We start from the raw sequence: 144,179 nt of genomic DNA, 5'->3' as shown, positions 1-144,179 counted from the left end.
GTAAAAATAACGGGCGTCCACACCAAGCATTTTTCAAAATATCTCCATCCTCATTAGAACGGATATTTGGGCAAATCTCCTCCTACTGGGAATGCGCAGGACACAGAAAACAAGTGAAGAGGAAATGGTATACTTGGTGCGCGTTTATCCAGTTGCAGACTAGGAAAACTTCAAAGGAATTGCTGTTGCGCAGGAGGACTTAAAAATAAAAAACAACAAATACTGGAGAGAATGGAGGCAACCGACAGGGAGTTCACGGGCAGTATGACCCAGCTGACAACCAACATTGAAAAATTGACTAACTCTGTTGCATTAATAAGGCACCTTGTTAAATATATAAAACATGTCTGCATCAGTGTTATCTTGTATTTACATACAATGTTACGTTAGGCTGTTACACATCTATTGTCAGAGAAGTACTTACATTAATAGGTAAACCACCTTCATACAAGCAAGGACAGAAGTTATGGGTCAAAGTACTTGGTGAGTACATTTCTAACTCTTCTGGCTTCAGTCTTGTTGTCGTCTGTTCTGAAATTGTTAGGTTGTGTGGGGGGTTGTTTCCAAGAAAACAATGAAATGCTGTGCTGCGGCCGTCTGTTCTGGCATGTCATGACAGCATTTTTCAATAGACAAAAAAGCTCACTTTACAATTTAACTCTCACTCCGTTCACACCGATTGTGCATTATAACAGCCGTCCGGCAGTGCTTGCACAGTACCAAGTAGAAGCAGAAAAAGCAGTGTTGTTGTGGTGTTGTCATGACAGCGTTTTTAAATCTCTCCGTTTACCCCATCTACACTACAACGCGCAACAATCTTTTTCAAATTTACACACTCTGGAGAGTGTTTTAGAAAAGCTCCGTTTTCAGGGGATGAAAATGCCATTTCAATGTGGACGGAGGGTCAAAATGAAGAGAAAAAGCTTTGTTTTCAAAATTGTCCAGCGTAGTGTGAACATAGCCTGAAAGCGAATGTGATGCACAGAGGCAAAACACAGCACTTAGTGATTTATGTGCTGAAAAGTGGAAGGTCCGCACTTTTCGAACGTAAATGGTGGAGAAAAATTTAACCGGATCTGGCAGACAATCAAAGCTCTCAATGTGAGATCAACAGGCAACTGCAGCCCAAACCAAAGTGCTAACTAGAGACTGTCACAGCTGCTTAATGCTAATGAGAAGGTGTTTGAGAAGGGTATTGGTAAACTAAAGGCATGAAGACCAGAATTGAACTGGATGATGCAGCAACACCAAGATTTCATAAAGCGCATCCAGTGCCTTATGCGTTACATCCTAAAGTGGATGCTGAACTTCAGAGCTTGGAGGTATCTGGCATTCTGTCCATGGTTGAGAGATTAATTGGGCAACGACCATTGTCCCAGTGATCAAGAAAGGGAAGGCTGGAGCTGTTTGCATATGCGGGGACTTCAAAGTGAGCATCAGCCTGTGCTGCGTGCTGTACAGTATCCTCTGCCACGAATAGAAGATATTTTTGCATCTTTGGCAAGTGGTGAGAGGTTTCCAAAGGTTGACTTATCACAAACCTGTCTGCAAATAGAGACTGAGGAGTCAAGCAGGAAGTTCCACACAATCAACACTCACAAGGGTATTCCAGTATAATAGTCTCCTTTTTGGCATTGCATCAGCTCCAGCAATTTGGCAAAGAGCAATAGCCCAATTTTTTCAAGATATTCCAGGAATACAATGCTACTTTGATGACATCATTGCAAATGGCAAGAATGATGAAGAGCATCTCCAGAACTTTGGTAAAGTACTTACCAGGCTGAGGGACAAATGTGAGTTTTTCAAGTATGAAATCTCATATTTTGGACATGTCATTGACAAACATGACTTACATAAGTCACAAGAGAAGACTGAAACAGTGCTATAGGCACCCAAACTGGAAAATGTGTCACCACTCAGGTCATACTTGGGCCTTGTAAACTACTACCACTGGTATCTCCTAGGCATTGCTAAAGTGCTGCACCCATTGAATGCACGGCTGCAAACAGCAGCAAAGTGGGAATGGTCAAACAGATGTTAAAGAGCATTCAAGGAAACAAAGAAACTAATAACATCAGATGAACTGCTCATCCATTCTGATCCATCTCTGCCCATCAAACTGACATACAATACATCCCCTTATGACATTGGTGCCGTTTTGTCTCACACTATGTAAGATGAATTTGTAAGTTTGATTGCATTTGCTTCAAACTAACTGATGAGTGCAGAACACAACTATGCACAGATCAATCAAGAGGCCTTTAGTCTAGTATGGGGAGTAAAGAAGTTCCACCACTATCTCTATGAACAAAAGTTTACTCTAGTGACAGATTACCAGTCCCCTGAGTCCATTTTTAACCCCAGGAAGGAATCCCAGTGATGTCTGTTACCGGTTGCAACATTGGGCACTTTTCCTAGGAACCCAGTCTTATGATATAAAGTTCAAGGGTACCAAACAACACAGCAACTCCAATAGCTTGTCACATCTTCCACTGTTAACAATTGAAGAAGAAAAGTCTTCATTCTGTGACCAAGCAGAAGTGTTCCACACAGCAATGGTGGGCCTGCAGCCAGTGACAAATTCTGAACTACAAAGAGAAACAAGTAATGACCCGACATTCTCAAAAGTCTATGACATCACCATGCAAGGGTGGCCAGCTCATGATAATCCTAAGTTTCAGGAGTTCTCAGGGAGATGAGACCATCCGTCTGTATGTCAAAGTCCCCTGATGTGTGGATCTTGTGTTGTGGTTTCCTCTGAATGGCACACCAGATCGTTAGAGAAGGACACCTGGGCACAGTCAAGATGAACAGTCTCACCCAGAGCTCCGGGTGGTGGTCAGGAATAGATAGACAGATTGAAGACTTGACCAGAAGTGTTCTGGATGCCACAAGGTTCAAAATGCACCCCCACAGGCACTGTTACACCCGGGGGGTGGCCATCTTCACCATGGCAAAGTGTCCATATTGACTTTTCTGGGCAATTCATGGACTCCATGTTTCTGATTGCTGTGGATACTCATTCAAAGTGAGGTCACACCAATGAAGTCAATTACATCAGAGAAGACTGTTTCCACTCTGAGGACTACCTTATGCAGAAATGGCTTACCAGAACAAATTGTGAGTGACAATGGACCACGATACACATTAGAAGTATTCAGACTATTCATGAAGAGAAATGACATCAGACATTTCAAGTCTGTTCCTCACCACCCAGCAACGAATGGATCATCTGAAAGATTTATCCAAACCTTCAAGAAGTCCATCAAATCTATGGACAAGGAGGGCTTTTCTCTACAGCACAAAGTGGACAACTTCCTTTTTGTGTATCAGAAATCTATTCATGTGATGATAAATCAAACACCTGCAATGATGTTCATGAGCAGAAATCTGAGATCTTGTGTAGACCTCCTGAAATCAGCTCCAGGGTGGGAAGTGCAGAATAAACAGTTCAACCAGTTGCCAATTAAATCAGCAAGGAGCTTCGAGGTTGGACAGGGAATCCTAGAGTGTGATTATCAAGAAGACAAGTGGACACCCAGTAGGATCGCTACAAGATTCGGGCCATTGATGTGCACAGTGGATGTTGGAAATGTCATGTGGACCAAATACTGGATGCTCAGCTGAAAAAGGGTTCCTGCCCGAAACATTGACTGATCATTTCCACGGATGCTGCCCCACCTGCTGAGTTCCTCCAGCGTGTTGTGAGTGTTGCTTTGATCCCAGCATCTGCAGAGTATTTTATGTTTAGAATACACCTGGATTGTCTGCATCCAACAAGATGGACACATTGCAGCCACCGAACTTACGTCTCAGTGATGATCATGTCACTAACAGCAAAGAAACACGTGCAAGAGAAAAAGTTATCTTTGACAAGACGCCTGCCCAACCTGATGCCACTCCACAGGTCCAAAGGCACTATCCTGAAAGACACAGAGCACCACCCAAAAGACTGAATCTTTAGTATAGTGAAGTTCATTATGAACTGTTATTGTGAAAGCATGTTTATTTGAATATGGTTTGTTAAAGGGAAATTGAAGTGTTTTGTTACATTAATCTAAAGGGGGATGAAGTGTAATGTATGGATCTATTTGTTTTGAACAATGACTCCCCTTAGCACTAATTATTGACCGTTAACTTAAACATGTGCGTTGAATTGTTGCTTTCTCTGCAATATGAATATCCGCGCTGACTTCTCTGAGTGCGTGCCTGTATTTATTTGATATGTAGCTGCACAGACACAATGGAAAGTATTAATTATAAGGAGAGGTTAACTTGACTTTTTTTTCCTGGAGCATCAGAGGCTAAGGGTTAACCTGACGAAAGCATATAAAATTATGAGATGAATAGATAGGGTGGATATTCAGAATCCTTCTGCCCGGGGTGGAAATTCCAAATACTAAGTCTAAGGTGAGAAGGGGAAAGTTTTAAGGAGATGTGTGAGGCAAGCTTTCACTAAACATACCTGAAGTGGTAGGAGCCTGGAATATACTGCAGGAGAGCTGGTAGCAGATGTGAAGCAACTTTTAAGAGATGTTTGTTCAGACACATGAACAAGCAAGAACTGGAGGAATACAAACCATGTGCATGCAAATAGTATTAGTTCGATTGGCAACGTAGTCAGTGCAGGTGTGGTGACCCGAAAAGCCTGTTCCTGTGTACCACTCTTCGAAGTTGCATACAAATTGACAGGATGTGTATCACTTATCAAATCAGTACATCTGAGGAGTGGACTATCAACCACACACTGTGTGCTGGTGCTTGTGTGCAGCTTTTCATTGATTCTATTGTACTTCTTTGTATATACTCTGAATGCCCACAAGAAAATGAATCTCAGGGAAGTGTATGGTGACGTATACGTACTTTGATATTAAACCTACTTTGAACTTTGAACACACCGTTCTTATAAACCTTTGGATTAGCTATCTAATGATTATGAAGAAACTGTTCATTTATTTTTATTGTAACTTATAGTCATTTTTATGTCTTGCACTGTACTGCTACCACAAAGCAACAAGTTTCACAATATACAGTATGTCAGGGCTAATAAACGTAATTCTGATTCTGATTCAGACCTTGCTTCAAGAATTAAGCTTACTTTTCTGCAGACAAAAAGCAGCATTTATGTTAAATCTATACAAAATTGATTAACGTATGATGAAAATAATTCATTTGATTTTTATATAAAGTGCACTAGAGAAGATATCAAAGAATTTCATTATAACCGGAGTTTTACCCAACAGGAAATGAATACATTGCCAGTTTTACATCTAGAATGAAGTCTGAGATCTGAATAGATAAAAATGCTTTCTTAGGGTTGAAGTGAGAAAAAGATTTCACTTGTAATGCACCGGCAGAATTAAGTGCTATTAAGATGAGATAGTCACTAATGAACCAAATAAGAAATCGGTAGAACTTCCTTTACCTCGACAGTGGTCAAAATGTGTAAGTTGCTACCACGGAGAATAACTGAGGGGAAGCATAATGAAAAGATCTGTTGAAGAAGATTAGATGAGGGAAGATGGGAGAATTTTAATAAGAAGCATTAACTCTGGCAATCATCCTGTGGGACTGAATAGTCTGTTTCAATACTGTAAGAATGTTCTTGCATTCTAAAGTGATTCCAAGTGAGCATCTAATAAAAGAGAATGAAACTCTTATTTTATTTGCTCTGAATATTTGTTATCACAATTGCAAAATATGATCATGACTCAACTGTAAAATAAGGTACACAAATCACTGGCAAATTTTAATGAAGAATACGGTCTTGCTTAATTATCTTTCATTATTACAGTACCAGGTTTCAGTTTAATACACTTTATGCATATTGATTTGAAATACTTCCCTGTGCTTTTTTTAAACAGATTGGACTGATTGGGCTACTAATAATCACCATAATCCTTTAGTCTGCTGTACAATCCACATACCTCCTTTGCTATTTAAAATCAAAACTTGCTTCTCAACAGGTTGCTACTATCAATTTTTTTTCTTGTAAATAACTGAATAATTTTCTGCAGATGACCATACAACTTCTTTCCGAGTCAGGCAGAAGTGTTACATAAATCCAGTGTTTTTTTCTCCCCGATGTTTTTGAAATACAACTTGTAAATCATTCCAAAGTTCCTACTGCTATAAAATGGATTAATTTAGAATGTCAGTGCAATATCGTGAGCCAAAGGACCTGTACTGTACGGTACTGTTCGATGATCTATGTTCTAAAACTCCTGCTTCCAAAGTTTCCACTTGCATGCCAGTCAGGGTAATGCCAACCTTGTTTCTCGATTTTCTTACTTAAGGCAAAGAAAAGGAGGTAGATGATGCAGTCATTCAGAAGCTCTTCAAAAGACTCTCTTCCATTAATAGGGAGAAAGAGTTTTGTACAATGCACTGAGTAGCCATGATCTTGTGGCTATGAAGCTATAATAGATTTAATCTTGGAACCAGCCTGTTTACAAGCAGTCCTCAGGTTAAAACAAAGTTTCATTCCTGAGAACTGCTCGTAACCTGAACTTTTCATAAGTTGGAAATAAATGGTGGGAGAGGGTCACAGAAACAGTGGTGACAGGAAAGTGAGCAGGCATTGGAAGAGTGGCTGCCATCTGTTCTGACTGACTCGGTGAGGGATAAGTGCTCCCAGCTCTGCTCGGCTCCAACCGTACCACGATTGTTGATGTTCAGGAGGGAGGTTGGGGAGAGAAAGAAATACACTCCCACCGATAGAACCAAAATGCTACAAATTCATTGAAGTTAGCAAACAAAAAGTTTTTTATAAGTAACCAAACATAATCAATACAAATATATAAGAGTAAAGAAAGCAAAAAATACAAGGAAAAATGCAACAAAACAACGTGGACTCCAATCTAACAATACATCACAGTAAGTTTCAGATAGTTGTCTAATGTGCAACTTTACAATCAATTCAGAAAATGATTTCATAAAATATAACCAAATCCAAGATATAGAGTCATTCTTTTTATAGCAATAATTCTGACTTTGATTAATTATTGTGAACACATCTTGAGCATCGTTTTTTTTAATTCTCTGATCAGAACAGCTTATCATATATCTGTAAAGACTTGATTTTTGCAATTCACAGTGAGAATTGAGGTTTGTCATGTTATTGATGTAATGTCAACTTTCCTGCCCATGGCCCAATGCATCATTGGCATGTCCTTCCCCACCACTGGTAGTCTCTACATGAGTTGCTGCCTCAGGAAGGCAGCACCTGTCATCAGTGATAACCACCACACCATCTTCTCACAGCAACCTTCACACAGGATAATACAGAAGCCTGAAGCCCTACACCACCCAATTCAAGAACAGTTACTTCCCTTCGTCCTTACTAAACTTCAGCCCAATCTTAATCACTACAGTTTACCAAAACTATGACCACTCTATTGATACCCTTGTCTACTTGTCCCTCTCCACTGATCTTCCTCCCGGCACTTAACCCTGCAAGCAAGACACGTGTTACACCCACCACTACACCCCCTTTCTCACCACCATTCAGGACCTCATACCGTCCTTCCAGCTGAGGTAACACTTCACCTACGAGCCTGTTGAAGTTATCTATTGTATCCCAAGCTCCTAGTGTGGTCTCCACTACATCAGTGAGTCTCAGCACAGGTTAGGGAACTGTTTTGTCTGCTGCAAAATGTAGGATCTGCTAGTGGCTACCTATTTCATTTTGATTTACCAATCCCATTCTGACATGTCAGTCCATGGCATCCTCTATTGCCATAAAGATGCCATAAATTCTGATTGGGGGACTAACACCTCATTTTCCATCTGAGTAACATCCAACCTGATGGCATGAATATTAATTTATTCAACTTCCAGTAATTTCCCCTCCCTCCCTCCTTCTCTCTTTTACCATTCCCCATTCTGGTTACGCTCTCCCTCCTTCCTTCTCCTCACCTGCCCATCACCTCTCCACTCCTCCTTCCCTTTCTTCCATAGTCCATTGTCCTCTCTTATCAGATTCCTTAACCTCTTCCACCTATTACCTACCAGCTTCTTACTTCATCCCACTCCTCCACCCCTTCATTTATCCAACCTATCATCTGAACTCACCTACCACCTGCCAGCTCGCACTCCTTCCTGTCCACCCACCTTCGTATTCTAGCTGCTGCCTCCTTCCTTCCAGTCCTGATGAAGGGTCGCAGCCTGAAGGATCAACTGTTTATTCCGTTCCAAAGATGCTGCCTGAATTACTGAGTTTCTCCAGCATATCGTGTGTGTGTGTGTGTGTGTGTGTGTGTGTGTGTGTCTGTCTGTTGTTACAGTTACAGTCCTTTTATCAATTCTCTATTTTCCTTGCTGGTTCAGGCTGACTCTGTTTGATCTGCACTATGATAAACATCCAATAAAATGACTGTAACCATAAGACTCGTGCCTCATTCCTGAGAAGTACGATAATTGATAATTCCGTGTTCAAGAAGACAAGGAAATTCTGATCAGTGAATGCATCAGTTTCCTACTTCAGACACTCAGTGTTAATCACTCACAATGGGCACAGCACAGCCACTGAAGCTTTGCCCACATATTAAAATAACACCACTTAGTGCAACATGTTGATATTTCCATTTCCTCCTGGCATGTCTTTGACTTAAAATTCAATGCCAAATTATGAAGATCTTTCTGGAAAAGAGCTGTGCCAGTGGGAATGTTGTTGAATTCACTCAGGCTTATTCGATGTATGCCTTTTAAAGCCAGCACAGATATAAAGAAAGATACAGCAAAGAGGTTCGCTTCTGTAGCTTTGAATCTCTGTGAGTACTGCAAACCCAGCATAGTAAGATTTGAAGTGTGATCACAGTCATAAAAGAAATCCTTATCATGCTAAGCTGAATCTGAAACATAGTTTAAGAATAAAGGGATAATCTGCTATCCTTGAAAGTGTACTGAGCTAAACCTTACTGATGCAAGGAAATCTACACTTACTTCACTTGAATTCTCTTCACTTTAGCCGGCATAGTTTTGTACCGTAACATACTGATATCAGCTTAGAGAAGAAAATTGGGTTTATAATTCTAAAATAACTGGGGACCTACAGTCAGATTCCTTGACCTATTACCTTGAGTAGGAATGATGGAAAGGATGAATTGGTGGGGCAAAAATCAACAGTTGATGATGCTGTAACATAAACCCAAAGCAGGGGAAATGATTGCAGTTTTAGTTAACAGTAGACAACAATCAATATCTTAATCTCCTCCTGGCATCACTTTTATTTCTCATTTGCATCATTTTTAACCTTTTTCCCAAGTATATCGTTCTTCCAAATGGTTAGGTTTTTACATTCAGTGGGCACTTTGTAAAGTGGACACTGAATATATGATCAATGTGTTCTGCTGTTGTAGCTCATCCACTTCAAGGTTCGATGTGTCATGTGCTCAGAGATGTTCTCCTGCCCACCACTGTTATAACACATGGCTACTTGAGTTCCTGTCAGCTTCAACCAATCTGGCCCTTCTCCTCTGACCTCTCTCGTTAACAAGATGATTTTGCCTGCAGAAATGCTGCTCACTGGATACTTTTGATTTTCACGCCATTCTCTGAAAACTCTAGCGACTGTTGTGCTTAAAACTTCCAGGAGATCCGCAACTTCTGAGATACTCAAACCATTCCGTTTGGCACCAACAGCCAATCCACAGGAAAAGTCACTTAAATTACATTTCTTCCCTATTCTGATGTTTTGTCTGAACAACAACTGAACCTCTTGACCATGTTTACATGCTTTTATGCATTGAGTTGCTGCCACATGAATGGCTGATTAGATTTTTTCATTAATGAGCAGGTGTACAGATGTATCAAATAAAATGTCCAATGCATCTATGTATACCACCTTTCAGATACCATTAAAATTGGCCTTTCTCCAATTTACCAATGAGGTAAATGAGGTGCTCGAGGAATATAAACAATGTAAAAAGAATCATAAGAAAGAAATTAGAAAAGCTAAAAGAAGATATGAGATCACTTTGGCGAGTCAGGTGAAAATAAATCCCAAGGGTTTCTACCATTATAGAACTAGCAAAAGGATAATGAGGGATAAAATTGGTCCCTTAGAGAATCAGAGTGGACGGCTATGTGTGGAGTCAAAAGAGATGGGGGAGATTCCTAACAATTTCTTTTCTTCAGTATTCACTAAGGAGTAGGATATTGAATTGTGTAAGATAAGGGAAACAGGTATGGAAGTTATGGAAAATATGATGATTAAAGAAGAAGAAGAACTGGAGCTTTTAAGGAATATAAAAGTGAGTAAGTCTCTGGGTCCTGACAGGATATTCCTTCAGACATTGAGGGAAGTTAGTGTGGAAATAGCAGAGGTCCTGACAGAAATATTTCAAATGTCATTAGAAACGGGTATGGTGCTAGAGGATTGGCGTATTGCTCATGTTGTTCCATCGTTTAAAAAGGGGTTCTAAGAGTAAACCTAGCGATTATCGGCCTGTGTGTTTGACATCACTGGTGGGTAAATTGATAGAAAGTATTCTTAGAGATGGTATATATAATTATCTGGATAGACACGGTCTTATTAGGAACAGTCAACATGGATTTGTGCTTGGAAGGTCATGTTTGACAAATATTATTGAATTTTTTGAAGAGGTTACTAGGAATGTTGACGAGGGTAAAGCTGTGGATGTTGTCTATATGGACTTCAGTAAGGTCTTTGACAAGGTCCCACAAGGAAGGTTGGTTAGGAAGGTTCAATCGTTATGTATTAATATTGAAGCAGTAAAATGGATTCAGCAGTGGCTGGATGGGGGACACCAGAGAGTGGTGATGGAAAACTGTTTGTCAGATTGGAGGCCAGTGACTAGTGGTGTGCCTCAGGGATCTGTACTGGGTCCAATGTTATTTGTCATATACATTAATGATCTGGATGATGGGGTGGTAAATTGGATGAGTAAGTATGCAGATGATACTAAGATAGGTGGAGTTGTGGATAATGAAGTAGGTTTTCAAAGCTTGCAGAGAGATTTAGGCCAGTTAGAAGAGTGAGCTGAAAGATGGCAGATGGAGTTTAATGCTGATAAATGTGAGGTGCTACACTTCGGTGGGACTAATCAAAATAGGACGTACATGGTAAATGGTAGGGCATTGAAGAATGCAATAGAACAGAAGGATCTAGGAATAATGATGCATAATTCCCTGAAGGTGGAATCTCATGCGGATAGGGTGGTGAAGAAAGCTTTTGGTATGCTGGCCTTTATAAATCAGAGCATTGAGTATAGGAGTTGGGATGTAATGTTGAAATTGTACAAGGCACTGGTGAGGGCAAATTTGGAGTATTGTGTACAGTTTTGGTCACCAAATTATAGGAAAGATGTCAACAAAATAGAGAGAGTACAGAGAAGGTTTACTAGAAGGTTACCTGGGTTTCATCACCTAAGTTACAGAGAAAGGTTGAACAAGTCGGGTCTTAATTCTTTGGAATGTAAAAGGTTGAGGGGGACTTCATAGAAGTATTTAAGATTATGAGAGGGATAGATAGAGTTGATGTGGATAAGCTTTTTCCATTGAGAGTGGGGGAGATTCAAACAAGAGGACATGAGTTGGGAGTTAAAGGGCAAAAGTTTAGGGGTGACATGAGGGGGAACTTCTTTACTCAGAGAGTGGTAGCTGTGTGGAACGAGCTTCCAGCAGAAGTGGTTGACGCAGGTTCGATGTTGTCATTTAAAGTTAAATTGGACAGCTATATGGACAGGAAAGGAATGGAGGGTTATGGGCTGAGTGCAGGTCGGTGGGACTAGGTGAGTGTAGGAGTTCAGCATGGACTAGAAGGGCCGAGATGGCCTGTTTCCGTGCTGTAATTGTTATATGGTTATATGGTTATATTACAGGCCCTTCAGCCCACATTGTTGTGCTACCATGTAACCTTCTCTAGAAACTGTCTAGAATTTTCCTACTGCATAGCCCTCTATTTTTCTAAGCTCCATGTACCTATCTAAGAGTGTCTTCCATGCATTCAGCACTCTCTGTATGAAAAACTTACCTCTGACATCCCCCTTGTACCTACTTCAGAGCACCTTAAAACTATGCCCCTCATGTTAGCCAGTTCAGCCCTGGGAAAAAGTTTCGGGCTATCCACACGATCAATGCCCCTCATCATCTCATACACCTCTATGAGGTCACCTCTCATCCTCCGTCGCTCCAAGGAGAAAAGGCCAAGTTCACTCAATCTATTCTCATAAGGTATGCTCTCCAATCCAGGCAACATTTTTGTAAGTCTCCTCTGCACTCCCTCTATAGAATCTGAATCCACATCCTTCCCGTAATGAGGTGATCAGAACTGAACACAGTACTCTGTGGGGTCTAACTAAGATCTTATATAGCTGTAACATTACCACACGGCTCTTGAACTCAATCCCACAGTTGATGAAGGCCAACACACCATTCAACTTCTTAACGACACTGTCAACCTGCACAGCAGCTTTGAGTGTCCTATAGACATGGATCCCAAGATCTCGCTGATCTTCCACACTGCCAAGAGTCTTACCATTAATATTATTTTTTTTGTTTTCTATTGGAAATCTGTCCTTAAAGAAGACATTTAATTTCCCAACTGTACCAATGAGAACAATGAAGTTATTAGAAACAAACAATGAAAATTCATCAGGCCTTTATAAGAAAAGATGACTTAAAAATAGCAATTGTGAATGAGGATATCGTTATTATAAAATAACATTTGCCTAAAGCCAATAAAATGAGCTAATGAAATGACCTGAGAGATAGCACATGAGATCGCACTGTGTAAAATGGGGTTGACAGTTTAACCCCGAAGTGACAAGTTAAATGTTATCCTGCAGCTATTCACCACACCCAGCAAAGTGTGGCCTGTTTGAAACAAAATCAATTATTCTCTTAACCACAGGTTACAATTTCTTATTGAATTGAATTGACTTTATTTCTTACATCCTTCACATACATGAGTAAAGATCTTTACATTACGTCTCCGTCTAAATGTGCAATATGCAATCATAGTAACTTATAATAAATAGAACAGTCAATGTAACATAGAAATACACTCAACTCAGCGTGAGTTAATCAGTCTGATGGCCTGGTGGAAGAAGCTGTCCCGGAGCCTGCTGGTCCTGGCTTTTATACTGCAGTACTGTTTCCCTGATGGTAGCAGTTGGAACAGTTTGTGGTTGAGGTCACTCAGACCCTCAATGATCCTACGGGCCCTTTTTACGCACCTGTCTTTGTAAATGTCCTGAATCATGGGAAGTTCACAACTACAGATGCGCTGGGCTGTCCACACCACTCTCTGCAGAATCCTGCGATTAAGGGAGGGACAGTCTCCCTACCAGTGATGCAGCCAGTCAGGATGCTCTCAATTGTGCCCCTGTAGAAACTTCCTCAACCGTCTGAGGTGAAAGAGGCACTGTTGTGCCCTTTTCACCACGCAGCTGGTGTGCACAGACCACATGAGGTCTTCATTGATGTGGATGCCGATGAATTAGAAATGAAAGTTCCTAAGCTTGTATTTCAAAAGTTGTTTTTTTTTAAACTTCACATGGATTTGCTGGTTATTTTGACAGGTACTTAAAGCTGACAAGTTTTAAATATTTTCAGATTTTTGTTTTCAAAAATACACTTTGCAAGTATGCGATATAGGTCATTCATATGTCACCACTCATTCATTACAATATAAGACGGGAGGAGAAGATGGCGGCGTGCCTGCGTGTGTGCAGCTCTCTGGTGAAAAATGATATTGTATCTGTTAAATAGAGGCCATGGACAATTCTGATTTGATGGTGAACGGACGTGAAAACACAGAGGAACATCTGGAGAAATTTCTGAATCGCTCGTTCACTGCTGTCGTTACTGTGTGGTCGGGAACTTTCGAAGAGTAGGCCTCAAAATCCCCAGCCTTGCCTGCTTTTGGCAACTGAGAAGGAGGTCGAATCATTTGGACAGAGATGGCACTTGGTGTTGGAGAGCTGATCAGAGCTCGAAGTTTTCGGATGACTCAGAGTCGGATTGTGGTCGGCATGGCAGGGAGATTTTTTCTTCCTTCTCCTGTCTGCGTGAGATGTGGGACATTTGAGAAACTTTGAACTTTACCGTGCTCACGGACTTCTTCATCAGGTTATGGTATTGTTACACTGTTGTAACTGTATGTTATAATTATGTGGCTTTGTCAGTTTTTTCAGTCTTGGTTTGTCTTGTATTTTGTGATATCACACCAGAGGAAATAATGTATCAGTTCTTAATGCATGCATTACTAAATGACAATAAAAGAGGACTACGTGTCTTCATAATCATATATGTTGCATTTTCTCATGAGATTTAAGTTATGTAGAATCATTTTCCCTTCCCACACACTAGATTAATGATACATTTGAGAGATTATTATATAGAGTTCAGGTTCCAGCAAATAAAAATCAAACTGGAAATCTGAACTTCAAGCAAAGTGCAGTCAACACCCAACAGGTCAGGCAGCATCTAATGATAAACAAATAAAGTTAACATTTCAGGTGGAAGATTGTTAACCAGGACCTCAGACTGGAAGGACAAAAGGACCATAAATTGAAGTTTTTTCACCCGGGGTCCTGAGTTCAGCTTCAGTGCACCACACCCATTCCCCACCCCTGACCCCCAGCTCCTTGAATGCACCAGCTGTGGAGGGCACCTTGAACTGACGGGGCAGGAAGTTTTGGGCAGGTTAACTTGGGGCTTTCAGAGAATTGGGTAATCAGCCAGCTGCAGTCAGAGTTTCTGTAAGGGTGAGATGTCCAACCAGTCGGTGTAGCACAGAGTCATGTATCGAGCACCATTTAGTATTGCCAAAGACCTCTGTATCCTTTCTACCAAAGCACATACGAGGAGATGACGGCAGTCTCATCTCTACCGCAGCTGGCTTGACGACAGTGTGCAGTGGGATTGAGATTCCAGCTGTGTATGAAGGGTGACTCTCACAACCAAGTACTTGCTTGAAAGTACTGGTGAGGAGACACTTTGATACTCTGCTTGAGGAAACCTCTGGCAAGATTCCACCTCCTTTACACACAGCGTCTCGAGGACCTTCCATTCAAACCCCTGCCTATTGACTTGTGGGCAAAAGTATTCTTCTAGGCAAGCTTTTCTGCGGGGATCAAGAGGTACAAACAGACCCAACTGAATAGATCAATCTGTGGAAGTTTGGTCACACTTTCCCACACAAAATCAGGCACAGACCTGAGGCAAACATTCGCTGGTTTCCCTTTTCTCAGGTACTGTGTGACTGATTGAGCTCTTCCAGCATTTTCTTCTTTTTGGAACGGATGCGTGGCACTGTGCACCCAGCATCAGGTTTGATACAGCGCCTTACAAAAAGTAGCCACCAGTCACCTGGGGGACAATTGCAACCCAAGAGAAGTTTAATTATGGGCACCAGACTTTAAGAAATATGTATGTCAAAGCCATGGAAAGTGACTAGGCGATACGTACAGAACATATATCCCAGGACAAGGAACAAGATCAAAGCCGAGTTTATTGCTACATGCACAAGTGCAATGAAAAACTTACTTGTAGCAGTGTCTCAGGCACATAGTATCATCTAAGCAGCATTCATAAGGAAGACATAAATTAGACACAACTTTTACAAAAAGGAACACAATTATAACTGAAGTCTGAAGTGCAAAGTGATCATAGCGGTCATACTCACAAGACATTCTGCAGATGCTGGATGCTTGAGGAACACAGGTAAAGTGCTGGAGGCACTCAGCAGACCAGGAAGCATCTAGAGAGATGAATAAACCAATGTTTTGGGGCAAGACCCTTCATCAGGACTGAAAAGGATGGGAATGAAGCCAGAAGAAGAAGATGGGGTGGGAGGGGGGTGCGAGGGGAAGAAGTACAAGCTGAGAAGTGCTAGGTGAGGGGGAAAGTTAGTGGATGGGGAAAAGGGGTTAAAGTAAGAAGCCGGAAGAGAACAGGTAGAATAGGTAAAGGGCTGAAGAAGGAGGAATCTGATTGGAGAGCGTAGTGGACCATGAGAGAAAGGAAAGGAGAATGGGCATCAGAGGGAGGTGATGAGCAGGTGAGAAGGGAAGGGATGAGAGTGGAGGCAGAATGGAAAGTGGAAAAAGATAGAAAGGTGGGGGGAGATGACTGGAAGTTAGAGAAATTGATGTTCATGCCCTCAGGTTGAAGCCTACCCAAACAGAATATGAGGTGTTGCTCATCGAACCTGTGGGAGGCCTCACTGAGGCAGTAGAGGGGGCTTTTGCCAACATGTTGGAATGGGAAAGGGAAGTTGTATTTAAATGGGTGGCCACCAGGAAATCCAGATTTTTGTGGCAAACAGCAAGGTGCTCGATGAGGCGGTCCCCTTATCTAAATTGGGTCAGACTGATGTAGAGTAGACCACATCTGGGGCACTGAATACAGCAAAAGACCCAAACATACCCACAGGTGAATTGTCGTCTTATCTGGAAAGACTGCTTGGGGCCTTGAATACAGTGGTGAAGGAGGAAGTGTAGGGGCAAGTGTAGCAATTGTTCCACTTGCAGGGATAAGTGACGAGAGGGAAGACAGTGGGGAAGAACAAGTGGATAAGGGAGTCACATGAGTGATCATAGTGTTGCTAACCTGTAGAGATTAGGATTGTGCCAATTGGTTCTAGAACCATAAGGTTGAAGGAAAGTAGCTTTTCTTAAACCTGGTGGTGGGGGGGGGGGTGCGGTGGAAGGGATTCAGGCTTCTGTACCTCCTACATGATCATTGTTGGTGTGATGGGCATCCTTGATGACAGATGTTGCCTCTTCAGGTATAGTGGAGATTTATGTGCCAGTAATGCACTGGGCTGACTCCACCACTCTCTGCTTCTTGTTTTCTTGCACATTGGAACTGCTGCACCAGACCATGATACAACCAGACAGGATACGCTCAATAATACATCTTGAGGCTCTAGGATTATTTTCCAAATTAGAGAAGAGGCCAAGGCAGATATTAATTATGTTTAGAAGAATTACAGATTTTCTTATAAGGAGTACTGCTAACCTAGCGGGATATTTGAAGGCAAGTACACAAATGTGAAAGACCTTTAAAAGAAATATAAAAGAAATTTAAGAGAAGTTTGGATAAACACAGTACATAGATGGGAGGGATATGAAGGGCCATGGCCCAGGAGCAGGTCAATGGGACTAGGCAGAGTATTTGTCTGGTATAGACCAGGTGGGCTGAAGTGCCTGCTTCTGGGCTGCTGTGTTCTATGCCTCCAAATGGCAGAATTATATGTGAAATTTACAACAGAAATAAGCTGTTCATCTAATTGACCATCTGGGGGACATGCATTCTCTTGCCTAAATTTACTTCTCACCTCCTGGTCTTTAGCCCTGTGGGTCGTACCACTTCAGGAGATTATCAAATTGACAAGTTTTCCATATGGCAATACGTTACGATCTGGAATGCACTGCCTGAAAGAGTAATAGAAGTAGATTGAAAAGGAAATCATAAAAGCTATCCAGAAACAGCAGGAATAATTGTTCAGTTCTTCCAAAACAAATCTGTTGCAGCTTGACGGATTACATGGACTCTCTGCCCTGTGACGTAATGTTTCCGTGTGTAACAATGCGTCATAAGGTAATTTTTCAGAAGATGAATGGCAAGATCAAGTGCTTGTGCATTGCAAACTACGCCATCAACTTGCATCGTCATCCAAATCCCTTATCACAGCATTCCAAACACCATCTGCCGTTCATGGTATTATGCAAGCAAACTACAGCTTCCGGAAAAAAAAACCCACATTGTGGTAATCTTTAGCAACTTGCTCAGAACGTATCGCAGAGCCTCTGGCAACTTGCAATAGCATAAACAAAAAGTATTTTTTAAGCAATCTAAGAAAGCAGGAACATTTCAATAAAATAATCTGAACTTAATAATGGCTTTGGCAATGGTCTGAGAACAGGTTGTGACTTACATGTCACACAACACTGACTGAAGAAGTTAAAATTTGCTTAGATAATGAAAGGGATGATTGGTATTCAGATTCCATGCCAGCTATTAACTCCATTTCTGTTTATGTCTGTCCTGCTCATATATTCTATCAAACTTATACAGTATAAACCTATTGTAAAATGTTGGATTTACTGTCTCAACTATTCATTAAGGAAGCACTTTCTATGATCACACATCGGAAAGAGGCTCCTTGTCCTCAATTCATGATGGTAGTGTCGGAAGGTCATGGGGAGATGTCAGATTTTTCTTTGCTCTTGGTCGTAAGTACAAATGACCCAGCATTATTCACAGTAAGTCTGATGTTAACCGTCTTGCTTTCATCTGGCATAAGTTGCCTCACGTAGCAGAGTTGAAAACTGAAAATGGAGCTAAATGCAGTATAAATGTCTGCATACAATCCCCCTTCTGATCTTATAGTGGAAGGAAAGTCAGAAAGAACAGGATGTAAATGTTTGGGCAAAACATCTACCCCAAGGAAATCCCGCAGCAATCGTTCATGTATGGATCATTGACCTCAGAAAATAGCTTTCTTTTGAGTAGAATATGACTCATGAATTCTTTGATATTGTGACCTCACATTGACATCAGTTTTGTTAAGGGCAAGTAAGGGTAAAAAACGTGCTGTAGATTCGAGTCATTATTTTGTGTTCTCTTGACTTTTGCATCAGTTTAGCCTATGTAAGATTGAAGGTGCGAAAACAGAGATCTCGATTATTAGGTAGATTTCAAATCCCTTACAGTTACCAAGAAAGAATTAAAAATAGAGCCGATACCTCAGACAATTTTGGTTGTATTTGGTATGTTTTCTTTTCATTGCTTCATCCAATCAATACATGCCTCGGCTGTGGTGGACATAAATTTCCCTCCTCATCTAACTGTGAGCCCACGCAGCACTTCCCCTCAAAGATTCTCCTGCATCGCATCTTTCGCTTAGATAAAGGAACTCATAATACAGAATTACCACAAGAGCCGGCCACAGCTAGCACACATCCAATAGGAGTTTTTCTTCCCAATGACCTTTAAAGTTACAGCTATATGTATCTTTAATGTTGTATGACCAGACTGGAAACAGGTCAATAAGCAGAACACAAACATTCTTCACCATAACCATCCCACTTCCACAAGGAGATAAAAATAGGAGCTGGAGTAAGCCAGGCACTTTAGTTTGTCCAGCCAGTCAGTATGATTATGGCCGATGTGACCCAGGCTTCAGCATCTTTATGCTAGACTGAATGAGCACCATAAAATCAAAGTGTGATTTCTAAACATAATTATATTATCATATTAAATTATAATTACCACGCCGACAACTAATAGTTGTTGTGGGATAAATACAGAGTAGCCCTTGTAGTAATCAATGTGACAGGGAGTCACACACGTCTGGATCATAAGAATGCAGCAGGGCAGATATCTTCCAATTTAGCCTAGAGATAAACTTAACTATATTGTCAAACCTCCAAGCTATGATTGTGATCCCTTTTCATGGTTTGTACTTCAGCACAGCTCTTGGATGAACACACTCAGTGACCCCTTCATTAGGTGCATCAGTATACCTGTTTGTTAATGCAAATATCTAATCAGCTAATCATGTGGCTGCGATTCATTGCATAACAGCATGCAAACATGGTCAAGAGGTTCAGTTGTTGTTCACACCAAACATCAGAATCGGGAAGAAATGTGACTTTGACCGTGGAATGATTGTGGCTCAAGTATGCCAGAAACTGGGATTTTCATCACAATAGTCCCTAGAGTTTATCCAGTGAGAGGCAGTTCTGTTGGCGAAAATACCTTGTGAAAGAGGAAGTTCAGAGGAGAATGATCAGATTTGTTCAAACTGAGAGTAACTCAGATAACCACATGTTACAACAGTGATGTGCAGAAGAGCTCCTCTAAAAACACAAGAAGTGTCCATCCTTGAAATGGATGAGCTACAGCAGCAACCATAAACATATGTTTAGTCATCGCTATTCAGTACAGGAGATACTGAATGTATATTATAATGCTGGTTGTAGCATTTCATAGCAGCTAAAATTATAATATGTAAGTGACAAAAGTTTAACTACAATCCGACAAGTTTTATTGCATGATAAAATTAATTGTTTCATGAATTTTGAGAGAAGGAAGGCATTTGGTCCATCAGAGTTACCCAACCTAATATTAGAGCTAATATCGTCTATAGCCTATTGTAATATAATTAGAGCTACCTGCAGACTAAGACTCTTCAGTAATGCATCAAGGTGTTTTTTTCAGTGTGTTACATGTTTCTTTATCATTCTTCCAGGCAATGACTTCCACACTACTCGTATCCTTGTGGTAAAAGATTTTTCCTCGTTATCCTTCCAATTTGATCACCAAATGTTTGAAATGTATGCCCCCCCCCATTTTTGACTCACATCAAGAATAATAGTTCCTTGTTATTCATTCTTTCTTGCTCTTTCTAAATTTTTCATAATTTTGTTTCCTTCATTAGGTTTCAGTTCAGTCTCTTCTGTTCCAAAGAAAACAGCTCAAGCTTACCCAATCTTTCCTCATAGTTTAAATTTACCAGTCCTGCCAATCTCCTCATAAATTTTCTCTACACTCTTTCTAGTGTAGTTGAATCTCTCCTGTCTTGTATAACTAGTGTGGCATGCATGATGTAATATAATCTCCTAACTTTATATTCTGTCCTGGCCAATAAAGGAAAATGTTTCATAAACATAAGATATTCTGCAGAATGCTGAAAATCCAAAGCTGGAGGAACTCAGCAGGTTAGGCAGCATCTATGAAAAGGAGTGAACAGTCGATGTTTCAGGCCGTGACTCTTCATCAGGACTATTTCATATACCCTTTTAAGCACTTTATTGACCTATTCTGTCAAATATTAAATAACAATCTTATCTTTTGCTAGAAAAAAATAGTTACAGCATAGCTCTTGTACAAAGTACTGAATAACTCCTGTAATAAGCAAGAAAAGCAGAAAATATAAATGATCAAGTCTCAACGTCTCAATGAGTCAAGATTAATCGATAACTGTCATTAATTGATGGTGACATTGAGAAATTAAAGCAATATTATTCACAGAGGAATGGAAGAAATGTTTCAGTTTCTGGAGAACCAGGTGTTGATTTTAACCTTTAAAAAAACTAGGGGCCAGCAGGGTGGAATGGGTTGCAACAAGTCAGACACATTGCAGCCCAAGGTTGAGGAGGTTTTAACTCTGACCCACAGTAGCTCAAATAGAGTGGAGCAACACACAATCTGCCAGAAGGACTTAGCAGGTCAAAAAGCATCTGCTGGAGAAAAGGAATCTTCAAAAGACCTGCTGCAGGGATTCCACCTGAACTGTTGACAATTCCTTTCCTCCCATGGATGCTGCTTGACTGCCGAGTTCCTCCAGCAAATTGTTTGTATCTCTTGTGTCGCCTTTAAATAAAGCGGATTTTGGTGGATGGTGACGGCAAGACAATTTAATAGGGATTAGAGAAGGATAACATGAGGCGCGGAGCGATACGCTGTGCATCCAGGGAAGTGACAGAGGGTGCAGTTGATCATGATGCAAGAGTAAAAAGCAGAATACATGAAAAAGAAGCAAAGAAATTCTTATTATTAAAATTTTTAAAAATCTGTTCAGAAGCATCAATTTTTGCAAGATGAATATTAATCTGTAGTTGGACTGTGACTGCTAGGGAACATGCATCATTTGCTGACTCATGAATGTTTCCTCTTAAACAGGCACTATATGGTGCCTGGTTGCTTCCTCAACAATTCACCTCTTCCTTCTAACCCCCTTCAGCTATTCAAGCAGAACTGTTATAACTACCATTACAACAAAGAAAAAGGAAAACATTCATAAATAATGAAAAATTAAGCATAAAATATTATTTTCCACCCCACCCCTCCCTTGGGGCTATGATGTGGTATTCTGGAAGAGGAATATTCAATTCCTGGAGATTGCTGGACAATCGTGGTAAATTGCCAGACCTCACGTTTACAGGATACCGTCTGGATACAGCATAGATTATAGTCCAGAAAGGCAGAAAAGTGATGAGAATGATGTAGAAGTTAAGGTTATACCAGGTCATGCTTAGATTTGAAGACCATGAAGTGAAAGGAAGGAAAGAAAGAGCACAACAAAGAATTGAGAGGTGGGGTGGTGTCCGGATATCTTCACTTAAGAAGGATATCCCTGTGAGGAGAAGGACAAAAATGTAGAAAACTATATATAGAATATGGGAAAACATTTCAAGAGCTACAAGCAATTTCAGACCTAAGTGAAGCTTCCTGAATTTCAGGAAATCCCCAAAAAAAATTGATGGTAGAAATTGAACATCTGTACTCTGGTAAGATAAACATAGCACCATTTCTATGGAATATAAAATATGAAAAATAAGGAGAGGATATTAAAACAGACTCTGTTTAACGTTAAAAAGGACCTTTCCTGGCAAAGCTCCCCCAGCTGATTTTTATTGCAGAAAATGTTCTTTTGTTGTGGTATTATTTAATTCCTCAAATAATTTCAAATATGAAGTATGTCAGAACTAGCCACCAGAAAAGTAAGGTGTGCATTTAAGTAGCACCTCATTTGGCTGCAGGAATGGTATAAACTATGAAATGCATAAGGCTCACAGACTCTTAAATTGTAGAAATCACAGCAGTCAGTTTCTACAAATTAAGAAAAGCAATACATAATACATGGAACATAGAACAGTAGAATACAGTACAGGTCCTTGAATTCATGATAATGTGCCTACTCCAAGATAATACCATAAGACATAAGAAAAGAATTAGGCCATTTGGCCCATCAAGTATGCTTCATCATTTCATCATGGTTGATTAATTATCCCTCTCAATCCAATTCTCCTGCCTTTTCCTTTATCTTTTGACACCATTACTAATCAAGAACCAATCAATCTAACCCTTCTCTCCCATATAGCCTTCTATTTTCTTTTTTCTCTTTGATCCATAACCAGACAACCTTGACTGAGAGTTAAGTATTACCTCAGAGACAAAGGATAATTCTTGTTCTTCAGAATAGAATCATGGACATTTTTTGTTACATCCACCTAAGAGAATAAATAGTCTTACTGCCCCTGTCCCACAGGTGTTACGTACCCCGTAACTGGGTTGCCAAACCAGCAGAAATGGATCACTCAGTTGGAGTCTGGAGTACTAGAACTAAGAAAGTTTTATTAAAGAAACAAGCAACACAGTAATCGAAAGGATAATAAATGCAACAATTCAACAATGATAACCACACATGTGCACAGAATTAAGATAACAGCATCAATCAAGCTCTATCGTTGTCTAGGGGTTAAATGACCAATTTCAAAATGACTCAAAGTTCAGTCCAGTTTGTAGTTCAGTTCGCAGTAATCGTTGCCATGGCGATGGACAAGGTGGGGGGAGAGAGACAGAATAGGAACAACTGATCATTCAGAACGGCTTCACTCACAGACCAGCGGGATGGCTCACAAACAGCATTTGGGCAGGTCCTTGGTGATGTCACCTGAGGTCACCGACTGTGACCCCTCCTCCAGATGCGGTCGATCCTCTGCAGTGAACCCGGCACCCAGGCAAGGGCGGACACACACCGGGTTCCCGCTGATCGTACCTTTCCACCCACTCGTGAGAAGCGTACCGCTTCCAGGGTCTCGTTACCTCGGGTGGCGTGTGTGTCTGTCTTAGCGAACCTGTCCCTTTTTATCCCCCTGCTGGGGTATCGCCTGTCCATCACTTCAAACAGTTCAGGGCTCAAAGGGGGGAGCCGCTCCAGACAGCTCTTCCTCCCACATCCCTTCATTACACATCTCCAGACGCTGCTCCATTGTTCCTTATCTCTCCTTCCCCTGAGGGCAGGTGGCAGACCAACTGCTGATGCCACTGATGCTAGCCCAGGCCAGCAAACATCTTAATTTTATGTGTATTCTCGTAACACTTCCCCCCTTTAAGGATTTTTACCGGGAGGTAAAAATTACAAACATGACTACATTATCTGATACATACACAATATACATCTTTAACAGTTATTTAGCTAATACAGAGAATTTGAAGCTGTCAACACCTTGACAGACAGTCATCACATTTTCTGTTCCTTTTACACGTGTTATTAATAATCCCTTAGACCAGGCTCCAACTCAGCAAACTTCATAGTGGCCAAAAACACTGATGAATTGCGACCAATGTAACCTCTCATTTGGTTTTGTCCCGGACCACAACAACAAGGGTCGTCCCATTCCGACTCAATTTTCTCTCGCAAGGGCTTAGTAGGAGGGGGACGGGTATTGACCGCAGAGTTATTGCAAAACTTCCTGCAGTACCCCACCATCTCCAAAAGCCTTCTGAGGGCCCTCTTGTCTGTCGGGGTTGGGAGGTCAGCGATAGCCTGCACTGTAGCTTGCATCACTGCCAGCTGCCCCTGTGTCACCACAATTCCCAGGTAAGTGACATTCGTGTGGCCGAATTCATTTTTTCCAAGGCTCACTATCACGCTGGCTTCAGACAGCCGTATTAAATTGCCAATACACACCTCTGTGTTCATCAGCCCTTTAGTCACTGAATTACTCGAAAAATATGGGTGTTGTTTGCTTGGCTGCCCTATTGTAACAGACATAACCCAACGTCCCAGTTCTTTGCATTTCCTCGGGACAATCAAACACATGGGTGCGAGTCGTTTAATTACTCCTTTCGGGGATTAAGGGAGAGACCTTCCTATCAGTAGACCTGGCCAAAACAATAGCCTTCTCCCATCTGACCGATCCCATCCTAATCTTTTCAAAATGGTTTTTTCCTCTTATCAAGGGGCCCCTAGCTTCATTGATTTCCACGCTAACACCGACTAGGTTTGTTAGCATATCAAAAGCCGGTGACCGTCTCAGTTCGCGTCGGTCATGATCAATAACATTTTTCCCCCTGGGCAGCCGGTAAATCTCTTTCATGATTCCACCAACTGTTTCCTCCAGCACCGCAAAATGTCCACCGGGGGGTACCTCGTGGGCCATGTTAAAAACCTCATCCCCATAACTCTTTTGCACCACCCCCCACTCCTCATCTGCGGATGCTGTACTTGATTTCCCTTTCTTCTTTAGCACTTCCTCCTCCGCACAATAGCTTGTCAAGGCTGTGTCAGAGAGAGCGGTCTCGGCAAAAACCATCAGCCCCTCGTCTCGCTCCTGCGTCTGCACAAATTCTTTCCTGGCTACTGCTACGTCCGTCCCAGCTCCCTCACTACCTCTTATCTCACTACACCCTGTCTCATACAAGGTTGGCAGAAATGTTTCAGCCAAATTCACCATCGCGGGCGGGGCCTCCATACTGGCAGGCTGACCCGTCAATCTCACGACTGGGAACACGATCCCTCCGGCGATGTCATTACCGAGCAAGACTTCCACGTCTTTCATCGGTAATTCGGACCTCACCCCAATCGTGACTAGTCCAGAGACCAGGTTGCTCTGTAAATGTATCTGGTGCAAAGGGACTGACTCTGTCCCTTCCCCAACACCTTTGACCTCTACCTCCCCAGTCTGGGTCTCTGAGCTAAACTCTAATACACTCTTCAGTATTAGTGACTGACACGCTCCTGTGTCTCTCCAGATCCGTACTGGAACTGGTTTTAACCTCTCCTTCACTGACACCAGTCCGGCCGAGATAAACCTCTCGCGCCCTTCCTGGACTTTTTCAGACCTGTCCTTCCCTAGCGGTTCGCTTAACAGCTCAATACAGCCATTCAAAATTTCCGCTTTTCCTTTCCCCGTCTCCTTCCTTGGGGCAAAGCACCTGGACGCAAAGTGTCCGACTTTCCCACAATTATAACAGACGACTCCAGGAGACTTCCTACCAGACTGCTCCCAGACTGCTCCCGGTCTACCTTATCCTTTTCACTAGTCCCCGGCTTACTTTCTGACTTTTCCGGTGGACTCTCCCCGCCGTCCTGACTACCCTTCTGGTAGCCTTTACTCGGGGAACCTTCATTTTATGCGTCAACGCATACTCATCCGCTAACTTAGCAGTTGCGGCTAACGTGGCTGCCTCTTTCTCATCGAGGTAGGGTCTCATACCCTCAGGGACACAACCTTTAAACTGCTCAATCAGAACCAGTTGCAGCAGTCTGTCATAATCCCCCTCTACCCCTTTCGAGGCGCACCAACGCTCACAATATGTTTGCATCTCGCGAGCAAACTCCAAATACGTGCGGTCCCACCGCTTCCTCGCATTCCGGAACCTCTGCCGGTATGCCTCCGGGACCAACTCATAAGTCCTGAGGATGGCCTCCTTCACCACCTCATACTTCTGGGCATCTTCCGGGGATAAAGCGGAGTAAGCTTGTTGGGCCTTCCCTTTCAGTACACTCTGAAGCAAGACAACCCACTTATCCCTCGGCCATTCCTGACTTATAGCTACTTTTTCGAAGTGGAGAAAGTACCGATCCACATCGGTATCGTCAAATGGGGGAACCAGCCTAACCTCCTGGGTCGCCCGGAACCCTCCACCTTGGTTCGGCACGAGCCCCTGCTCGGCCCTTATCTTTAACTTCTCCAGCTCAAATTCCCTTTCCCTCTGTTTCTCCTCTCTCTCCAACTGTCTGTCCCTCTCTCTCTCTTCTCTCTCCAACTGTCTGTCCCTCTCTCTCTCTTCTCTCTCCAACTGTCTTTCTCTCTCTTGCCTTTCTACCTCTTTCTCTCTCTCCCGCCTTTCTAACTCTCTCTCTTTCTCCTGCCTTTCTAACTCTCTCTCTTTCTCCTGCCTTTCTAACTCTCTCTCTTTCTCCTGCCTTTCTAACTGCCGTACCCGGAACTCGTGCTCGAGTCTCAGTTTTTCAAGCTGTACCTGTACCGCGTCTCCAGCAGGTTTTTCAATAGACACCTCCCCCAGCTCACCTTGGGGAAACACACCTTTAGATACATAGTGCTCTACAATAGCTCTGTGTATCTCCTCTCTCCTCATTATCGACTTCACCTTAGCAAGATTCACCCGTTTTGCCACAGCTATCAATTCCGATTTCCTGGCATCCTCTAATGCCTCCAAGGTCGGCGCCTTTATAAATTCCTCAACCTCCATTTCTGCTGTTTGTCTTTTCTTTCTTTCGGGAATTTTAACCCAATCAATTTACTCCATCCCAAATTTAGCGTTCAAAATCGCAGACGAGAACCCCACTTATGTTACGTACCCCGTAACTGGGTTGCCAAACCAGCAGAAATGGATCACTCAGTTGGAGTCTGGATTACTAGAACTAAGAAAGTTTTATTAAAGAAACAAGCAACACAGTAATCGAAAGGATAATAAATGCAACAATTCAACAATGATAACCACACATGTGCACAGAATTAAGATAACAGCATCAATCAAGCTCTATCGTTGTCTAGGGGTTAAATGACCAATTTCAAAATGACTCAAAGTTCAGTCCAGTTTGTAGTTCAGTTCGCAGTAATCGTTGCCATGGCGATGGACAAGGTGGGGGGAGAGAGACAGAATAGGAACAACTGATCATTCAGAACGGCTTCACTCACAGACCAGCGGGATGGCTCACAAACAGCATTTGGGCAGGTCCTTGGTGATGTCACCTGAGGTCACCGACTGTGACCCCTCCTCCAGATGCGGTCGATCCTCTGCAGTGAACCCGGCACCCAGGCAAGGGCGGACACACACCGGGTTCCCGCTGATCGTACCTTTCCACCCACTCGTGAGAAGCGTACCGCTTCCAGGGTCTCGTTACCTCGGGTGGCGTGTGTGTCTGTCTTAGCGAACCTGTCCCTTTTTATCCCCCTGCTGGGGTATCGCCTGTCCATCACTTCAAACAGTTCAGGGCTCAAAGGGGGGAGCCGCTCCAGACAGCTCTTCCTCCCACATCCCTTCATTACACATCTCCAGACGCTGCTCCATTGTTCCTTATCTCTCCTTCCCCTGAGGGCAGGTGGCAGACCAACTGCTGATGCCACTGATGCTAGCCCAGGCCAGCAAACATCTTAATTTTATGTGTATTCTCGTAACACAGGAAAGACACCAATGACAAAAGTGGGTGCAGCCCTTCAGTACTTTGGAAATCAGTCGAGATCATAGTCAAGTTTATAGAGGAGAAATTTTTTTAAAATATTCAGCAGGCCAGGCATCATCTGTAGTAGTGACATTTGAGGCTGTGATTACTTTAAATGTTAACGGGAAGCAAAACAGCAGATGATGGAATCGGAAACAAAACAGAAAATGGTGGATAAAGTCAACCAGACTGATCCTTCCCTGACCTGAAACATTAATTGCTTTCTCTTTCCACAGACACCACCTGAGTTCTTCCAGCATTTTGTTTATCACATAAAATGTCATTTCTGTTGCTCTCTCCACAGATGCTGCCTGACCTGCTGAGTGTTTGCAGCATTTTAATTTCCAGAATCTAGTGTTCTGTTTTTTTTTATTTTCACCTTGTAGAATAGGACTTAGAGCAAAGATCTTCTGATTCAGAGGTAATAGTTCTGGGTCTCATCAGATATGATGTGACAAAGTCAATATCCTTCAAAGACTGAGGAATAATAATGACGCAGACCAGCTGAGATTAGTGGAAAAAGGGCAACAAGCTCAAATTAGTATCTGGACCCTCCTGCCCCTGTGACCTTGTGGATGGACAATTTTGTCACTTTTAACTAAGTTTGTGCTGATGATATGGGTGACATCTGTCACATGGATGAAAACCTCAGTGCCGAGATTTATCTAACATTGACATCCTTGCTCTGACATGTCAATGCAATTATGCACAATCATGGAAAGGGGATTAAAATTGATTTGGGAGAGGACAGATATAAAACTAAACTCATTAGTTGGTTGGGAGTACAGCAGGAAGCATAACATAGAATGATTTTTGTCATTGCTTGTCACACGTGATATTAAAAGTTGTCGGCTGAAAACTCAAGCCTCACAGGTTAACCATTAGAATTCCAGATTCTTGTGTTGGGAAGAGGGTAGATAAAAATTCAAAACTCCTGGAACCCTGCATAATTTCACATGGATGTTTGAAAACAAGGCTTTTGTTGATGTAGGTACAATTACCAAATATATCTTCAATGAACTGCACAGAAGGTCTTAATGATGGAAAATAAAAAAGGCAACAATATCCAATATCCAAAAAAAAATTTGCCTAATTTTTTTTATTAGTTAAATGCACTAGGTGGATGGAAAATGACAGGAACAATTGATTGTATGAAAAGCATTGAGGTTTGGTTGAAAAGCAATTATCTTTATTAACATTAAGGACTGAATTTTTTGCCCAGTGATACAAGTAACCCCATTGATTTCCTTTGATTCAGTGACTTTGACAGGGCCTGCTAAAAATGCTTTGGTAGGCTTTTACAACAGGAATAGCAGTTTAGTAACAGGGATACCACCCTTCCTGACTTAGATCTATGGCACCCATGAGTAGTGATGACACCAGCTCAGCTGAGTGAATCATCAGACTGATGGGCGGTACATCAGGAATTAAATAAAGCTGCACTTTTAAATAAGTTTTAAGCATTTTACAGAAGTACTAATGTTTGGGGAATTCAGATAGTTTATGGCTATGCTGAATATTGTAAAGGAATTATAAATAGATTTGTGCTCCTTACGTGCTTTCCATCCATGCTGGGTTGAGCATCAAACTAGCAACTCGACTTCATAAAAAAGACACAAACGCTAAAGAAACGACAAGGTTACCAACCGATGCACCACAAAGTGCAGAAGAGAACGACAAAACATCAACAATTGTGTTATTATCTTAATTTGATACCGAATCAGCTTGTTACAGTCCTCCAAGCTAACATTGTATTTATTTTTTGTTTATTTAAAGTACAGATGAAATCAGACTAAATGGATCTCCATTATATCGAACACTCATCATGTAGAAGCCGTCATGATCATTTCTTTTTGGTCTACTGTGGATGACTTTGAATGAGCCCTCAGGTTTCCTCATTCACTTTGTTTATTTTTTCAATTCGAAAGTAAACCTTTGTGTTTCATTCATTATGCCCAATTAACAATGATATGCAGTCGTCGTTTTTAACAGTATATCCTGTAAATCTCTCATCTGTCTGTCAATTAAAATTATTCAGAAATTCATATAAAGAATATCAGATTTACCATTTATTTTCAGCTGATTGATCTTCACAGAGAAAAAGATAAAGATGCAATATTAGAAGTTTTCCTGGCACCTAAAACAGACAGTCTTGGCCCGAAATGTTGACTGTACTCTTTTCCATAGATACTGCCTGGCCTGCTGAGTTCTTCCAGTGTTTTGTGTGTGTTGCTTGGATTTCCAGCATCTGCAGAATTTCTTTTGTTTATAGTTGACTAATGGCTGTTCTGATAGTTTGCCCTTTGATAGAGTAAATAAGTACATACAGTGGCAGAAGAGTAAGAGACAAGTTCAAAGTTCAAAGTAAATTTAATATTGAAGTATGTATATGCCTCCATATACTACCCTGAGGTTCATTTTCTTTCAGGTAGTCACAGTAAAAGTTCAAAGTACAAAGTACATTTATTATCGAAGGTTGTGTACATTATACAACCTTGAGATTTGCCTCCTTACGGACAGCCACAAAACAAAGAAACCCAAAAGAACCCATAAAGAAGAAGACCATCAAAATCCAATTTGCAAAGAGAAAAAAAATCGTGCAAACAATAAAAATAAGCAAATAGAAGGAAAGTAGGTTTACAGATATGAAACCCAGAGCAGACGGAGCAGGTCACATCTTCAGCTTCAGTTCAGTGAAGAGCTGTGTAAACGTTGTGAGGTGGCGAGAAGAACCAACCCAACCCTCACCTCTGGTCCTGACACCCCGTCTTTTCAATCCATCGAACCCAGCGTTTAAATCGGCCAAATATTGGGTCATTGCTCACACTAGGACTCAGGCCCTGTTGCTTCGATACTCTCTGGGCGGGACCCCACTGCCACGTTTCTGCCCGTACCCGAACTTTCCAAATCGGCCCAGCGCTTAGGTCGATCAAATCTCTACTTAGGTGGATGGGCCTCGATTCAGCCTTACCTCGACTTGACTCAACAGTGCCTTGCCTCCATTTGCCTTGAATCTGCCTCAGCCTCGCCTCAACTTTGCCTCACACCCACTTGCTTTGACCTTTTGCCTTCACTCATCTCTTCATTCTTTGTGGTGATTGGTTACCATAAAATTTTAGAACATAAGAACATAAGAAATAGGAGCAGGAGTAGGCCACCTGGCCCATTGAGCCTACTCCACCATTCAATAAGATCATGGCTGATCTGACAATAGACTCATCTCCACCTTTTCCCCATAACCCTTAATTCTCCAACTACGTAAAAATCTATCCAACCTTGACTTACAAACAACCAATGTTCAAGCGAAGAAAAACTTGCAATAAATAAATAATGCTGATAACAAGAACTGTAGAGCACTTAAAAGTGAATTCCTAGGTTGTGGAATCAGTTCAGTGTTGGGGTGAGTAAAGATACCCACATTAGTTCAGGAGCCTGATGGTTGAAGGGTGATAACTGTTCCTGAACCTGGTGGTGTGGGACATCAGGTGGAAGTAAACTTGCAAAAGAACCAAATTGGGAAAGTGTATTTGAACAGAATTGTCATTTAGGTAGTACCAACTGAAAAGGGTATCTGAAACAAGGTCAATCATAAATTTCAGAAGGGAATCTGGCAAGATGACCCAAGTAAAATGGGAGTGACATGGATTCAGAATGAACATTTTGTTCAGTTTTAATTAGAACTGTACAGAACAAAGGAAAATAATAAACACTAGGCCAATAGGGTTGCTAACTAATAAGTCTCAATCTAATTCTAACCTCACACCGTCACCATAGCTCGTAAGTAGTAACTCAAACAAAATTAATTCCACTCCTTTAATGGTTTCTATGTAAAGCATTTGTTTTCTTCCCTGGAATGTGGACTAAGGTAAGCAGGGAATGTTGTCATCACTGTTCTTTGGTCAAAATTTGACAAAACAGAAACAAAAGAAAGGGAGTTAAATACAATTACAAGAAACCCTAATTGGCTGGAATGTGCATTCTCACATGCATGATTGCTGTCATCTTCCAGCTGCCCACCTGCAAAGGTGCCCAGACACCGAGGCAGAGTTGTGGCAGAATCTGAAAGTAAAAAATACAAGGACAACAGGATGGAGCAAGGGAGTGAAGTCAATTGATTGAATTTATCAGGAGAGCTGGCACAGACAAGTTGAGCCAAATTATTTCCTTCTGTGTGTTGTATTAGTCTATGATTAAATATTAAGAACTTCCAGGTAAATTGTATATCTTACAAAAAAGTTCTCAAGGAAAAGCACCACTTGATTTATATTCAGTAAACCTAATATTTTGATTGCATTTTGTCTTTTGCGTTAGTGTTAATGGAGTGTGCAAGCAATATCTTTTAACATTTTTCAAAAATTTCTATGGGTCTCTGAATATCAGTGAACCAAAAGCAAAATTCTAACATTGAACCAAGTTAAAATCCAAAATGGACACAGAAAGAGTGGATCTGTAATCTAGGCACCACAGCAAATCGCTCTTAAAAGGTCCTGAGAGAAAATCCATCATTAAAGGCTAAACTTCCAAACTTTTCACATATTTTAACTCTAGGCGAAGACTAGTTTGACTCATTTAGTGTTAAAAAAGCTCTATCATATAGAAGAACTACATTTTGTCCTCTAACAAAGCGAGTATTTTATAACAGTTCAGCTTCTTTAGCAAGGCATTCTGTTATGCTTTGTAACTTCAAAACAATAAACTGATTCAAAGAAAGACACAGGAGTCCAAAAATACACGCGTAACTTCAAGTTTACTTTCAACGAGGCACACAAGTATCACATGGTAACATGATGATGTATGCAGTTAACCAATTTTTACATATAACCCATAAAGGTGAGGCATAATTTGGAATACTGTGTGCAGTTTTGGTCACCCACCTACAGAAAAGATGTAAATAAAGTTGAAAGAGAGAACTTACAAAGATGTTGCCAGGTCTGGAGGACCTGAGAAATAAAGATTAAATAGGTTAGGACTTAGGACTTGGAACATAGAAGATTGAGAGCATTTTTGATAGAGATGTACAAAATTATGGTATAAATAGGGTAAATGCAAGCAGGCCTTTTCCACTGAGGTTGGGTGGGACTACAACGGGAAGTCATGGGTTAAGGCTGAAAGATGAAACATTTCAGGGGAACATGAGGAAAAACTTCTTCAGAATGAGGGGAAACTTCTTCACTCAGAGGATCATGAGAGTGTGGAATGAGCTGCCAACACAAGTGGTGCATGCGAGCTCAATTTCAATGTTTAAGGGAAGTTTGGGTAGGTAGATAGGGGTATGGAGGGCTATGGTCCCAGTCCAGGATGATGAAAATAGGCAGTTTAAATGATTCGGCACAAACTAGGCCTGCTTCTGTGCTGTACTTTTCTATAACTCTATGACTCTATCTATTTAAATTATTAAGAATACTTAATTAAACAATATATTTACAAGATTACTCAAATATTATTGAAATATTAAATACACAACATACTCTAGCACAGTTATTCTAGGAGACTTAAACTACAACTAACAGGAGCATGCAGGTGCGTATCTATGGAAAATAGCGCCTATGGCAAGCACTGAAATTGTGCCCCTGTCCAAACATCTGACACCCATCTTTTAGATAACTTTACAATAATATCAGCTCAAAAATAAAAGTCAAACTCATTAATCTTTTAATTAACAAATTATGACACTACATGAAAATTATAACTGCACCTTCCTTGCTTTCACTGATGCAAATTGGTCTATGATGTGATCAAAGTCAGTTTTTTCAGTTTCGTCTCTTTCTACTCTCCGCAGAGGAAGATCACAGAGTCTGCCTTGACCCACGGAGGCTCTCAAATACGAAAGTATTAGCCTTAACTTGCTGAATGATCTCTCACAGCTGGCGATGGAAACTGCACTGGTTAGCATTATCCAAATAGCAATGCAAAGATTGGGGAAGACGCTCTCATCTCCATACTGAACAATAAATTCAAGAAGCTCTTCAGGTCTTGATACTTTTATGTTGACCTGCCTTGATAGCAACATTCTGCAATCCAAAATTTCTTCGTATAGCAGCTGTCCATTAACATCAGAGCTGTACAATTCACCCAAATTTTTGCACTTCTTCTTTAGGTCGTTACTGTCGGTGCCATAACACAGTCCCTTGACATCGAGAAGGAACCCAAACTTGGCGACAGTGTCGTGCAAACGAGCGAACCTTTCGTCCATTTCTCTGTGAAGACAGTCGAGTGTTCCCTTTGTGACTCTTTCCATTTCCTCCTTAGCTGTTAACCCAGCGTCTCGTGAGTTCTCATCAGCCATTCGTTTCTTTCGTTTCTGTCGTCTTTCAACTTCAATATTCCATTCTTGACAGAGACCGACTCCTTCTTTGAGAGACTCACTGACCAACACTTCTCTTTCATCATATAAATGATCTCGGAGGGCTTTCAACTCCAGTGCAGCATCGTGGAAGTTCATGCTAGGATCCTGCAGTCTCTTTTGAATACGGTCAATGCGAATGAGTACTTTGTTCCAAAATCCTAGCAAAATCAGAAAATCGTAACTCAACATGCGGTTGTACAGCTGTCTTGCGTCACTTTTTGTTTCACTGGTCTCGTTTTCATTGTCTATCATGTCCTGGAGAACTTGAAGTATCTCCTTAAGGTATTTGTTGACAGGCTTCACTGCTTCTGTCCTTGCACTCCACCTGGTTTCGGACTCCGACTTAACAACCACAGGTACGGTATTTTTGAGTTTTTCCCAGTGCTGTGTTGAATGACAGAAGAACACTTAGAGAGCTTCGATGGCTCCAAAAAACGTGACCATCGTTATATACTGCTTGGCTGCATGTACACCCGCCAAGTTGAGTGAGTGATTGTTGCAAATCATAAACTCTGCCCGGTTGTTTTTCTCACTTATTCTTTGATGAACATCACTCCTGTGTCTAGCCATCACAACAGCATTGTCATAGCAGTGTGACCGACAATCTTGTAGCTCCATTTCGTCCTTCTCTAGCTGTTTCAAGATGTCTTCAACCAAGCTCTCAGCATCCTCCTGGCTTATCTGGATAAAACCAAGGAAGGACTCCCTAACACAGCCTGTTCTCCTCTCAAAATCAACTTCCACATACCTCACTACTTCTGACATCTGCTCACTGGTGAACAATTGATGCCATTATGTGGATGAATTTGTTCTGGACGCCCGGTGAAAGACAAAATGTGGATCCAGGATGACTTTCCAAATGAGTGAGGTGTTCTTTTATGACAGGGTCAAAGATGGCCAGTAGTTTCAGTAAGAGAAGAAAATTTCCCACATTGGAGTCATCATCTAGCTGAAGTGACTCCCTGTGTCCTTGCAAAGCCAGTTTCTGAGTCGCAAGGAATTTTATGCAGTGAAGGATTCTCATCAAGATATCATGTTACTTCTGCTTTTTCTTCTAAATCTGTGGCTGAAATACTGTGGCAACAACTCCTCTGTTTCCAGCTAAATTTCTTTCCATTTCTTTCCACCATATGAAGCATTCCTGATGATCCTTGGCATTTTCATGAACACTAATCCTTTCAGGTGCTTTCCACAGGTTGAATCCACTTTTCTGCTCCAATGAGGATTGATGGTGTGACCAGGAATAGAGAAGACAACAGATACAAAATGCAGACTTTTTAGAAGGGGAATAGACCAGCCATGAGCGAGTCACTTCCTCACCACGACCATTTCCCAATTTCCTCTTGAACCAAGTTTTGTTCATTGAGCGGTTACTTGTTGGTAGGAAAGGCCTCTCACTGTTCTGGAAATATTTCGAACCCAGCTTTATTATTTCTGTTCTCAACGCGTCAGGCAGAATTGCTTTTCCAGTATCCTTGTCGAACTTCAGAAGTCCAATGTCATGCTGTTCAATCACTTCTGGTATGAAAGTTCGAGGCTCTTTGACACCATCCAGTTCACTAGGTTCAGTGTCGTCAGGTTCAATCTTGACAGGTAAAATCTCATCAATAAACTCAACATCACCACCACCACCATCGTCTTCCCCTCCTGTCATGTCCACGTTCTCTGTGGCAGCCTCACTCTTAATCTCATCATACTCGGATTTATCTGACTTGACTTCCTCCTTGGCTTGTGATGCATTTGTACTTGATCCACCTTCGGATTCTAACAAACTTGTAGCAGGTGCAGGCGACTCCATGGAACATGTCGAACTACTTGTTCTGGGCTTTTCAAAGGAAGGCATGAAGAACTTGCTCGACTTCTTGGATTCTTCCGCCACCAACTTCTGTCTCTTCCGTCCTTCAGCTCCACTTTCCTTCTTCTTCGTGAAGGAACGTTTCATGGTCTTCTTACACAATGCTCTGAAATAAGGCCATCCTAATGCTTCTCACCCATGATAGTCAAAGACAGATCATATATCTGGAGAAAATTATTTTTTCACTATCCGAGCATGGCTTGTCTGACTTTAATAGAAACTGCTCAGTGGCATCCCCCTTCAAGTGGCACCCAGGGCACATGCCATACCTGCTATACCTTAAATACGCCACTGGGAGCATGCAGAAGTTTGGGGATGGGACATCAAGCAGTTTCAGCTACAAAGAAAAATGCTAGTTCACAGATTCACTTTTCAGTACCCCGTAATAAGGATGGAGCCGCATGCCCCTTCAAGACCTGAAAATTTAAGATCTTGTAAATGCCCTTAACTTCGGTGCTGGGCTGCATCCTTGTGCAAATTGTCAGTAAAATCTTGCTGCAGGTGTCACAAAGTGCACCCTGAGGTTTGTGTGTGCAGTGTGGTTCTCTATGACCCTCAGGCAGTGCAGTTTCTTACAGGGATCGGAATCGATGTGCTTCTTTGAAGTAGGACTAACTGTGAACTCGGATGTGAGCTGCTGAATCAGGAAATGCTCAGGGCTTGCCGAAGATGAGATCATCTTAATCACACCCAAAGCCTTCTAATATATAAACTGCTCTTGCAATTCCGGTGAAATAATTAAAAAAAAATAAACTATCAAAGCTGGCACGTCACACTTATTGTTCTCTGCCAATAGTTTCAGTGTATTGATTGTATAGAGTAAATACACAAAAGGCAGGAAATTGTGTGTCAACAGGGCAAGTTTACACCTTAGCAATTAAAACAAGAGAACTATGCATTTGTTCCCATTATGGTAAAATAATCACAGATTTGGAGGCTATGTGGTCACTGGCCAATGATGGCTCATAGACTCTGCAAACCTTGAAACTGATTCAGGAATCTGATTGCTATTAACAATAGAAATCGTAGGCTTAGTCACTAATGCTGCTACCAACCATGAATTCCAAATAAATCTGCAACCTGCCTCTGCAAAACTTTGACCTTAGCTCTTGCATTGTAACTTTTCTATTGCGCAAACACCTCCTGATTCATCGTCATTGTTCACGGTACCAATTGGTACAATTTATAATAAAGTACTTCCTGGTTAGCTTTTAATCATAGATCTCCCACCTTTCCTGAGAAGATTGACTCAACCAGGTACTTAGTCATATTCTTGCTCTCAAACATTTTATTTTGGTTCTCCTGGATAATCAGCCTTCATGAAAATCATGAAAAATATTTAGATAGTAGAAATATAAATTTCCAACAGTGTACAGATCAGATAACACCTGTACAAACTAAAACAGAGTTAATATTTTGGAACACACATCAAAGTTGCTGGTGAACACAGCAGGCCAGGCAGCATCTCTAGGAAGAGGTACAGTCGACGTTTCGGGCCGAGACCCTTCGTCAGGACTAACTGAAGGAAGAGCTAGTTAGTCCTGACGAAAGGTCTCGGCCCGAAACGTCGACTGTACCTCTTCCTAGAGATGCTGCCTGGCCTGCTGTGCTCACCAGCAACTTTGATGTGTGTTGCTTGAATTTCCAGCATCTGCAGAATTCCTCGTGTTTACGTTAATATTTTGGAAGACGGAGTTAGGCTACGTCCATAGTAGACCAGATAAATTCGTAACTGAAGCTTTTTCTCTTCGTTTTGACCCTCCGTCCACACTGAAACAGCGTTTTCTTCCCCCGAAAATGGAGCTTTTCTAAAATGCTCTCCAGAGTGTTTAAATCTGAAAACGCCGGTTGGGTGGTGTAGTGTGTATGGGGTAACTGAGCTTTTTAAAAACACTGTTATGATGTCCCAGAACTGATGGTGACGGCAGCACGGCATTTCATTGTCCTCTTGAACGCCACCTCCAACACCACAACAGTATCTGACAATAGATATGTAACAGCCTGATGTAACATTGTATGGAAACACAAGATTACACTGATGCAGACATATTTTATACTTTGAACAAGGTGCTTTAGTAATGTATTACTTATGCAAAAGTTCAATAGTTGCAAATGAAACTACTTCCAAAATGTCATTTTTAAGTAGTAGCTTATGTTTGGCAAAGATGTGAAAATGTTAAGGCCAAAAAAGGAAAATTGTAAGTTTCACTTTTACTCAGGTAAAAATAAAATCACTTTTGCCCAGTAACTCGTTTTATTGCACATGTTAAATACAGCAAAATAATACACAAAGACATGGCAAAAGTAAAGGCAAACAAATGAGGTAACAGCAAATTTCACTTTTGCCCAGTAACAAGCCTTATTGCATTTAGTTGTAGCTGTCGTTCCTTTCATCGGTGAAGAGACTATGGCTGTAGGAAATGTTTCCCGGGTGACCCTTCTGTGGGAGTGGGGAAGATGTTGGTGGGGCCACCCAGAGGTCTTTGTGTTCATATGTGTAGCTATTGTAGTGGCTGTGAGGCTGGTATTGTGTAGGTGAAAAGTACTTGGGGGGAGCCATCATATTCCTCATCATTGCAAATCCCTCTGCAACAGAATTAGTCAGTTTTTCAATGTTCTCCATCAGCCAGGTCATACTGTCCATGAACTCCCTGTCAGTTGCCTCCATACACCCCAGCATTTGTTTTTTTTTAGTTTTAAGTCCTCCTGCGCGAGAGCCAACAGCTGTCTGTCATTTGGCAATTTCCTTTTAAGTTTTTCTAGTCTGTAACTGGACAAACACGCACCAAGTCTGTCGTTTGGCAATTTCCTTTTAAGTTTTTCCAGTTTGTAACTGGACAAACACGCACCAAGTTTTTCGTTTGGCAATTTCCTTTTAAGTTTTTCTAGTTTGTAACTGGACAAATGTGCACCAAGTATACCGTTTCCTCTTCGTTTGATTTCTGTAGATGTGTCCTGCACATGCCCAGTAGGAGGAGATTCACCCAAATACCCCTTTTAATGTGGACGGAGGTATTTTCAAAAACGCCTGGTGTGGAAGCCTATCATTTTTACACGAAACTGAAGTTTTCAAAATTATCCGGTCTAGTGTGGACGTAGCCTTAGTTTTAAGTTGTAAGGAGGATGTAGAAGGGAGGTGATAATAAACAATTATCTCCTGTAATGTGTGGCCAGAAATGCTCTGGCAATCAACTGTTCATGAACCCATTAGTTTGATATTTAATTGAGAACACAGAGCGAAAATACAAAGAGACATGCAAAGGCTCTGGAATGTGGGGCTATGGAAATGTTCTTCAGGTAGTGTGGGTGGAAGAGAAAAACAGAGTTAATATTCCACATGGATAAACTGTAGCAGACTGGCCAGCTGGAAATCAGAGAAAGTGATACTTTAAAGTAGTGCTGAATTCAAAACTGAGTCTGGACGGCTGCAATGAGGACAGATAGAAGATAAGATGCTTCAAATCAAGCTCTCTTGGGGGCTCATTATAAGAGTGTAGGAGGCAGCAGAAAGATGTGTCAGAGGTAGTGCAATGGAAGGTTTAAGTTATAGTTAAGCCAGTCTGACCTTCCCCTCAGCTAACTTTTCCATATTAGAGCAGCTTTCACACAAAATGCTGGAGGAAATCAAAGGTCGAACAGCGTGTACATTTGACATTGACATTTCAGGCTAAGTCCCTTCATCAGGACTGGAAAGGAAGGGGGAAGAAGTCAGAATAACAAGGTGGGGGAAGGAGAAGGCGTACAAGATAGAAAGTGATAGGTGAGACCAGGTTAGGGTGGAGGGGTGGGTGTGGGGGAATGAAGTATGAAGCTGGAAGGCAATAGGTGGGAAAGGTAAAGTGCTGAAGAAGAAGGAGTCTGATTGTGAACCATGGGAGACAGGGAAGGAGGAGGAGCACCAGAGAGAGGTGATGGGCAGATGAGACGAAGAGACGGGCTGAAAGGGGAGACCGAGCAGGAAATGGGAAGAGAGAGAAGGGGGAAAATTGCCAGAAGTTAGAGAAATCGATGTTTATGCCATCAGGTTGGAGGCAACTCAGACAGTACCACATTTCCAGCATCTATAGAACCTCTTGTGTTTATGATTTGCTATACTCGTGCTCTTCACAACAGAGAAAGTCTGGATAAGTTGAAAAGGATTCATAGTCATGATGTTATAAACCATTGAAACAAGCCCTTAAGTACCCTCCGCACCCCCAAGTATTTTCAGTCAGTTATTTACACTAATCATATAGCCTCCCCCCACATTCCCATCAGCTAGCGATTTTACTACTCACTTACACACCAGTGGCCAAGTTATCAACCAACCAACATAGCTTTGGGATGCAGGAAGAAGCAGGGCATTCAAGGAAAGCCCACACAGTCACAGGAGGAAAATGCAAACTCCACACATAGATCTAGATAGAGGTAAGGATAGAATCCAAGTGACGGGAGTAATTGGTTGTTTTCCTTTCAAAGCCCAATGTCCCAAAAGCCCATTTTAGCATATTGCAAAAGTCTTGGATACTACATAGTTTGCTTATAAACAAAGCACCAACCGGCAAACAGTAGCACAAAAACTTGAGAGGTGTTCTGCGCCTTCTGTAACTACAGTGCAATTATTCTATGTCATTAAACCAATGGAGTTTCAGGTTATGGTGAGTAACCACCATTTCCTGCAGAATCCTTTCATTTTCCCATTATATTCACATAGGAAAGTCAAGGGAAACCCATAATGGGTTTTGTCCTGAGTTGCCTCGAAACTAAGTAACTAATTGGTGGGGATCAGACTCCTTTAACTAACCCAGTCATTAAGGATGGCTTCCTGCCACTAGTTAAGACCAGGTTCGGCTTTTAAGACCTGCTTTTTCTTGGATCTCACAAATACAGTTTAATTTCAGCCAGCAAATGTCACTGAGGGTGGTATGCTTTTCCAGAATTCATTAACGGGAGTTGCATGCCAAACCCAGTAGTGTCCTGTTGATTGTATTAATGACAAGGATACAGATAAAATTTATTTGCACTGTTATTAATTTGTCCTAACCAATAGATTTTCTAGGCCTATTTTATGTACTCACATCAATGTTGTAAAGTAGGTAATGTGACAGGAAGTTTGCACACAACACAGCCCCAAGAACTTCGCTACGAGAAGTGAACAGATTGCCTACTCTTCAGCATTGCTTCTTAAAGGGTAAGAGATGAATGTCACACAGGAAGACACTTATTGGACAATGCATTGAGATATTGTCTTTCCAGACAAGCTGGGAGACAGGAAATGGGATCCGGGTTTATGAGACAACAAAGGGATGCTACAAATAGGAAAAATATTTAATAAGAACTGGAGTGACAGAGCTGGAGTTTTGTAACTCCAAACTTTCCTTTACGTTTAGAATGACATCAAGATTTATAATAATCTTAATCATTCGTAAATTGACATGATGTTTGAATCTAAACATGGTAGTTTCTAAGTATTGCTTATTTAACAAGAGGTCAATAGTACAAGATTGCGTAAATATGCTGTCATCAGTATACATTTGTTACTTGAAGCATCATTTCCAATGCATTACCGAAAAGATGTCTATGGTTCTTAACTAACTGTTGATACTCAGAAGACAAGCTTTTTGATCTACTTAATAGATGAAAGGACAATGCAATTAAGCGCCTCAGCAATAAATGATCTGGTTTTGATTTTATGCACATGTATACAAATTTAAACCATTTGAAAATTATGTTTACGCAGCTGAATCTTCAGCGCAATATGTACAAAGCAAAGAAGTTAATTCAGGAGAATTGACAGAAGAGATAACTCACTCACTCAAATATTAATTATACAGGCTATAATACTCCGGATCCATCTAGCTGACTAAAAGGGGCAGAACTCTCATTCCTGTAGCCATACATATTGGCACAGAGCCCAAAAATAAGTGGTGTTCACTTCATGTTCTGACCCAAAATGGAGCATGTATTCTTCCCATCTTATTTTCCTCTGTGTTCATCTAGGTGAGGCAATAAGTGCAATTATGAGCCTCTGGAGCCCAGAAAGACTCTGTTGTGTGCCAATGTTATCAATGCAGTTGAGTGGTGGGTCTAGATAAATCCTCACAAGAAATCACTCCAGCATTCAACTGCTGACGTATTCCTCACTTCACAGTCAGCTAATCATCACTTGCCTCAGGGAGCCCATTAATGTTCTTGATTCCAGGAGACGAGGTTCTATTGATATCCTTTCAGCACACTGGAGGAGGCAGTCCAGCCCTGGGGTTGCTGCCATTACAGGCACTCATCAACTGAATTCACATGGCCATTGTAGCTGTCATCTACAACTCACAAATCTACCCCAACAGCAAACAATTTACATTCTCTTATGGTGGTCACTCACAGGAAGATGTTCCTGATGGTCATTTCCAGGTATTCTGGCAACTCCCACAGTTCATTCATCTCTTCTCAGTCATGGCTGCCTTTCAGGGCCACACAGCTCTAAGCAATATATTTTGGGGAAACGGGTGATATCCATTACTTAAGTTGCTTCTTGCTCCACTCAATGCTCTAAACACACCAGCTGAGTAATGCTATAATCATATCTATGCAGACGCCAGAGAAGCTTAGTGTAGCCCTCTAAAGAGCAGCTTGAAGGAAGATGTTGCTCTCTGCCCCACTTTTCCAGTAATCTGTTGTGTTCACCCGCCAGGATTTCCCTTGTCAATGTTAGCAGTACACTATATGATCTGGCATCACACAGCCGTGGGCTCTAGCGTTGTGTGCACTGATGGAACAAGGCAAGGACCAGCTGCTTATAAAGGAGGAGCAGCAGGGTGAAGACTTGCACTGGGATGATCTCAAAAAGTCTCAGGGAGAAGAAGATGATGAGGAAGGACAGACAATTTACTTCAGAACTTGAACAACCAAAGTCCCATCACAAAAGCAATATCTTTATGGACATACTGTGAAACAGTGACTCTAGAAAGATTCTCAACGTCTTGAGATCCATCCTCCCCTTATTTTCATGTTGCTCACTTATTTTTAGTATCTCTTGTTAGCACTATATCTAAGGAAAAGTTTTCAATGTGCTATAATCAATTATTACTCACATGGCACTGCAGCCACACTGCAACTAATAAAGATCTCAGTTATTTAGCTTAAAATTAACGCAGAATTTCTCTTCCATTCACTGTAGATTAGGTTTCCAATTCAGTTACCAGTCTCAGCAAAATATTTTAACTCAGTAAACAACAAGATCACATCTCAAGTCAATGTTGCAGTGACACTGAGTTCTGGTCCAGGAATTTTGATGCAAAAATGAATGTTACTCCTCATTAACAATGCACCATCTTCAAGTTTTATGTCTGACACCTGCTGCAACTTGAACTATTCAAATCAGAGGCTGGATATCTTCATGGCAAGCAGATCCCCTCATCTGCAAACCTTACAGTTGCTCATGAAATGGGCCATTTAAGCTCAACAGTTCTCCTTCTTCTGCTCCAAATGTCTACCAACACCGGGTATGCTGCTCATGACATTTTTCTGCACCCGACAAGTATCTGAACCACTCTTCTGTAATTAGCCTGACTCTCCCTTTAGCAGGTAGTCCCGGCAACACCTACTACTCTGCAGAAGATTGCTAGGCTTACTTGTGGCAGCAGACTGAGGCTCGGAGATCCCTTCTCTGCTTCTTTGACATAAGAATAAAATGAATGTACAGTGAGTGGTCCAGCAGCAATGCTCATTCATAAATCTTATTTATTTCCTTTCAGTTTGCCTCACAACTGGGATGGGAAAACTTGTAGTACATTGCAGACTGCACACGTTGACTTCTGACCTTAAAGGAAACAGCTTTTATTAACTGTGACAGAATGATAACTTAATAACCCAGGATTGCTGAAATCACAGGCACTGTCACAGAAGTTAGGGGTTTTCAATAAAAATTAAATTCATGTACAACTGTCCATGATTATGGGAATGGTGTTGATTTCAAGCTGCAGTTAAGACTCCTATGCTCATTGGATTCTATATGGTGTACCACATGCATTCTTTGCCATTGTTCCCTGAAGATATTTGTCTGAGAATGCTGTTTGTAACTTACTGTTGATAAGTATATACTATTGCTCGAAAGCTTGTTATAATTTCCTGCAGATACCCTAAGAGGCAGAAATTCAGTAAGTTGAGTAAAGTGTATTTTTTTCATTAAAGGACTAATTTTTTCAATATATTTAATCTAGCAGTTCATCTGTTTTGTATTCCATTGGTTTCAGAAATGTTGACAAAAGCAGGAAACATATAATGTTTCCTAAAGTCAATGATGCTCTATTACAGGATTAATGTGGATAAATAAGTAAAATTCATTTAGTACATCCTAGCCTCTCTTACTGACATTTACTCCTATTTTTACTCACAAATTCCCATATCTAATGAAGTTGGTAAAGTTGACAAGGGCTCAGTATATTCAGTGTAAAGTTGCTGCCATATCCTGTCACAGTCACTACAAAAGGGTCTCAAGGCCCAAATTTTCATACTGTTCAACTCTTCACCTTCTACCTCAGCAATGACTCCCACCACCAGTTTGGAGCTAAGGAATGGGCTTAAGCCAATACCCTCCAGAGAATCATACTGTCTGGCAGGTTGCATCTCAGCTTGGTTTGGCAAATGCTCTGCTCTTGACCAAGAAAGTGGTAAATTCTATCCAGTCTATTAAAGGCCCATTACTTCCTTCCATACAGTCAATATTCACAGCGAGTCTCTTGGGGAAGTCTAGTAGAATTGCGAAGGATGCCTGCCACCCTATCCATTCCCTTTTATTTCCTCTTCTAATACCTGCGAGAAGATAAGTGAACTTCAAATCCCAGACATCTCCACTGTTGTCAGACTTCTGAGCTAATCACCTACTCAACATCCCCTTCCCTCTGACATTGCCGTATTCTAGCATTGATAATTCTACCTCTCTCGGTTATTCAATTATTGTCACTTTAGCATTTCTTTTTGCACGACTTCAGACTGCACTGCAATCTTGGCATGATCTTGCCATGACTCAGGGTCAGAATGAGAATCAGGTCTATTATCACGAACATAGATAACGTGGAATTTGTTGTTCTGTGGCAATAGTACAGTGGAAAAACATAAAATCACTATAAATTACAAAATAAACAAATAGTGCAAAAATAAATAATAAGGTAGTATTCATGGTTTCATGGACCATTCATAAAGGTTCTTTGAACCTTTGAACCTTAGAACCTTTAAATCTTATGGCAGAGTGGAGGAAGTGTTCTTGAATCGTTGGGTGTAGCTCTTCAGACTCCTGTATCTCCTCCCAGATGGTGGTGGTGAGAACAGCTTTGCTCTTATCATTGTAGTTGTTGTATTTACTTTACCATGGTTACTTTTAACATGTGAACAACGAATTTCATTGGACCCTAGTGAGAATGAAAAGAAACCAATCTAATATCTAATCTATTGGTGACTATCACCTCTAAAGGGAGTTAATGAGTTTGTTTTTTTTTGTGTGAAGATCCAGACACCTTTCACCTCAAGATTTCTTTTGAGTTCAATTCCACTATTCACCAAGGATTGGAAAGCATACTGCTCAGACATTTCCCTTAAGCAGGGAGCTCAACCACAGCCCAAAATCGTTTTACAATCCTTCCCTGTGTGGTAGTTAATAGCGTTATTCCTGGGGCACTCACACAGGAGGAGATCACATATTGTACAAGCAGCATTATCAATAAAATTTAGTTGAATATGCTGCATGCTGGCATCCTGGTGTGCTTTGCACTATCCCTCATTAACGAACACAATATGGTGTCAGAAGTGGTTACTCATCAAAGAAATTGGGCTACAGACCAAGTGAGATCCCTAACAGAAAGGCTTTACAATAAGACTATTCTTGTTTGCATATATCTATGAAAAATATCTAGCAACTTACCAACCTAAACAACCCATGCTAGTTGCTAGTGTATGCACCATGAAGATGAGCTGGACAGAGCTCTTTGACATGAAATGGAGACTTGCTGCATCTCCTACAGTTGGACATTTTACCTGTTCTTTGTTTCACTTGTCTGTTTTGTTAGAGCTGAGCTCTACTGTCTCCTCTTTCTGTAGTCTTTCTGACTGCATTTTGTTTGTACCCTTTTTTGTGCAGCTTCTAGCTTTACCTCAGCATCATTTTCATGCCTGAGTTCTGTCTGTTGCTGGTGAACAGGAGTGGTGAATTTGTTTGGGTTTCAGACCAATTCACCAAAGGAACAATGACGTGGCACCACAATTGTTTGTGATGAGAACATCGCAAGGTGAACTCAGGCAGAACGGGTGTACGTTCATGTGCCTTCAAAATCCACAAAAGGTAGAGGAAGCAATAGAGTGGACTGATCCTTATGATGAGGTGGACACACCTGTTCAAGAATCTCCATCCGCTCCAACACTTCCAGGAACGTATATCAGAAATAGTTGTTTATCTGTCCCACCACAGATATATACTCCATTGCCTAATAGCTTAGGGCAAGTGACTAGAGAAGAATAATAATCCTCTCAGTTTGACAGAGTGTTCAGGTAGTCTACCCTGACCTCCTTAAGAATTAGTGTTTTTTAAAAAGAGTTTTAATGTTGAAAAATTTCACAAAATGAAACTGTTCTTAAAAAATGAATTTTGAAAAATGGGCGAATACAAAAAGAGGGAGAAACCATTAAAAACAAAGAGAAAGATAGTTATGTTGGCATATTTTATGTGTATGTAGGGAGCATAAGTTACATGTTATAGTAAAGTGAACTGAATTGCTCAATTTCAATGAAGTCCTACAGACAAGAAGTACATACCTGTTTTTTTTTAAGAAGGAGAGATGTGGTGGCAGTTAATAGGGTTATTCCTATGTTATTCAGTTAGACACTCCCACACTGGAGGAATTCAAGCAGCGTTATCAATAAAGTTCAGTTGAATATCCTGCAAGGCTGGCATGCTGGTGTCATTGCACAATCCCTCAAAATTGAGCACAACAGTCCCCAATATCAGTTTTTACCAAGTATAGGAAGGTAAATTTAAACAGAGCTTGTCTGGATTTAATGGAGAAAATAGCTTCCTTCTTGCAGTTATCCTGGGATTCTGTGAAAATTGGATCCAATGAAAATAGAATTCATAGACTATGTTACTATCTGAATTGTACATTCATTATAACTAATGTTCAAATCATTATCATTTTCTATGAAATATTCTGTTGCTAATAGAGCTAGAGGCAGAGGAGCCAAATAGTTTTCATTTATTTTATATAGTTCAACAATTGTTGCAAAGATATTAATGCAACAAAATAGAAAACTAAACAAGTAGGTTTGGGAAATTCTTCTTAACTGCTTGCAGCAAATACAATGTAAGACAGCATTTGCTGGTGGCGAGGTGCAGTAGAGAATTTTCTGTAGAAATGAAATGATAAATGAGATTTTCATTCTGCAGAAAATAATTCAAAACTACATTTCACTCCGGTACATACCTCTTTCATCTCTTTAGCTTAGGCCTCTATATCCTTAGGAATTTCTATAGATGATCAGAGTTGTTGGAATGTTGCAAACAGATGAAGTGCAAGTTTACTTTTAATTCTTATCACCTCAGAGGCAGCAAGATTGGAGATTCAACCAGTGTTATTATAATGGGTACACTCCTTCGGTCATGAAACCCTGTCAAACAAAGTGTTTGTATATTCGGATTATATAATAATGCAATGGAGAACAGTAAAGTCTATAGCCAGAGGTATTTGGGCAAGTACCAAACAAATTCAGATTCAGTCACACATGATATCAGAGTATAAGCAAAATATCACATTTGAAAGTCAAGATCCATTTGTAGTACTAACCAAGAAAGATACAAGTCAAGAATTTACACAAAGATCCACCTTTCCAATCATCACAGTCTCATTGGAAGCTTGCTAAAAATTCCCGATAGATGAGTCAACAGAAATTCTTCCAATCTACTACTGAAATTGTAGTGAACAGACCAATGATCAAAAGAAATGGAGTAAGCAGGCTTAGATAGGTAATGCTGCCTTTATACTGTCTTCTTTTGCCTGTTATACCGCTGGCGTTTAGGGCAGCAATGACGGTCCTTCATCTCTGGCGGTGTTCATGGCTTCCTTCATCATGTTATTAGCTTCCTGTCTGTTCACTCTCAGTCATGCAAGTCCCAGGTGGAGACTCGGGAATACCAGCACACACAGATGTAGAAGGATGATGGCAGAACAGTAATAGCTGGAGTTTCTGGGAGCAGTTCTAAAGGCACAGGATAGATACATCCCAAAGAAGTAGTATTCTAAAGGGAGGACGTCACAACCGCGGGTGAGAAGGGAAGTCAAAGCCAAAAAAGAAAACAGAGAAGACATATAATGTAGCAAAAATTAGTGGGAAGTTAGAAGATTAGGAAGCTTTTAAAAACCTACAAAAGGCAACTAAAAATCCATAAAGAGAGAAAAGATAAAATATGAATGTAAGCTAACCAATAATATCAAAAAGAATGTCTTTTTTTCAAATATATAAAGGGTAAAAGAGAGGTCAAAATGTATATCAATCTACTTGAATTTGAGGCTGGAGAGGTAGTAATAGTGGACAAAGAAATGGCAGATGAACTTAATAAGTATTTTGCATCAGCCTACACAGTGGAACACACAAGAAATATGCCAGAAACTTATGCGTCAGGCAACAGGAGTGAGTACAGTTGCTATTAGAAGAAGAGAAGAAGAAGAAAGCCCTTAACTCCGAGTGGAGTCATCGGGACGCCGACATGACAGCTTTTTTTTTGCAGCCTTTCTTATTTTTATGAGGTCGAGTTGCTAGCTTGGCGCTCAACCCAGCACAGATGGAAAGCGTGCAAGGGAGCCGGCTGGATTCGAACTCGGGAGCCTTCACTCCGAAGTCCGGCGCTGATGCCACTACACCACCAGCCGGGAAACAATTGCTATTACTAAGGAGAAAGTGCTTGGGGAGCTGAAAGGTCTGAAGGTAGGTTTATCACCTGGAACAGATGGTCTACATACCAGGGTTTTGAAAGAGGTAACTGAAGAGATTGTGGAGGCATTAATATTCATCTTTCAAGAATCATTGGATTCTGGAATGGTTCCAGATGACTGAGAAATTGCAGATGTCACTCCACTCTTTAAGAAGGGAGACAGGCAGAAGAAAAGGAATTATAGCCCATTTAGCCTGACTTCAGTAGTTGGGAAGATACTGGAGTCCATTATTAAGGATGAGGTTTTGGGGTACTTGGAGACACATGACACAATAGGCCAAAGTCAGCATGGTTTCCTTAAGGGGAAATCTTGCCTAACAAGTCTGTTGGAATTCTTTGAGGAAATAACAGGTACTATAGGAGATACAGTTGATGTTGTTTACTTGGATTTTCAGGCCTTGACAAGGCTCGATAGTGGCGGTTGAAATATAGTGCAGGGAAGTGTATGGTGATGCACTTTGGTAGAAGGAATAAAGGTGTAGACTATTTTCTAAATGGGTAGAAAATTTTAAAAAATCAGAGGTTCAAAAGGACGGGAGTCCTTGTGCAGGATTCCCTAAAGGTTTACTTTCAGATTGAGTCAGTGGTAAGAAAGGCAAATGCAATGTTGGCATTTATTTCAACAGAGCTAGAGTGGAACAGCAGAATGTGACTCTGAGGCTTTATTAAGAATTGGTCAAATCAGTTTTGGAGTATTATGAGAAGCTTTGGGTCACTAATATAAGAAAATATGTGCAGGCATTGGAGAGGGTCCAGAGGAGGTTCTCAAGAATGATTTCAGGAATGAAAGGGTTAGAGCACCTGATGCCTCTGGGCCTTTACTCTCCGGAGTTTAGAGGAATTAGGGGGATCTCATTGAAATGTATGGAATATTGAAAGGCCTAGATGGAGTGAATATGGAGAGGATGTTTATTACAGTGGTGAGTTAAGGACCAAAAAGTGCTGTCTCAGAATAGAAGGATGCCCATTTAGAACAGAGATGAGGAGAAATTTCCTTAGCCAGAGGGTGGTGAATCTGTGGAATGCATTGCCATGGACGACTGTGGAGGCCAAGTCACTGAGCATATTTAAAGTGGAGGTTGATTAGTTTTTGATTACTAAGGGTGTCAAGGTTTAAGGGAGGAGGCAGTATAATGGGGTCAAGAGGGATAATAAATCAACCATGGTAGGATGGCAAAGCAACGTCTATAAGACCATAAAGACCATAAGACATAAGAGAAGAATTAGGCCATTTGGCCCATTGTCTGCTCTGCCAGTCAATCATGGCTGATCCTTTTCTTTCCCTTCTCAGCCCCACTCCCTGGCCTTCTCCCTGTAACATTTGATGTCATGGCCAATCAAGAACCTATCAATTTCTGCTTTAAATACACCCAACAATACGGTCTCCACAGCTGCCTGTGGTAATAACTTCCACAAATTCACCACCCTCTGGCTAATTATCTCTGCATCTGTGTTTTAAATAGACACCCCTTCATCCTTGACCTAGACTCCCCCATCACGGGAAACATCCTTTCCACATCTACTCTGTCTAGGCCTTGTCTAGGCCTTTCAACATTCAAAAGGTTTCAATGAGATCTCCCCTCATCCTTCTAAATTCCAGCGAGTACAGGCCCAGACCTATCAAATGTTCCTCATATGATAATCCTTTCATTCTCAGAATCATCCTTGTGAACCTCCTCTGAACCCTCTCCAATGCCCACATATCTTTTCTTAGATGAGGAGCCCAAAACTATTCACAATACCTAAGGTGAGGCCTCACCAATGCCTTATAAACCCACAGCATCACGTCCCTGCTCTTACGTTCTAGACCTCTTGAAATGAATGCCTCTCTCACCGCCAACTCAATCTGCAAGTTAACCTTTAAGGTGGTCTGCACAAGGACTCCCAAGTGCCTCTGCACCTCAGATTTTTGGGTTTTCTCCCCATTTAGAAAATAGTCTACTCATTCATATCTTCTACCAAAGTGCATAACCATGCATTTTCCAACATTGTATTTCATTTGCCACTTTCTTACCCATTCTCCTAATCTGTCCTAATCCTTCTGCAGCCTTCCTGTTTCCTCAACTCTACCTGCCCCTCCACCAATCTTTGTATCATCTGCAAACTTGGCAGCAAACCATTTATTCCATCATCTAAATCATTGATATACATTGCAAAAAGAAGCGGTCCCAACACCGAACCTGTTGAACACCACTCGTCATTGGCAGCCAACCAGCAAAGGATCCTTTTATTCCCACTCGCTGCCTTGTACCAATCAGCCAATGCTCTAACCATTCTAGTAACTTTCTTGTAATACCATGGGCTCTTAACTTGGTAAGCAGCCTCATGTGTGACACCTTGTCAAAGGTTTTCTGAAAATCTAACTATACAACGTCTACTGCACCCCTTTTATCTATCTTATTTGTCATCTCCTCAAAGTATTCCATCAGGTTTGTCAGGCAAGATGTTCTCTTAAGGAAACCATGATGACTTTATCCTATCTTGTCCTGTGTCACCAAGTACTCCATGACCTCATCCTTAACAGTTGACTCTAACATCTTTCCCACCACTGAGGTCAGGCTAACTAGTCTATAGTTTACTTACTGCTGCCTCCCTCCTTTCTTAAAGATTGGAGTGCCATTTTCAATTTTCCAGTTCTCCAGAACCATGATATAATAATAATTCTTGAAAGTTCATTACTAATGCCTCCCCCACAATCTCTACTGCTACCTCTTTCAGAACCCTAGAGTGTAGTTTATCTGGGTGACTTATGTACCTTCAGGTCATTCAGCTTTTTGAGCACCTTCTCCCTTGTAGTAGTAACTGTACTCACTTCTCTTCCCTCACATCCTTCAACACCTGGCACACTACTAGTGTCTTCCACAGTGAGTTCATCTGCCATTTCCTTGTCTGTTATTATTATTTCTCCGGCCTCGTTTTTCTAGCGGTCCTATATCACACTCATCTCTCTTTTATTTTTTATATACTTGAAAAATCTTTTTCTATCCACCTTGATTTTGTTTGCTAGTTTGCTTTCATTATTTCATTATTTCATTTTTTCCCTTGTAATGATTCTAGTTGCTTTATGTAAGTTTTAAAAGCTTCCCAATCGTCTATCTTCCTGCTAATTTTTGCTTTGTTGTATGCCCTCTCTGTTTTTACATTAGCTTTGATTTCCTTTGTCAGCCACAGTTGTACTGTTTTGCCATTTGAGTATTTCTTTGTTTTTGGAATACATCTATCCTTTACCTCCTTTATTTTTCCCCAGAAACTCACATCATTGCTGTTCTGCTGTTACCCCTGCCAGCATCTCCTTCTTTGAAGTAAATACCTCTGTGATTTCCTTTACTCCACTGAAATACTGCAATGTCAGACTTTACTTTCTCCCTATTAAATGTCAAGTTGAATTCAATTATATTGTGATGACTGCCTTCTAAGGGTTATTTTACCTTCAGCTCCCTAGTTGTCCCTGGTTCATTACATAACACCCAATCCAGTATAGCTGATCGCCTGGTAGGCTCAAAGATAAACTGCTCTAAAAAGCCATCTCGTAGGTGTTCAACAAATTCAATCTCTTGAGATCCGTTACTAACCTATTTTTACCAATCTACCTGCATGTTAAAAGCTCCCATGACTATCATAATGTTGCCCTTCTGACACACCTTTTCGTTTTCCCATTGTAATCTGTAGTCTACATCCCAGCTAATGTTTGGAGTATATAACTGCCATCAGGGTCCTTTTACCCTTGCAGTTTCATAACTCAACCCACAAGGATTCAACATTTTTGGATCCTATGTCATATCTTTACAATGATTTGATGCCATTCTTTACCAGCAGAACCACACCACCCCCTCTGCTTACCTTCCTATCCCTCCAATACAGCATGTAACCTTGAACAAGCAGCTCTCAGCTACAACCATCTTTTAGCCACAATTCAGTGATAGCAACAACATTATACCCAATAATCTGTAAAAGTGCAACAAGATCATCCACCTTATTTCTTATACTCTGTGCATTGAGATATATCACTTTGAGTTGATGGGTCAAATAACCTAATTCTTTCCCTAAGTCTTATGGTCTTATGGTTTTATACAAGTTGATATAAATGTGGTCTTCAGCTGGTACAAGTGGTAAATATTATTACCAGTTGCCATATGTTGGCATAGAAATATAATTGCATAATTTTTTCTCAGAAGAGCTCGAGAAGGATTGTTATATTTAACGGAACCCTTTAAAAAAATCATCTAACGCCACACCATTTCAGATACAGCAGGAAGTCACTAAAAAGTTTGAGTCCAAATTCTTGCAAAAGCCAGCGTTTAAACATGTAGCCAACCGCTCATCAACCAGTGTCTAATGGCAGTCACGTTCAACAGTCCCAGCATATTATTCATGTCCACTATAAGGAGTTTGTAGACAAAGTCTACCAGCAGCAATACCACTACATAGTGACAGGAAATCCCATGCAAAACTCAAGGACAAACTCTACCCAGAAAATTGTTTAAGGATAAAATTTAGCAGGTGGTTAGGCAAATCCCAGACTTCACCAGCTGTCTGTTTAAAATTGTGAATGGTACTCAAAATCAAACACACTCCAAATCTGTCAAATTTTAAAGTGAAAAAAATTAGAATAATTAAAAGCTGAACCTTTAAAAATTAGAAAAATCCAAAATTAGAGCAGCAATAAAAATCCTAAACTTGTCTTAATTTGTCACAGCTATTTTCTTTTACTGAATCAATAGAAAGCTCGATCAAACCTGCCATGGGCTCTTGGAATTCCCAACTCAAGTATCTGGGAATGGCCAAAACCTCACTGCACCACCAAAAGGAGTAGCACTGATGCACTAAAAAGAGAATTTTAATAATTTCTGACTGATTGTTGGTTAAGAATTTTAATGGGAGGGGATATAGTGGTCTTCCAATTTCATGTGTGGAGAGATGTTGAGCATTGATGTGGTGAACTCTTTGTGGTATGTTGGAGGAAGTCACAGAGATATTCAGAATTTCTTGAATTCAATGTGATGGCAGCATCCTCCAATGTCACACTAGTTCAAGTTTATTGTCATAGGCATACACACCTAGGGTATAAATGAAGATGGGAGGAAAAGATGGCGGCGCGACGCAGCGCGTGCAGCCGCTCCAAATTGATATCGTATTTGTTAAATAGGGGCCATGTACAATCCTGATTTGATGGAGACGGATGTGAGAAGCATGGAGGAACATCTGGAGAAACTTCTGAAATGCCTGCTTCGCTGCTGCTGCTGCTGCTGTGCAATCGAGAATCTCTGGAGGGGAAGGCCCCAAATCCTCGGCTTTGCCTATCGCCTATTGCTGGAGCTGGGATTGAAGCGCTCGGCAGAGATGGTGCTCAGTGCTCGGTGTCGGAGGGCTGGTTGGAAGCTCAAAGTTTTCGGACGGACTCAGAGTCGAACTGTGGTTGGGTGCTTCCAGGATGCTGCATCGGCAAGTTTGCGGTGCTGGAAGCTCATGGTAGGGAGAGTTTCTCCCTTCAGCCGTCTGCGTGAGATGATGGAACTTTCGAGAGGCTTTGAGACTTTTTTTACCGTGCCCATGGTCTGTTCTTCATCAAATTACGGTATTGCTTTGCACTGTTGTAACTATATGTTATAATTATGTGGTTTTTGTCATTTTTTTTAGTCTTGGTTTGTCTTGTGTTTCTGTGATATCATTCTGGAGGAACAAATTGTATCATTTCTTAATGCATGCATTACTAAATGACAATAAAAGAGGACTGTGTGTCCTCATAATCTAATAATCTAATCTAATCTAATCATCAAAATTTTCTTTTAGCTGAAGCAGAACAGTAGACTGCAAACATAACATAAATTACACAAACTTAATTACCCTCTCCATCAAGGACATGCTCTTTGTTGCCTTACTACTTTCGGGGAAGAGGTACAGGAGCATGAAGACCCATACCAAAGATATTAAGAACAGATTCCCCCTCTCCCCACCACCAGATTTCAAAACAATGTATGGACCCATATACACTAGCTCATTATTCATCTTTTGCATCGTTTATTTATTTGACATAGTAATTGTAGGTCTTGCACTCTACTGCTACTGCAGATTCACAGATTCTACCACATGCTGTTTGTCATTGATAATAAACTTGATTTAGAGCCTGATTCACATAAAAAATAAATAAGAAAAAGCTTAGACAATCTGTTTTTACTTAAAATGGAAACCTTGACAGATGCCAAGGAATTTTTTTTTCCTTTGTCAAATTAGCACTGGGGTCTTCCATATCTAAGTTTACAAGCTTCTTTTTAACTTCCCATCAATAAGATGGTGCAGAAAACTCTCTGGTACTAATAACCATAGTTTTCATGACTCAGAGATGGGCGTGCTGCTCCCCAGCCAAGTCTGGTTGTGAGGAGAACCTCACTCAGACTTATTAATCCACCTATCTGCATTTTCATCCAAGTCATTTATATACAGTACAGATTCCTAATCACAGACCTTAAGCTGGAATAAGTCCCTCCGACCACTACCCTCTGTCTTTGAATGGCAAGTCAGTTCTGAATCCAAATGGCCAATTCGCAAGGGACCCCATGCCTCTTAATCTTCTGGATGAGCCTCCCATGTGGGACCTTGTCAAATACTTTACTAAAACCCATATATGCAACAGTCACAGCTCTATATTCATCAATCACCCTCATCACATCATCAAACACTCAATCAAGTTAGTAAGATATGACTTGTCCACACAAGGCCATGTTGGCTCTCCCTAATTAGGCCATAGTTTTCCAAATCCTCATAAATCTAACCCCTAAGAATTCTGGCCAGTAACTTCCCTACTACTGATGTGAAACTCACCGATCTATTGTTCCCAGGATTACCCCTGGTTCCCTTCTTGAATAATGGGACCATATTAGTTACTTGCTAGTCCTCTGGGATCTCACCTGTAGCTAGAGAGGACAAGAAGATATTGGTCAAGATCATGTGTAATCTTTTACCTTGGCTCCACTTTCCTGCACTTGCGCCATATATCTTGATTACCTTATTTCTTAAAAAAATCTGTCTTAATCATATCTGAACATGAGGAATTCTTTTTCAACAAATGGCAGTTTTACACTGTGCAGAACTAATATGGCTTTTGTTAACTGGATTTGATCAACTGCAGATGAATGGAGCTGGGTCACAGATCTGTCACACTCCCATTGAATGTACAACATGGCTGAAGGTTAATTGATCATGCTGGTTCCTAAGTTCATAAATTAGTTGATTCCTATATTAGCGTTAACATGGAACTTAAAGTCAATGGTAATAAAAGCCAAATAATTTAGAAATAGTAACTGATGAAAATGAGATTTTTTTTTCTCTATAGCTCAGTCATAAAAGATACATTCCACACAAGATAAGCTTAAGTGTGCATTCTTAGTAGACCAATTTTACCCAAGCATAATTCTGGCTAGCTTCTTTCCTGTGGTGAATTGTCCTGATTTTATGATCAAAGGGCAATAATGATTACGGATAATTCACTTTTAATACTTCACAGAACTTATCAGCAACTTTTTGTGAAAATGAATACTTTATAATTCATAACACTTGAAATCCATGGTGGATGATTTGATAATAAAGATTTACGTTGAATAAATGGCTGGCCATTTTCAGATATAACCTGGGGAGAAACAAAAAGATTGTCAAGTCTACTACAATGATTAGATTACATAATGAGGAACATTTTACAGATCATTAATAGCTCTAGAGAAATCTATGCTATGGAGGGCAGGAAGATGCATATCCTGAGATCACACACTAGGATAAAGAAACCTACACAGATTTATTACTCAGCAGGCAGTTTTCATGGATTTAGAGTGACACTTGGCTAGTGTGTGGAAATGGATTAGTGTCCCTACCATTTTGTTTTGCTGGTTAATGTTTGCATGCAATTAGGGGATTTAGAAAATTCCTGTTAATATTGCTTTGACATTTATCCTGTTACAAATAAAATTGGTTTACACGTGACTTTACCAATGTGAGTGCATCAGCTAAAGTGCAGAGTTATTCTGCTTCCTATACATCAGGCAACTAAAATGATTAAAATAAAGAAAGAAAGAAATTTTTGTGACATGGGGTCTTTCATGACCTCAAGCTGTCCAATGTGCTTGGTGAGCTAAAAGATATCTTTTGAACTGCAGCCACATTTCTGATAAGAAACACATGATCCCCCCAATAACAATCAGCCAACACGTGCTGTTGACTAAAAAGAACACTACACCTCTTTAGATTAGTGTTGTGTAATCTTTTAAGTCCTTCTGGGAGGGCAGATGGAGTTTTGGATAATATCTCGTCTAATTAATTCAATACTGAACAAAGTGGCAATATAGATTTTCCATACTGTTAACAGTATTGAGGTCCATATAACCATACAGCTAACTACAATTTATAGTTACACCATGGTATGGATGCCAATGCAATCTTCCACTTCAGGACAGAAAAACAAAAAATTTCATACAATTGAGCCTAGAGAGCAGCAGCTGCTGTAAGGGCAAATTGGCTCATATTACCAAGGCAAAGGTTAAAGACTTTTTCAAGTAATCTGACAACTCATATACAGTATTTGTAAAATAGATCTCGATGTAATGTCATGTGACTGGATTTGAAATTACAGAACCGCCCTTTTATGGCATGAAATCAGAGTCACTCCAGAATCAAAAGCAGATTCATTATCATTGACATGTGACATGAAAATTGTTGTTTTATAGCAACAGTACAATATAAAGGCATAAAATATCAATAAATTGCAAATATACATAAATAATGCAAAAGAAAGAAATAACAAGGTAATATTATGGAATTATAGACTATTCAAAAATCTGATGGTGGAAAAGAAGAAGCTGTTTCTAAATTGTTGACTCTGGGTCTTCAAGCTCCTATACTACCTCCCTGATGGCAGTAACACGAGGGGGATGTGTCCCAGATGATGATGCCTCTTAATGATGGATGTTATCTTCTTGAGGAACCATCTCCTAAAGATGTTCTTGATGGTGGGGAGGGTCATGCCTCTAAATGAGCTAGCTGAGTCTACAATCGCCTGCAGCCTTTTGCAATCCAGTGCATTGGAGGCTCAGTACCAGACACTCTTGAAGTGTGCATGTGTTGATTGTCAGCAAGGAGGAGTTGTTGTTACCAATCCGCATTGACTGCGGTCCCCCAATAAGGAACCCAGTAATCCATCTTCAAAGGGAAATACAGAGGCATTATTAGTACCAAAGAAATGATGGCATTTAACAGCAAGCTTTAATTGATAAACACTAGACTAATATATGCCTGCTCTTCTTGGACATTGGTATGATTGCTGGCCTTTTGAAGCATGTGGGAACCTCAGACCATAGCAGAGAAAGGTTGAATACTCCAGCCATTTGGCCAGCACAAATTTCAATACTCTGCCAGGTACACCTTCAAGCCTGATGCCTTTCAAGAGTTCACCTTCTTGAATGATATTTAGACATTAGACTCCAAGACAGAGATCTGTGGGGATTTGCACAGATAGTCTTATTCTCCCTTTCAAAGCATGCATGCAAGGCATCATACTCTTAGGGAGTGAAGTATTACTGCAATTCATGCTGTTAGATTTTACTCTGGAGGAAGTATTGGCATGCAAACGCTGTCACAGTTGTCATGTATCTGAATCTGTCTGTAGCTTCACACAGAATTACCTTTACCCTCTCACAATGGCTGTTCATAGGTCACACCTGAACTTTTTAGAAGACTCTTGATCATCAATCTTGAATGCTGCAGATATAGCCCTCAGCAGACTGCAGATCTCCCAGTTCATCCGCGGTTTCTGGTTTGGGTATGTTTTGTATGTTCTCAAAGGGACACACTCACCAGCGCCAGTCTTGAAGAAGTCTGTGATGGCAGAAGCACATTCATTCAGATCTAAAGATGAATCCCTGAATATAGTTGAGTCCACAGATTCAAAGCAGTTCTGTAAGCGCTGACCATACTTTTGCAGTCCTCACTACTGGTCTTGCGGTCCTCAGTCTCTGACTGTACACCAAGAGCAGAAACATAGCCAGGTGATTAGACTTGCTAAAGTGTGGGCGTGGGATGGCAAGGTAAAGCATTCTTGATGGCGGTGTCACAGTGATTGAGTGTGTTGGCTCCTCTGGCTCTACAGGTGACACGTTGGTGATAATTGGTCAAAGACTTCTTAATGCAAGCCTGCTTGAAGCCTCCACAATGATTGAGAAGGCATCAGGGTGCACAGTCTTGTAGGTGCTGATCAAGGTACTGTGCTCAGCTCCTCGAACCCTCACCCTGACATCTGCCAGGGTGGAATGCACACCACGCCTCCAGGATGATGGCAGAGAACTTCCTTGGCAAGTAAACTGGACGATACTTGACTGCCAGATGTTCCATGTTGTGGCATCTGGAAAGAGTACCACAAAGAGTAAAACATGAAACAAACCCAGCTGCCTCTGCTTTAACCTGATTCAATTGTTTGGATTGTGTGGTAGATGGTGACACCCTTAGGCTGGAGTGCCAGGGGTGAGCCATGTCTCTGTGAAGCAGTGTACACAACATTCCCTGATGTTCCTCGTTCCCACTTTTCACTGTTACAGCTACAGAGGGTATTGCTACTCAATGGATGGAAACCACAGTGAGAGGAGGAGACCAAAGCCTCTTCCAGCAGAACAGAGACACCTGGAGACACTGCTTAACAACAGTGCCAGCAGGAGACTGGATCTTGTGTACACAGGCTTCTGAGATTTGCCCCAGTGCCACAACTAGGTACTCCTGGTACAAGGCTGCCAGAAAGGCCTCAGTGAGGTACATCAGTCCAGTTTCAGCAAGGCTGCACATTGATGAAGTTGCAACACAGACAACTGCCTGAGCTCAGTCTTCCAGACCCAGTGAACAAAGGGAAAATGGACAAAGTCTCCTCTTCTCAAGTCACCAGCTTCTATGACTTTCCTAAAGCAGAGAACACAAGCCCAATGTGCCTCATCAAAGATCAGAAACAGCAGTCTGGAATAATCCCAAGGTCAGGAAGGCAAGACCCTAATCAACACAGAGAAAGCAGCCAAAGTATATTTCTGAAGTCATACTACAGGTCACAATCAGGCGAAGAATATAATTTATATTCATCCTTTAAATAATGCAGTTTCAGGAAAACAGAACATAAAGCTTTGCTGATCTGTGAAGTTTCTTTTCAGAAAAGTGATATGGAAAATCTTACAAAAATGTTTTTTTGAGCATTGTACAACTATTTAGATCACATGTGGAGTTTTACACAGGTAGTAAGGTGCTAAGTGCAGTCAACTTTCCCATCAGCAGTGTAGGACAGCTAGCCATGACTCCAAACTTGCTCATCTCCAGGTTAAGCCGATTTTCAAGTGCAACTATTGTTTCTTAAAAAAAAACACAGAAAAAATGGAGATGCTGAGGATCTGAATTAAAATAGAAAATACTGAAAATACTCAGCAGGTTAAGCAGCATCTGCGAAAAGAGAAAAGGAACTAATATTTTGCTTCAACACACATAAAAGTTGCTGGTGAACGCAGCAGGCCAGGCAGCATCTCTAGGAAGAGGTGCAGTCAATGTTTCAGGCCGAGACCCTTCGTCAGGACTAACTGAAGGAAGAGTGAGTAAGGGATTTGAAAGTTGGAGGGGGAGGGGGAGATCCAAAATGATAGGAGAAGACAGGAGGGGGAGGGATGGAACCAAGAGCTGGACAGGTGATAGGCAAAACGAGAGGATCATGGGACAGGAGGTCCGGGAAGAAAGACCTCTGGGGGGGCGGGGGACCCAGAGGATGGGCAAGGGATATAGTCAGGGACAGAGGGAGAAAAATGAGAGTGAGAGAAAGAGTGTGTGTATAAAAATAAATAACGGATGGGGTACGAGGGGGAGGTGGGGCATGAGCGGAAGTTAGAGAGGGCCCCACCTCCCCCTCGTACCCCATCTGTTACTTATTTTTATACATACATTCTTTCTCTCACTCTCCTTTTTCTCCCTCTGTCCCTCTGAATATACCCCTTGCCCATCCTCTGGGTCCCCCCCCCTTGTCTTTCTTTCCAGTCCTCCTGTCCCATGATCCTCTCGTATCCCTTTTGCCTATCACCTGTCCAGCTCTTGGCTCCATCCCTCCCCCTCCTGTCTTCTCCTATCGTTTTGGATTTCCCCTCCCCCTCCAACTTTCAAATCCCTTACTCACTCTTCCTTCAGTTAGTCCTGACGAAGGGTCTCAGCCTGAAACGTCGACTGCACCTCTTCCTGGAGATGCTGCCTGGCCTGCTGCGTTCACCAGCAACTTTTATGTGTGTTGCTTGAATTTCCAGCATCTGCAGAATTCCTGTTGTTAATATGTTGCTTCAGTGATTCTTCCTGGCACCAGACAAAGGTCCATTGCTGCCTGTCTTCTTTACATATAAATGTGGCAAATTGTGGTGGGAAAATGGGATGAACAGTCATCAATCTGAAATTATGTTAATTATGTTTCTCTATGAACAGATGCTGCCTAGCCTACATTTTACTGTATTCCCTGCAAGTCACTATTTCTTGTGAAGTACTCTGGTAATTATTTAGGCCTCCCTTGCTGGCATGCATTTGTGGTTCACTAGGTTGCCCTTCCCAGAATCTTGTTTATCACTTCGACGTTGAGGCTGGCTTATGATTTTGATTGGATATCGCAACCATCACATAAAGTAAACTTAATTATACACACAAGAGATCTGCAGATACTGAAAATCCAGAGTAAAGCATACAAAATACTGAAGGAACAGTAGCGTAGTGGTTAGCACAATGCTTTACAGTACCAGGGACCTGGTTCAATTCCTGCTGCTTCCTGTCATGAGTTTGCACACTCTCCCCATGACCACATGGGTTTCCTCCAGGTGCTCCGATTTCCTCCCACAGTCCAATGACGTACCAGATGGTAGATTAATTGGTCATTGTAAATTGTCTTGGGATTAGGTGACAATGAAATCAGGGGATTGCTGAGCAGCCCTGCTTAAAGAGCTGGATCTCAGTAATTAAATAAAAGGAACGCAGCAGGACTCCTGATGAATGGTCTCATCCCAAAACATCAATTGCTTATTCCTTTCCATTGATGCTGCCTGACTTGCTGAGTTCCTCCAGCATTTTGTACGTAAACTTAATCTTGGCACAACCTAACACTTAAACTGTTGAGAAAGGAGCTTAGTTCTAAACAAAGGCAGGGAATATTGTTGTTGGACTGGTATCAACTCAATTCCAATAAATATTTCATTTCAGGGTAACTGCAAAATCCAGTTTAGTTGCCATCTGATTGAAATAGAGGTGTGAACAGACAGTTCTGACTAGTCCTTTATGCTCACACTGACATATCTAATTACACCTTGGGGAGTTTAAACAATATATTATCAAAAAAACACCTCAGTCATATTTAAGATTTAAGAGGGAATATTCTGAGGTTTAGTGAGTTTCTCCCTATGAGTTTCCCCATCAGGCTAATTGGCTAATTCCTGGGAATAAAAGAGCTGTCCTGCAAGGGAGGCTTAAAATGTGGGACACAATGGATTCTGCAGATGCTGGAAATTCAGAGAAACACACACAAAATTCTTGAGAAACTGAGCAGGTCAGGCAACATCTCTGGAGAGGAATAAAGAGTCAATATTTTGGACTGAGACCCTTCATTGGTTGGGTCTGTATTATTTGCAATTTAGAACAATGAGGTATGATCTTATGGAACCACAGGGAGGTGGGTGTTAACAGATGTTAAGATATTTTCATTAGTGAGAGAACCTTAAGCAACAGGATGTAGTTTCAAGATAAAGGGATGGGCATTTAAAACAAAGGTTTATAGAAATTACTACTTGCAGATGGTGGTGAATCAATTGAATTCCATGCCCCAGAGATCTGTGGAGTCTGATTCATTGGTATTACTTTATTTACCTATGAACCAGACAGGTCAGGCTGAAACTTCAAAAGTTCAAAGTTCAAAGTAAATGTATTATCAAAGTACATATATGTCACCATATACAATACTGAGATTCATTTTCTTGCAGGCATACTCAATAAATCCATCACTTCTCAGGCAGGAATTGATATGTTTCATCACCAACCTCTCAAAACAGTTCATCACTGTGAACGTAAGTGCTACTGGACAATAGTCATGAGGCAGGTCACCACGTTCTTCTTAGGCATCCGTGTAATTGAAATCTGCTTGAAGAAAATGGGTAGCTCAGACTGCCAAAGTGAGAGGTTAAAGATCTTAGTGAACACTCCAGCCAGTTGATCAGTACAAGTTTTCAGTTCTTGGCCAGGTACCCTGTCGGGGCTGGATGTTTTCATGGGCTCACCCATGAAGGCTGCTCGCTTGTCAGCCTCAGAGACTGAAATCATTGGATCATCGGGGGCTGTGGAAGTTGGTGATGATCCCTCCATGTTTTGATGGTCAAAGCGAGCATAGAAGGCACAGAAAGCCAAATGCAATAATTCTTCTATGATTTGACCCTGGTCTTCAATGGCAAGGATCATAAGATATTTATGGAAGGATCCTAGTGGAATTCCTGCCAGTAAATGGTATCAATCCAATCCTCCAGGATAGCCATTCCCAACAAGTCACCAGCACCTATCACAATAGTTCCCGTAGCAATCACGGACTTGACTAGTGGTGAATGAAGTTGGACCCTTTACCTGCAGGTTGAGTGGAAAATCCCTCTGCCTTGCAGTGCATAGGGAGAAGCTGTCAAAGCAGGTTGGTGAAACTGGAAGCAGCAAGAAGTCTGCTATAGGCTAGGTAATTAGCAGCAGTAACTATAGCCAGGGATTATTAGGAGCCCATCCTTCTCACTACAATCCATACTACCACTGTAGTTGCTTCAAGCCACCCTCCCACTTAAAGTAACAAATATTAAAGCCAATGGTTAAGAAAACTCCATTCAAGATGTCATTTTGGACTCAACAAAAACAATTAAGAACCCCAAAATATTAACATTCCATCAGGTATTAATTTTAATTCCGTAGCCAAATTCAAGATGTCTGTCCATTCAAGTACTTAGCATTAAGTAATTTGCTTTCGATGTCACCTATCTTTCTTAATTTGAACGATTAAATCATTTCCCTATTTTAGAATAAAGAAAGGTTTCAAATTATCAGGAGCAGAGAAATGGGTAATTTTATCCAGCACAGACAGAAATATTAGTTAGTTTAAGATAGAGCTGTTTATCTCTTGTCCCGAGGATGTTGATGATCCTTAAGTGGCAAGTCCATTGAGGTCACAATGTGTATCTCCCATAGTTTCTTCACTGAGATTCATGTGGCACAGATACCCTCCATAGCGCTACTCAATAGGGGCACCATGGTAGGGTAGAAGTTAGCATGAAGCTATTACGGCTTGGGGCAATCCGAAGTTCAGATTTCAATTCCAGCACTATAGTCTATATGTCCTCCTGTGTGTAGGTTTTATCCGTATCCTCTGATTTCCTCCTACAGTCAAAAGACATACTGGGTAGGTTAATTGCTCATTGTAAATTGTCTTGTAATTAGGTTACTGTTAATTGGGCTCAAAAGGAGCTGTTCAGACAATGTGGCTCAAGGGGCCAGAAGGGCTTCTTGTCTTCAGATCTCACTATAGCCTTGCAAAGAAGAGCTCCTTTCCCATGTTGAAGTGAAAGTAACTGCCCTTGACATCAGACAACAGGAATTCTGCAGATGCTGGAAATTCAAGCAACATACATCAAAGTTGCTGGTGAACGCAGCAGGCCAGGCAGCATCTGTAGGAAGAGGTGCAGTCGACATTTCAGGCCGAGACCCTTCGTCAGGACTAACTGAAGGAAGAGTGAGTAAGGGATTTGAAAGCTGGAGGGGGAGGGGGAGATGCAAAATGATAGGAGAAGACAGGAGGGGGAGGGATAGAGCCGAGAGCTGGACAGGTGATAGGCAAAAGGGGATACGAGAGGATCATGGGACAGGAGGTCTGGGAAGAAAGACAAGGAGGGGGGGACCCAGAGGATGGGCAAGGGGTATATTCAGAGGGACAGAGGGAGAAAAAGGAGAGTGAGAGGAAGAATGTGTGTATAAAAATAAGTAACAGATGGGGTACGAGGGGGAGGTGGGGCATTAGCGGAAGTTAGAGAAGTCGATGTTCATGCCATCAGGTTGGAGGCTACCCAGACGGAATATAAGGTGTTGTTCCTCCAACCTGAGTGTGGCTTCATCTTTACAGTAGAGGAGGCACACTCAGGTTGGAGGAACAACACCTTATATTCCGTCTGGGTAGCCTCCAACCTGATGGCATGAACATCGACTTCTCTAACTTCCGCTAATGCCCCACCTCCCCCTCGTACCCCATCTGTTACTTATTTTTATACACACATTCTTCCTCTCACTCTCCTTTTTCTCCCTCTGTCCCTCTGAATATACCCCTTGCCCATCCTCTGGGTCACCCCCCCCTTGTCTTTCTTCCCGGACCTCCTGTCCCATGATCCTCTCGTATCCCCTTTTGCCTATCACCTGTCCAGCTCTCGGCTCTATCCCTCCCCCTCCTGTCTTCTCCTATCATTTTGGATCTCCCCCTCCCCCTCCAACTTTCAAATCCCTTACTCACTCTTCCTTCAGTTAGTCCTGACGAAGGGTCTCAGCCTGAAACGTCGACTGCACCTCTTCCTACAGATGCTGCCCGGCCTGCTGCGTTCACCAGCAACTTTGAAGTATGGCCCTTGACATCAGGGCAGTGTTTCCTGACCATGGAAATAAGTAGCACTGAGATCAATGGTCATCAAGGGGCAAGCACACTAATACCTGGAGTCATACCTCACATAAAGGAAGATGATTGTGGTTGACAGAGGTCAGTCATGCTGGCCATCTCTGCAGATATCATGACTACATTGACCTAGGTCCAACTATCCTCAATTATTTCATCAAGGGTCTTCCTTTCATCATAAGGAGATCTTTGCTGATGATTCCATAATGTTAAATTTCATTCATAGATAGCCAAAAATAAACTATCCCATTCCTGTGTGCAAGACCTCAAAAAGATCCAGGCAAAGGTGACAAGTAACCTTTGTATCACACAAGTGTTAGGCAGAACATCTACGACCAGTGAGAGTCTAATCACACACCTTCGGCTTTTTACCTCTTTTAATGGCATGTGGTAGTTGGTGCCACAGCCAGCATTTATTACCCACCCCAAACCATCATTCAGAAGTTCATAAGGAGCCAATGATCTTGACCTGCTATCTTTCTGGTCAGGCTTCCCCACAGCTTTGTCTGGTAGGCTGCTCCAGGATTTTGATTAGTTGATGTTGAAGGAATGGTAATATGTTCCCAGTTTGAGAGGGCATATGGCTTAGAGGGGAACCTGTTGAAATTGGTGTTCAATGCACCAACTGTCCCTCATAGAGAAACTGAGGGATGGCAATATCCTAATTACTCACCTTCATGTTCTTAACTAGCTTCTCCTTATCACATCAAAATCTCTACAAATCACAAATTAAATCTTAAAGTCTCCACTCATTTAAGCTATGGAGCTTTTTTTTTTAAAAAAAAGACCATTTAATCATAATTGTTAACAACTAGTTATAAGATCACGTTGAAAAGAATTACTCAAGTAGCATATATATTTTAACATTACTGCCACTCCTACATTACATACATCTGACATATTGTCTTGCATTTTAGGAATGCACAGACAACCCAAGCACCAAGTTTCTAGTACTATGACAAGACTCCGTGTATTTTCCAATTACTTTGGCCTCGCTTTGTTGTGGCAGTCTGAGCTGATAGATTTTCAATTACATTCTCATCATCAACAACTAAAGCACCAGCACCTGCCCCCCCCCCAACTTCTTGTTTCCATGATAATAGATGGCAACTGGTTTGTACAACCTTGGCCAGATGATTGGAGGAAAAATGTTCGTAGTATAGAAGCCAAGAATAGTGTGCGCTATCTGGACACATGGATGGGGATAGAAGATGGAAGCTCTCTAAGAATACAAAATGAAAGGAGTTTTCACTGCAATGAGAATCACTGCAAGAATATATCAGCTAGTTGAGTGGTGTTGTAGCATCAACGATGGTCTCAACATCAGGAAGACCAAAGAACTGATTGTGGACTTCAGGAAGAGTAAGACAAGGGAACACACACCTGTCCTCACAGAGGGATTAGAAGTGGAAAGAGTGAGCAACTTCAAGCTCCTGGGTGTCAATTTCTCTCTGAGGATCTATCTTGGACCCAACATATCGATGCAGTTACAAAGAAGACATGACAGCGGCTATATTTCATTCGGAGTTTGAGGAGATTTGGTATGTCACCAAAGATACTCACAAATTTCTACAGATGTACTGTGGAGAGCATTCTAACTGGCTGCATCACCAACTGGTATGGGGAGGGGGCTATGGTACAGATTTGAAATAATCTGCAGAGAGTTCTAAATTTAGTCAGCTCCATCATGGGCACTAGCCTCCATAGTATCCAGGACATCTTCAAGGAGTGATGCCTCAAAAAGGCAGCATACATCATTAAGGACCCCATCGCCCAGGGTCATGCCTTGTTCTCATTGTTACCATCAGGAAGGAGGTACAGAAGTCTGAAGGCACACACTCAATGACTCAGGAACAGCTTCTTCCCCTCTGTCATCCAATTTCTGAAAGGACATTGAATCCTCGAACACGACCTCACGACTTTATTATTTTTATTTTTGACTATTTATTTCATTTAACTGTTATATATATATATCTAAAGCCTGATTCTGATTCTGAATTACTCTTCAAGATGAAAACTTTATTATCCAAATACTTTGTGATCAGTTTTGATTAAATACACACAGACCAGGCACGTGATGTGTTCATGAGTACAAGGAAGACGTGGGCTAATGAAGTTTGCAACCATTAGACAGCTACTAAGAAAGGGGCCTGCCTGGCTTATTTTGCCACCATTGACCAGCTACAGACTGATGGAATTTCTGCTCTTTCTTTCTGGGCGATGCAGAGGCGATGCTGATCACCACTTGGGAAAAGCCTTTCATAGTCTGAGCTTATCAGAAACCTGCTTTGGCAGTTAAGGCTACAGCTCTCCCTCAGTAGCGACTGGTAATCGAGGCCTTAACTTCGTAAAATTAGGCATCGCTGGCTTCCTTGAGGTAGATTGATCAACATGACTGGATATCAGAAGCTACAGCTTGGAAAGAAGTTGACATAAGAAGAATTGCAACACAAACACAAGAAATTCTGCAGATGCTGGAAATCCAAGCAAGACACACAAAATGTTGGAGGAACTCAGCAGGCCAGGCAGTATCTATGGTAAAGTGTAAACATCAACTGTTCTGATGGGTCTTGACCCGAATCATCAATTGTTTACTCTTTTCCATAGATGCTGCCTGGTCAGCCGAGTTCCTCCAGCACTTTGTGTGTGTTACATTAAAAGAATTGAGTAGCCATGGTCATTTAGCCTATCTTAGCAATGCATGGCCAACCTATATTTTCAGCCTTGGAATTCCCTCCTATTGAAGCAGCTTGTTTTAATTAATCCTGCTCTTTAGCTTTTCCTCACATGTGCTATATTTCTTCTCCTCTCCCAAGATGATCTCCACTCTCTTCATTCTTTCTGAGCCATCGTTCCATACACTCTGCTTCTGCCTGCGTTCTCTGCAACTTTTCCTCACATTCTCCTCAAGATGGGTCTCAGGCTCCCCAATGCATTACTCAATGGCTTTTATCATCCTCTCTCTTCTCACCATTCTCCAACAAATGAGGAGCACCCCCTTTTGACAGCCAGGCAAACAACGGGGCCACGTCAGAAAACTGAAGAGAACATTTGTTTTACCTGGTTCTGGCCATTCAGTTAGATTTCTGGAGCATAACGCTCCAGACTTTCCCCAGAACCTCCACCGTACACCCCTCACGTTTCCCTGACTATAAGACCATACGATATTGGAGCAGAATTAGGCCATTTGGCCCATCGAGTCTGCTCCGCCATTTCATCATGGCTGATCCGTTTTATCTCTCAGCCCCAACCAATCTCCTGCCTTCCCTTTTGGGGCTTTAAACTACATTGAAAGCACAAAGGTGGCTAACTGAACTATTCAGTAAACCGTATAGCACTATTAGCTAGCACTTATTTATTCTGGTTCAGAGCACACAAAATACACTTACTTCCATCTCTCTATGATATCAGCATTCAGGCAACTTCACACTTATTGCTTTAGTGCAGTGCCACGGCTTCAGTTTTGTGAGGTGTAGTCAATAGAACCCAAGCATGTATCTCTGAAAGTGGAAATTCTCATTGCTTGCAGCTGTAGGTGAGGTTATGAAAGTTTTAAAGGTCTGTTTGATTGATGACAAACAGCTGCTGCTAGGAAAGGGGAACTTGGTGCCAGAGATCATTGGGTTAGATCCCCGTGGTCAGCTTTCTTTGACATGACAGGAAATTGGCCACAGGCTGCAAAATCCAGTTCGTTGTCTCTTTAGTGAGGTCAGCACCCCAGCCCATTTTGTTCCGTGTGTTTGGAGGGGAGAAGCATTGAAATATAGACATGTGAATTAAGAATGCGGTTGGCCAGTCCTTTAGGTCTGCTCTGTCACTTAATTAAACCAGACAGATTTGATTGTATCGGAACTCAGCATCCTGTCAACCCTTTACTCATCCAATTTCTATCCAGCTGTAATTTAAGACCTTGCTTTCACTGTCCTTTACAGAAAGAATTCCCAAGACAATGCTTAAAGATAAGGATTTTTGCCTCATTGCTGGTTCAGATGGGTGACAGGTGAGCCTGTGTTTCTAGATTCTCCCACAAGAAAACATTTTCTTCACATTTACTCTGCTAAGGCAACTCAGAATCTTTTTCTGTTCCAGTCAAGTTTCTCCTCATTCTTCTGAACTAGGCAAGTATTTTCAAATATTCCTTATTAGACAATCTGCCATTCCATGTATCAGTCTAACAAACCTTCCTTAAACCGATTCTAATTCATCACTGTCCCTATTGAATTCAGGAGACAAATACTGTAGCTGTTGTCTCATCAATTTCACAGTTAGATTGAAAGAGTTATACAGTATGGAAATGGCCCTCTCTGTGCAGATCAAAACACTTAACTATGCTGATACAATATGACTGCATTTAGACAATAATCTGATGGACCTTTCCTGTCAAATATTGTTCAAATATCAGTGTTGTAATTGTACCTGCCTCCACCATCTTCTTTGATAGCTCATTCCATATACCCACCAGCCTCTGTGTGAAAAACCTGCCCATCTACTCCCAGATAGTTGAAGCTTAACTGGCTATTTTATCAATAAATGAATATCATTATCTAGCCCCCAACATAATAGCATGAATATTGATTTCTCCTTCCAATTTAAAAAAAATTCCGTCCCCCTCCACTTTTCCTCTATTCCCCACTCTGGCCTCTTACCTCTTCTCACCTGCCTATCGTCTCCCCTTTCTCCTATGGTTCACCCTCCTCTCCCATCAGATTCCTTCCCCTCCAGCCTTTTGTCTATCCAACCCACTTGGCTTCACCTATCACCTTCTAGCCATCTTCCTTCCCCTCCTTCCACCTTTTCATTCTGGCATCTTCTCCCTTCCTTTTCAGTCCTGAAGTAGGGTCTCAGCCCGAAACGTCAACTGTTTATTCATATCCATAGATGCTGCCTGACTTGCTGAGTTCCTCCAACATTTTTTGGGGTGTTGCTATAAATTTCCTTAGCTAATTTACATGAGGTGACACACTTGGGTTGTGGTACTTGTTCCCCAAAATCCAGCTGTCAATATGCAGTAGGCTTAGAATTGTGCTGGACATGTAATCACAACAAAGGACAAAGGACAATACTGATCAATAGAAAGTAAAGACAGTGAATAGCTATTGATGGTCTGTAAAAATCATAAAGAAATTGGCAATTTTACCACCATTTTCCCATTAAAAGAATACAGCCTAACGAACTCCAGATTCCAAGTGGGAGGCAGAGTACTGCAGAGGTTAGTGTGACACTTTACAGCACCAGCTGTAAGACCAGAGTTCAATTCCTGCTGTTGCCTGTAAGGAGTTTGTATGTTCTCCCCACGTCTGAGTGGGTTTCCTCTGGGTGCCCTGGCTTCCTCCCACATTCCAAAAAGTTCAAAGTTCGCAGTACATTTATTATCAAGGAGTGTCATTCGGGGTTAATAAGCTGTGGGAGTGCTATGTTGGTGCCTGAAGCATGGCAAAACTGCGGGCAGGCCTCAGCACATCCTCGAACTGTGTTCGTCATTGATGCAAATGACGCATTTCACTGTATGTTTCAATGCACATGTGTCAAAAAAAAACAAATCTTTAAATCTTCCTATCTATTTAGAGAATTGGCATCTGCAATACCAAATACTGAATTCCCTAGAACCCTGCATCAGTAAGTTTTCAACAGAGGAGTAAAAGGAATTGAAGCGAATACTACAAGTAATCTTATATCACATATTATCTTAATTGCTAAATGATAAGAGAATCTTAACAGTTCTTTTCTTGGCACTGTAGTTTGAATTAAACCTGTGCTATAGAAGTAGACATTTTTAAACCCATTTCAGGAAAATATGCAGTAATTTTATAATTTTTTATAATTGTTCAAGCAGTTCTCTGTGGATCAGCATCTGCAGGAGACAAAGCAGTAACTGAGAAAGCTCCATTTGAGAATAGTCACGCACTTGTATGCAATCATAACATTCAGAGACCTTCCTCCATTGCAATGACCCGAGAAAACAGATCCATTCTCTGAAATCACTCCAGGCCTTAATTAATAACATTACATTTTGCCTTGACTGACATTGCTCATGCTTCCAAGTTCAAGTTTATTTTTATGGGTATGCCATACCCACAGTATAAATGCCACGATAAGTTGTTTTTTTGCAGAAGCAGCACAGTGCATTACAAACATGATAAACATAAATTATAAATAAATCACACAACAAACTAAGCAAAATTAAACATAACAATTTCAGTGCAAGTTGAAGGGAATATAGCTTGGGGGTAGAATTTAATGTCATCACAGGCACTTTGGAGAGGATGCTGAAGCTGTAATAATTGAAAGGTCTTTCTAAAAGCATGCAAATCTTTGGAGTTTGATACAGTAAAAAATGATAGACACCAGTAGTTCATGAGAAAGGAGTAGCCACTGGGTACATTGGGGGTTTAATGTTCTGGATTAAAAGGAGCCCAACCCTTCAACCTCATCCCTTTGTTCCCGGTCATTATGAACTCCAAAGCTTTATGAAATCCCAGTATCATTTCTCTTCCGGATATTTTATTTATTGCTACTGTGATTATCTTATAACCAAAATGTGTTTGTCACTATAATCAGAACTTGACTTATATGTCATGAAGTTTGTTCTGCAACTGCAGTACCGTGCAAAGATATAAAATTATGAGGAGTGACAAATTAAATAAATTGTGCAAAAATAGAAGAATAATGAAACAGTGCTCGTGGGTTTGTGGACCGTTCAGAAATACGATAGTGGAGGGGAAGACATCTGTTGCTAAATCATTGAGTGGGGTCTTCAGGCTCTTGTACCCCCTCCCTAACGGAAGTAACAAGAAGTGGGCATGTCCTCATTGGTGAAGGTTCTAAATGATCGATATCACCTTCTTAAAGCACCGGCTCTTGAAGGTGTCCTCGAAGGCAGAGAGGGTTGTGCCTGTGATGGAACAAGCTGAGTCGACAACCTTCTACAGCCTTCCTCAGATCCAGTGCATTGGAGCCTCCATGCCAGGCTGTGATGAAACCAGTCAGAGTGCCACCCACTGTACATTTATGGAAATCTGCAAGAGATACCAAATCTCCTTAAACTCTTAATGAAGTAGAGATGCTGGCACGCCTTCTTCATGAATGCATTAAAGTTTGAGCCCAGGGAAGACACTTTCAGACGTCGGTGCTCAGGAACTTGAAGCAGCTCACCTTTCCACCCTTCTCCTCCTCATCACCATCTGAGATTTTACCAAGAGCAGAGGTGTTAACTGGGAAATTATAACCGGCAATTGAGCTGTGCTTAGCCTCACAGTCATGAGTGTAGAGAGAGTCCAGCAGTGGGCTAAGCGTGCATCACTGAGGCGCACCTGTGTTGATTGTCAGTGAGAAGGTGTTATTACCTATCCACGCTGACTGTGGCCTCCCAAAAGGATCCAGTTGCAGAGAGAGATACAGAGGCCTCATTTTATTGAAAATTTGCTATAAGTACTGAGGGAATGATGAATTCGAACACTGAGCTGTAATCAATGAACAGCAGCCTAAACTGTGTCTCGCGGTTATCTACGTGCTCCAAATCAGAGTGGAGAGCCAATGAGATTGCATCCACTGTAGACCTGTTGCGGTGGGTCAAAATGCAGCAGGTTCAGGTCCTTGCTCAGGCCGACATTAATTCTGTCCACAACCAAACCCTCAAAGCACTTCATCACAGTAGATATGAATGCTGCCAGGCGATAATCACCGAAGCAGCTCACCCTGATCCCCTTGGGCACCAGCATGATTGCTGCCTTTTTGAAGCAGTGTGGAACTATTGGAGTCTGACGCCATGTGTGGATTCATCCTTGAAGGATATTCCAACATTGGCTTCTGAGACAGAGATCACAGGATTGTCAGATGCTGTGAGGATTTGCCCAGCTGTGGTATATTGTAATGTAGTGTTCTGTATATGCAGTGTAATCGAGATGGATACAAATCACAGCCAGAAAGGATCTTTTTGAGCTGGATTTCAAGCTTTCACGGTATCTCAGAGTGTTTGAGTTTGATTAGGCAAGTCTCTGTATTTCTGAACCCTAAATAATATTTCCACAAAATGTTAGTAGATATCAGCACTCTTACATGACAGAAAGGGAAGAGAATTAATTAATTAAACTGGAGGAATTAAAGCAGAGGGGCTTATTACGGCAACAATGAGACAGCCTACAAAAAGGAGGTGGAAGAGTTCAAGTTCTGGTACGAGGCAAATAACCTCTTCCTCAATGTCAGCAATAGAAAGGAGATGGTTATTAACTTCAGAAGGACTCATATCACTCTTTATGTTGGCAGCTCAGCAGTGGAAACAGCAAGAAGTTCCAAACTCCTTGGAGCGTATCACACAACCTCTCATGGTCCCAGAATACAATCCTACATAATCAGAAAAGCTCGCCAATGTCTCCACTTTCTGAGCAACACACACAAAATGCTGGAGGAACTCAGCAGGCCAGGCAGCATCTATGGAAAAGAGTAAACAGTCGACATTTCGGGCCGAGACCCTTCATCAGGACTGGAGAAAAAAAGAGGTCAGAACAAGAAGGTGGGGGAGTGGGAAGGGGAGGAAGAAATACAAGGTGATAGGTGAAACAGGGAGGGGGGAGGGTTGAAGTAAAGAGCTGGAAAGTCAATTGGTGAAAAAGATAAAGGGCTGGAGAAGGAGGAAATCTAATAGGAGAGGATAGAAGGCCATGGAAGAAAGGGAAGGGGGAGGAGCACCAGAGGGAGGAGATGGAAGGTAAGGAGATAAGGAGAGAGAGGGAAATGGGAATGGGGAATGGTGAAGGAGAGCTGGGGCATGAGTAATTGGTTGGGGGATATGCAGGCAGAATATAAGATGTTGCTCCTCCAACCTGAGTGTGGCTTTATCACGGCAGTAGAGGAGGCCATGGACTGACATGTCAAATCTGGAATGGGAAGTGGAATTAAAATGGGTAGCCACTGGGAGATCCCGCATTTTCTAGCGGAAGAGGATAGATCCTTGGCAAAGTGGTCTCCCAATCTACATCGGGTCTGACTGATATGCAGGAGGCCACACTGGGCGCACCGGATACAGTGGATGACCCCAACAGATTCACAGGTGAAGTGTCACCTCACCTGAAAGGACTGCTTGTGGCCCTGAATGGTAGTGAGGGAGGAGGTATAGTGGCAGATGTTGCACTTGTTCCACGTGCAACGATAAGTGTCAGGAGGGAGATTAGTGAGAAGGGATGAATGGAAAAAGGAGTCACATAGGGAGCAATCCCTGCAGAGAGCAGAAAGTAAGGGGGAGGGAAAGATGTGTTTGGTGGCGGGATCCTATGGGAAATGGCAGAACTTACAGAGAATTATGTGCTGGCCTTGGAGGCTGGTGGGGTGGTAGATTGATAGATACTTTATTGATCCCAAAGGAAATTACAGTTTCACAATCGCATTACTAGTGCACAGATATACAAATATACAAATATTAGAAGAGAATTAGGAAGAAAAAAAAATAAGTTACCTCAAACAGTCTAACAGTAGGAGGTTATCACTTCCCTGGCTAAAGGTTGACTCATTATAGAGCCTAATAACCAAGGGTAAGAATGACCTCATATAATGCTCTTTGGAGCAATGCAGTTGTCTTAGTCTATTACCGAAATTGCTCCTCTGTTCAGCCAAGGTAACATGCAGAGGGTGAGAACCATTGTCTAGAATTGTCAGGGTTTTCCATAGGGTCCTTTATTCTACCACAGCCTCCAGTATGTCCAGTTTGACTCCTACAGACAGCCTTTCTAATAAGTTTTTTGAGCCTGTTGGCATCACCTGTATTGTTACCATTGCTCCAGCACACCACTGCATAGAAGGTTGTATTAGTGACAACAGGCTGGTAGAATTTGTGAAGAAAAGGCCTGCATACTCCAAAGGACCTTAGTCTTCTCAGGAAGTAGAGGCAACTCTGGCCCTTCTTGCACACAGCCTCTGCATTAGTGCTCCACTCAAGTCTGTCATCCAGGTGCGCCCCCAGGTACTAGAGGTGAAGACATGAGGAACCCTATCCCTGGAGGGGTGGCGGGAGCATGAGATGAGGGCAGATATGCACGAAGTGGAAGAGATGCAGTTGAAGGCAACATTGACGGTGGAGGAAGGGAAGCCCCTTCCTTTGAAGAAGGAGGACATCCCCTTAGTTTCAGAATGAAAAGCCTCATCCTGAGAGCAGATGTGGTGGAGACGGAGGAACTGAGAGAAGGGGATGGCATTTTTACAAGAAATTGGGTGGGAAGAGGTATAGTCCAGGTAGCTGTGAGTCAGAGGATTTATAAAAGACATCGGTGGATAAACTGTCTCCAGAGATAGGGACAGAGAGATTGAGAAAGGGGAGGGAGGTGTTGGAAATGGACCAGGTAAATTTGAGAGCAGGGTGGAAGTTAGAGGCAAACTTGATGAAGTTGACGAGCTCAGCATGGGTGCAGGATGCAGTGCCAATGCAGTTGTCAATGTAGCGTAGGAAAAGTTGGGGAGTGATGCCAGTGTAGGCTTGGAACATAGACTGTTCCATCTAGTTGACAAAAAGGTAAACATAGCTGGAACCCATGCAAGTGCTCACGGCTATACCTGTTGTTTGAAGGAAGTAGGAGGAGCCAAAGGAGAAATTGTTGAGAGTGAGGACCAGTTCTGCCAGACAGAGTAGAGTGGTGGTGGAGGGGAACTGGTTGCATCTGGAGTCCAGAAAGAACAGAGAGCTTTAAGGCCTTCCTAGTGGGGGATGGATGTGTATAGGGACTGGACATCCATAGTGAAAATAAGATGATCAGGGCCAGGGAACTTGAAATCATTTTAATGACCAAGAGCATGTGAAGTGTCATAGATGTACAGTAGATAGGAAGGGTGGAATAAAACTGAGTTGGGGTATGCAGATATAAGTTTGGTGGGGCAGGAACAAGCAGAAACAATGGGTCTACCTGGATAGTCAAGTTTATGGATCTTTGGTAGGAGGTAGAAATGAGAGGTGTGGGGTGCAGGAACTATGAGGTTGGTGGCAGTGGATGGGAGATCCCTAGAGTTAGTAAGTTCAGTGATGGTGTGGGAGACAATAGCTTGGTAGGGTCCTGTTTGAGGGGTAAGTAAGAGGAAATGCCTGACAGTTGTTGCCTGGCCTCAGCAAGGTAGAAGTCAGTCCACCAGACTACTGCAGCTCCCCTACTTTCAGAGGTGGCTAAAGAGAGCTGGACTATACACAGTTATATTCTCGTTCTTCTACAGATGCGCAGTACAGGGCATCTCAACATGCTGTGTCACTGCGTGCTGTAGAAACTGCACCCCAGTGGACAGGAGGGCTCTACTATAGGTAGTTAAAACTTCCAGCACATCACCGGCACCTGCCTACACACCGGCAAGGACATATATTCAGAAAGGTGCCAGAAAAGGGTCAGGAATATCATGAAGGATCCCATCTATCCAGCTCATGAGCTGTTTGTCCCACTCCCATCAAGTCAGGGGCTAGAGAGCATCCACGCCAGAACCATCAGACTCAAAAAACATTTGCTTTCCCCAAACAGTAAGGCTGATCGACACCTCCACCCATAGACCCACCCCACCACCACCACGTCATCATTTCCTATTAGAGTCACATTATGTACAGAGACTCCTGTGCCTAGTGTTACTTTATGGACATACAATCAATCTCTGTACGTAAGTTATCTATGTATTTGTATTTTTTTTAATTGTTGTGCACTTTACCTTGTTATGGATTTTCTTGTGTTACATCGGATCTGGAGTAATAATTGTTTCATTCTCCTTTACTCTTGTTTACTGGGAATACACTAAACAATCTGGAATCTTAAGAAATAAATAAAGGATTCAAAAATGAGTAAACTTGAAGGAGCTGATTTCAAAGTCAAAATAGGCAAATAATGAAAAATAAAGAGAGGGATTAAAAAGTCTGGATTAAAATGCACAATGAAAAAATAAAAAACAATCCAATGTTAAGATTTTAAACATGGGGAAATGTGTAAATGCTGGGAATCCCAAGAAACACACACAAAATGCTGGAGGAACCCAGCAGGTCAGGTAGCATCTCTGGAGATGAATAAAAAGTCGATGTTTCAGGCCGAGACCTTTCATCAGGACTGGAAAGGAAGGGGGAAGACATTAGAATAAAAAGGTGAGGGTTGGGGAAGGAAGATAGCTAGAAGGTGATAGGTGAAGCCAGGTGAGTGGGAAAGGTAGGAGGCTGGAGAGGAAGGAATCTGATAGGAGAGGAGAGTGAGCCTTTTGGAGAAAGGGAAGGAGGAGAGGACCCAGATGGGAAGTGATCGGTAAATTTGTAGCAGAAGGAACCATTTGATCCCTCAGACCTGCTCTGCTATTTTATAAGATAATGGCGGATCTGAATCTCTGCAAAAGTAAAATGTAACCATGGAGATTATACCCAAAATGTTGAGTCTTTATTTCTTTCCATAGATGCCTCCTGAGCTGCTGCATTTCACCAGTATTTGCGTTGTAAAATGTAACCTCTCCCCCGAAAGCATCAGCTACCAGAAGAACACCTCCCCCAACCTACCCTTCCCATTCAATGTGCCTCTATTCCTCCACCTTACCAACACTTTACTAGCTCAGACAGATCTATGTTTTTCACCTCTTGCCACTTGAAATCCTGATCTTATCCAGGAATCCGATATTGATTAGAACGTTCGCTTTTAAAGTAAGTGGAGTGAAAAGGACCCCATCTCTGCAACTCTGTCACTTTTACCTCCCCCCATTTCCCATGAACTCAACACCTTATAAAACTGTGGTTATCATTTTGCCTTTGGATAAAGTTTGGCATATATCACTCACCAAACCATTATGAAGACTGGCTTATTTCTCTCTTTCTCAGTCTGCTGAAGAATCCCATACCTGAAATGCTGATTGTTTCTCTTTCCGCAGATGCTGCCTGACTTGCTAAGCATTCTCTGCTTTTAGTTGGACGTTAGTTTTATTTATGTTAATTCACAGGTAATTCTCAAATAGCCCCTTGCAAAATCACCTGGACCAAGGTTAAAGCTTGATTTTGTATAAACCTTCAGGGATAACCAAGCCAGTTTTAGGTTTACACACTCAGTATTACTGAATCAGTCAATCTTGAGGACAAGAATGCTGACAGCTCTTGGGGGTAACTGAAGTTCAAGATCTCGGGGGAAGTTGGAGGATGTTTAGTGGAGACATACAGTAGAAAGGAGAACTAAAGACATCTTGCGGTTCAAAGTAGGTTGAATTAAATTCTTAATCATCAGGTCTGGCATGCTGTTGCAGTTACTATTTTGCTAGTTATTGGACTGTGCTTCAATATAGTTTGGACTTAGTCAAAGTAGGGTGTAAGGTTGAGCTACACAGGGTCACCAAGAGCTCTGGGGTTTGCACAGGTATAGTGCAGTGTACATGCTTGTAATGTAATTAAGATCAGTACTAATGGTCAAACTACCAAGTAGTGGTAATTCGATCAGCATTGTCACATATACAGAGATACAGTGAAAAATCTTTGTGATGGTTAACATGAGGGGGAATAACTTTAATGTGTTTGGAGGAAAGTATAGGGGATACAAGAGGTAGGGCTTTTACACAGAGAGTGGTAGGTGCATGGAATGTGCTGCCAGCTGATTTAGTATACAGATGCATTGGGGATACTTAAGAAACTCTTAGATAAGGCACACAGATGAACATAAAATGGAGGGCTAGGTGAGAAGGGAGGGTTAGATTGATCCTGGAGTGGATTAAAAGCCTGGTACAGCATTGTGGGCTGAAAAGCCTGTTCTGTTCTTTGCTTTATATTCATACACTGAGTGTATATTTGTGGTCATCTGCTGCTATGGCCCATCCACTTCAAGGTTTGATGTGCTGTGCAATCAGAGATGCTCTTCTCTGTGACGCACTGTCGTAACATGTGGTCATTTGAGTTACGGTCACCTTCCTGTCAGCTTGAACCAGTCTGGCCACTCTCCTCCGACCTCTCTCATTAACAAGGCATAATTCGCCCACTGAACTGTCACTCACTGGATTTTTTATTTTGTTTCTTTCTCATCATTCGCTGTAAATGCTAAAGGCTGTTGTGTGTGGAGATCACAGGAGATCAGCAGTACTCAAACCGTCCCATCTGGCGCCAACAATCATTGCATGGTCAAAGTCACTTAGATCACATTTCTTCCACATTCTAATGTTTGGCCTGAACAACACTGAACCTCTTGACTATGTATGCAAGCTCTTATGCATTGAGTTGCTGCCACACGATTGGCCAATTAGATCATTTGCATTAACGAACAGTTGTACAGGTGTACCTAATAAAGTCACCACTGAGTGTATATTCTTATTGTGCCATCTGTACAGCGATTTTAAAACAAAAGTGCTTTGAGTTAGTACAAAGGGAAATAATGAGAAAATGCAAAACATTGTGATACAATCATAGAGAAAGTCCAGTGAAGCTAGACAATAAAATGCAAGGTAGTTTGTAAGATTAAGCCTTCATCTTTGTTGAAAAAGAGGTCCATTCAAGAGACTCACAATAGTGGTAAAGAAGCAATAGATCCTAGCAGTAGATTTTAAAACCCCGAACAATTTACTACATATTTTAAAGAAAGGAATATGTCACCATTCTTGCTCTAGCCTATCGCCTGTCCTTTTTCATGAGATCAACTTCTCATCTTTTTTTCTCCAGTCCTGATGAAGGGTCTCAGCCCGAAACGTTGATTGTTTACTCTCTTCCCAAAGATGCTGCCTGGCCTGCTGTGTTCGTCCAGCGTTTTGTGAATGTTGCTTGACTTTTTATTTCCCAGAAGTCACCCACCAATTGTAAGGGTGGTTGCTCATCACTCTCTGTAAGGTCTAGGGTCTGTTGGGTGTGAAAATCACAGGAGATCAGCAGTTTTTAAGATATTCGAACTGCCTCATCTGGAGGAGGGCGGAGGAGGGCTGGATAATAAATGGTTGCTGATTTCATCCACTCCACCTGGCCAAGTCCCAGTTCAATGACAGAAGTAGAATCCATATCTGAAGCTTGTGAAGTTCTACAATCAAACCTACGTCAATAACATAGAGGTGCTGCTCAACATCAGATGAACAGTTAAATCAGTTCTAAGGAAATGCCGTAAATGACAAATGCACATATTAGCCAGGAAACATCATCAGAAAACATGCCTGGCTGTGTGTAAGCACGCCAGCAAGTACACACATGGCTGTGTAAATGCAGCAATGATCAATCTTCCCACATCCAGATAACTACTTTCCTTGGCAATTGCTGCTGCATTATTCAACATCTTTGTAATGCATTATCAAGTCCAATTATAATTAAGACATTTTGGAAATCTTGGCAATGAGGACACAACTGAGAATTTCTACCTCACAGCATGCTATTAAACATTCTGGATATTGATTGGAAGCTTTTTCTCCTGTAATAAGATTCTTAATAGGTATTAAATGGCTTCTCTCCCTTCTACGGTTATGAAATGCTTTTGATAACTACAACCATTGTGTTTGAAACATTCATATTTCAAAATATAATAATTGAGAAAGCAATTTATGTGACACTCCATTTGGGTTAATAGAGCTCTTAAAATGAAGCTCTTGTTATGAGCTTGTGCTAACCACGGGAACATAACAAAAAAGATGAAAGCCAAATTTAGGTTCAGAATTTGTGGACAGGAAGAAATCATCTTAACGCACAGGTGCTTGTATTCTGACCTTTTAGCATTTAAAATCTAAAGAGTTTTAAAATAAATATGTCTCGTCTGAAAATTCAGACAATAAGTTTGAAAATAGTTTTCTTCTCCCAGAATGAATAGCAGCTGTGATTTGTTTTGAACCCCATTCATGGCCCCATTTTTGCACACAAGCCAACGACCAGTCAAGTGCTAATATCCACCACCATTTCCACCACTCCCCTCTTCACACCTCACCCACTCTCACCCACTCACTCAAGACACCCAGTCCCTAGACTTCCTTTTCTCCCAATCTCCCAGACCTTGCTTTAGTTCCAGACAGCATTATCCATTTTGCATACTCCAATTATCCAATAACATTTGCTACTATAAAGAGGTAATCAGACTGAAAGTTAGTCAAAGATATTGGTTTGAGGGCATGGGTTATAGGGAGAAAAGAATGGTAGAGTCAGGGAAGAAAATCTAGATGTCAACCAGTTTGATTTATTGAAGCCTTGAACTAGTGTTGCTGAAGATCTTTGTGGTGTGTCTATGAACAAAGTGGTTGTTGATGCGCTGTATAATAGCCCCATAGTATATCCACTGGGGCTTGAAACATTTTCTACATTGTAAGCCATTGGAAAATAGAATATGCCCAGATCCATGGCAATAATGGACAAGCATTTTCTCTCTTTTTCACCATTGTATGAGCAGAAAGTATTGAAAACACTGAGCTGATCAGGCAGGATCTGTGAGCTGAGAAAGGGAGATACTCTTTTTCAGTTAAAGACCGTTGCTGACAATGACCTCATCCTAATGTGAGGAATACAAGAGGTGCACAAGATTATAAGAGGCAAAGACTGAGTGGATCGCCAGAGACTTTTTCCCAAGGTTGAAATAATTTATACAAGGCGGCTGAATATTAAGATGACTGCAGGAAGCCATGGAGGGGAAGTGTCAGAGAGGGATGGGTGCTTGGAACTCTGGTGGTAGAGGCAGATACATTAGGAGCATTTAAGAAACTCTTAGACAGGAACATGAATGGTAGAAATATGGAGGAGAGAAGGGATAGATTGATATAAGGGAGGAGAATCGGGTTGAGCGGGATAGTAATTCAGCTATGATAGAAAGGTGGAGCAAACTCGAAATGCCTAATTCTTTTCCTATGTCTTATGGTCTTAGAGTAGGTTAAAAGGTTGGCATAACATTGGGGTGTGAAGGGCCTGTACTGTGCTGTAAAGTTCTAAGTTTTCTTTCTATTTTATTTATTTATTTATTTAAAGATAAAACACAGAACAGCCCCATCCAGCCCAATGAGCCTCACCACCCAGCAATCCACATACTTAACACTAGCCTAATCACAGGTCAATTGACAATGACCAATTATCCTACTAATCGGTACGTTGTTAGTCTGTGGGATGAAACCAGAGCACCCAGAGGAAACCCACACACTCAGAGGAAGGACATAACCGAGGACGCTGGAATTGAACTCCAAACTCTAACACCCACAGCTATAAGAGCGTTGTGCTAACCACTACGCTACTGTGGCACCCTATGTTGGAAAATATTTCAAAAGCAGAAAGTTGCGTTCTCCCACTTTTGCCATAGAATTTCACACTAATGGAGCTGACTTGCATCTAATCTTCGTTAAATGATGATGATATATTAAATCACGACAGCAATAGAAATTCAGGAACACAGTAACTAACTAAAATGGCATTTTTAATTGTTCACTTATTTACATTTCTACTTCACTAATTCAGAGGTGCCACTCTTAATAACATTCTTTTGCTCTAGATTAAAAAATACAGTTTTAAGTTTAAGCTTGCTTCTTACTGTGTCAAATGTATTTCTTAATAATGTCTTCTTAATTTTATGCAAACTGTCTTCTGAAGGTCATTCAAGATTTGAAGCACCTATGATGCCCCTTTTATTTATGTCTAAAGATTACTTCAGAAAGTTCTTCAAAGATGAAACGTCCTTGACACACACATTTCACTTTTCATCAATTACTGACAAAAAGGCAGACAGTATGAAGCACAATAGTGAAAATCTGGGAAAAGTAGGCAGATTTTCTATGTTTTCTTGTCAAAAGCACAGAAGAAAATCAAAGCAGTCCTATGCTATTGCATACACATATTTGGCCGAGCTGATGTTTGAGGACCACCACTGAAGGTGTCACAAACCATGTGCTGCTCCCCTCATTTTTCCACCCTGAACGAACAGACAGATTATTATTATAGGCACAACAGAGGCTATTTTACAGGTGTAACAACAGCGCCCTCTGGGGGGACAGCATTTTACAGATGATCTGTGTTAAAGCCATTACATAAAAACAAATAGGTGCCATTGACTTTGTCCAAAGAAAGGAATTAAAGCAAATGTTTCATACTTTACTTTGAATGATATCCTATTTATAATCACAAATAAAGAAAGGAGAAGGTCAGTGCAAAACAATTTTAAAGTCAAATGATACCACGAGCAGATGACGTGCATCGCCTTCAGGCTAGTAATTCATCTTGGAACTGGATTTAAATAGGCAGTATTGAAAAATGCAGTGTTTGAAATTTAGTTATGATACAGTCATTAGAATGAACTTTCAAGCATTGAATTTAGTTTCCAATGAAACCAGCTTGGTGATACTAAATAAGTTGAGTCCTTTCTCTTATCATCTGCCTAATTTGTTCTTACTGTATTTGGTTGCTTTGTTTCCCTTTTTCAGCCTCACTAGATATATTTTCTCCCTCTCACAGTGATTTCGCTTTCAACTTGTTTTTCCATTTTGCATCATTTTTTTCCCTGTGTATACAGAATAAATAATAGTAAAAACATTTCCACAACATTGGTAGCACATTTTAGGCAAAAATTAATTCTCTTTATATTTCTCTGTACTTCATTCAATGATGTGGGTGCTTAGGTTTCAATTTCAAAATAACTTTATGCTTACTTGCAGATCATTTAACCACAAAGCAAGTAGAGGCAAAAGCAGAATACTTTTTGAAATATGTTGTCAATAGCAATGACTTAGATGTACAACTGTACAATCGAGTTACTATTAATAAAGATTCAATATTGAATGTTCTTAGATTTTTCATTCCTTTCTTTGCTTCTTGCAAAGCTTTTGCAAATGGTACCACCCTCTGGTGTAGCAGCCTCTGCATCATGCCCTCCAGTGCTCAGCTTACAAATGTCACAAGCTGAAGTTATTTATTCTCTTTTCATTTCTCTTTGCACAGAAAAATGAAAACCTCACACTGAGTAGTTGTGCTGTCAGTACTAAAAATCTTCTAAAAAGCACTTCCTGCACATTTCTGAGCCATAACCTACTGATGGGGTTAAGGCAGCAGAAGGTAAACCTAAAATTTAGTTTTCTCGTGTAAAAATTTAGCACTTCTGGTATTTGATTGTTCTTTCAACTTCTTAGTTTTGATTTCCTTCAGATTTCTCTTTGATGCTTGTTTGCGTTTCTTCTCTCCTTGTGACTCAGCTTTACGGGCTTGATGCTTTCTCCTTGTTTATTTCTCTGCACTTCCCAGAACCTTTATGCTTCTTTGCCCTTTACTTCAGTATTAATTCTTCTTCTTCTACTTCTGTTCTGAATTTCGTCTATTTTTCACATCTTGTTTCTGCATCCATTTAACTTTATAAACGCTTACAATCTGCTTCTACTCTTTGCATACAAGCTACTGTTCGGTGGTTCATTTCAAGCAATTAAATCCAGTATAAAGGACATTCCTGGCTCATCTTTCCAGATAATATGATATGAAATTCACCACAGAAACAGTCATTTGCCTTACTTGAATTATAAACTAATATAATTTACTATATTAATAAATTACTAAATTATATATTCCACTGAACCCACTTTCAGCGGCATTGTTTTCCTACCAACCCATTAAATGCCACACTTTCTGATTACTCATTCTAGCAGCTTCCTTTACTTATTCTTTGGGTGAACACTTTCTTCTGAATTCCCTGAATTGCATTCATCGATGGAGATGACCTTTAATTTTCTTGTGGAAAATTTAAATCCACGTCATCCTATTAAACACCTTTCAGACCTGTACAGACTTTAATCAGGTTAATTTCAGTTCTGCCCATCTTGTTTTATTCTATTCATAGATTTGCATTTATATTTCTCCCTTACGTCTCTTCCACTATATCTGTAGAATAACATCTCCTTATTTTAGGAGTCTACTTCTAACACAATGATAGTTATGCACTTTTTTTTCTGAAATTATGTTATCTTTGATTAACACCCCTTGCCATCCTTTCTGCATAGGTTATTAATTAATACTCTCTTCCTAAATGTAGCTGCACCTCAACAATCATCTGAAATTTCTCGGAGTTTGTACTTAACTTTCAGTAAGGTGGCGACAGGCTCGGATGCAGTGGGCTCTAAGGGGCCAACCAAAGGTGTCATTGTCTTTTTAAAATATCTTTTTTTATGATTGCAAGATGCTGCTGGACAGCAAGAACTTCAAGTATGTCAGGTCTACCCCATCAGATCGCTGTTCGTTGGCGGAGGAGCTGGAGGAGTTGGACCTAGTGTGGATCGTGTTGCTACCTGCTACAGAGGGGTGTCACAGTCAGCGCGCAGTTTTACAGCAAGTGATTGCCTTAGTCATTTCTCTTGTGATTGCAAGGCCCTATTGGACATTGGTAATGTGAAGTGCTGCTGTATTGGTGGGACTGCCGGCGAGAGAGCTGCGTGGCCTCAGACATAGCACAGACTAGGCCCCAAGCCAGAGTTTCGCCTGTTGCAGCTGCTCAGAAGAGGTGATGCCGAAGGCGGTGTGATGAGGCATCCAAGCTGGCAATGGTGCTGCCCTCTAGTGTTTGCTCAGTGGAAGACAAGCTGGATTGCGTTCGTCTGCAGAACGCTACAAAATTGTTCTTGTTGACCTCACCCATGGACTCAGGGATTTGGGCTATATTATACTTTGTTTGTATGACAATGTTTACTGCTGTGTTATAGGTGCTGTATGTGCCTTGTGCCGTGTATGATTGTTGGTACTTTGTTTTGCACCTTGGCCCCGGAGGGATTCTGTTTTGTTTGACTGTATTCATGTACGGTTAAATGACAGTTAAATTGGAAGTAAAATTTTATTTTACATCACTTCTCTGAAGCACTTGGGAGCAGTTTGTTGCATTAGGGATGATCTGAGTTATAAATTACAAAGTACAGAAAAGACATCAATTGAAAGGGCGCTGGCTTGGGGGAGGAGGTGGTTCTTGTGCACGGACAGGATCTATACCAGGCACAATTTACAAGGCTTTGGTTGGATTAGCCTTGCATGGCTGAACTCTCTTCAATGCTTGTCTGTCACTGCAGAGGTCACAGAGGAACTGAACTGGGAACCAGACTGGAGACTGTGTGGGAGGGTGAATGGGGTTGAGGAAGATGGATGGGAAAAGGTATTCAAATGAGATACAATGTGGATGGAAATAAGGAGAAGATCATGAGAGGTGAGGCTGCTGAGTGGTTGATGGGAAGAGTGAAAAGAATCCCAGAAATGTGGGATGCAAGGTTGGTCTCAGAGATGGTTAAGGACTGAGAGGTTAATTTGGGTTTGGAGAGGCAGTCAAAGCAGGAGGTTGACGTTCAGGGTGGTGGAAGGGAGCAGCAGCCATAGAAACAGCAACGGTGGGGACGTGGCTGCAAATCGAAAAGTATAAAATCTCAAAGAAGGAACTCACTTGGAAAAAGATAACTGCTTCACACATACAAACAGCAACTTAAGTATGGCAAAGGCCTCTATAATCTAAAAGTAGTTTAAAGCTTATAGTTAAATGTAATGAGCTCTTTGGGCCAGAAAACATTAGGCTCTGAGGTTTTTAGGGCAGCTGGATTGGTTAACTGTTGTTTAACAAGAGTCATTAATTATTGAGAGTTTAAACGCAAACAACAGGAATTCTGCAGATGCTGGAAATTCAAGCAACATACATCAAAGTTGCTGGTGAACGTAGCAGGCCAGGCAGCATCTATAGGAAGAGGCGCAGTCGACGTTTCAGGCCGAGACCCTTCGTCAGGACATTATTGAGAGTTCCTTGTGCTATTCTTGAATGATTTGCTCTTTGTAATGAGGTCTCCTGGTGCTTTCTGTTTAAGCTTGTTAAGTTTATTTTAATAGGCTCAGGAATTCCATGTTACTGGTATTATTTAAGCTGACGCCCGATTAGTCCTAATTGTGAGGTCTTGGTTTTGAGAATGTTAAATCTTGAGGTGTCACTTGGCCAAGCCACTGATGTTTTGTTGGAATTCTTATGAATAAACTCTGGCTGCCATGGAAGTTTATCTTTCCTCTGCACTTGGGCTCCGATATGGCCAGTGCACATCGTAACGGTTAACACCTACCTTAGCTTTCCAGCTCTGCTCTGTTTACACATGATATATAGACAGTAAAACTTCTTTTTTTTAATTCAAAAATAAACTTTATTCATAATAAAAAATAGATATACAAAAAAGAACACAAGGCAAACCTTTTTATATCGATGATCAGTATTGTTAAAATTTTATTAAATCATAGCATTATTGTCATTTATGTGGCCCACTAGGGTGAGATGAAATTCTGAGTGATGGGAGAATTCCTCCTTGCAAGATCCTTCCTTTACAGACTATCATCCCTAATGCATGCTGCCCTTGGGACAGCTGTGATGGGGAAAAGGCGGACACCCATCTCTTTGCAGGCTGTGGATTTGCTAAGGGGGATGGGGAAGGATACAAGGATCCTTGTCTCGGTTCATCCCAAGCAGCTGTGTGACGGAGGACTCACTGATCTATGAACCGTTCGCAGGGTTGCAGACTGAGACAGACAGTTGATTCTTTGTTCTGTCTGTAACTTGCTTGGATTTCATCTGTATAGAAAGGATCTAACAAGGAGGGACCTTTTCATCACAGAATTTTTTAATTATCAATTTAAGAGACTACTAGACAGGTATATGGAGGAATTTAAGGTGGGGGGTTATATGGGAGGCAGGGTTTGAGGGTCTGCACAACATTGTGGGCTGAAGGGCCTGTACTGTGCTGTACTATTCTATGTTCTATGTTCTAAACTTTATTCATAATAAAAATGTTTGCAAAAATAAACCATGGAATGCCTTTTCACTTATATTCCTAGTCAATGATCTAAGTAGTGTTCCATTCCATTTCTTAGAACCAATATGACTGTTGCCACTCATGTGGCCCCCTGGAGTGGTACACTACAACAATGACTGAGGGGTTTCCTCATCCAACGTGGCCCTTCCCTCTCCACAGAAGAATCCCATATTGCGGTCCTTCCCCTACCGCCCCCTTGCGGAGGCCGCACAAAGCTTCAGTGCGTCCCTTAGCATGCACTCCTGCAGCCTGGACTGTGCCAGTCGGCAGCATTCCTCCACGGACATCGCGATGTGCTGGCAGATCAAAGGGCAGCTTTTATCAAGCTGATGGATCTGCCAGCAGTATTGATGTCTGTCCCTGCGTGCTCACCACACAGAGAAAACTCATACAGGTGATATCCAATCAGCAATGCACTTTATTCAATTTGCTGTACATATCCTTTGTGCGTGCGCACACACACACACACACACACACACACACACACACACACACACACACTTGACACAGACCCAACAGCACCCAGTCTACCACTGCCTAATCAAGAACATGATCACATTGAGTAGCTGGGGCTCTTAAAAAAATCTGTGCTGATGCATAGATTAACATTGATGTCCAAGGCCATAATATGTGGATATGAGCTGAGATGTGATCCTGTACTTAAAAGAAGAGAGAGGAAGTAGCATAGGGAGGAATTCCATATTTGAAGTCCCAGACATCTAAAAGCATGGCCACCAATTAAATGATAGCCAATGATTTCTGTTGGACCAAAATCTACTTTCTGAGGAGGCTGAAGGTAGCTTTCCTATGCATATCAATACTCACATCCCTCTTCAGACGCACAGTAGAGAGCATCCTAACATGCTACTTCACTGCATGGTACAGAAACTGCACTGCGGCAGACAGGAAAGCTCAAAACTGCCCAACGCATCACCAGCACCAGCCTACACGCTATCAAGGACATATATACAGAGAGGTGCCGAGAAAAGACCAGCAGTGTAATGGAGGATCCCATCACCCTGCTCATGGACTGTTTGTTCCACTCCCATCAGGGAGGAGGCTATGTAACACCTGCGGCAGCACTCAAAATCAGTTACTTTCCCCAAGCAGTAAGGCTGATCAACACCTCCACCCACTATTTATCATTTCCTGCCAGAGCCATCTTATGTACAGACAGTCCTCTGTCTAGCGTCGCTTTATGGGCATACAATTAATCTATGTATATAAGCTACTTTACGGCTGAATGGTGCCACAACAACTTCTCGCTCAATGTCAGCAAGACCAAGGAGCTGTTTATGACTTCAGGATGAGGGAACTGGAGGTCCATGAGTCGGTCCTCATTGGGGAATCAGAGGTGGAGAGGATCAGCAACTTTAAATTCCTTGGTGTTATTATTTCAAAGGATCTGTCCTGGGCCCAGCACGTAAAATAGGTGCCATTACAAAGAAAAGTATGACAACATCTCTACTTACTTAGAAGTTGTGCAGGTTTGCTGTGTCTTCTAAAACTAATGAACTTACATAAATGTGCAGTGGAGAGTATATTGATGGGTTGCATCATAGATTGGTATGGAAACACCAATGCCCTTGAAAGGAAAAGCTTACAAAAATTAATGGATACAGCCCAGTCCATCATGGGTAAAGTTTTCCCCACTATTGGGCACATCTTCAAGGAGAACTGCCACAAGAAAGCAGTATCCATCTTCAGTGACCCACACCATCCAGGCTATGCCCTCTTCCCACTGTTTCCCTTAGTAAGGAAGTACAAGAACCTCAGGACCAATACCACCAGGTTCAGGAAAAGTTATTTCTCGTCAACCACCAGGCTCTTAAACCAGCGGGGATGGCTTTACTCAATTAAACTCACCCCATCACTGAAATGTTCCCACAATCTATGGACTCACTTTCACGGACTCTACATGTCATGTTCTCGATAATTATTGCTGTTTTTTTGTTTTGTCATATTTACTGTGAATGCCTACAATAAAATGAATCTCACAGTTGTATATGGTGGCATACACGTACTCTGATAATAAAGTTACTTTGAACTTTGAACTTTCTTTTCTTAGATAAGGGGCCCAAAGTTGCTCACAATACTCCGTATGGTCTGATCAGTGCCATATGAAGCCTCAGAATTCCATTCTCAGCATTGAAACAAAATGCAGCTGACGTCTAAATGGCCTGGAGCAAAAGAGCAGAAGGAAAATTATTATCCCTTCATATTGCCTCTGAGGAAATGAAATGGTTGAGTTATGAATTCCTTCGTGATTGAATAGAATCATCATATGTTTGTAATTCTTATCCTTTCCTTTCCTTCTCCAAGTAGTCAAGAATATTTTAAAATATATATAAATGATGTAGTCAAAGCCAAACTAAACAGAGGTTTGCAATGCACAGCCCTTTTTAAAATGCCACAAATACAGTGACAAGGTTATCTTCTTTTTTAAACTCTGTAACTTAATGGATCTGATAATTGTCCTATACCAGCAATAAAAATAACGCTTCTAGTCATCTGACATCTTCAAGGACACAAGATGTCTTCAGTGATTTTGGACAGTCTCAATGTGAAACCAATCTATAGTTTTAGGAACAACAAAGTAAACTGTTTACCAATGCTGCTTAGAAAACGTCACTTTTGGTTAGTTTACCCATTTTTTAACTTATAAGTATGTCTCACTCACTGTTAACAGATGGGTTTGCTGTTAACTGGAACTTGACCTCGACCTAGTTTGAATGGTGGAGTCCTTGCCTCTAAACCAGAAGATTGTGATCCACGTCTTAATTCAGAGGCCCAAGGAGAAACCTCTTAGATGACAGTTCAGCAAGAACGTGCAAAATTGTCAGAGACCAAATGAGACATTAAGTGGAGACATTTACTTTTTTAAAAGAAATATGTTGTTTCACATGGTGCTACTAAGGGGAGCATTCACATTTTAACCCGAGACAACTTAAAGGATGCAATTGCATTAATATATAGTTTTTATTTAGGGCTTATAATTAGAGTGAGAAATAGGAGTGAGGTGGTTCCCAGGAAAATAATTAACTCAGAAGTGGGTGAAACCTTTGTTTAACAAAATCACTGAGCAAGAATTTTTGGTTATTTTCATCTGTTGTTTATGGTAATACAATCATTCAAATCGAGTAAGATGTTCTCCTAAGGCAGGAGTTCCCAAACTTTTTTTATGCCATGGACCCCTACCATTAACCGAGGAGTTCATCGACCCCAGGTTAGGAGCCCTTCTCCGAAGGGGATGTCTAGTGGGGGGTCCTCGGGTGACTGTAGAGATATATTCTGGTGCAGTGTGGGCATGAGTAAGTGGTGGCTATGGTCATTGGCTGGGCCTTTTGGTTGTTCATTCTCTTCTTTCGCATCTGCAGCACAGTGGAGGTCGCTCTCATGTAGCACAACTCCCTCTTGAACAGATTTCCTCCAGGTTCATCTATTAAGTGCAATGTCTTCCCAGTTTTTAAGATGTAATTTGAATGTCTTCAGGCTGATTTTGATGTTATTTTTGAAGCATTTTCTTTGCCCAGCAAGAACTCACTGACCTTCCTTCAACTGGGACAAAAGGCTTTTCAACCTCAACCGGTTCAAGGCCAAGAATAAGGTCAGTGCCACCACTATCATGGAGCTCCAGTATGCGGATGATATCACCATCACAGCACGTTCTGAAGGAGACCATCAATGTGTCCTGAATGCCTTTCAGAATAGTAACTGCTTAACCAGAGCTTACTGACCAAATCCTCCAGAGGCCTGAGACACAAGATATTGGGGAACTTCTCAGTATGAAAGAAGTCCAAGATGCCTTCAGGAGTCTGAAAGCAACAAAGCCACTGGTCCTGATAGAATCTCAGCAAAGATTCTCAAGGAACGTGGACCAGCACTCTTGCTCTACATCCCTTGCTCCTGAAGGTCTGGGAAAGAAACTATTGCCTTTAGAGCTCAGGAATGCTCTAAGAGTGACCATATTCCAGAAGGGAGACAAGGAAGATTGTGGCAACTACAGAGGAACAACAAGCAAAGTGCTTGCACATATTCTTCTTAACCAACTCCTTCCAATATCTGAAGAAGCACTCCCTGAATCGCAGCGTGGTTTCCACTTGTCTAGAGGTACCACAGACATGATCTTCACTGCATGCCAATTACAGGAAAACTGCCGTGAAAAGGATAATCCTTGTTCTTGGCTTTCTTAGATTTGAGAAAAGCATTTGATACAGTGGGCTGCCAAATTCTCTGGCATATGCTGTCAAGACATGACTGCCTTGACAAGCACTTGCAAATACTGAGGCTGCTGCATGATGGTATGTCAGCCCCAGTGGCCAGCAGAAGTGGTGCCGATTAGAACCCTTCTGTTTTCCATGAAGGAGTTAAAATATGGAAGAAAACATCAAATTCGAAAGGGTCAAGGACAGTGGAAGCAGACAAACAGGATGCCTTTGTTCTTGTCATGGGCTAGAAGAATGGAGGTTGTCATTTTGTGAAGCTGCTCTGTAAGCTCCATTTTGTGAACTGTCTTGTGAACTTGTTTTGCTTAAGAATAGCTCTATCAAAGTGCTTTAATGTTGACACTGTGATGCTCCTGATAATCTGCTGATGTAGAGATCACTTTCAGATAAAAAAGTTATTGGTAAGGTGTTCTTTGGTAATATAGAACATGCAGGTTTGTGAATAGGGGAGTCTGTGTCTGACCTGAGTAACTTGAGAATAGTAGATGGCTGATCCAAAATAAAGAAACATGAATTACTGGTTGTCACTTGCAGATGGGCAGTAAATAGATGCTGGCCTGACTACATCCAATGGGAATCCGACATAGGCCAATCAGATGACGTTGAGCCAGCAAGGCTGAAATGCAACATTTGAACTGATAAGGGAAGTGAATAAGAATGAAGGGTTTCAAATGCAAAGCAGTGAGACCTCTGGAGACGATCGCAATGTAGAAGCCCATGCCAAGTGCTTGGAGAAAAAAAGGATTGATCATCTGGAAAATGGGAGATCTTGTATTTCAGTGTTATAAATTGGAGAAGTGGTCTGAGTGCGCGTAGGTACAGAGGGAACAGTAGGATTTATGTTTTCGGTTGTTGGCCTGGGGCTGACATTGTTGTTTGTGCAGAGACAATAAAGTGCGAGCTTTGATTAACTAAGAGTTGTCCAGTGAATTTCCTAGCCTAGATCAGTTGATGTTCAGTCAACCCTTCACTATCAGGAAAGGAATCAGACAGGGCTGTATCACCGCACCCCACCCTAGTTGCTATCTTTACTGCTCCATCCTTCACCTTATTGGCCAAGACCTGCCACAGGGCGTCCCAATCATATCTGTGGAATTGTGATGTGTATGAATTAGAAGCTCCTAATTTTTCCCCACATCACAACAACTAATGATCAAATGTTTTTTTATTGATGGTTAAGTGACGATATCTGAAAATGTAAAGGATAATAATATATATTGTCTTGAAATTACCTTTCCACCATACTTATTAAATAGTTGCTTATATTAAATTATGCAATGAGATAAATCTTTCCAGTTTCTCAAAGCTAGGAGGATATATTATCATTTTTATTTCAGTATGTATAATACTCTTTTGGCAGAAAATGATAAAGTCCTGAAGTTTGGCTCTGGGAAAAATGTCTTAATTTGATACCACTGGGAAAGGTTCTAGTTCAGCAGCAATTCTCTCAAGAGGAATTAAGTTTATTATTTTTAACCAAGGATGGATTTAGAAGGACATGGTGGAAGAGAGGGGAGTGATTTGAATCAAATAACTCTCCCAAGAGCCTTCGGAACCATGAGGTCTTCCTCCTACACAGTAAAATTGAATCAGATATTGCAGAAGGGGATACTGGCTTCAAGAGGTATCAAGAAAGAAGGTAGCTCTAGCATCATAACAAAAAAGAATAATTTGAAAAATAGAGTTTTAAACCATGTTCCTCAAGAAAACCAGAGTTTGCAAAAAAAAAGGTGGAGAACCGGTTGGGGGGCAAGTAGTGGTAGCAAGTTTACTGCTGACCAGACGGACTCTGGTGAGGTAGCTAGCAGTCATAGACCCGGAAGCAAGTAAAGTTGTTGTGTCATGAGGAAACTCGCCAGTTCCTCCTGCTCCCAAATGGTTCTGTAATCACATTGCCCTAACCTTCATAGCTCCTTAAGCTTGTCAACATCCCACGATAATAGATCTACTATAACTTAAACATAAATAGCTTTTTGAAAATAGAGGCACTCAGCTTCCTTGAAGGCAATAACTGACTGAGGGTACATCCACACTACGCCAGATAATTTTGAAAACAAAGCTTTTTCTCTTGGTTTTGACCTTCTGTCCACACTGAAACGGCGTTTTCATCCCCCAAAAACGGAGATTTTCAGAAACGATCTCAAGAGTGAATAAATCTGAAAACGCCTAATATCCGTTGTAGTGTGTACGGGGTAACCGGAGAGATTTAAAAACGCTGCCATGACAACACCACAACAACGTTTTTTCTGCTTCTGCTTGGTACTGCGCAAGCACTGCCGGACGGCTGTTAGAACGCGCAGTCAGAGTGAACGGCGTGAGAGTTAAATTGTAAAGTGAGCTTTTTTGACTATTTAAAAACGCTGTCATGGCGTGCCAGAATAGATGGCCGCAGCACGGCATTTCATTGTTTTCTTGAACGCAACACCCCCCCCCATAACCTAACAATTTCAGAACAGACGGCAATGAGACTGTAGCCAGAAGGGTTAGAAATGTACTCACCAAATACTTTGACCCATAGCTTACTGAATAAATAAGTATACTCACTTTGTCCTGTTTTCTGTCCTTGCTTGTATGAAGGTGGTTCACTGATTTATGCAAGTACCCCTCTGACAATAGATGTGTAACAGCCTAATGTAACATTGTATGGAAATACAAGATAACACTGATGCAGACCTTTTATACATTTAACAAGGTGCTTTATTAATGCAACAGAATTAGTCAGTTTTTCAATTTTCGTTGTCAGCCAGGTCATACTGTTCGTGAACTCCTTGTCGGTTGCCTCCATACGCTCCAGTATTTGTTTTTTTTTAGTTTTAAGTCCTCCTGAGCGAGAGCCAAGAGCAAGTCCTTTAAAGTTTTTCTACTCTGTAACTGGACAAACGTGCGCTAAGTATACCGTTTCCCCTTCGCTTGTTTTCTGTGTGTCCTACGCGTGCCCAGTAGGAGGAGATTCGCCCAAATATCCATCTAATGTGGATGGAGATATTTTGAAAAACGCTTAGTGTGGCCGTCTGTTGTTTTTATTTGAAACCTGCGTTTTCAAAATTATCCGGCGTAGTGTGGACGTAGCCTGTGCCACTTACTAAGAATGAGCAAATTTGACAATAATTTCCACATACTTAACAGAACACATCCAGCAATGTGTCACGAGAAGCTAAATTAGAACATGAAATAATTCAGGTTTAATGATTTTTCCACTTGAAGACAGTGTTGGCTGTCCCTGGAGGTATAGGAAGCCCCCTTAGGTGAAATTAGTGCCCAGGTTTTTATGATAATCTAGTAATTTAATGGCTACTATTATAAGCAACAGGTTTACTTCTAAAAATAAAAATTGATTGTTGATTTCTCCGTAATGAAAAACAGCATTATGAAAGTCAAACAAAAACATTAGTCTGGTGGTGTGCACCAGGTTGTTAGGCTCCTCTTCACTTCCCAGATTTGTTTGTGTTTTCATTCGTTTTCAACTTTTTAATTGCAACTTCTATTGGGATCGCTCATATTGAATCTGTTCCAGTTCACTGCATAGATACCAAATCCAAGATGCAATTTTCGTAAGACCTCTTCATTTTGGTGCTGGTGTACCTTGGAACATTTGCTTCCTCAAGTCTTCTGTCAGCACACAGAAAGATCTCTCTGCTGCTCTGTCTGAAGTCAGGTGATAGAGGAAATAATGAAAGCTTCGCGCTGTTTGTATAGTATAAGACTCAAATAAATGCCAAGCTCATTGTCAAACATTAATTATTCATGTTCCATGTGCATTATAGATCCATCTCAACATGTGCAGAGTGCATTCTGCTGTCCAGCAAATAATTTTATACCTGAGCAATCCATTTTGAGCACACTTAATGACTGTAGTTAGTCAGAATCTTTCTCCCAGGATAGAAATGTCAAGTGCTGAAGGATTTACATTTAAGGTGAGGGATGTATGTTCACTGGAGATGTGTGGGATAAAGAGACTGGTAGATGCCTGGAACAAGCTGCTGGAGTGAGTGGTGGAGCAGATAGGATCATGGTGTTTAAGAGATTGCTAGAAAGACACATGAATTTGCAGGGAATGGAGGGATATGGATCATTTACAGGCAGAAGAAATTTAGTTTACTTTGCTATCATGTTCCGTGCAGACATTGTGGGCCAAAAGATCTGAACCTGTGGTGCATTGTTCTGTGTATAAGGAAATGGTAATTTCCATTTTGATATAAAAGCAACTATCTATTTGAAATATTAGTTTTTTGCTTTTTCTTGGGAATTCTGGAGAGCCTCATAATGTCTAGAATAGTGGAGCACTGCTCAAAGTTAAGGAAACACAATTTTTAACTTTACTTTTTCTATGATGCTGCTGATATGTCGGTATTTAAGTAGTCTTGATGCCAATTGTAATGCCTCCCTAAATGGTCCTTGTTTCTAATGGAGCTCTGATCGCTTCTACTTACTTTACAGTAAGAGGACACTATTGTTTCAACCAAGGCTGCAAGGAATCCCTAGCATTAAGTTTATAAGTAAGACACTGTTGACATGTCCCCCTGACTGATTACAGTTCACTCCCAGCTTACAGAAACCCGATGTTTGTATAGCCTAGATGTACAAATATTTATTTGGAAGACCAGTGGTATGCAGTTACTGGCTGGTGTGGGACTCCAGGTACCTTCTGTTATGTGGGAATAGCGTTTGTGGCCATACTTCTGAATTTCAAATTGTTCAGGTTACAGACAGGAACCCTGTGGACAACGTGTTCACACAAATACACCAGTTTCTTAATATAGAGCGACACACACAAAATGCTGGAAGAACTCAGCAGGTTATTCTGATCCGCAGTGTTTATACCTCTCCATAGACACTGACTGACCTACATTTTGTGTGCTGCTCTGGATTTCCAGCATCTGCAGAGTCTTTTGTGTTTAAATTTCCTAATATATCCCTTTACTAAGTTTTCCCTTCATAAATCAGTGAAACCCTTTGTTCCCACCATTTTGTCTTCAAGCCTCCTACAGTGTTGTTAAGGTAAAGATGTCTGTTTTAGAGTAAGGTCATAATTATCTCACCAGTGAAGGTTGGCGTCACTTTCTTCCTAGCCCCTCTGTCAGCTGTGGCAAAGTTCTGAGTCATGTCAGCCTCTTGTTGATTTCTAGCAATGGGCGTACTGCAGGGCCAAGCACATTTTGTTTTGTGTTTTCATATTTATCACCGTTAGGACACCACCATGTCATTTATGCAATGGTTAACATCATTGCTTCTGTGCAAATTTGAATTGGAGAGAGCCCTCCTTCAGAAGAAAACTGGAAAAGTAAAATGAGGCTGGGAGTTCTAATTAGCTGTGGCTTCCTCCATAGTTTCATTGACTTAGATTTCTCCATCTCCTAGATCTCTGCTGATGTTTGATCTTTTCTTTCACTGCAGTTAAGGACAAATCTCTCTTGAAAACTTGTCTGCTCTGACTCTGACCTACATTCATCACAGCCTCAACCCCTTCCCCCATTACTTCCTATGCCCTAATCTTACCAGCAAATTTTTCAACCACACAATGGTGTACTGGCTAGTGTAACACTAATGCAGCAACGATTGTTAGATCAGGGTTCAAGTCCTGTTGCTGTCTCCCCGTGATAATGTGGCTTTCCTCTGGGTACTCCAGTCTCTTCCCACATCTCAAAGATGTACAGTTAAGGTTAGTGAGTTGTGTACATGCTATATTGGCACCAGAAGTGTAACAACACTGGTGGGCTGCTCAGCACAGCTGTCACCGATTCGATTCTGTGCAAGTGACACATTTCTCTGTGTGTTTTGATGTACATGTGACTAATAAAACTAATTGTTTTTTTCTCTCTAAAAATGCAATAACTTGGAGGGAGGTGGTGGCGGGGAGTGATGAAATTGACAGCAAGAATTAAACAAAGAAGCTTAACAGAATTTTATTGGGAACATCAGTGAAAGAGTAGGGCTGTGTTAAGAACTGAAGGATGAGATTAAATATACCTGCCAATAAAAGTCTGGATATATTGATGTCCTCATAAATTGCACCCAGAGGGAAAAATGCATTTGTGAATTGGGTTCATAGTTGAAAGTGACCCTACTTTTAAAGGGGTTCTGATGTTGTTCAGGCATCTGAGGCTCATCAGCCGTGGTTGGCAGCTTATTCAGGAGAAGGAAAACTCTGATCTCAAACCTCTGCTGCCCTGCGGCTATACCCACTCATGAAGAAGGCTTCAGGAGTAAATCCCAAGGGAAAAATCCGGAGCTGGAGTCCCGGAGGCAGCCCTAAATTGAACTCAGTGCTGACTGGCAACTCCTGCTACACGGCTGGTACAAAATTGTATCAGTCCCTGCCTTTCCTTTGGTTTCATTAGATCTGTGAAGAGGGGGAGCTTGGTACGTGGGCAACAGCTTGCTCTCTATATTGTAGACTGCTAGGATGCAATATCCATGGTGAACTCTGACCAACAGAGGCCCTCACTTATTCACTCGATTTACAATGTTAATTTTGGATTTTCAAAGTACTAAAATGGATGGCCAGTGGTGTAGTGGCATCCACACCGGATTTCAAGGCAATTGGGTTCATTAAGGCAGGTTCGAATCCAGCCTGCTCCGTGCACACTTTCCATCTGTGCTGGATTGAGCTTCACGCTACTAACTTGGTCTCATGAAAAACAGACAAAAATGCTAAAGAAACAGTAAGGTGGCCACCCGACATGCCGCAAGGCGCAGGAAGGCACGACACACACAAAGTGCTAAACTTGCTTGTATTCAACATATGGATTAGCTTGCCTCAAGGGGATGGCACTAATGCACAGTTAACACAATGTTTCCTATGCAGAAAGTACACCAGTATTTATATGCAGATTGAGCTAATAATGCCCTCTTTGGCTTATGACTCAGTTTCACAAGGGGGTCAGCAATACTTTAAGCTGAATTGCAGTGCTGTTTATCAGCCTGCATCCCCCTCTGAATTCTGAATTCAGGGATGATAAGACATGGATTCAAACAGGTTCTGCCTTTTCTCTTGCTGCATTAGAAGCACTGGTGCCAGAAGTGGAGAGGAAAAGAGGTATCCCGATGACACAGTGGGGTTAACAGATAGAGGAGACAGGAGACTGTAGTGACTGTCAGTCTTCTTCTTAAGCCCATCGCCCCTGCTGAGGCGTAGGCCACCGACAGTAGCTCACCAGAGTCCTCTGTGCTGGGCCAGTCTTTCAAATTGTCCCCAGGTGCAGCCCATTTTCCTGATATATCCTTCCTCTCCCAGAGATGAGGTCATTGGAACTTCTGTAGCACTGGTTTTTTACGGTATGCTAACCCCTTGCCTAAACCTCCTCCTTTCGCATCCAGGCCTGGGACCATCCATGGCGGAGTTAGTGGCTGTCAGGACCAAGGATTATATCCCTGTGGCCTGGACAAAGTGCAGCAAAAGGCTTAATTGTTCCATTCACATGTTCATACACAGGAGGTGTTTATATCATAACCAGTCTTGTATCATAACCGCATCACTGGCCTCAGCAACTACTCTGTACCCCTAACTGATGCTACTGTATATTCCAAAGCATTTACACACGCTTAGCACAACTTTCACTTCCACTGCCAAGTTGCCCATCCAACACTCATTAATATAGAAACATAGACAGCTGAAATGCTTTAATTGTAGTGGTCGAGGCAGTGGCGATAGTAGTATAGGAGGTAGCTGAGGAAATGAGGAGTTCTCTCATGAGGCTGGTTTGCCTGTGCAAGGGGTTGGGATAGTAGGTCTGAAAAATGACCTCACATAAAGTGCGTGCAGAAAGGCATTTATTTCATTTGCTGAAGCTAATTTTTATCAACTCTCTAGTAGAAAGAATATATACAGCAAAATGTAGTTGCGCTTCCACAGAACAAAGTGATATATAACTGCAAGTAGCAGCAACTAACCGGTATGAGATCGACATGGTTGCATCTTCTTACCCACCAAGGTACCCAGAGTGTACCTCAGACCTTCGAGGGGTGAGAAGTGGAGAAGAGATGACCGCTGGGCTGATTCAGTGTGCTGCGTGTATGATGTGGGAGGTCAGGGACACTGATGGTGCCTCTGGATCCTACACCTGTGGAAAATGTGTCCAGATTCAGCTTCTGAAGAACTGTGTTGCAGCACTGGAGAGGCAACTGGATGACGTTAGGTTAATCCGGGAGAACGAGAGTTTTCTGGACAGGACCTACAGTGAGGTCATTACACCCAGGATACAGGAAGAGAGTAGGAGGACGACGATGAGCAAGGAAAGGATGCTTGAAGTACAGGAGACCCCGGGAGATGTGCCTCTCGTAAACAGGTTCTCCCTCTTGGAAGCTGTCAGGACAGAAGACAGTGCCAGTCTGAAGGGCGGACGGGTCTGCGAGTCAACAATTGGTGCTGAGGCAAACCCGAGGAGACAGACACCAGGCAGAGCAGTGGTAGTAGGGGACTCCATAGTGAGAGGTGCAGAAAGGGGTTTCTGCGGCAACAGGCGGGATTTAAGGATGGTGTGTTGCCTCCCTAGTGCCAGGATCCTGGATGTTACGGACCGATTACAAGGAATCCTCAAGGGTGAAGGAGAACATCCGGAAGTGGTGGTGCATGTCGGCACAAATGACGTGGGGAAGATGAGGAAAGACATTCTACAGTGCGACTTCAGAGAACTCGGAAGAAGGCTGAAAAGCAGGACTTCCAGGGTGGTTATCTCCGGTTTGCTTCCAGTTCCTCGTGCTGGAGTGGTCATGAACAGGGAGATAATGGATCTGAATGTGTGGCTGAGGAACTGGTGCAGGAAGCAAGGATTTACATTCTTGGACCACTGGGGTATGTTTCGGGGTAAGGATGAATTGTATAAAAGTGACGGGTTGCACCTTAATAAGCGGGGCACCAGCATTCTGGCAGGCAGGTTTACCTCTGCAACACGGGTGTGTTTAAACTAAGTTGTTGGGGGGAGGGAGGGGAGGAACGGGAAACATAAGGATGGAGATAAAGGGAAAGTGAGAATAAGAAAAGTTAAGAATGGCAATGGAATCAACAGAGCAGAAAGCTCAAGAAGGGATCATACAGTATGGCCAAGTGATATAGGAACTGATATGGGAGGTCAGGGGTGTAATGAATTAAAAGTATTATATATGAATGCACGGAGTATAAGAAATAAAGTGGATGAGCTTAAGGCACAGTTGGAAATTGGTAAGTGTGATGTTGTGGGAATAACAGAGACATGGCTTCAAGTGGACAGGGCCTGGGAAATGAATATTCAAGGGTATACGTCCTATCGAAAGGACAGACTGATGGGCAGAGGGGGTGGGGTGGCTCTGTTGGTGAGGAATGATATTCAGTCCCTTGCGAGGGGGGACATAGATTCAGGAGATGTAGAGTCAGTATGGATAGAACTGAGAAATTCTAAGGGTAGGAAGACCCTAATAGGAGTTATCTACAGGCTCCCAAACAGTAGTCTGGATGTAGGGTGTAGGTTGAATCAAGAGTTAAAATTGGCATGTCGCAAAGGTAATGCTGCAGTTGTTATGGGGGATTGCAACATGCAGGTAGACTGGAGGAAGCAGGTTGGTACTGGACCCCAAGAAAGGGAGTTTGTGGAGTCCCTCCGAGATGGATTCTTAGAACAACTTGTACTGGAGCCTACCAGAGAGAACGCAATTCTAGATTTGGTGTTGTGCAATGAACCGGATTCGATCAGGGACCTCAAGGTAAAGGAGCCATTAGGAGGTAGTGACCATAATATGATAAGTTTTAATCTACAATTTGAGAGGGAGAAGGGAAACTCGGAAGTGTCAGTATTACAGTTGAACAAAGGGAACTATGGTGCTATGAGGGAGGAGCTGGCCAAAGTTCAACGGAACAATACCCTAGCAGGGATGACAGTGGAACAGCAATGGCAAGTGTTTCTGGGAATAATGCGGAAGGTGCAGGATCAGTTTGTCCAAGGAGGAAGAAAGATCCTAAGGGGAGTAAGGGGAGGCTGACAAGGGAAGTAATAGACAGCATAAAAATAAAAGAGAAGAAGTATAACATAGCAAAGACGAGTGGGAAGCCGGAGGACTGGAAACCTTTTAAAGAGCAACAGAAGGTAACGAAAAAGGCAATACTCAGAGAAAAAATGAGGTACGAAGGTAAACTAGCCAAGAATATAAAGGAGGATAGTAAAAGCCTCTTTAGGTATGTGAAAAGGGAAAAAATAGTTAAGACCAAAATTGGGCCCTTGAAGACAGAAGCCGGTGAATTTATTATGGGGAACAAGGAAATGGCAGACAAGTTGAACAGGTACTTTGGATCTGTCTTCACTAGGGAAGACACAAACAATCTCCCACATGTAATAGTGGCCAAAAGACCTACGGTAATGGATGAATTGAAGGAAATTTATATTAGGTAGGAAATGGTGTTGGATAGGCTGTTGGGTCTGAAGGCTGATAAGTCCCCAGGACCTGATGGTCTGCATCCCAGGGTACTTAAGGAGGTGGCTTTAGAAATCGTGGATGCATTGGTAATCATTTTCCAATGCTCCATAGATTTAGGATCAGTTCCTGTGGATTGGAGGGTGGCTAAAGTTGTCCCTCTCTTCAAGAAGGGAGGAAGAGAGAAAAGAGGGAATTATAGATCAGTTAGCCTGACGTCGGTGGTGGGAAAGATGCTGGAGTCAATTATAAAAGATGAAATTACGACACATCTGGATAGTAGTAACAGGATTGGTCTGAGTCAGCATGGATTTACGAAGGGGAAATTGTGCTTCACTAATCTTCTGGAATTTTTTGAGGAAGTAACTATGAAAATGGACAAGGGAGAGCCAATGGATGTAGTGTACCTGGACTTTCAGAAAGCCTTTGATAAAGTCCCACATAGGAGATTAGTGGGCAAAATTAGGGCACATGGTATTGGAGGCAGAGTACTGACATGGACTGAAAATTGGCTGGCTGACAGAAAACAAAGAGTAGCGATTAACGGGTCCCTTTCGGAATGGCAGGCGGTGACCAGTGGGGTAGCGCAGGGTTCAGTGCTGGGACCGCAGCTGTTTACAATATATATTAATGATTTAGATGAGGGAATTAAAAGTAACATTAGCAAATTTGCCGATGACACAAAGCTGGGAGGCAGTGTGAAACGTGAGGAGGATGTTATGAGAATGAAGTGTGACTTGGACAGGCTGGGTGAGTGGGCAGATGCATGGCAGATGCAGTTTAATGTGGATAAATGTGAGATTATCCACTTTGGTGGTAAGAACAGGAAGGCAGATTATTATCTAAATGGAGTCAAGTTAGGAAAAGGGGAAGCACAACGAGATCTAGGTGTTCTTGTACATCAGTCACTGAAAGCAAGCATGCAAGTACAGCAAGCAGTGAAGAAAGCTAATGGCATGCTGGCCTTCATAACAAGGGGAATTGAGTATGAGAGCAAAGAGGTCCTTCTGCAGCTGTACAGGGCCCTGGTGAGACCACACCTGGAGTACTGTGTGCAGTTTTGGTCTCCAAATTTGAGGAAGGACATTCTTGCTATTGAGGGAGTTCAGCAAGGTTAATTCCCAGGATGGCGGGACTGTCATATGTCGAAAGATTGGAGCGACTGGCCTTGTATACTCTGGAATTTAGAAGGCTAAGAGGGGATCTTATTGAAACATATAAGATTATTAAGGGATTGGACACGCTGCAGGCAGGAAGCATATTCCTGCTGATGGGTGAGTCCAGAACCAGAGGCCACAGTTTAAGAATTAGGGGTAGGCCATTTAGAACGGAGTTGAGGAGAAACTTTTTCACCCAGAGAGTGGTGGATATATGGAATGCTCTGCCCCAGAAGGCTGTGGAGGCCAAGTCTCTGGATGCTTTCAAGAAAGAGATGGATAGAGTTCTTAAAGATAGCGGAATCAAAGGTTATGGGGATAAGGCAGGAACTGGATACTGATAGTGGATGATCAGCCATGATCGCAGTGAATGGCGGTGCCGGCTCGAAGGGCCGAATGGCCTACTCCTGCACCTATTGTCTATTGTCTATTGTCTATTGTGAATAGCGCAATGATTGCTGTGGCTACAGCCAGCACTAGAGCTAAAACCAAAGGATGCCAATATGATCATAACTGTTCCTCCCTTCTTGTTGACCACTACCAACCTTCTCCATTAACCACCTCTGATTTTCAGGCAGAGGATAGTGCAAACTTGCTCCTCTTACTTCTCACGTACTCCTCTCCCCTTATTATACTATAGTTTTTTCCTTGCAGATATCCAAGAACCATTTGGCTACTTGGTGGAAGACCAAGAGAGTGATGGTGCCCCACCACAATGCATTGTCATGGCAACAGCTCGGCAAGGCACAGGTCTGCCATCTCCTCTCTGGAGGAACTCATCACAGCCATTCGACCAGTGCTTTTGCTGTTGCCTGTCAGTCAGTCAGCTCAGACTGCTTCCACTCGCGCCAGGGTGTTGCAGGCAATCCAGAGTTAAACACAAAGGTTCATTCCTATGAGGATGGGTACAGTCCCCTCCAGTGAAGATTACCTGCTTTCCACAAGTTCTGCTGAGCTTGGCATTGTCTAGGACCAGAAGCCCAGAGAGTCAAAGCATATGACACCTGCAAAAGTGATTGGCTGCATACGCATTGCATTTAGTATTGTTTGATCTTTAAGCTTTATCTGAAATGTTTATTTTGTGCTAATTTGCATTGCCAAGAGGTTGGTCAGCACAGAGGTAGATTAAGGCATGGTATGGTTTGTGAACAGAGAAACAGATTGTCTTACATAGACAAATGAGTTGCCTGTGGACTACTTGACAGAAGAAGCCATTGTGATTGACGTCCTTCACTAACTGCTGCCTCCCCCCCCCACCCCCAGCTCAGCGACTGTTGCCATGATTGCTGGTGGCAAGAACTGATCCCTTATAATAGCAGGGCTTTCAACAGTTGGAACAAGTCATGATCCACTCTGCCAAGTGTAACCCAGGTTACTTAAACCCAAAGATGTAATGTTAGAAGGTTCCACCTGTGGCGGGTTACTGATTTTAAAAAAAAGAGAATTTGGAAAAAAAAGCTCTGTGAGGGTGGGGTGAGCTGACACAGAGCAGGCAGGGAGAGAAACACAGCAATGATTAGAAGCTGAAGACATGAACTGTTAAGAGTGGAATTAGTAGTGAGTATCTTTACCCTACTAATTTGAATCCTCAGGGGAAAGAAATGTGTAATGACGCAGAGGATGTAATGTGGTTGAATATATAAGTTTATTTTCATTTGAAGAATCCAAATTTGACTTTCTGCAAAAACTGATAATTTTTGCAAAGGTCATGATAAGATCCTGAATGAGATTTACTTTGTTTAAGAGTTGTGATGTTGGAGAATTGTCGTGAAAGGCGTTAAACTGTGTATATATATAATTTTTGAATTTGAATTTAAACTTGTAGATATACTGCGTGGAAATGAAACTGGAGTTAACTATAATACTTGAGAATGGGAATTATATTTGGTTTTCTAACTAACGGGGATAAGTAAAAATAAAAGTTTAGTCTGTAAACTTTTAGATAGGGAATAACACTAGATATAATTAGTTAGAGAGATTAGAGTAATAAAGGAATCTCACTGATTCTAATTAAAAAGCAATTTGTTTTGGATTGATATCTAAGATTTTGAACCTAAACAGAATGTTAGAATTTTGAATTGTTCTTACTCATGTAAATAATTTGTACACATTGGTTTTTTTATATAAACAAAACTTATCTCCAGAAGGGTGTGGTTTCTATTCACTGCCTCCTTCCAATACTAGTATCTTCTGATGGCCTACTAGCACCTAGTGTGATTTGATTTTCTCAAAGAGTGCGGTGACCAGTCACACGTGATAAGACAGGTGTTACACAGCATTGCAGGACTCCATTAAAGCAAAAATAATATCATGCCACTCTGGTCCTCTCCGTATCATTTTCCGTGACTGGGTGGCATTTATTTTTTGTATGTTGCCCATGTGTGCACACCACGGTTAAGAGCCATGTCACCAAGATATGGCTCCTCTCACCCTCATATGAACCTTGAGGCAATACTGTCTGAAGAAGCATGTACACTTCTTCCAGTATCCTGGTCAGAAGTTCTCTATCAATAACTCTATCAGTAACTCAACCAAAAAGCGATTTGGAATCATTACCAATGATTTATTATGAAAATCTATAATGATTCCAAACAGAGATTGAAAGAGTACAGAGAAATTTATGAGGATGTTGTTGGGACTTGAGGAGCTGAGTTACCATGGTATTACTGCACTACTCCATACCCACACTTTGGAAAGTCTCATCACCTGGCTGTACTTCTACTAGACAGAGACTGAAGACTGCAGCACCAATAGTGAGGACCAAGAAGGTTTGCACAAGGGAAGCACCGGAGTGCTTACAGGACTGCTTTGTATCGGTGACTGGATGAGTACTGTACACCATATTTCTCACCGACTTCATTTAAACCTGAGTGGATGAGTGTATGCCTATGAAAACTTACTGTACATCCCCAAACCAAAAGCCGTGATGAACCAGGAGGTTCGTAGTCTGCTGAGGGCTGGATCTGTGGCATTTAAGTCTGGTGAGCCAGATCTGTACAAGAAACCCAGGTATGACATGCAGAGGGCTATTTCAAGGGCAAAGAAACAATTCCAAGCAAGGTTGGAGGTGACATTGAATGCACGTCAACTCTGGCAGGGTTTGCAGGACATTACTTCCAACAAAGCAAAACCCAACATCATGAATGGCAGCATTGCCTCACTCCCAGATGAGCTCAATGCCTTTTAAGCTCGGTCTGAAAGGGAGAATAAAACTACAACAGTGAGGATCCCTGTTGTACTTGGTGACCCTGTGATCTCTGTCTTGGAGGCCAACATCAGGCTGTTTTTCAGGAGGATGAAACCTCACAAGGGATCAGGCACTGATAGAGTACCTGGTAAGGCTCTGAAAACTTGTACCAAGCAACCGACAGAAGTATTCAAAGAAAGGCTCACTCCGATCAACATCAATGAGTCTGCAGTTGAGAAGGTGAGTAGTTTCAAGTTCCTTGATGAACACATCACCAGTGATCTCACCTGGACTGTACACATTGACTTTGTGGCAAAAAAAGCACATCAGTGTCTCTTCCACCCCAAGTGACTGAAGAAGTTTGACATGGGCCACCAAATCCTCAAGACCTTCTACAGGGGCACCATTGAGAGCATACTGACTGGCTGTATCACCACCTGGTATTGGAACTGCACCAACCGTGTGCAGTGGACACTGCAGAGAGTGGTATGGGCAGCCCACCACATCTGTGGATGTGAACATCCCTCCACTAAGGACATTTATAGCAGCTGGTGCAAGAAGAAGGCCTGGAAGATGTTTGGGGACACCAGTCACCCCGACCATAAACTGCTTCCATCCGGCAAACAGTACCACAGCATTAAAACCAGGACCAACAGACTACGGGACAGCTTCTTTCTACAAGCCATTAGTCTTTTAAATTCACATGCCTGTACTTTGCGATGGAGCCATAACACAAAGATTTTTACTCCCTCACATTGTGGGATGGATGTAAGATTTAAATAAATTCTAAATTCTTAAACATTTCCAATCTCTCACTGCTATAGTCGGACCTACCCACCTACTTCAAAAGGGCAACAATTATAGCAGTGCCCAAGAAGAACAGTATGAGCTGCCTTAATGACTATCAGCCAGTAGCACTCACATCTGCGGTGATGAAATGCTTTGAGAGGTTGGTCATTGCTAGAGTCAACTCTTGCCTCAGCAGGGACCTGAACCCACTGTAATTTGCCTGTCACCAGAATAGGTCCATGCAGACATGATCTCAACGGCTCTCCATGTGCCTTGGATCACCTGTACATTACAAATGCATACTGTATGTCAGGATGCCATTTATTGACTATAGCTCAGCATTTAACACCACCATTCCTACAGTCCTGATCAAAACGCTGCAGAACCTAGGCTCCTGTACCTCCCTCTGCAACTGGATCCTCAGCTTCCTAACCAGAAGATGACAATCTGTGCGGACTGGTAATAGCATCTCCACCTCGCTGAAAATCAACACTGGCACACCTCAGGGATGTGTGCTTAGCCCACTGCTGTACTCTCTCTATACCCATCACTGTGTGGCTAGGCATAGTTCAAACGCCATTTATAAATTTGCTGATGATACAACCAATGTTGGCAGAACCTCACATGGTGATGAGAGGGCATACAGGTGCGAGATTTCTCAGCTAGTTGAGTGGTGTTGCAGCAACAACCTTACACTAAACGTCAAAAAGACCAAAGAGCTGATTGTGGACTTCAGGAAGGGTAAGACAAGGGAACACAAGCCAATCTTCATAGAGGGATCAGAAGTGAAGAGAGTAAGCAACTTCAAGTTCCTGGGTGTCAAGATCTCTGAGGATCTAACCTGGTCCCAACATAATCGATGCAGCTATAAAGAAGGCAAGACAGCAGCTATATTTCATTAGAAGTTTGGGGAGATTTGGTTTGTCACCTAAAACACTCAAACTTCTACAGATTTACTGATTGGCTGTATCACCCTCTGGTAAGGAAGGGCTACTGCACAGGATCGAAGTAAGCTGCAGAGCGTTACAAAATTAGTCAGCTCCATCATGGGTATCAGCCTCTGTAACATCCAAGGCATCTTCGAGGAGTGGTACCTCAGAAAAGTGGCTTCCATCATCAAGAAAGGCGCCACCCAGGACATGCATCTTCTCATTGTTACTATTAGGAAGGAAGTACAGAAGCTTGATGGCACATGCTCAGTGATTCAGGAAAAGCTCCTCCCCTCTGTCATCCGATTTCTAAATGGACATTGAACCCATGAACACTACCTCACTAGTTTTTTTAAATTTCTCTTTCTGCACTACTTATTTCAATTTAACTCTTTAATATACACTTACCACTTTTATCTATATTTATCATGTATTGCATTGTACTGCTGCCGTAAATTTCACAACGTATGCTGGTGATATTAAACCTGTCTCCGATTCTGATTCTGATTACAGGGAAAGGTTGAGTAGTTTAGGACCTTATTCCATGGAGCATCGAATGATGAGGACAGATTTGATACAGAGGTACAAAATTATCAGGGGTATAGATAGGGTAAATGCAAGTGGGCTCTTTCCACTGAGGTTGGATGAGACGAGAATTAGAGGTCATAGCTTAAAAAGGAAAGGTGAAATATTTAAGGGGAACCTGAGGGGGAATTTCTTCATTCGGGGGTGGTGAAAATGTGAAGCAATCTGCCAATGAAAGTGGTGGTTGTGGGTTTGATTTCAACATTTAAGAGAAATATGCATATGTACATAGATGGGAGGGGTACAGAGGGCTGTGGTCCAGATGCCAGTCGATGGGGTGAGGTGGAACAAAAACCTGGCACAGACTAGAGCCTGTTTCTGTGCTGTCGTGCTCTATGAATGTTGTTGCTTTCTGCTCTGTCAATGACTGCACCTTGCCATTTCTTATTGCTGTGGTATAAATCTTAAGGAACATGAAAAGTTACAACAAAAAATCTTCAATATAGACTTCATTTCCTTTAAAATGACCAGATAATATTTATCAACTCACTCAATAAAACTGCTGTTTGTTAAGCGTCAACACAAACAATTTAAATTTGAAATTTTTTCACCCTTACCATTTGGCAATAAAATATTTTCACTGTATCTGAATACCTTTGAAGCGTTCTTCCATGTTTATCTGAACCTTTTCATTCTGCTTCTCTCACACCATTTTCTCCTCCCTGTGCTTCCTCTTTCAAAACCTGAAAAGCAATGTTAACAGTTAGGCCTCATGATTAATTTTGTCTCCCTTTACTCGTTCTTTTTTCATTAGCGTGCTGGTCTGCATAAAATTCAATACTGCTGAATATTAATGTCAGACATTAAATATTAATATCAGTCATTAAAACATATTTTGAATTGGGTAACATCTACTTCCATAGTGGAACTATAGCAGCAATAATTATTTTAATTGATATTGAGCACAGCCAGTCTGTCAAAATGACACTTAACATTAAGTAGGAGAAAATATTGTTAAATCATTTCATTTCAAAAAAATATAAGTATCCAACATTTACTTTAGTAAGCTGTCATGGGTAGTTTGGAAAGGAATGAGTTTTTCAATGGATTTGCAACAGTTGCATTTACACTCAAGCTGCCTTCTAGCAATGTGGCTTCATAGGAACATTCCAATAGATTTAATGCCAAGTCAAACGGAGGGGTATCAAAGTAGGTTGCCAAACGCATGATCTAAATGGTTGATTTTAAGACATCCCTTCAAGAAGAAAAGAGAGGTAGAGGAACAAAGAAATAGGGAGGTTGGGATGTTAACAGATGAAAATCGAGCCACAAATGTGGAACAATAAATTCCAAGGATAACCAAGAGGTCAGACTTGGAGGAGTGTAGATAACTCAAAAATCCTGCAGATAGAATACCTGATATCTCATTTCCAACTGACCTTTGGCTGATTTGTCACATGTACTTTTATCAAAATTCGGAATACTTCCCATTTTGTTGGCCTTGATCTCCAAAGGGCAAGGTATGCAATTGTCTCATAACTAATATTATCTCTTCTGGTATCTTCATTCAAGGTATATACACTCTGTGGGAAGGATATCCTTGAAAATATTGCTATCTTATAACCTTGTTCTTCTGGCTCAAACATTTGGAACTTCTTCTATTCTTTCTCCTGCTCCTCTCCCCAAAGTATTTTCTTCGGAATGAATATTTGTCCAACAGAGTTGCGAAGCCATGAATTCCAAGCTGGCTAACTGATCAGTGCAGAGGTCAGCCAATTCAGCAAAATCATCTACAAATGGCAAAACCAGACCAATGAGCAAAACGAGGCAACTTGCTCTTCAGACATGAGTCCCCTGAATGGACTTACATGCCCTTGCAACATAGACAAAATGTTTCTGACACAACTGATTTATGTAACTGTTTTGGAAATACATAGGGCCTAAGAATTTAATAACTAATTGGAACAAGTTCTCTAGCCCTTTGGGTTTGTTCTGTGATTCACAAAAATCACACCAATCTTCTGCCTCACTGCCTTTTTCCAGTACTGTCTCTGCATTCCCCAGTTCCTTCACAGATTCTCCTTAGTTAATGCATGCCTGATTTATGGACAACTCATTCATAAGTGGGATGCATTTGCTGTTTGCTGCTTCGTTGCAGGCATCTTCAGCTTCCTGGGAAACACAGTTTGCAGCCTTTGGAACTCAGTAGGCTATGGTTTTCATATTTAATTGATTTTTGTTTCCTCCTGATTAACACCTAATGGGACTGAAGCTGAGTGCAAAACTTACACTACATGAGTTAACAATAAGTAGGTTAAAGTCTCCAATTATGTGGGGGAACTAGAATACACACATCCCATCCTGCAAAAACTCATTTCAGGGAGGTAGCACTCCCACCCCCCACCCCCCAGTTGACCTCCAAGGGTGTATGTAATACTTTGTTTAGTGATTTTGTCTAATCTGTAAACCAAGTTGGGTATATACAGAAAATGTGACATTAAAATATGTACTTATATTATATTATCATGTTTATTCTATTACAACTTTAAGTAAGTCTACAGGGAGTTTGGCCTCATCATGTAGGACATCAATACAGTAGCTCCTTAGCAGCTAGCCAGCTAGTTTAAATAACGTTAGCTATGCTAATGAATGAATGACACCTGTTAAACTCTCCTCAACATGTCTTTTACAGTCTTAACCCACCGTGGGCAATAGAAAAGTCACTGTTGCAAACAGTGCAGCAAACGACCTTGTCATTATTTTTGAGGTTGACTGTAAAGCCCGCCCACAGAGAAAACTGATAGGTCTACTTAGCACGAAGAGAGACCAATCAGGATGCTCACTCTCGCCCTCCCTGTTCCTCTTGCTTTCAAAAAAAATTGATTTCCTGGATATTGTATATAATTTCCGGGCAGCAGGAAGCCGCTATCAATATGCAGGAGACTCCCGGAACTTCCGGGAGAGGTGGGATGTCTGAGAATATTTCATTCTTACATGAAGAGGATTGAAATACCAATCATCAAATAATTTACTCCCCAGCTAGAAAACAATAGGCAGGATCAAAGATCTGTTCTGTTCATGGAATTTTTCTGTTTGTTAGGCATATTTTAAAAAGTATCTGTAAGTCCAGTCTTGATGAAGAGTCTAGGCCCAAATCATTGATTGCTTATTCCTCTTCATAGATGCAGTTCCTCCAGCATTTTGTGTGTGTTGCTCTGGAATTCCAGCATCTGGTTAACCTCTTGCGTTTTATGACTATAAAAGGCCATAAACGCATGGGCTCACATTACTGTGAAATTCTGTCTATATTTCATGGTGATATAAGTGCATTCAGGGTACTCATAGGGTGAGGCAGTCTCCACCCATAACACTTGGTATTTTGTATGTGTTGCTCTGGATTTCCAGCACCTGTAGAATCTCTTATTTTTTATTGTCTTTATAAAGCATAATTTCAATTTTCCAGCTGTGGTAGATCCACAGGGTAACAAATCCATACAAGTATTATAAAAAACTGTAATTGGCACAAGATTAACAATGTTCAAAGGGTCCAGCCAAAATTGAAAAGATATAAACAGTGAAAAAGGGTTCATAAACAGTATTTATTTTGCATTTATAACCTTAGAACAATCCAAGGTGCTTTGTAGCCAATTATGTTCTCTTAAAACACGATCTCTGAACTTGCGTCTGCAAACAGCATACAGAAATGTGTTTAGTGGCCAGGACACCAGGGAGAATTCTCCAGCTCATCCTTGAATGTGTAAGATAGAATTGTTCACCTCTACTTGCTCAGGAGGCAAAAGAAATCTGTCATGTTTCTTTGACCTTCACCAGGTTTTATCAATGTATCCTATCTGTATGCAAAATTGTTTGGTATGATAACTGCCCTGTCCGTAGCCACAGGAAACTACAGAGAGCTATGTACACGGCAACACTTTTTGCAGCCTTGCTAAAGCAGACGGCATAATCAAAGATCCCATCTTCCCTAGATATTCTCTCAACCCTCTCTCCCATCGAGCAAAAGTACATACTTCCAGGTTCAAGGGGAGCTTCTATCCTGTTAAATGGTTCCCTAGTATGATAAAATAAGATAAACCTTATTGTATGTCTGCACTACACTTTCTCTATGACTGTAACAGTTTGTTCTACACTCGTTATTTTACCTTGTATGACCTCAATCTTCTGTTGTAATGAATTGATCTGTAAGGACAGTAGGCAAAACAGGATTTTCAAGATATTTAAGAATTTTTAAGATTAGCTTTATTTGTCACATGTACATTATAGCATGGGGTGAAATGCATCATTAGTGCCAACGACCTATGCAGTCCAAATATGTGCTGGGGGCAGCTTGCAAGTGTTGTCATACTTCCGGCTGCAACATAGCACGCCCACAACTACAAACCCTAACCTGTACATCTTTGGAATACGAGAGGAAACCAAAGCTCCCGGAGGAAACCCACATGGTCACAGGAAGAACATATAAACCTCCTTAGAGACAGTGGCAGGAATTGCTGATCAGTGGCACTCTAACATGTTACAGTAACTGCTTTGCTTTTCCTTGCACATGTGGCAATAATGAACCAGCTGACCAATTCAGGAGGCTGGCGCTTAGTTCATCGTCTCATCCAAAAGGCAACTCCTCCACTGTTGTCACGCCCTCTCAGTACCACACTTCAGTGCCAGCTTAGATTTTGTGCTTGAGAATTAACTTGATTTGAAATGTAAAAATGTTTAAAATCAGATGTAGCAATCCTACCAATGAGCCAAGGTTCATAATATTATTCGCTTCTACTGACATTTTGACAGGTACATGAATACCATAAGACCATAAGACATAGGAGCAGAATTAGGCCATCGAGTCTGCTCCACCAGTCAATCATGGCTGATCCTTTGTTTCCTCCTCCTCAACCCCAGTTCCCGGCCTTCTCCCTGTAACCTTTGACGCCATGACCAGTCAAGAACCTATCAATCTCTGCCTTAAGTACACCCAGCGACCTGGCCTCCACAGCTGCATGTGGCAACAAATTCCACAAATTCACCACCCTTTGGCTAAAGAAATTTCTCCACATCTCTGTTTTGAAAGGACATCCCTCTACCCTGAGGCTGTGCCCTCTTGTCCTAGACTCTCCCACCATGGGAAACATCCTTTCCACATCTACTCTGTCCAGGCCTTTCAACATTCAAAAAGTTTCAATGATATCCCCTTCATCCTTCTGAATTCCAGCGAGTACAGACCCAGAGCTATCAAACATTCTTTGTCTGATAACCCATTTATTCCTAGAATCATCCTTGTGAACCTCTTCTGAACTCTCTCCAATGCCAGCACATCTTTTCTAAGATGAGGGACCCAAAACTGTTCACAATACTCAAGATGAGGCCTCACCAGTGCCTTATAAAGCCTCAGCATCACATCATTGCTCTTGTATTCTAGACCTCTTGAAATGAATGCTAACATGGCACCTGCCTTCCTCACCACTGACTCAGCCTGCAAATTAACCTTCAGGGTGAAGGTTGTGAAGGATATGGATCAAAGTTGGGCAAATGGGACTAGCTTACAAATGTATCTTGGTCGGCAGGGATGAGCTGGACTGAAGTGCTTATTTCAGTGCTATATCACTGTATTACTCCATAACTATTGAATGATAAAAGTGTTAAACATCAATGTATAAACACAAAGTTTATACTGTATATTATCCAACATTAGTACATTGCACTTAAACCTGAAGAGGAATAGTCTCAGGCATAATAATAATGATTGAAGAATTACATACTCGAAAAGTGTGCCAATAATGAATGTTGGGCCAGTGTAATCATGGGATCAAGTTGGGATTAAGAGCTTATATATCTATATTTTTTATTCATATTTCTTTTTGTAATTTATATTCTTTTTTATGTATTGCAGAACAACAGATTTCATGACCTATGTCTGTGGTAATAAGCCTGATTCTGATTTGGAATTAGGGTAGGTGTTAGTTCTTTAGAGCTATCATCAGATGTTAAGGGTAGAGGTCATCGGAGATTGCAACAGTATGTTTACAAATGGATGTTCAACCAATATTGCTGCAGGGACCAGAACCTGATAATGGTCACCCTGTCTGCCTGGAGTGGAGAGGTTCTGTATTAGAGTCATAATCTAATCTATTGGCTGCTTCATGCACTTAGTGGTCTGAGTTACACCTGCCCATACACTTCCTCCCTCACCTTCATTCAGGGCCCAGGCAGCCTTTCCAGGTGAGGCAACACTTCACCTGCAAATCTGCTGCGATGGTCTGTTGTATCCACTGCTCCCAATGCAGCCTCCTCTACATTGAAGAGACCCGGCGTAAATTGGAGGACCGCTTCGGCGAGCACCTCCGCTCTATCCACCACAAGCGAGACTTCCTGGTGGCCAAACATTTTAATTCTGATTCTGACATGTTGGTCCATTGTTTCCTCTTGTGGCAAGATAAGGCCACCCTCAGGGTGGAGGAGTAACACCTTATATCCCGTTTGGATAACCTGCAACCTGACGGCATGAATATCAATTTCTCCTGGTGAAAAAAGATTCTCCCCTGTCCTCTATTTCTCACTATGACCTTTTACCTTTTCTCACCTGTTTATTATTTCCCAGTGGGTCCCCTGCTCCTTGCCTTTCTCCTATGTTCCTTTCTCCTCTCCTATCAGATTCCTTCCTTTCCAGCCCTTGACCTTTCCCACACACCAGGCTTCACCTATCACCTTCCAACTAGCCTCCTTCCCCTCCCTGCACCTTTTTCTTCTGGCATCTTCCCCCTTCCTTCTCAGTACTGAAGAAGGGTCTTGGCCTGAAACGTCAACTTTCTATTCATTTCCATAGATGCTGCCTGACCTGCTGAGTTCCTCCAGCATTTTGTGTGAGTTGCTTTGGATTTCTAGCATCTGCAGACTTTCTTGTGTTCATGATTAAGAAAGATAGCTATTGATTGGCCTCGCCCACTTTGGTTGGTAGCGTTCTTCAGAAGGGAAGGACACACCTTTCCTGACCATCATTTGACCCAAATAAAACCCAATTTGTCTTTTCTCCTCACCATTTTATTGGATAATTACATTACAAATAAGTAAAGGTTAAGCCTCCTTATTACATTTCAACAATTTTTCATTTGATTACTGTCACTGCTTCAGCCAGCCTTCAGGATGTTTCCCCTCAGCCTTGTATAAAAGAACTATAAACAAAAGAACCATGAACATTTCCCCTAAATTAGGTACCCATATGGTTTTAGTTAAACAGAACTTACAGGATTGCTTTCTGCTGCAAAGCAATAAATTAGTGTGATTCATATGTATTTCTAGTGTAACGTTGATAATAAAGGAAGCAGTCTGCATTTCTTAACATTTCAAAATCTTGTCTCTGTATTAATTTAGTTATTGAGATACAGTACAGAAAAGGCCCTTCCAGCCCTTCGAGCCACACTGCACAAGAATTCCCCAATTTAACCCTAACCTAATCATGGGACAATTTATAATGACCAATTAACCTACCAACTGGTACATCGTTGGACTGTGGCAGGAAACCCACGTGGTCACGGGGAGAACATTCACACTCCTTACAGGCAGTGGTGGGATTTGCCCTGGGTCACCGGTACTGTAAAATGTTGTGCTAACCACCACACTCCCGTGACTTATAGCTGAAGGCATGTATAAATTATACTGTATCACTTATGTAAACATTTACAATCGCAACATGTCAACGGTAGATACCATTTCATTGGCTCTTCACTCAATTCTGGAACATCTGGACAGTGAAGGTGCACACTACAGTTTGCTCTTCATTGAATACGGCTCTGCGTTCAACACTATCATCCCTTCAAAACTAATCAATGAGCTTCAAGTCCAAGGCCTTAATACCTCTTTGTGCAAATGGATCCTCGATTTCCTCACTGCAGACACCAGTCAGTTCAAATTGCAACAACATCACTTCCACAACCGCAATTAGCACAGATGCACCATAAGGCTGTGTGCTTAGCCCCCTGCTCTACTCACTTTATACTTAGGACTGTAAGGCTAAGCAAAGCTCCAATACCGTATTTAAGTTTGCTGATGAAACCACTATTAATGGCTGAATCAAAGATAGTGACGAATCAGCATATAGGAGGGAGATTGAAAATCTGCTTGAGTGGTGCCACAACAACAACCTCTCACTCAATGTCAGCAAGACCAAGGAGGAGGAAACCAGAGATCCTTAAGCTAATCTTCATCAGAGGATCAAGGATGGAGAGGGTCAGCAACTTTAAATCCCTTGGTGTTCATCATCTCAGAGATCTGTCCTTGGTCCAGTACCTAAGTGTCATTACAAGGAAAACAAGGCAACACCTCTACTTACTTAGAAGTTTGCAAAGGTTCAGCATGTCACCTAAAACTTTAACAATCTTCTATAGATGTGCAGTGGAGAGGATGTTAACTGGTTGCTTCATGGTCTTGTATGGAAACACGACTGCCCTTCAATGGAAAAGCCTACAAAAAGTAGTCAATATAGTCCAGTCCATCACAGGTAAAGCCCTCCCACCATTGAGCACATCTACATGGAGCGCTGGCTCAGGAAAGCTGCATCCATCATCAAGAATCCTAACTTCAGGCCACGTCCTCTTCTCGCTTTTGCCATCAGGAAGGAAGTATTTGCACAATTTTTTGTCTTTTGCACGTTCATTGTTGTCCTGTTGAGTGCTGTTTTCATTCAAGGGTTTCAGCCCAAAACGTCAACTGTACTCTTTTCCATAGATGCTGCCTGGCCTGCTGAGTTCCTCCAGCATTTTATGTGTGTTGTTTCATTGATTCTGTTGCACTTCTTTGTATTTACTATGAATGCCCACAAGAAAAGTAATCTCAGGGTTATATATGGTGACATATATGTACTTTATAATAAATTTGCTTTGAAATTTTGAGCTTTGATTTAAACAATAAAGGTAACAAAAACACTTTATATAGAGATAAATAGTGTAAAATTTCCAAAATGTATAATTGCAGATTATGATGACATGACTGGAAACTGATACGAATAAAATATGGAGAAATAGAACACAAAACATAGATCAGAACAGCACAAAAACAGGTCCTTTGGCACATGATGCCCTGCTAATTTAATTAACCTAGTAATTAAACTCATAACTAAATGAATCTCTTCAACCTGCACAGTGTTCATCTCCCTCTGTTCTCTGCACATTCATGAACCTAAGATCCCTTTACTTGCTTCTATCATATTTGACTCCACCACTACCCGTGATAACACATTCCAGCCAGCCACAACTCTCCGTGTAAAAATAAACTTTCCCCTACTCTTCCTTTGAACTTACCCCCTCTAGAAATAGTCAGTTAATTTATGCACATCGTACAAGAAATTCTCATGTTTACCATCTTTCTAATGCTGTTGCCAAGAGTTCTGTAAAAAAACACTCCCAACATTCATCAGCCTCAATTCCAAAACAGAATTAGCAAGACTACTCATGTGATGTTTGTTTGAAGGCATTAGGGATGAAACTTCCTGCATTGGTCTCTCGATTCATTGCAACTCTGAATTGCGGAAGTCGCCCTTAAAAGTGTCATGCCACACATAAACAGCACTGCTTCAAGTATTGATGAGCATTAGGAAGGAGTGTTGCTCTACTGATGAAAGGAATGGCAAAGTCTTCTCACGAGGGTAAGGGAACCTTACACGGCTTTCTGTATATCTACACTGTGCAGGAGAGAGCATCCTTTCACAAAGGGAACAAGTTGACAGATTGATAGGTTCTTGATTGGTAACAGCATCAAAGTATACGAGGAGAAAGCAAGAGGATAGGGTTGAGAAGGATAGTAAATCAGCCAGGGTGGAATGGTAAAGCATACTCAAGGAGCCAAATGGTCTAATTCTGCTCCTATATCTTATGGCCTTATGGTCTAAGCGCAAAGGGCTGCCAAAAGGACTTGAGAGCATGGTAAGTGCCTGTGACTTTAGGAATTCAGCAAAACAATTAAATATATCTTCCAGAGATGAATGCAAGTCACATTTATCAAAAAAAATGCCAGTAGCAATATGTATCTGAATTCTTCAATGAAGCATTGGCAGCAAAGTAGCCTATGTGACATATATCAACAGGAATAGATGGAATGGATTCTCAGGCTTGGTTTCTGGGTGCAAGGTGACTTTGACATTAGGAACAGTGTAGGCATGTGCGTGAGCTTCTGCTGGAGACAGGGATCACATACATTAGTGATGGATGATCTTGTGGAAGGCTGCTTTGTACAGGTATAACTCACTGTGAAATCCAGAAGGTTTTGGGTACCTCCTCTTCTTTCAGATATCCTTCCACAGTTTCATACTTATTTCCGATCTGCTGAACATGGAAGCTCTTCTCTGTTGCAGAATTTCTCATAGAATTTTCCGCCACTGAGGTTTGAGGGCTTAGGTGCTGAAGCCACCAGTGAGCATTGTGATCAACATGCTAGGCTGCTCAGTTTCACTGAGTTTTGTTTTGCAGATAGGTATCTTGGACTTGGCCCATGAATGGATCAAAAATCTGTTGAATTCTTCAAACACTACCGTTTTGGAGCCTAGCTTTATTAAAAGCTGTTTCTTATAGGAGTTTACTGCAACATTCACTCTTTTAATAAATGTGGTTCTTAATCTTTCTGGAAATTTAATTTTGTGTATTCCCCAACCAATAACATCATTTAGAAGAACTGGGTGCTGGGAAACAAGAAAATTCCACAATAACAAGACCACATGATATTAATGACAGTGTTAACTCCCTCAGAACCAGCACAAGATACCTGAGATTTTTGCCTGCCTGATGCTTTTGTGAGCGTTATATGAAAGAATCAATGAGGACCTGTTTTCTTTGCTTTATATCCACTACAACTTTAATGACCAGTTACTGTTCAATACAGGAGGCTGAATTCTAAGAATTGCACTGAATTTCTCACGTGAAATGCTCAAGTGCAACAATGTGTCTGAATACATAGCAGTTAACTTGTAGATTGAAGGGTTAATTGTTCAATTTAATATCAGAGAATGTATACAACCTGAAATTCTTACTCTTCACAAACACCCACAAAACAGAAAAAAAAACCTAAAGGATGAATGACAGAAATATCAGAACTCCAGCGCCCCTCTCCCCCTTCCCACACACAAGCACCAGCAAAAGCATTACCCCTCACCCACAACTGCACCAGCAAAAGCACCAGCCTCACTCCCCCCACCATGCAAGCAATAATAAAGCCCCCAAAGAGATTTTGATCTCAAGTCCATCAAAAACTACAGTCCATCCCAACACTTTGGTATCCTAGACAGGCTCTCTCTCGCCTGCTAGGGAGAGAGGGATCGCTCTTGCAACAATGAGATTGGGAGACCAGCAGCTCGCTGTTTCGATGTTACAATCTTCCACATTGCTCCTCCAAGTCCCCAAACTCAAGGACCAAGAGGCTCTCAATTACCAACAAAAAGAGGGAAAGAGGATTGCTCGAGTACAGGGGCCTTCTTCTGATAGCAGGACACACTGCTTGCTGTCTCAATGCTTCAGTCTCCCACAACATTTCAGTTGGCAACATTGGTGAGGAACCAGGTCATCCACAGGGCCACACCCCAAAGGGCACAAGTTTTTCAGGCCATACCTGGAGATCTTGAAATGCCAGGGCGCACAGCGAGTCCTAGAATCCACTGCTCATGGAGAACTGTAGTTTGAGCTGCAGCTATAGATCACGGACTCCAACAGGTTCCCAGACATTTTGAAATGAAAAGAAAGACATGACAAAAGAAGAACAAGCTGTTTCGCGAATGAACTGGAAGAAATCACCTAGGTCTACAAAAACCTCTGTCGCCATCTTTCCCAGTTCCTCCCACCAAGTTAAGGTATGAAATTGCAGATTTGTTCACATAGAGGTTGGTTTCCTCTCCAACTGCATCAGGAAGAGAAAAAGTTATGATAGGAAGCTAAGTAGATCACTGCAAATTGTAAAGATAGGGGAGAATGGAGATCAAGTTCTAAGTGTAGAGAGAAACTGGTGGTGCTCTCCTTCAGTTGGAGACTAAAGGAGATTTGATGCAGGTGAGAGAAATAATGGAAAGACTAAATGAAGAGAAACTGCTTCCATTGGTTGATGGATCAATAGCTAGGAGTTACAAAATTAAGGAGATAACCATAGGAAGCAGATAACTGATAATGTTTCTGATAATTGGCTTCCTCTGCTTAATAGAGCAGTAGGTGTAGGATTTCCATGAAGGTCTTCATTGGAGAACGGGATACATAGGAGTGAAGGAAAAGATGAGGTATGAAATGTCTTTATTGTGGGACCGCCTATCCTATCCACCAGAGTTCAATATCATTGTCATTCATTCATTTACTAAGACATGACACACCAAGTGCTCATAATGGACGATCTGATCTTGGACGCACAGCACTCATTGGTCAAGAAGGCACTGCGGCGTCTGTACTTTCTGAGGAGACAGAGGTGTGCAAGCCTCCCCACCTCCATTCTAACAACTTTCAACAGGAGCAGCATCGAGAGTGTCCTGGCTGGCCACATCATTATGCAGTACGGAAGCTGTAAGCTGTCAGGCCACAAGACCTACAGAGGACAGTAAAAACCACCGAGAGGATCACCAGGGCCTCCCTCCTCCCTATTTATGACACTTAATGGGAGTATTGTATATGAAAGGTTGAAGGATTGCTGACCACCCAACCCACAATCTTTTTGACCCACTACAGTCAGGAAGGAGATACGGGAGCACCAGGCTGCCAGACTGGGTAATACTTTCCTTCCCCCAGACTGTGAGACTAATGAATACCCCGCCACCACTGTGGTCTTGTCACTATGACAGTGATCTGTTTACTGTTTACCTATGCTGTGCACTTCATGTGCATTTTGAATTATATTTTATTAACTTATTTGTGGTAATATTTTATTTTATGTGCTGTGTGTGATATAAATATTTCCAGTGCACCATGGCCCAGAGGAACGTTGTTTTGTTTGGTTGTATATTTATGTACAAGATACTTCGATTTGGAGAGAAAGTAAATGATTAATGTAGCAGTCAGTTGCCAAATGAACTATAATCAAAATACAAAAAATGTTACAAGAGATAGTCTTTTAAGGTAGTGACAATTCACCAAACTTAGGATATTCTGAAATGATTCACAGGCATTCAAGAGAGGAGAGTGAGTACCCATAGGCCAGTTTTTTTCCCCTGATATTCATCACTGGGGAAACAGTTGGCTCTGTCTTTTGGGGAAATGGTAGTAGGTGATGTAGAAAATCGTAACCCAATGAAATAGAAGAAAATTAGTCTTAAGAATGGGAATTGGAGTAGAACAAATTAATTGTTTTTTTAAGGGGGTAATGAGCAGGGTGGCTAAAAGGAAACCAGTGGAACTTAGACTTCCAAAAGTTGACTTATAATGGTATCACCTAAAAGTTACACCACAAAGTGAGAACGCGTTGCAATGAAGGTTATGTATTGGTATAGGGTCTAAAGGAAGCATGGGAGTCAGTCCTGTGGGTTTAGGTACTGACAATAACTCGGAGGGTTCAGGGACAGCACGGAGTGTAGAGACCCCAAGAATTTATGGCCGTGCATTGACGGGGGATAACTAGGATATTCCCACAGGATGAATTTACCTCAGCCAGCTGCTGAACTGCAAACCAGGAATCACTAATCCAATCGCTAAGCTCCAAGAGACCTGAACCATTGCCACCCCAAGCACATTAGATGTGTGAAACAGATCTCACTGACCCTCTGCTTCCTAGCTCCTGCTCCTCAGAAGCAGAGTGGAAGCAAGACATCTCTAACTCTGCGAGACTGCCTAATAAAAATTTCTGCAACCCACCAACTTTAAGGTAGCAGCCTTGCTTAACAATAATCAGGCAGACATCACACTGAGAGTCAGGTAATGAGACACGCAATCTATTCAATAACAGCAACTGCAAATTCAGGGATATTTTCAACCTTTTTCATTATACATAAAAACACTGGAAGAAAATCAAATGAGTATTGCTTACTAAAAATGGCACATGTAGACTTATATAATTTCCTCATGTAATGGCTAGGTTCTTGAGAAATGTACCTTAGAATCCATTTCACCAGGTGCCTATCAAAATGTGGTTAAATTTAATTGCCTATATAACAGATCACATTTTCCTCAAAGGCATCAGGGTCTCTGCTGAACTAAGATTGAATTTCAAGTGACATTCATGCAGAATTGAGTTTTTCATCTGCACTGAAATACTGTAGAACTAAGATTGTATTTCTAGTGACGTTCATGCGGAATTGAGTTTTTTGTCTGCGATAAAATACTGTAGCTGAGATGACAGATCAGGTGAGAAATTACAAGCAGCTTCAATCAAGAACAAGAGCAAGGAGATATAGCTATGAAAATCTATGGTATCTATATTCTGTAAGTCATCTTGGTTGGACTGCTTTGTTAAAAAATGATTGCTGTTACATAAAGCAAATCATCTTTTTTACATGGAATGGACATTAATTATAATGAAACCTCCTTTTAGGGTGGATGGCAGTAAATTAATCTCCAATCTAGGCATTAATATTCAAACCAAAATATGAAAAAAATATTTTTTGAATTATTGGGATCTACATTTTATACAACTGTCATTTTCCTTTGAACTTTCTATTTAGGTGGTGACACTTTATCTACAGAATTAATCAGTGCAGACTGTCATCAAAATGATTTTTCTCTAAGGTGATGAAATATAAGTAGCCCAAGATGACACAGGAAATTTTCATTTGTTGAAAATAATAAGCTGCTTAAAAAGGATGGAAGAGATGATAAAAGTGGAATTATCTTATCATCCTCATGAAATTGGCTCCAATTTTAACTTGTGACTTAACAGTCAGGTAAAGAGCAGTCAGCTGAAGAGGACACCAAATTCTGGCTATTTTGGTTAATTTATTTCTCTCAGTAACTCCAGTTGCCGCATGATTAGTATAATATAATATATATCATAGAATAATATGGTAGTTACTGTACATAACAGGCCTAATCTTAAGACTTAAACCAATGTTTGGTGATAGAAGTTCAGTTCCCACATGGGAGGCAGTGAATTCAAACTCAATAGAGTAAATCTGCAATTGTAAATAAAAACTCCTGTTGAGATGAAGCTACCAAATTGTCTTAAATACCTGATGAGTCCTGATGAAGGGTCTCGGCTCAAATCATTGACTGCTTATTCCTTTCCATAGATGCTGCCTGGCCTGCTGAGTTACTGAGCATTTTGTGTGTGTTGCCTTGGATTTCCAGCATCTGCAGATTTTCTCATGTCTTAAACATCTATCCAGTTCACTAAGGCCCTTACAAATGGCAAACTATTTTGCCTTGTAATTTTCCTCCAAATTGGCCAAGCAACTGTTCTATACTGAGTGACACCAGACTTCTGTTTTAAACATCTTTTATTTTTGCAAATCATGCTCATATATTTTGGACATACTTCACAGAGCTATGCTATGACTGCAACTTGGAAGAAGGCCATTCAGTTCTTAGAATCTGTATTTCACACTTAACGTTCTACACACTCAAAGTTTTATGAACAGTTTTATACACTTTGTTGTCAGATTTCTGAATGGTCCCTGAACTTGTGAACACTATTCTTTTTTTGCACTACTTTTTTAAAATTGTAACATAGTACTTGTTCTGTCTGCACTGTAGTGTTGCCACAAAGCCAAATTTCATGATTTATCTCAGTGACAATAAACTTGGTTCTAATTCTGATCTAAATAGGAGTTGTCCAGCTGGTCCTGCAAGTTCTCTTTATAGATGCTGTCTAAACACTGCAACTGAATCTTCCTCTGCTACTTCCCTTTTCCATTTCTCACTGCTTAAAAATATTTTTCTTTATTTTACTTGTGGTTCTTTTGTCAAACATCTTTCTTCCATGACCTCTAGTACTTGACCTCGTCACTAAAGCGAGCAGGTTCTATCTATCTCCTATGTTTATTCTCTTCAGGATTGCAAATACACTTTTCAATCGCCACTGAGAATCAAAATCAGATTAATTATCACTGACTTTTCTGACTTGAAATTTTGATGTTCTGGTGCATAAAAAAAAAGAATAAACTGCAGAGTCCATGAGTTCATGGAAGGTTCAGGAATCTGCCAGCAGAGTGGAAGAAGCTGTTTCTGAATTGCTGAATGTGGTTCTTCAGGCTCCAGTACCTCCCCCCTGATGGTAGTAACAAGAAGGCAACATGTCCCAGATAGTTAAGGATACCATCTTCCTAAGGCATCTTAACAAGAAAAGGGCCTGTCCTGGATAGAAAGATTCCTTAGTGATGGAAGCCACCTTCTTGAGGCACTACCTGTTGAAGGTGCCCTCAATGGTGAGGAGAGTTGTGTCCATGGTGACAGTGGGTTTGTAGGACAATGCTGCTGTGGTAATTCTGTAGCTGTACTGTCTAATGCAGGGGTTCCCAACCTTCTTTGTGCCATGGACTCCTACCATTAACCATGGTTGGGAACCCCTGCTATAACAGGACATTTTTAACTGAAGGAGGGTGGAACTTCTCACAAATGGTGCATGGAAAGCATTTGAGGATGAGCTATTTATTTTAGACAGATGTGTAGTTTATTCTTCTCAGGAGGTCTGGCACAGCAGCCTCACAAACCACTCTGCTCAAGGGCAATTAGTGATGTGCAATAAACACTGACCTCATCAGCGATGCTCACTTCCCATAAACAAATACATTTCTGATTAATTCAGTTAGCGACACTCACACTGTTGAGGCAGGTTGTAGATCCAGTCCTATCACAAAGACCTGTGCACGGAAATCTAGTTGGGGATCCTGCTACAATATTAAGGGATTTTCTTTTGCCCCGAGAGAGTTAATGTGGCCTAATTTTAATAGAGCAATATAGCCCTTGGTCCAGCTAATCAATACCAACCACATTGCTCACCCAGCTACAGCCAATTTCCTACATTTAGCCAATATCCCTTCAAGCCCTACCTCTCCATGTATTTAACAAATTACTTCTCAAATGATATTATTTTACCTGCCTCAACTACTTCCTCTGGTAGCTCATTCCATATACTCGCCACCCCTCTGCATGAAAATGTTACCCTTCAGGTTTCTTAAAGCTTTCTTCTCTCACTCTAAGTTTACTTCCTCTAGTTTTGGCCTCCCATACTACGGGGAAAAGACAGCTACTCTCCACCTTATCTATGTTTCTCATAATTATAAGCACTATTATAAGATTGCCCTCTTGTGTTCCAAGGAATAAAGACCTAGCCCGGCCAACCTCTTACTATAACTCACACCCTCTAGTCTGGGCTGTATTCTTGTAAGTCCTTTCTGCACTCTTTTCAGGTTATATAACAAGGTTATATATCTTTCCTATAACAAGGTGACCAAGACTGTACATAATACACCAGGAGAAGCTTCACCAACAACTTACATAACTGCAACATAAACTCTCAACTTCTATTCTCAGTGTCCTGCCTGATGAGTGCCAGCAGGTTAAATGCTTTTTTCACCGCCTTATCTACCTGTGATGCTACTTTCAACCAAGGATGTACTTGGACTCACAAGTCCCCCTGTTCCATTACACTTCCTAGTGGAAGTCCTACACAAGTGCAAGTCCTACACTGGTTTGACTTTCCACAATGCTTCACCTCACACTTAACTGTATTGAAACCCATTTGCTGCCTCCTTGGCCACTTCCCGAACTGTTCACGATCCCCTTGTAACCTACAATAACCTTCTTCACTATCAAAAGCACCTCCTAATTTTGTGTCAGCCGCAACTTACTGATCAAGCCTTGTGAATAATTATAGAACATAGAACATCGAATAGTACAGCACAGTACAGGCCCTACGGCCCACAATGTTGTGCCGACCCTCAAACCCTGTCTCCCATATAAACCCCCACCTTAGATTCCTCCATATACCTGTCCAGTAGTCTCTTAAACTTCACTAGTGTATCTGCCTCCACCACTGATTCAGGCAGTGCATTCCATGCACCAACCACTCTCTGAGTGAAAAACCTTCCTCTAATATCCCCCTTGAACTTCCCACCGCTTACCTTAAAGCCATGTCCTCTTGTATTGAGCAGTGGTGCCCTGGGGAAGAAGTGCTGGCTAGCCACTCTATCTATTCCTCTTATTATCTTGTACACCTCTATCATGCCTCCTCTCATCCTCCTTCTCGCCAAAGAGTAAAGCCCTAGCTCCCTTAATCTCTGATCATAATGCATACTTTCTAAACCAGGCAGCATCCTGGTAAATCTCCTCTGTGCCCTTTCCAATGCTTCCACATCCTTCCTATAGTGAGGTGACCAGAACTGGACACAGTGCTCCAAGTGTGGCCTAACCAGAGTTTTATAGAGCTATGATGTAGTCATCATTACATCGTGACTCCACCTGGCCAAACTTCCCTGGATCCCATGCCTTCTGACTTTCTGAATAAGCCTACCATGTGGAACCTTGTCAAATGCCTTACTAAAATCCAAAGAGATCACATCCACTGCACTACCCTCATCTATATGCCTGGTCACCTCCACAAAGAACTCAATCAGGCTTGTTAGACACGATCTGCCCTTCACAAAGCCATGCTGACTGTCCCTGATCAGACCATGATTCTCTAAATGCCTATAGATCCTATCTCTAAGAATCTTTTCCAACAGCTTTCCCACCACAGACGTAAGGCTCACTGGTCTATAATTACCCGGACTATCCCTACTACCTTTTTTGAACAAGGGGACAACATTCGCCTCCCTGCAATCCTCCAGTACCATTCCCGTGGACAACAAGGACATAAAGATTCTAGCCAGAGGCTCAGCAATCTCTTCTCTTGCCTTGTGGAGCAGCCTGGGGAATATTCCGTCAGGCCCCGGGGACTTATCTGTCCTAATGTATTTTAACAACTCCAACACCTCCTCTCCCTTAATATCAACATGCTCCAGAACATCAACCTCACTCACATTGTCCTCACCATCATCAAGTTCCCTCTCATTGGTGAATACTGAAGAGAAGTATTCATTGAGGACCTCGCTCACTTCCACAGCCTCCAGGCACATCTTCCCACCTTTATCTCTAATCGGTCCTACCTTCACTCCTGTCATCCTTTAATTTCTTCACATAATTAAAGAATGCCTTGGGGTTTTCCTTTACCCTACTCGCCAAGGCCTTCTCATGCCCCTTTCTTGCTCTTCTTAGCCCCTTCTTAAGCTCCTTTCTTGCTTCCCTATATTTTTCAATAGACCCATCTGATCCTTGCTTCCTAAACCTCATGTATGCTGCCTTCTTCCACCTGACTAGATTTTCCACCTCACTTGTCACCCATGGTTCCTTCACCCTACCATTCTTTATCTTCCTCACCAGGACAAATTAATCCCTAACATCCCACAAGAGATCTCTAAACATCGACCACATGTCCATAGTACATTTCCCTGCAAAAACATCAACCCAATTCACACCTGCAATTTCTAGCCTTACAGCGTCATAATTTGCCTTTCCCCAATTGAAAATTTTCCTGTCCTCTCTGATTCTATCCTTTTCCATGATAATGCTAAAGGCCAGAGAGCGGTGGTCACTGTCCCCCAGATGCTCACCCACTGAGAGATCTGTGACCTGACCCGGTTCATTACCTAGTACTAGATCTAGTATTGCATTCCCCTGGTCGGCCTGTCCACATACTGTGACAGGAATCCGTCCTGGACACACTTAACAAACTCTGCCCCATCTAAACCCTTGGAGTGCCAATCAAGTGCCAATCAATATTAGGGAAGTTAAAGTCACCCATGATAACAACCCTGTTATTTTCGCACCTTTCCAAAATCTGCCTCCCAATCTGCTCCTCTGTATCTCTGCTGCTACCAGGGGACCTATAGAATACCCCCAATAGAGTAACTGCTCCCTTCCTGTTCCTGACTTCCACCCATATTGACTCAAAAGAGGATCCTGCTACATTACCCACCCTTTCTGTAGCTGTAAAAGTATCCCTGACCAGTAATGCCACCCCTCCTCCCCTTTTTCCACCCTCTCTATCCCTTTTAAAGCACTGAAATCCAGGAATATTGAGAGTCCATTCCTGCCCTGGTGCCAGCCAAGTCTCTGTAATGGCCACTACATCATAATTCCATGTATGTATCCAAGCTCTCAGTTCATCACCTTTCTTCCTGATACTTCTTACATTGAGGTACACACATTTCAACCTTTCTACCTTACTCTCTTTACACTGTTTATTCTGCTTCTCTTTCCTCAAAGCCTCTCTGTATGTTAGATCTGGCTTTACTCCATGCACTTCTTTCATTGCTCTATCGCTCTGGGACCCAACCCCCTCGCAAATTAGTTTAAACCCTCCTGAACCATGCTAGCAAACCTACCTGCAAGGATATTGCTCCCCCTCGAGTTCAGGTGCAACCCATCCAATCTGTACAGGTCCCACCTTCCCCAGAAGAGATCCCAGTGATCTAAAAATCTAAAACCCTGCTCCCTGCACCAACTCCTCAGCCACGCATTCAATTGCCATCTCCTCCAATTCTTACCATCACTGTCACGTAGCACTGGCAGCAATCCCGAAAACGCCACCCTTGAGGTCCTGTTCTTCAACCTTCTGCCTAGTTCCCAATACTCACAGTTCAGGACCTCATCCCTCTTCCTGCCTATGTCATTGGTCCCAACATGTATCACGACTTCTGGTTGCTTTCCCTCTCGTACCAGGATGTCATGCACCCGGTCAGAGACATCCCGGACCCTGGCACCCGGGAGGCAACAAACCATGCGCGTGTCCTTCTCACGTCCACAAAATCTCCTGTCTGCTCCCCTGATTATAGAGTCTCCAATGACAACAGCTCTCCACTTCTCCGTCCCACCCTTCTGCACCACGGTCAGACTCAGTGCCGGAGGCCCTGCCACCATGGCTCACACCTGGTCGGTCGTCCCCGCCAACAGTATCCAGGACGGTAAACTTATTATTCAGGGGAATGGCTACAGGGGTGCTCTGCACTACCTGTCTGTTCACCTTCGCTTTCCCCCCTCTGACTGTCACCCAACGACCTGCTTTCGACAGCCTAGGTGTGACTACCTCCCTGTAGCTCTCATCAATGACTGCCTCATTCTCCCTTATGAGTTGAAGGTCATCCAGCTGCTGCTCCAGATTCCTTACACGGTCTTCCAGATCGCCCAGCCGTATGCACTTCTGGCAGATGTGACTCTGTGGGAGAGGGGAGTTCCCCCAAGACAGCCACATCTCACATGAGAGGCACATCACCGTCTCAGGAGACATTGTAAAAACTAACTGCGAGCTAGCTTGTCCTCCGCCTCTTCTCGTTGAAGCCTCTCGAGTCAAAGCCTCGAAGCTCCACTCCTTCACTGGCCCACTCACGCACTGATTATCCCAATCATTTATATAAATATCAAACATCAAGTGTCCCAACACTAGTTCCTGTGGCACACCATTTTGAGAAACAACCTTTAACCACCACTCTCTACTTCCTACCCCTGAAATAATATTGAATTCACCTAATTAGCCCTCTTTGGATTCCATAGGGCCTCAACTTCCAGACCAGCCTAACATGTGTCAAAAGGCTTTGCTAAAGTCCATATAGACAACATCCACTGCCCTACCCTCATCTAACATTCAGGTTACCTCTTTGAAGAAATAAAAGGTTTGTCAAATGACTGCCCACACATAATGCCACGCTGGCACCTCCTGACAGGCTCTGCCTGTTCAAGTGCTGGTAGATCCTGGTCCTCAGAATACCCGCCAGTAATTTAGCCATGATTGATATCAGGCTGACTGGCTTGTAGCTCCCTGCCTTGTTTTTGCTGCCTTTCTTAAACAACACTATGTCATTACCCACCTTTCAGTCTTTGGAAAATTCACTATTAACTAGCAATGAACTAAACATCTTTTCAAGGGTTTCTGGACTCCCTTAGAGTCCGAGAATGTACTTGGGCAGGCCCTGTGGACTTACTCACCTTAATGTGCTGCAAGGCTGCAAATTCCTCCTCCCATGTAATTTAAGTATTCCCTTAAACATTTCCATGTTTCCCTTATCTCTTCAGCAATCTCATGAGATGTTAAACCATGGCCCTGTTTGCTCCTTCGTGCTAATGTAAAAGATCCTGTGACACTGTTTAAGAACAAAGACCACAGGCAATATTCATTCCTTCGCAACACACAGAAAATACTGGAGGAACTCTGTAGGCCAGGTAGCATCTATTGAAAAGAATAAACAGTCGACGTTTCGGGCTAACACCCTTCATCAAGACTGGAAAGGAAGGGAATGGAGTCAAAGTAAGAAGATAGGGGGATGCGAAGAAGTAGTACGAGGTGGCAGGTGGGAGGTGAAACTGGGAGAGGGGGAGACGTGAAGTAAAGAGCTGGGAAGTTGACTGGTGTCAGAGATAAAGGGCTGGGGAAGGGGGAATCTGTTAGGAGAGGACAGAAGACCATGGAAGAAAGGGAAGGGGGAGGAGCACCAGAGGGAGGTCTTGGCCAAGTAAGGTGGGTGAGAAAAACAGGAATGAGGAATAGTGAAGGTGAAGGGGGGGGAGACAATTAGCACAAGTTTGAGAAATCAATGTACATGCCATCAGGTTGGTGGCCCCTCAGATAAAATATAAAGTGTTGCTCCTCCAACCGGAGTGTGGCCTCATCACAGCAGTAGAGGAGACCATGGACTGACATGTCGGAACGGGAATGGGAAGTAGAATTGGAATGGGTGGCCACTGGGAAATCCCACTTTTCTGGCAGATGGGCAAAAGTGCTCAAAGAAGTGGTGTCCCAATCTATGTCGGGTCTCATCGATCAGGAAGCCACTCCAGGAGCACCAGGTATAGTAGATGACCCCAACAGACTAGCAGATGAAGTGTCACCTCACCTGGAAGTGTTGTTCTCCCTCTTGGTAATTATACTTGCAAGTGGAACAAATGCCACACCTGCCCCTACACCTCCTCCCTCACTACCATCCAGGGCCACAAACAGACCTAATGATTGCTAATGAGACGGATGCCAACAAACATGAAACTGTCAATCTTCTCTACTGTAGTCCCTCTGATGAGGACAGGGTTGTGTTCACCCAACCTTCATACTGCCACTGGCCCCTACAAACTTACAAATTACACTTGTTTCTTTCTCATTCATATGATTAATACATATTACAAACAACAAGAGACTCGGCACCAATCTCTGTAGTGCACCACTGGTCACAAACTTCCAATCAGAAAAGCAGGCTTCCACCACTATCGTTTGCTTCCCACCATTAAGCTAATTTTGGATCCAAGTACAGGTAAAGTGCTCAAGAGTAAAGCCCTCCCCAACACTGAACACATCTACACAGAGCACTATCGCAGGAAAGCAGTATACATCACCAAGGACACTCACCACCCAGGCCATGCTCTCTTCTCACTGCTGCAATCAGGAAGAAGGTACAGGAGCCTCAGGACCCACACCACCAGGTTATGGAACAGTTGTCACCTTTCAGCCATCAGGCTCTTGAACCAAAGGGGATAACTTCACTCAACCTCACTTGCCCCATCATTGAATTGTTCCCGCGACGAATGGACTCACTTTTAAGGAAACTTCATCTTATGTTCTGGATATTTATTGCTTATTTATTATGATCATTTTGTTTGTAGTTGCACAATATGATGCTTGCTGCACATTGGATCTTTGACCATTTAGTTGGGTGCAGTCTTTCATTGATTCTGTTGTACCTCTTGGATTTACCACGTATGCCTGCAAGGAAATGACTCTCAGAGTTGTGTATGGTGACATATATGTATTTTGATAATAAGTTTATTTTGAATTAGTCAGCTTGCCGTGATTCCCATGTACCTTAACCAACCAGACCTGCCTGTTCAGCTATCTGTTCTCTTACTTCAATAGTCATTCCCATTAGGATAGATCTCATTTGATCCTGAGAGTTTATCAACCTTTGTGTCCCATAACACTTAACACCACACCTTCCTCCATTCTCCAGATTATCAACATACCTCTCCCTGAACTCACTATCTTGCATATCTTCCCCCTCCTCATTGAATACGGACAAGAAGTATTCATGTAGGACTTCGTTCATGTCATCCAGCTTCACACACAGATTCTCCCTTCAGTCCTTAGAGTACCCATTCATTTCCTGCTTATCCTCTTGCTCCTGAGATATTGATAGAAATTCTTCTGATTTTCCTTAAGCTTACTTGCTAAGGATATTTTTGCCTCATTTTCATGCTGTTATTTTCTTTCTTACATTCTCATTGCTACAAATATTGCGAAGAGTGGCACATTGCTCAGGGAAAGCATCTGTAAATATTCTGAATATGTCACACAGTCTACTCCCCATCTTAGAAATAATGTATTGGTACATTTTAAACAACTGAAGTACAGAAATATCAGAAACTATCAGGGCAATTCATTCCAATGATAATTTTACCAGATTAAGTGTAGCAGCCTGATCAAAGGTATATGGAGTGCACTCCAGAAAAGACTTGAAATAGAACAATTTAGGAACAGCAATAGGCCGCTCAGCCCTTTGAGCCTGTTCCCATTCAATAAGATCACTGGGTAATCAATTTGTAACTCCACACTGCTACCTACCCACCTTTCATCCCCATGTATTTTTCAAAAACCTACCCGACTCTGCCTTAAAAATATTCAAAAACTTTTCTCTAACCACCAATTGAGCAAGAGAATTTAAAAAAACACCTAAAAAAAACCAGAAAAAAACCACCTCAAATCTTATGAGTTTTAAATAGTTGACTTCGTTTCATTTCTAGATTCTCCCACAAGAGGAAATATCCTCTCCACATCCACTATGGCCAGACTCCATGGAATCTTATGTTTTAATCAAATTGCCTCTCCCTTTTCTAAGCACCAGTGGATACATGCCTACCCTGTCCATCCATTCCCGAGAGGGCAACCTATCCATTTCAGGTAGTACCGTAGTTAACCTTTTCTGATGCACTTTCAATGCATTCATATCCTATTTATTTTCTACAATGACCTTTGAAACAAAACCACAGCAAAAACTTTCCTTTTTATTCTGAGTTGTCAGAGATTATTTTTGAATAACTTAACGAAAGAATGACAAGAGCAAAAGGCTCCATAAGTCTTCAAGTCTGCCCAGTATTCAACAAACCACAGATAAAAACATATTGCAGATCATTTGCTCTATCCAGATCTCCCTTCGTATCCAAAAATCTATTGATTTCAGCTTTAAGTATATTCAACATCTAAGCATTGACCAGGTCTTTAGTCTGAGAACTCCAGTAACATTTCCTTCTGGTGCTCCTTCAATTAAAGATGCCATTAAACTTTAATTAGCAAGTTGATCTTAGAAGGATTGAAGAAATATAAGATGAATTGAACTCTAATTAATGGACTGACCATACAATAACCAGCTGTTTAGAGTAAGAACAAATGTCTGTTTCTACACTGATCTTAATGAGGATGATGCCTTTTACCCAGTTGCCATATATTAAGCTGCAGAAAAAATATCTTCTCACTTATGAACATTCTGCCGTGATAAGGGAGAGACATTTTGCAGTACGAATACCAGAAGTCTTTACATGGCTACCAGGCTCCATGAATCCTCATAAAAACAAGTTCAGAGTCAAGAGCGCTAGCACTGGCTAGCGGTCAGAGGAAGGTTATTATCTCCATGCTGCTCTGCTGTTCTATCTTATTAGCTCACTGAACTTGAAAGGAAGCTCATGACCACAAGGTGCAATTAAAATTGACATCAACCTTTAAAAAATGTTATGTTATTATACTCTGCCAAATAAGGCCATTTAACCAGCATCAAACCTTTGACAGACTCATCATATTAGTGCCACTCTGCTTTATCCTCATAATCCTGATTTTCTCATCGTTTTCTGATGATTCAAAATTCAAAACTCATTTTTCCAGATGCCAAATTAAACTATACATTTTGCTGTGTTAAAAATAAAATCATCTCATCTCCTCTCTATTTCTTTTGGCAATTACTTTTAATCCATGTCTTTCAGTTACCCAGAACCAGTGGAAATCATTTCCTCTTATAAAAATCCCTCAACATTTTAAACATTTCTGCTAAGATTCACTCAGCCTCTTCCCACTCTGAAAATCAGTTTGCAAATATCCCCATTCTCTCCATGTAGCTGAAGTTCTATACCTTTGGTCTTTCCTTAAGCATTCTAATTTAAAATCTTTTAAAGTTTAGAATATCTTCGTTAATTTTGCATTATTTTGCTATGTAATTTGAAAGGCTGTTATCCCATATTATTGTTTAACATCCCAATCAATTGATGCCTTTAACATTTGTGAATTTATATTTCTTAGTGACACATAAAACCATTTGTCCCATGGAGCCTATACCAGCCCTCAAAACATTCCCATCAATCCCATTGCCCATTCCTTTCCATGCAACATATTCTCTCATCCCTGTATTAACACTTGCCTAGTTCTCCTCTCACCCACCAGCAGCTGGATCAACACGTATCTAGAATTAAGTTGCGGGAGGAGATCAGAAACATTAGGGAGACTGCAGGTGCTGGAAATTCAGATCAACATGCACAAAGTGCTTGAAGAGCTCAGCTGACCAGACAGCATCTACCAAGGGACTGATGAAGGGTTTCAGCCCTAAAACATCAACTGTTTATCTCCCTCCATTGATGCTGCCTGGCCTACTGACTTCCTCCAGCATTTTTTTGGAACTTAATGTGGGAGGAAATCAGAGCATTTGGTCACGATGAGGACATTCAAACTTCATATAGGTAGCACCAAAAGTCAGAATCGAACCTAGATCAATTTCTGGTTGGGTTTCTGTTTCTGAACAGCCACAATACAGCACAGCACGCTTGGGAGTGGATCTGAGGGCACGATGGCTGTCACAGCCACTTATAGCCTGATGAAGAATCACAAACCTGAAACATTAACAGTTTTCTTTCCATGACTGCTGCCAGGCTCGCTGAGTTTTCCAGTGTTTCAGATTTTGTTTTGATAGTCTCATCTTGAACACGTTGGGTAACGGCAAGCAGATTTAAAGCAGGTGCCTTCTTAAACTTCTTAATCCATCACTTGTGTGTGACTGATTTAAAGGAGTTATTACGGTTTGTGCAACAGCTGGAAATACTGGCTGGAAACTCTCATGCAGCACCTATGGAAAGAAAAAGAGAGTTAACCCTTTTTGAGCCTTTGTCAGAACTGAGAAGGAAAGGGAAAAAAAGTTAGTTTTCAATTTATGAAACAAGGAGAAGGTGGGTATAGTACTGGAAGTATCTCTGAAACAGAGGGACCAATTGACTTTAAGTGCCCATAAAAGCACCTGATCATTCTTTATTAAGTGTTAGTTTGCTAATAGTAGAGCAAAGGGACATGAATAACAGAATAGGCCGTATTAATAGTAAGAGAAAAACTGAGCCAAAATGATGATTGGCAGAAATGGGCAGCTCTGATGCTCATACAGTGAGAGAATTGGTTAAATGAAGTTGGAGAATTTAATATTGAGCGTAGAAGATTGCAAAATGACAGAGGAGTTGACAAGGAGTTGTTCCTAAAGCTCGCGTTGGGTTTTTGTAGCCAATTTATACAGTTGAGTATATGAGGTTGTGCTTTAGCATGTTGTTCTCTAAGTTATATTTTCAGAGGCTGAGGGTGGTTATTGATCAGTAAACCTATGGCATATATTTAAATAGGTTTCTCCAGACTTTTGAACATGGAGCTAAATGAGTACAAGTCTGTCAGGGCCCACCTGAACCTCAAGCTCATATTATTGTTGGCACAATGCCACAGCTTTTGGAGTAGTTCTGGGGTTCAATCCTGCCCTCTGGTGGTGTCAGCATAAAATCTACATTTTCTCCACCCCTAGCATTGTCAGGCCTGCACAGGTATGCACCTCCCAATCTCCACCCAGCTTACCGAAATCACCGGCCACTTCAAAAGTCAAAATTTAAAGTAAACTTATTAGCAACATACATATGTGTTGCCATAGACAACCCTGAGATTCGTCTTCTTGCAGGTGTACTCAATAAATCCATAATAGAATAATAACTATAACAGAATCAATGAAAGACCACAGCAACTGGGTGTTCAACCAATGTGCAAAAGACAACACACTGTGCAAATACAAAAAGAAAGAAATAATAACAATAAATAAACAAACAAATAAGTAAATAAATATTGAGAATCCTTGAAAGTGAGTCCATAAGGTGAGGGAACATTTCAGTGATGGGGCAAGCGAAGCTGAGAGAAGTTATCCCCTTTGGTTCAAGAGCCTGATGGATGAGGGGTGATAACTGTTCCTGAACGTGGAGCTGTGGGTCTGGAGTGGTGGGGTTCCCTGATGATGGATGCTACTCTCCTGTGACAATGCTCTGAGGAGTTGTGCTCAATGGTGGGGAGGGCTTTACCCATCATAGTTTGGGCAGTATTTGGGCACTAATTGTAGGATTTTCCATTCAAGGGCATTGGTGTTTCCATAGCAGTTTGTGATACAGCCAGTCATTGTACTTTCCACCACATATCTATGGATGTTTTTCAAAGTTTTAGATGTCATGCCGAATGTAGGCAAACTCCTGAGGAAGGAGAGGTACTACTGTACTTTCTTTGCAATTGAACTTCGGTGTTGGTCCCAGGACAGGTCCTCCAAATTGATAGCATTGAGGAATTTAGAGTTGCTGACCCTGTCCACCACTGGTCCTCTGATGAGGACTGGCTCATGGATCTCTGATTTCCTCCTTTTGAAGTCAATAATCAGCTCCTTGGTTTTGCTGACATTGAGTGAGAGGTTGTAGTTGTGGCACCACTCAGACAGATTTTCAATCTCCCTCCATGTGCTGTTTCGTCACCATCTTTGGCTCAGCCTACGGCAGCAGTGTTGTCAGCAAACCTGAATATGGCATTGGAGCTGTGTTTAGCCACACAGTCATAAGTGTGAAGTGAGTAGTGCAGGGGGCTAAGCACACAGTCTTGTGATGCGCCTGTGCTGATGGCGATTGTGGAGGAGATGTTGATACCAATCCAAACTGAATGGGGTCTGCAAGTGAGAAAATTGAGGATCCAATTGCACAAGGAGCTATTGAGGTAAAGATCTTGAAGTTTATTGATCAGTTTTGAGGGGATGATAGTATTGGATGCTGGGCTGTAGTCAATAAAGAGCATCCTGATGTATGCACCTTTGCTGTCCAGATGTTCTAGGGTTGAGTGAAAAGCCAATGAGATGGTATCTGCTGTGGGCCTGTTGTGCTGGTATCTAAATAGGAGCAGATCCAAGTTGCTTCTCACACCCAGTGCTGGATTACTTCATGGAATTGAGGACCCTCGAGGTGGAGTGTGGCTGAAACACGGAAGTACTGCTTGCCCATTAACATCACAACCTCGTGGAGCACTTGAAAGACAAGCTGTCCACCCGGGAGACACTCCACCAGCCTTGAAAGCTTCATTACTCTGGCCCTCTGAAATGACAAGCATCTTATGAAACAATCCACCAGAACCCCACTTCCATTTCCAGGACCATTTCAGGCTGCAGAACCCTCATTATTAATGCCTCCAGATCCCAGGCAGTTAGGGAGAGATTACTTCACACCACCCCTCCCCGAGGTTGTCTCTCTCCCTCTCACCTTCTGAGACCCAAGCCATGAAATGACTACCTCGTCGAGGTGCCACTGCATGACTTCATCTATCTATCCCAGTTTTCAGCCAGTGCAGGATTCTTCTTGGTCAAAAAGAAAAATGGGGTTCTTCCTCCCTGCATTGACTACTGTGGACTCAACAAAATCACCATTAAGAACTGCAGCCATTTTCTCTTGATGAATAGTGCATTTGAAACACAATGCAGGGCCTACATTTTCACCAAACTGGATTTATGGAGCACGTACAACCTGATCACTTCCACCGGGGAAACGAGTAGAAGACAACGTTCGTAACCCCCACCGGCGCCTGTGAGTATTTGGTGATGCCTTTCGGACTTTCCAAGCCATCATCAATGAGATCCTCAGATCCATGCTACACAGGTATGTGTCTGTCTACCTCAGTGACAACCACATCCTCTTCAAGGACCCCTAAGGTCACAACTGTCATGCCTGTTCAGTCCTTCCTTCAGTGTCGCCTCGAAAACCAGCTGTACTGCAAGTTAGAAAAATGCCAGTTCCACACCCCAGTCATTTTCTTTCTGGGTTATGTCCTTTCACCCCAAAGCGTAACCACAGAAAAATTCTGGTCTGATAGCCAGGAAGGTACATCTTTGAACAGTTATCTCCAATTCAGAATTGGAAAATTCAGAGTAAACACTGTGGCTAATAATTTTGTGCATGAATCTTACTTTACTCAAGGCTGTGGGTTATAAACTGCACCATAATATTGCACCCCATCTTCTCTAATTATTCTTAATAATATTTGACATTTAAAATTTGCTCAGCTTATTTATGCCAATATTTAATTTTACATGGTGCACATACTTTGGAAGCTAAATATAATCTTACATGCTCCAATGTTTAATTAAACAATGTGACACTAGCTGAGCATATTGAAAAGTTCTGATATATGGTAAAATTATATTATTTGTCACAAAAATGTACGACAAGAAATAGAAGCAAGAGTAAGGCTCTGCACCTTGAGCTGCACTGTGATTCAACATGTTTATGACCGATCTCTTAAGGCATGTTCACCTCTAACCCCCCACATTCCACCTTTCCATTAACCATGAATTTTATCCCCACTTACCTCCTCCAGGCCATTCAGAAATTTCTTTATCACTTTCTCTCTCCCAGATAACACCTCCACTTTGAACATCATTCTGTCCCATTTGGTCTCTCCTGTATCTCAGTTTTTTCATCTGTCACCTCGCCCCTTTCCCTGTATCCTAAATCTTTTCCCAATTCCAACCAAACACCGCAGGTTCTACTTACCAAGCATTGCCAGTATTCCCCGTTTTATTTCCAGTTCCTGTCACCAACAGTATTTAGATTTTGCTCATGGATCTCATGTTTGGTATTGTTTTTAATTTCATGCTGCACATCGTGAAGATCTGGATGTTTAACTGTTTTAATGCTGAAGTGAAGGGAACATACCTTTCCAGAACCCAGATGGCAGGGCCTTCATTGGTTAAAATGCAGCAAATCCCCAACCACCGTCCATCTTGATTGACAGCTGAGAAGAGAGAAGGACAATATAGTGGGTGGGAGAGTTGAGAAGACCAATAGCTATATTTCAATCAGAGTTTGAGGAGATCTGGTAAGTCACCGTAAAGACTCCAGCAAATTTCTCCAATTGTACTGTGGAGAGCATTCCAACTGGTTGCAGCACCATCTGCTATGGAGGGGACACTGCACAGCACGGGAAAAAGCTGAAGGGGTTTGGAAACACAGCCAGCTCCATCACAGGCATTAACCTTCCCACCAAAACTACATCTTCAATAGGCGATGCCTCAAAAAGGTGGCATCCGTCTTTATGTACCCCAACCACCCTGAACATACTTTCTTCTCATTAGTACCATCAAAGAGGAGGTATAGAAGCCTGAAGACAATATAGAATATATTTTAACAACAGTTTCTTCCCCTCTGCTATCAGATTTCTGAACGGACAATGATCCAACCCATGAACACTACCTCAATATTTTTGCTCTCTTGTTGAACTACATATTTAATTTATTTTCATGTACATCTCAGCATTGCACAGAAATGTCCGCCAAATTATTGCTCTAGAAGTGAAGGTTGAGCTCAGGACCTGCAGCACTACAAAACTTTCCTCCTTCATGTGCCAGTGAAACCTTGGCTATTGGACAGTCATCTGGTCTCTATCTCATGACTCAATAAAAAGCTACAAAAATAACTTTAGATTAACCCTCCTTCAATCCATTCCTACCAGCCTTACAGATCACAAGAACTCGCAGTGAATAAAAACAGTTTGATTCATCTCGCCTCTAGACTAGTTGGCAATCATCTTAAACCATGAATTCCTGCACAGTTGTTCTTACAACATAATGAGAAACGAGCCTTTGTGTTGCCTGAAAGAGCAGCTGTAGATGTGGTGTCAACTGTTAGAGCTGATTTTGTATAAATTGATTTTGAAAGTGCATGGAGATATTAACCTTCATATTTATAACCTTTCTGGTTGGTGATCTGAAAACAGCCACATATGGAAGAACGTTGTAATGTAGAGATGAGATGTCAACATTAATATGAAAAACAAACTCTAGCCTGGAAAAGGTCAGGACTGCGAGAGCAGGAGGAAACTGCTCCTGGTGTTTCAGAGCATTTCATGCCAAGGAGCAGAAGTGAACTGGCAATTATAGCGTCATAGAGCAATACTGCACAGATACAGGTCCTTCAGCACAACCAGTCCACGTTTTCCGTCCAGTTTCCCATTAGCCTCCATTTCCTGCATTCAGCCCATATTCCTCTCAGCCCCACCCTTCCAGGTGCCAACTGAAGTACTTCTCAAATAATACTTTTGTTCCCCGGCAGCTTATTCCATTCTGTACGTAAAAAAAAGCACCTTTTAAATCTTTCCCCTCTCATCCTAACCTATGCCTTCTAGTTTTGTACTCCCCTACCCTGGTGAAAAGACTGTTACCATCCACTTTATTTACTCTCTCATAATTTTAAATACTTCTTTAAGGTTGCCTCTTATTCCCTAGCCTTGTCAACCTCTCCTTGTAACTCATGCCCTCTAGTCCTTTCAACATCCCTGCATTTTTTCTGCACTCTTTCAAATTTAACCACCTCTTTTTTTATGACAGAATGACCAAAACTGTACCCAGTCTTGCAAGTGTGGCCTCACCAGCATCTTAAACAACCACAACATAATGCCCCTGCTCCCATACTCAGTTCTCTTACTGATGAGGGTCAATGAGAAATCACCTTTCTCATCACCCTTTCTACCCTGTGACAATTGACCAATTGCACAAGTGGCTCTTTGTTCAAAGGAGACAATTTTTAAAAATATATTTTGTTCTGTAACAGGCTGCAAATGAAAAGAAACAATATAGAGCGCACAGGAGTACATCATGTGAACAGGCCTTTTGGCCTATGATGGCTCTATCAACCCTGAGGCTAATTTAAACTAATCACATCTGCCTGCACATGATCTGTATTCCTCCATCCCCTGTAAGAATGTAGAACTGTTCAACACAATACAGGAAGGACATGTTTTGAAGTGTGTGATTTTGCAATGTAAATATAGAAAAGAAGGATCTATCTTAATCCATCCGGATGAAATGTCGACTGTCCATTCCCTTCGTAGATTCTATTGGATCCAGTGAGTTCCTCCAGCATCTGGTGTGCTGCTCCATCTTCACCAACGCTGCCAAAGGCTCAATGCAGCACATAATTGTTTCTTGAATGACCACTTGTTTGTCTTGTCATCTTCATCAGCCTATTGCATCTGGTCATTGCTCCTTGTGTTTCTGATTTTAAGGCTGCTGGACAAGATTCATCTGTCCACAGTAAATGCCATGAAACCTTAGCCAGTGGGAAGTCCGAGCCTGGTTTGTATATGGCAAGCAAGGTTTGCACTAGATCAAGATTTGATGCATGATGCTGCATTAGGGTGTTCAGGAGATTACCTTAGTTGTCTAACAGAAGATGGTGGAGTGACTCATGCTCCTCCAAGCCCAGAAAAATAACGATTAATTTCATTAAGCTACTTTTGGAATGGCCTCTGATGGTACATTTAAGAGCATGTTAAATGATGCATTGTTTCAAGACTGGTATGTTGTTTAAAAGATGATGATACAACTTATGCGTATGGATCCATTAAACATCACCATGATACAATTACTTGTTGGTATCAATTCAACATGGCTGCCCAAAACACACAGCTATATGAATGCCTTTATGGTGAGTTGGGGGCAAATTCCTGGTTTAGCAAAAAGAAAAATCAGAGGCCCTACCTTAGCAGTCACAACCATTCTCTAACCTTCCACCACCTGCCCCACACACCATAGGATAGAGAGTGAGTTAGTTTTGTGACCTCAGTTTTATAAATGTTGCCTTGCTACAATTTCCAGTTCACAAGACCTGTGAGGCACACAGCCATTAATCAATCTGTGCCACGTTATTTTCTGCACAGTTTTTTATACCAGATACTGATTCTGGCTGAAGTAATTCTGCTGTGTCTCATTCAATTACTTGCATCAAATGGATAAACTATTTAAATAATGTGGTATGCAAAGGAGATACCATTTAAGAAACATGGCTAAGCTAGCTGCTCTTAATTCCTTGTCACTGCTTTTGCCCGAGAGTTTGAGATAAATGGACATTAATCTTCCCTCACTTTGAATGAAAATAAATGGCTTCTGGTTAAATGTCTGCCTGAAGTCAACATGATGAAGTCTCTTTTGAAGAAATTCAAGGTGTTAACCTGCAGCTTAGCAACTCAAGAACACCTTATATCAAACCAACATTTATCAATTTGCCTTTTAGTAATGTAGAGAAAAGAAACAACAGTGAAATGCACAATAATTAAGTAATATCTGTGCTGAGAGCTACAAATGTACAACATCAAAGCTTGATCTGGCAAGACCCACATCAGTTATGCTGCTGAATTTCTGCACATCATGGGAAATCTGCATTGAAACTGTG

The sequence above is a fragment of the Mobula hypostoma genome, chromosome 8 (genome assembly GCF_963921235.1).
Source record: "Mobula hypostoma chromosome 8, sMobHyp1.1, whole genome shotgun sequence".
Classification (NCBI taxonomy): domain Eukaryota; kingdom Metazoa; phylum Chordata; class Chondrichthyes; order Myliobatiformes; family Myliobatidae; genus Mobula; species Mobula hypostoma.
This window is presented reverse-complemented; position numbering follows the sequence as displayed.